The sequence below is a fragment of the Haliotis rubra genome, unplaced genomic scaffold (genome assembly GCF_003918875.1).
Source record: "Haliotis rubra isolate DU_JTF1 unplaced genomic scaffold, ASM391887v1 Scf55, whole genome shotgun sequence".
NCBI classification, from domain to species: domain Eukaryota; kingdom Metazoa; phylum Mollusca; class Gastropoda; order Lepetellida; family Haliotidae; genus Haliotis; species Haliotis rubra.
The window spans coordinates 2,675,255-2,798,464 of record NW_025767246.1 but is presented as its reverse complement, the minus strand read 5'-3'; the positions used below and the strand labels follow the sequence as shown (position 1 = coordinate 2,798,464).

The 123,210-nt window shown below is 39.9% G+C and overlaps 5 protein-coding genes across 10 annotated transcripts; 2 read left to right on the top strand and 3 right to left on the bottom strand.

Moving 5' to 3' along the window:
- Window positions 1-2,248: 2,248 nt before the first annotated feature.
- Window positions 2,249-33,419, top strand: LOC124253734. Of its 4 annotated transcripts, none has more exons than XM_046687557.1 (25): window positions 2,249-2,314; window positions 6,926-7,028; window positions 7,711-7,905; window positions 8,454-8,587; window positions 9,013-9,121; window positions 9,483-9,640; window positions 9,917-10,039; window positions 11,871-11,958; window positions 12,823-12,989; window positions 14,107-14,223; window positions 16,499-16,588; window positions 17,070-17,196; window positions 18,554-18,727; window positions 19,751-19,957; window positions 20,534-20,658; window positions 21,523-21,583; window positions 22,902-22,952; window positions 22,986-23,093; window positions 23,700-23,798; window positions 25,357-25,584; window positions 25,947-26,024; window positions 26,537-26,776; window positions 28,876-29,106; window positions 30,628-30,693; window positions 33,111-33,419. In XM_046687557.1, exons 1-25 carry the CDS (start codon window positions 2,309-2,311, stop codon window positions 33,236-33,238), a joined length of 3,213 nt encoding a protein of 1,070 aa, XP_046543513.1. In that variant the 5' UTR covers window positions 2,249-2,308; the 3' UTR covers window positions 33,239-33,419. The 4 variants fall into 4 exon arrangements, with proteins under 4 accessions (XP_046543513.1, XP_046543514.1, XP_046543512.1 ...); XM_046687558.1 differs by having other exon boundaries at window positions 22,902-22,991; window positions 23,025-23,093; XM_046687556.1 differs by having other exon boundaries at window positions 22,902-23,093.
- A 6,797-nt stretch (window positions 33,420-40,216) lies between these two features.
- On the bottom strand, window positions 40,217-50,059 carry LOC124253711 (probable methyltransferase-like protein 24). The gene is made up of 5 exons (XM_046687522.1): window positions 49,585-50,059; window positions 44,709-44,837; window positions 43,939-44,013; window positions 41,061-41,199; window positions 40,217-40,519 (listed from the first exon to the last, which is right to left on the bottom strand). The coding sequence occupies exons 1-5, from the start codon at window positions 49,686-49,688 to the stop codon at window positions 40,217-40,219; spliced, it is 750 nt and encodes a 249-aa protein (XP_046543478.1). The 5' UTR covers window positions 49,689-50,059.
- Window positions 50,060-54,135: 4,076 nt separating this feature from the next.
- LOC124253693 (probable methyltransferase-like protein 24) lies at window positions 54,136-67,650 on the top strand. Its single transcript, XM_046687507.1, has 7 exons — window positions 54,136-54,552; window positions 57,878-57,937; window positions 59,004-59,125; window positions 61,515-61,643; window positions 64,524-64,598; window positions 65,691-65,829; window positions 67,045-67,650. Exons 1-7 carry the CDS (start codon window positions 54,358-54,360, stop codon window positions 67,342-67,344), a joined length of 1,020 nt encoding a protein of 339 aa, XP_046543463.1. The 5' UTR covers window positions 54,136-54,357; the 3' UTR covers window positions 67,345-67,650.
- Window positions 67,651-70,860: 3,210 nt separating this feature from the next.
- Window positions 70,861-90,491, bottom strand: LOC124253739. Of its 3 annotated transcripts, XM_046687565.1 has the most exons (11): window positions 90,397-90,491; window positions 89,928-90,011; window positions 88,608-88,731; window positions 87,261-87,434; window positions 84,181-84,402; window positions 80,334-80,452; window positions 79,715-79,772; window positions 73,766-73,783; window positions 73,604-73,690; window positions 72,963-73,034; window positions 70,861-71,092 (listed from the first exon to the last, which is right to left on the bottom strand). In XM_046687565.1, exons 1-11 carry the CDS (start codon window positions 90,433-90,435, stop codon window positions 70,953-70,955), a joined length of 1,137 nt encoding a protein of 378 aa, XP_046543521.1. In that variant the 5' UTR covers window positions 90,436-90,491; the 3' UTR covers window positions 70,861-70,952. The 3 variants fall into 3 exon arrangements, with proteins under 3 accessions (XP_046543521.1, XP_046543519.1, XP_046543520.1); XM_046687563.1 differs by having other exon boundaries at window positions 73,604-73,783; XM_046687564.1 differs by having other exon boundaries at window positions 73,604-73,783; window positions 89,934-90,011.
- Window positions 90,492-91,882: 1,391 nt separating this feature from the next.
- LOC124253710 lies at window positions 91,883-106,094 on the bottom strand. The gene is made up of 9 exons (XM_046687521.1): window positions 106,052-106,094; window positions 102,246-102,339; window positions 99,289-99,486; window positions 97,445-97,578; window positions 96,381-96,489; window positions 95,209-95,369; window positions 93,545-93,667; window positions 92,698-92,809; window positions 91,883-92,064 (listed from the first exon to the last, which is right to left on the bottom strand). Exons 1-9 carry the CDS (start codon window positions 106,055-106,057, stop codon window positions 91,883-91,885), a joined length of 1,119 nt encoding a protein of 372 aa, XP_046543477.1. The 5' UTR covers window positions 106,058-106,094.
- Between the last annotated feature and the right edge of the window lie 17,116 nt (window positions 106,095-123,210).

Genomic DNA, 123,210 nt, shown 5'->3' with positions numbered 1-123,210 from the left:
GCTGCGTGTAGAAGGGGCGAGGATACCTGAGCTGATGAACCTTATTAGCCTGACTACTGCTGTGTGGGGTTTTAACCAGCCTTTGAATTGTACCAACCAGCCTCACTAATATTGCCAGGACCAACCAGCCTCACTAATATTGCAAGGACCAACCAGCCTCACTAATATTGCCAGGACCAACCAGCCTCACTAATATTGCCAGGACCAACCAGCCTCACTTATATTGCCAGGACCAACCAGCCTCACTAATATTGCCAGGACCAACCAGCCTCACTTATATTGCCAGGACCAACCAGCCTCACTAATATTGCCAGGACCAACCAGCCTCACTAATATTGCAAGGACCAACCAACCTCACTAATATTGCCAGCACCAACCAGCCTCACTAATACTGCCAGGACCAACCAGCCTCACTTATTTTGCCAGGACCAACCAGCCTCACTAATATTGCCAGGACCAACCAGCCTCACTAATACTGCCAGGACCAACCAGCCTCACTAATATTGTCAGGACCAACCAACCTCACTAATACTGCCAGGACCAACCAGCCTCACTAATATTGCCAGGACCAACCAGCCTGACTAGTACTGTGCTAGGGCCAACCAGCCTGACTAGTACTGTGCTAGGGCCCACCAGCCTGACTAGTACTGTGCTGGGGCGGACCAGCCTGACTAGTACTGTGATAGGACCAACAGCCTGACTAGTACTGTGCTAGGACCAACCAACCAGACTAGTACTGTGCTAGGACCAACAGCCTGACAAGTACTGTGCTAGGACCAACTAGCCTGACAAGTACTGTGCTGGGACCAACCAACCAGACTAGTATTGTGCTAGGACCAACCATCCTGACAAGTACTCTGCTAGGACCAACAGCATGACTAGTATTTTGCTGGGACCAACCAGCATGACTAGTACTGTGCTAGGACCAACCAGCCTAACTACTACTGTGCTGGGACCAACAGCCTGACTAGTACTGTGCTGGGACCAACCGGCGTAACTAGTAACAATACTAGGGCCAACCAGCCTGACTAGTACTGTGCTAGGACCAACCAGCCTGACTAGTACTATGCTAGGTCTGACAGTCTGACTAGTACTGTGCTAAGGCCAACCAGCCTGACTAGTACTGTGCTAGGATCAACCAGGGCACGTTTCAGAGGAAGCTGACACACAGCTTACCTGTTTGTCTTTACATGCCCTTTCAATTTGTTTGAATAGATGCTGATCCATTCGTGTCCCTCGGCATATGTGCAAATAGAATATCCGTGTGTATGTCTGTTTTTGAGTGTTCGAGTGACACTGGAGGGCTGGTGAGTGAGTAGATTGGTGCGTGCCTGCGTGTGTAGCACTCGTCCAATATGTGTGTCTATCTAATGTATGTGCATGTGTGCATTGCGTATGACTGTGATATGTCTGGACGTGTGCTATTGTCGCTTGTCAAGGTATTTAACTTAATAAATATACTTGTCCAGCTTCCAACCCTGTCGAACAATGTTGAATCTCGTGGCTCGATCGTAGCTCTACCAGCTATTACGAGTTATGTACCTTCTGTGTCCCTCCTTTTGACTAATCAGATCCCACGTCATATGACGTTGATTAGCTTTAAACAAAATGGCGGCACCTGATCACCACAATCTGACCAGATAATCAAAATCCATATTGTAGAAAAAGGGTCTTACCTCGACATTATAGACACATTTCCATGAACACTTTAACTCAAAGTAAGAAAGATTTTTAGAATATCTTTTCGGCCAGGGTGAAACTGGACTTTTATAGTCACATAGCGCCCTTGTTTCGTGAGGATGGAACAAGGGAGTTTGGAGACTGAGCCTGTTAGTCCTATCAATAATGCAATTGTGATGACAATGCTCTTGCATTGTGAAATGTAGTTTTGAAATGGTCTGATTAGTGTTGCAATCCAAACGACCTTTGATGTGCAGATATCCGGGGATAGGACGGCTGTGATAACACCACATTCATGTCTGAACAACATCGACGACAGCTCTATCTCCTGGCATACCATAGTCTCTCTTCTTAATGCACGCCTCATACTTACACCTTGTATCAAAAACATCGAATTATGATGGTGTCTGAATTACTCAATAATTACTTTATAATAATAATTTTATAATTTCATGTGAGCTAATATACATCATGAGCATCATGTTCGTGAATCGAACGAGTAAGAGGGATATTTAATTAAACAATCACATAGACGTTCAACATTGTGAGGACAATACGGTAAAATAAATTATTATAACTGACTGTCGGGTCAGGCATAATTGTGATATCGTGGTAGAATAACGGGACAATGAAGGTAAATATGTTCACATCTCCCGAAACTTTATTTGTTTTAATGTATATTATTCACCCCGTAACCCGTTATGTACTGAAGATGGTATATATGTATTTAAGGAAGAGGGATGATTTAGTCTACATTCACATTAGAGCTATAAACAATGAAAACACGGTCGTGTATCGTGTTGGTCACAATAAGGTCCACACTCAGACAAGCAGTTGTGACCTCACGCCGAAAACAACAGAAGACGAGACATCAAGAATGGTTTAAACACATTGCTAGCATGTGGGAACTTAACTGTTTTCATAAACATATCGGGTGAAAAGTTCATTGTCAAAGGCGCCGCATTTCGCTGTACAGAGTTATGTCCCTTGGTCCCTTTAGAAACATATTACTGGGTTCGAATCCTAGTTCGCTCCTGTATGTTTCTTGGTTCGACAGTACCACACTCCGGGATCGTAGGTGTCACCAAAGCGGTAAACGTTTGAGACCTACGGGATTTCAATTTTCCACACACAAGTTTACACGTCGCAAATATGAAATGTACTTCTAAGACCTGCGTTGCTTGGTGTTTCCTGGGTGGTTGCGTAGCCTAGTGTTCACCCGTCACGCCGAAGACCCGGGTTCGATTCCACACATGGGTATAATGTGAGAAGCCCATTTCTGGTGTCCCCCGCCGTTATATTGCTGGAATATTGCTAAAAGCGGCGTAAACTAAACTCACTCACTCACTTGATGCTTCCACTAACCAATAGCTAATATAAATAAAATACAGTTCATAGTAACAGAAAACAAAATGCTCTCACCCATTTATTCAACAATTCGATAACCAGGCTCATTTGCAGCAGAAAATAATGCAATTTTAATGTACTTTCACATTTATTCTACACGGGGCCAGAATAGATCCCCATCACTCCAGGATCGTTGTGTGAGACTACTAACGACCAACAGTTGTCATTAACATATGCAACGTGACGTTGTAGATAACGTGACATCGTGACAAGGGATGGTGGGGTAGCCTAGTGGCTAAAGCGTTCGCTCGTCACGCCGTCACTGGGTTCGATTCCCCACATGGGTACAATGTGTGAAGCCCATTTCTGGTGTCCCACGCCGTGATATTGCTGGAATATTGCTAAAAGCGGCGTATATGTAAACTCACTCACTCATCGTGACATGGAGGAGTGGGAGTCTATTCATGCCGTCATCCACTAGTTCGCAGACCTCCATATTTCCTGGGGTGTGTGATATTAGTGTTTCGTATCTCACTGCAGAGCGGGGCGGTGGGGTAGCCTAGTGGTTAAAGCGTTGGCTCGTCACGTCGAAGACCCGGGTTCGAATCCCCACATGGGCACAATGTGTTAAGCCCATTTCTGGTGTCCCCGCCGTGATATTGCTGGAATATTGCTAAAAGCGGCGTAAAACTAAACTCAGTCAGTCAGTCAGTCACTGCAGAGCGAGGCATTGGTTATTGTCCCATCTGATAATTTAGTGGCAAGTCAGTGAAATATATCTGCACAAAATTTGCAAAAGGAAAGAGCAGTGAGTGTGAGAGTGAGTATGGTTTTAAGCCGCCTTTCGCAATATTCCAGCAACATCACGGCGGGGGACACCAGAAATGGGCTTTACACACTGTACCCATCTGAGGAATCGAACCCGGGTCTTCGGCGTGACGAGTGAACGCTTTTAAAAAGAAAGAGTAGCATGACCTTACAAATATGCTTAAAGTACAGAACTAGGACTTCAAGACATATGTTGTATTTTGAATAACCTTTTCCCAGTAAAGAAACGATTTTCGAACTCACACTCTCAGAGCACACACTCTCTGCGATCTATACTCGACTGAGCAAGTTTGATCACACGTCAGACATATGTTACAAACCACTTACTGGGAGGCATTGTGTATACACAGTTATCGGCCTTGGCAGCTGTGCTCATATACGCTTTTAGAGGGTGACGCAATATACGTGATCAAGACTGCCAGCTGTCTGGCTTCCATTTTAGAAGCCGTGATGGCATTCGTAACTACTCGTCCCTTTCCGTACCCCTCTCGTCGCCATTGTATTGAACGCGGCTCTGTCTGAGCGCAAAAATTGCAGAGAGAAAGAAATAGTCTAGTCGACGAACTATTTTCAAGGGCATGTAACTCTAGTTTACTTGGAAAACACACATGGCATCCACGGCAAGGAATTGCCTCAAAGGGTATGTTTAACATGCTTGAAAACTTTCCTACGCCATAATGTTAAATTATCCTCGTTATAAAAATTCAGGAAACCCAGGAGGACTATGCAATAATTAGAATATACTTGAATTGCCTGGGGAAAACATTATGCAAGCCGAAATGAACAATATTTCAAAGACCTCTTTTGACCCAATTTCTTCTCTACATACGCGCATTCTGATTGGCTTGGGGAATATTTCTCCCGGACATGGCTACGAGTGAGGTACGAGTCTACTTTTAGGTTACGGAAAGGGACGAGTAGTTACGAATGCCGTGATGGGTGAGTGGGTTACAACACTGACTTTTGGCGTTGGCATAGTGTGCTGCCTCAACCTTATAGTTTAGGTTCGAATCCAGGATGGGACTCAACGCTGAAAAGTCCATTTTGCACTTCACTGAGAATGTATAATCCCAAACATAGCATATGTTACATTTTGGGCCAGCAGATTTAGATCCCCCAAAGGAGGGGCCAAAAATAAAGTGCAACTGAAACAAATTGTTTACTTATTTAATTTAGATCGAATTTAAACAATTTAAGACTTAAATTGTTTCAAACATGTTTGATTAATTACATACTACAATACTTAGGAAATCTGAGGTAGGGTACACTATAAATATTAAGGTTAATTATCAACATACCTATACATTTTTTTTTAAAAGTGAACAAATGTTTAATTTCTTTTTTAAATACCTTTAAACTATATATTCTAAGCGTTATATATAGTGAAAGGTTATAATTTTATCTTTAACGTGGAATATATGACAACTTTCTAAGAGGGTTTACATACTGTTGGACAAGTGAATCTTCTACTTAAACTAGGACAACTTCGCGAAAAGTTCAGCAAAATACAACCTTCTTGTACTTATGTACTGTTAAACCGTACACCTGAGTAATCGGGCTAATCTAAAAACTGTTTTCTCAGGTGAACAACTGCCTTACATTTGCATTACTTTTCAGTCATATTTCACATAATATACTACCCATCAAAAGTTTAGACTCATTAGTGTACACGTAAACACTTACTCCAGTCAACCGTTCTAAACTAAATTTTGCAAAATATTCCATACTGTTTAAAGGTGCTGTTTACACATGAATTGATGTATTGTAAAACAAATTCGTAACGTTGAAAAGATAATTGTCATGAGTTCAATAAATGATGAAAATTGACGAATTCTTAACAAAACTTTACACCAAAAAGCAGCTGTTCACATGCACGATATTTCCACATGCTTTTCAGCAATTTGATGCATGATCCTCGTTCAATTCATCTGCATAAGGTTTGCAGTCGGTTCCCCCAAGTTAGTGGAGAAAATCATCTTCGATGTAACCATACAAATATCCATAACATATGTATAGTGAGTGCTTTAAGTGAGTCTAAACTTTTGATGCTTAGTATATAAAGCTTCTGAAGCACAGAGATGCGTTTCAATAGGAATTTGTTTCACTGATATCATTCATTCGTAAATTCTCGCCTCTTTCCCTGACCTACAAGAAGACTCGTACCCCTATCGTACGCCATTATTGCCAAGAATCGTGGCAAACCAATCAAATCGCGCGTAGTAAAACGCATTTCGAAGCAGGAAAATGGCGGCACCGTTAAAGTTTGAAACGTCGCAAAACTATGCAAAGCATAACTAAAAATTGAGCTAAAGGATCAGAAACTTTAAACACTGAAACATATTTACAAAGGGGATGACTGTATTGCTGTTTTTCCCACGTGATATAGGATATTCTAGGAGCCATGTTTGGAAATTCAGAGTTATCTTTCCTTGGTAATAGTACTAGACTATTTTCATCTCCATGCCCTTTTGCGCTTAGACAGGTCCCAGTCGTAAACATGGCCACGAGAGGGGTACGAGACGCCATCCGGCTTGCCGGAATGACACGAGTAGTTACGAATGTGATATCATTATTGAAGAAAACATACAGTGCTACAATAGTTAGCATATATAGTAATCATAGTGATAAAATGTAGTTACGTGTAACATTTGAGTTAGTGTTAGTTGATGAAAGAGGAAAGCCCGAAGCGATGCTGGTGAAAGATGTGTACACTTTGGCGAACCATTGAGTACGGGACGCTAACTTACCAAGAAAAAAAAATCCTGGATTCGAACCCAAGACAGTAGTTTTCCAGCGTGACCAAGGCACGCAACTCTGCACAGCGGATACGGCAACGACTGGGTGCCCTGCTTTAACAGGACGCCCTGACGTGACAATGACGTCACAGTAAGTGGACAGGGACGTTCTGCATTGGAATGTCACCCACTCAGACAGATTATCACAGACAGTTACCAGTAACAAAGTAGCAAATGTATTAAGACCAACGTTTGTGATGTATGTGCTTGGAATTTCATTGTATTTAGCGCAGGCTATTTTGGAATTTTTGATCCCAATTATGAAATCGTTGTAGATTACGGCAGCAATTCTGCTGCTGGCATCTGTAGCACATTATGTCAGCACAGCATCAAACGGGTCTTACTGTACATCCGGATCAACACAGTCAAAACCGACCGGTATGTATTTATGTGAGTGAATGGGTGGGTGAGTGAGTGAAGGAGTGAAGAAGTGAGTGAAGGAGTGAGTGAGTGGGAAAGCGTGTGAATTAGTGAAGGAGAGGGTGAGAGAGTAAAGGAGTGAGTTAGTGAAAAAGCGTATGAATTAGTGAAGGGGCGAGTGAGAGAAGGAGTGGATGAGAGAGTGAAGGAGTGAACAAATGAGTGAAGGAGTGAGTGAGTGAAATAGTGAAGAAGTGAGTGAAGGAGTTATGAGTGAGTGAAGGGGTGAAGGAGTGAGTCAGTAAGTGAAAGAACGAAGAGCGAATCGACGTGGTGTTGGTGGGTGCCACAGGATTGCCACAAACCGACCACACACCCATCACTACCACTACTACGCACCAACCACAACTCCCTAACAACACACCCAAGGATTTTATGTGAGGCAATCCTTTCAATAAGAACTACAGTACAAGTCAACCAATTATTGCGTGTGTTTTTAAAAATCATTGGCGGTAGACTAGAACTATTTCGTAGCATCTCTGAAACGAGCAGCAATGATAGGAAGGTTTCGCTAACTCAAATCTGATCATTTCAAACGAGTATTTACCTGAGATTTACCCACAACGATACTCTAGTAATCCATTTACGTTATGTTAGACTGATACACGGTCATAAAAACAACGCGACCTTTTCATGACAGACCCACCGTTTCCCGATCTGCCCCGGAGCTTCCAGACCCGCCTGGAGGCGAATTTAATCGACCAGGGTTTTACCATGGAGGTTGCAGAGTATGCCGACGACGACGGCAACAGAGCAGCGTTGACTTTGGTGAGAGGGGGAGACTTCACAGACGTGGTGTTCGACTACAAGGCAGGCCAGGTGTACACGGTGCACGGTAAGCGTTCGGACAGTTGCACCTGCGGTTGCTTAGTAACCACACAACCCCAATTATTGAACGTACGCTACCAGAAACAGGTGGCGTAACTGACAAATGCTACGTCATGAAATCTTACTGTAGCTACCACAAATAAGCCATTAATATAATGCAAGTGAGTGAGTGAGTGAGTTCAGTTTTTAGAAACATTTCAGCAATATCACGGCGGGAGACACCAGGAATAGGCTTCATAAATTGTACCCATGTGGGGAATCGAACCTGGTCTTAAGCTTGACGAGCGGACGCTTTAACAATTAGGCTACCCCACCGCCCCCTCTCAGAAATAGCAACATCTTTCACAGTGGTTTGTGTTTGGTCCTTAAGTGTGCAGTATTCTACATTTTCAGCCATGTAATGATGTTTATTCTTTTAGGGCCAATACAATTTTCTTGTGTATACTTCCTTTTGTCCGTCAGTTTAGTATCACCTATTTCGTTGATACGATCGCTGTAAAACTACATGCTCATTGATACAAATGTGACATCTGTAAACGTTCTTGCGTTTATGAGATGGCGTCTGTGTGACTAAGACGATGTCCAATGACACTGCGGATCTGTACCTATTTGGCGACATCGGCATTAACGGCACCGGTCACATCTTCTCAACAAACGACATCATTAAGTTTGCAAAGCGTTATGGTGAAGTGAGTATGCTGGGAACTATATCCAAAATAGGCTAAGAAATCCTCCTCCTCCCTGGGGTTCAGGGTTGTAGTTTTACGCTTCTTTTAGCAATATTCCAGCAATATTATGGCGGTGGCACCAGAAATGGGATTCGTAAATTGTACCCATGAAGAGAATCGAACCCGGGCCTTCGGCGTGACGAGCGACCGCTTCAGCCACTAGGCTATCCCAGCGACCTTCTCTATATTCGAGGTAATATTTACTGATGTTATCGTGTTAGCTGGGGGATACTCTGGTTTCTTCAATGGCTCTGAATGTGTTTACTTTTTCTTGCTTTCGTAACTTTGTTAAACAGCTGGGTTGTTCATTTTGCTTTGGAGTTAGGTATGTGCAAGGCAGACCGATATTACATACACTAATGATGCACTTATTTTTTTTTTTCTAGACCTACCTGGGACAATCTGAAGTACGCGGTATTAACTGTGACAAGTGGCGAACTTGCATGTATTGGGATTATTTCAAGGCGAACTTCACACTCGACTACTATTTCTCAGGTAAAATATGTCATAGGCAATGTTGACATATTACACATGAATTGCAGATCTACAGTTATATGGAGGAAAGGAAACCCAAAATATTGGACGTGTTTTACAAATATATGACTTGACTTGATAGACATTTGCATCTCAAACATATTAGGGCATCTGGCTGTCAGTTTAATTCCTCATTGAACCAGATACAGCTGCAGATATATTTTCATAAACAGTTGCAGGTACGGGTGATGGTTAAAAAGATATAATGAAATCACTTTAAACAGATTATAATTGCATAAAAGACAAACTCGTCGTACTGCGTTAGCCTCTCAGTTTAGAAACTGGCACTTGTGGATGTATTTCATTTTAACCGTGCGAGCAGCTCTCAACTGGACAACTTCAATGACATATCCACAAGTTCCAGTTCGGGCGGATGTCACAGGAATTATGCGCACAGCTTCCGGTCAGATGAACTTTCATCATATTTACGATTATTACGACTTCCGACCGGGGATAGAGCCTGGTCTTACTGTTTTTGAGGTAAAACGTTTTTCATTCCGTCACTTTTGATAGAAAACCTATCTTTTGCATTTACATCAATACTTCGTGAACTTCTTCTTAAAAGACTTAACATACTGTATTGTTTATGCTTGAGCGTAAGATGTATTTATTATTATTATTATTACTTTTGTCGAACACCTGGTGTCATCATTGATGTAGAGTGGTCCTTTCATTTAATTGTCACTGTTATTGTGTCATTTACGCCAAACTGAAGAGTGGTTACTCTCTGGTATTCACGTCTGTTTCCAAATACAGACACCGCAAAATGTTGTGTGCCCACACCGGAAGAGCCTCAAACTGATACCGAAGATAGCCAATCAGTTTTACTTCCGGTTGGAGGACACTAACGTACCGGATGCTCACACAGTCAACAAACAGGTGAGACATACTCTTCAAAATACCTATACATATTTGTCATCACAAATATTAAACATATACATGTGAATGAATTTTGCTGAGGAAATACTTCAACTATATATTTCTACTTCAAACCTGACAATGAGGTTTTACAACATCCCAGGGTCTGTTCCATAAAGCCTTCTTAGCGATAAGATGATCGTAACTGTCATACTTTAACATAGATTTACGACACTCGTAGCGCTGCGCTCGCTTTTCTAGAACAATGTCTTCGAAAAGTCATTATGTTTGTCAAGGTCAACGTTGAGGTAGTGTAGAGTTCAACTGGGTCCGCTTTGGGCATATAATCAGTTATACGATGGCGATAAAAGTTGAAATGGGAGGATGAGGCATGTCTTAAATGATTTAAGGGTGGATATGAGTTTGATTCTGGCTTCATATTAATATTAGGATCCCGGCAAGCAAGAGAGACGCAAATGTGGAGGGTGTATCTCTGCAATTGTATGTGAAATCATGTATTGGATGTGTCGTGTTGTAGAATACTGTGAAACAAGTGCTAACAGTAACTCACCTACTCACTGTCAAGACGATTTGTAGGTATGGAGGATTTTAAGACTTCAGAAGGTGAAAAACTCACAAGATACCCTGTCGAGTTTGTCTGAATCTTCCTTCGATTGTACTTAGTTATTTCTGATAAACCGATAGAAGTGTGTATGTGGACCTTCTAGAAATATTAACAGTTATTTTATGAAAATGCATTCTGTTTGTCTGCTGGATGGGAAATCGTTGCATAAAATAATTCAACAACATTCAAAAAACATTTAACTTATCAACAACAAACCTGACAACCGTGTGCTTGCTGATTATGTTTTAAAGTTTGAAGTGTTGATTATGTTGACTCTGTATAATGATTAAATACCACGTTCACTTTGATGTTACACAAAATAAATGTGAATGTATGGCATCACTCGAGTGGATTCCCTGATCTGTATCCTTCAAGGTGACTGATGTCTTTGAATGGCATTTAGAAGTGATGCATATAAAAGGTTCGCTACACGACGCCTTGGATTATATTCTTCATCCAGGCGTAATTTGTCTGATAGGTAATCAAGCAATGGTAGGTAATGGGCAAAGACTTGATTACCTATCTCGACTTTTACACTTGGATGAACCCCTGGCTTCTATTTGCTTATTGTCATTACAGTCAGCGACAATTAATTAACTTGAGTACCCACCACTGTTATCTCATCACTGTTATTTATCACATGTACATGTATAGCTATCGGCTTCCTAGTTCATTCAGTTGACACATGTCATCGTATCCCAGTTGCGTAGATCAATGCTCATGCTGTTGATCACTGGATTGGTTGGTCCAGACTCGATTATTTACAGACCGCCGCCATATAGCTGAAATATTGCAGAGTGCGGCGTAAAAATAAACTCACTCACTCCGAGTTCATTCACCAGATGAAGGAGTAAGAATATATTCCGAAACGTCGTGTTCCTCATATTACGGAAATTGGCATCCACAACGTTCACCCCTTTTAGTGTCGTAATAACTAGCTGTCTTTGGACAGTTGAGTTATCAGATACAGGTAACCAATGCCCCTACATGCACAGCCCCTCGTGTCTTTGCGAGGATTAAAGATTAGTAAAATATTGCTTTTGAGATGACCCCCGACTCAGAATGCTTCACAGTACAGTACATCCGGCCTTGTCACAATGTATTGTACTGTGAAGCATTTCGAGTCGGGGGTCATCTCAAGTTTATATATATAAATATTTTAAAATCTTTAATCCTTGCAAAGACACGAGGGGCTGTGACTACATGTACAATGACTTTTCTGTCTAGGCGTGGTACGACAAGGAGTACAAAGTGATACGGATGGACTACCCCGACCAGGGACGACCCGCTATCCACATAGACGACTTTAATAGGGGTAAGTGTTGGCACGTCATCTGTTCTCAACATAACATTTTGTACTTAGATTTGGAAGAAAGAATCTTCTGAACTGACGTCATCAACGTGCGCGTAGTTCCCATTTCAAGTATGCCACCACCTTTCCATCCTTCAAAATAGAATTTCAAAAGGATTATTCCTGGAAATCGTACTCCGAACTTTGAGCAAACAAAGAACTTATGGCAAATAAATATTTTCTATTGGAAGTTTTCAAGACATACAGCACGTCACATGAACTTAGTTCCGTTGTCTTTTTGCGAAAATATTGTTTCAGTAGAAAATCAAGACAGATTATTTTCTGTCGATGGACTTGTGCATTTCATGATTCCTTATGAATATATAACGTCTCCCTTTGAAAAACGTTTGCAAGCAATGGGAGAATTATCCATTGTATATTTAAATGTGACTTTTCTGTAAAAGGTTATAAAAAATCCAAGGTTATTTGACTGTGGTATCTGAGTTTCATTTCATTGCGTAGACATAATTAACACATGTCAAGCTAAACTGTCTGTGACAAAAACCTGCTCATTATACTGATAAGGAGGTTGATGTTGGCAGTGCCTATTAGTTACAACAGGGCGTGTCAGATTCCTTAAAGATGTAAAGCTCATAGTTATGATAAACCACATTTAGCTATAGTGAACGCGAGGGGCCTGGACTGGTGCCATAAAACATATCTGATCGAAGTTTGAATTCTAACTACGATCATTGGTTTCTAGGACTCTCAACTCAAGGGAGACAACTCTGCACTCGTCGCTTCATACTGATAAAAGAGTAAAGGATTTAATAACTGTGACAAAATCCAGCATCAGAAATATACATGGGTATGAATATACAATCACAGGTACCCGCTACACCATTGACAAGGAGTACGGCAACTGCAGCATGACGTCACTCCCAGACACTGTAGTGGATAGCAAGAGAGTGGGAAAGGACAACCACTGGTTCCTGGAACTTCTCGATCCACTTGAGTTCCTCCGACTCCAAGCCAACTTTGTTTATGTAGGACAGGTAATTTTGTTTATACTTGGCAGGTAATTATATCAATATGGTACAGCTATTATGTACGTGGGACATGTAAGTATAGTTATGTATGACATTGGGTTCATGCGGAACAGATTAGTATTTTTATGTGGGACAGATAATTGTGTTCATGTGCAACAGGTAATTTTGTTTATGTTCGGCATGTAATTTTATCTATATGGGACAGGTATTTTGTACGTGGGACAGGTAAACATGTTCATGTGGAACAGATTACTAATTGTATGTGGAACAGGTGTTCATGTGGAACAGATTACTAATTGTATGTGGAACAGGTGATTCTAGTTTATGTTTGACAGTCAATTTGTGTTGCATTTAAGGGGAACAGATAATATGTTTATATGGGGCAGGTAATTATGTCTATTTGGGACAGCTGCTTGTTTTCACGGTGGACATATTTTTATACGTTTATATGGAACAGATTATTGTTTTATGTGGCGCAGGTAATATTTTGTGCTGACAGAAAATTGGATTGATGTGGGACTGACGTGTATATTCATGTAGGACAAGTAATTTTGTGTTAATGTGGGACAGTTAGTGCTATAGGTAATAACATGTACGTGGAACAGATAATTATGTCCATGTGCATCAGATAATTGTGCTTATGTTGAACAGAGTTTTGTGTTTTTGAGGGGCATGTAATTTTGGGAAGAACAAAGGCTAATTTATCTAAACAAGCTACATGTGTGCTTTATCTATATTTATGTTAAGACATGCACAGTTTTAAAATGAATTGAGTGCATAGTAAATGGGGGACAGTCATTTACTCAAACGGAATATTTTGAGAAAGGGCAATTAGGATATTTTTACAGCAATAACAATTTCTGTTCACTGCAAAAACGCAATGCGTGACGGGACAAAAGAGCGTAAAACGAGTTTGTTTCTTAGGCATTTGGAAATTGAAAGAACTGTTATTAAGTTTAGTTCATCACATATTACATCTTGACATGAAATGTACTTTAGCGATAAACAATAGAAATTTGCAAAGAATAAAAGTACTTAAGAGTATTTAATGTGCCATTACAATTTCATTTCATGGACGACTGGATGCATTCATAGCAACTTATATTTGTATCACATATTCAAGCGGACTGTACGTGGATTGAATTGCGACCTGTTTGTTGCCACGGTGACGGGCAAGAGTGCAGTCTTCTACACCAACACCGCGGCCGACAACGTTACAGTCGAAGCCTATTTCTCCCGGGTAGGTATGCACGAAGTGTGAAAGCATGACATGAGCATTCACATGACCTTGTGGTGAAATATCTGCTAAGATGCAACAACTTGAACCAGGGTAAATAGAGGTGACTGCGTGTCGTCACGTCACGACGTTGTGACATGTGGCTCATAATATCGCCCTCTGGTTTGTGGGGTCCAGATTATATCCAGACCGTGATCATTCAAATGGAATGTCACCACACAAACAAACAAACAAATGATATCAATCACTGGGATTTCTAAACCAACCGACGGCCTATAGCTAGAACATAAATAATAACACAACAACATATCCAAATATCTTCACAACAAAATAAACGAATATGCAAACATAACTTAAAACTTAATTTTCTATACTAGGTGCTAATACTCAACTGGATAGATATGAAGACGGCAATACCGTGTTTTCTTCAATTATAAAATTGATTTAATTTTAATTTTATTTGATACCGGTAGGAAATGGTAAACTCCACATAAGTGAAGATAAGTGAAGTTTAGAATTGGTCTTCATCAACCCATGCTTGTCGTAAGAGGCGACTAACCGGATCAGGGATAGGCTCGCTAACTTGGTTCCTACTACCACTACTACTACTACTACTACTACTACTACTACTACTACTACTACTACTACTACTACTACTACTACTACTACTACTACTACTACTACTACCACCACCACCACCACCACCACCACCACCACCACCACTACTACTACTACTACTACCACTACTACTACCTACTACTACAACCACTACTACTACTACTACTACAACCACCACCACCACCACCACTACTACTACTACTACTACTACTACTACTACTACTACTACTACTACTACCACCACCACCACCACTACTACTACTACTACTACTACTACTACTACTACCACTGCACCACCACTACTACTACTACTACTACTACTACTACTACTACTACTACTACTACTACCACTACTACTACTACTACTACTACTACTACTGCTACTGCTACTACTACTACTACTGCTGCTACTACTACTACTACTACTACTACTACTACTACTACTACCACCACCACCACTACTACTACTACTACTACTACTACTACTACTACTACTACTACTACTACTACTACTACTACTACTACAACTACTACTACTACTACTACTACAACTACTACTACTACTACTACTACTACTCATGCTTGCCGTAAGAGGTGACTAAGGGGACCGGGTTGTCACACTCGCTGACTTGGTTGACACTTGTCCTCGTATCCCATTTGCATAGATCGATGCTCATGATGTTGATCACTGGATTGTCTGGTCCAGAATAAATTATATGCAGGCCGGCGACATATAACTGGAATATTGCTGAGTGCCGCGTTAAGTAACAAACCAACCAACATATGTGAAAGTACAAAAATCACTCATTTTCCCACACGGTGTATCGATACTCAAAGCTTCGCCTGCGTTGTGACAATCTATGGCAACCGGCCACACACAATGTTTTCAAGTTTCTTATAACGTTTCTTGACTGTTTAATGCATGGCAAAAGGTGTGGGGGGGTGGTGTGTGGGTTGGGGGGAAATTTGTGAGATACCTAGTTAATAATTTATTTTTAATGAAGTTTTCAAATGTCTTTTGAAAAGTAAACATATTTAGCGAGAATTTACGAATCGCATTATGGATTTTGGCCTAGATTGTTTTCCATAGAAATGTCACAGTGTATTGACTCAGGACCGTTAAATATGCTGACATGATAATCGAATGATCCTTTTAATCTGCGCAATACAGATGTGTTTCATGTTTTCCTGAGATCACGTTTAGTGAGTGAGTGAGTTGGGTTTACACAGCTTTTAGAAATATTCCAGCAATATTCCAGCACTATTCCAGCAATATTCCAGCAATGTCACGGTGTTACACACATTGTACCCTTGTTGGGAATGGAACCCAAGCATTCGGCGTGACGAGCGAACGCTTTACCCACTGTGTTATACTACCGCCCCTAACCAGATTTAGTGAATCCTGAGGACAAATTATTGTTTCACTGTGACATTTCTCTTTTCCAAAAGAGATCCCTCACTACCACTCCCCCAGTCCTAAGTCACCCCATTACGCCTTTTGTCGATTCATATAAAAACACAAAGCGGAATGAAAGTAATCCGAGCGGGAACGAGAAACAATATATTTTTTGTGTTGTCGTCATTACAACTCTGTTAATTAGCTCTACTGTATTTACACGGTGATTCTGTTGTGGTTGAGCTGTAGGCTTGTTTGTTTCAGAGTTCCAACGAAAGCGCTGACACGGGTGTTCCCGGCGACAAGGGAGTCTACTCGCACGTCATTGTACAGATAATCACCTACATAAACCAGGTCTGATCTTACTGAGTGAGTGAGTGAGTGAGTAAGGTTTTACGCTGCTTTTAGCAATATTACAGCAATATCACGGCGGGGAACACCAAAAATGGGCTTCACACATTGTACTCACGTGAGAATCGAACCCGGGACTTTAGCGTGACGAGCGAACGCCTTATACCATTAGGCTACCCTACTCATCAGTGGATGAGTGAGTGTATGTTATTCTATCCATTCATGCCACGGAACACAAGGAATGGGCTTTACCAATGTGGAGAATCGAACCAATATATTCGACTTGACAAGCGAACGCTTTAACCATTCGACCACCTCATATACGTCAGAGAGCTTACATGATAATACATGATACACATCACTGCACTAGAAGGTATGAGTCACAATTATAGAATATAAATAATAAATGTCATATTCATCAGGAGTAAACTGACGTCATATGCAACGTCACATATCAGTTAACGTCATCATCATTTTCTCCCAGACTCAACTACACACCATAATGAACTTCTATGACTTCGACTTCGGTCATCCCGACCCCGTGAAAACATTTGACCTGACGCCATGTTTCACTGACGCACAGCAGATTGGATTCAGCGTCAGATTTCCAGGTGAGTGAGTTAATTTTACGCCGGTTTTACCAATATTCCAGCAATATCACGAGGGGGGACACCAAACATGGGCTCTCACATTGTATCCATGTGGGGAATCGAACCCAGGTATTCCGCATAACGAACGGACGCTTTAGCCACTGGGATACCTTGCCGCCTCTACGGGTGAGAGACAATGGGTCCTCTCAAGTGCATTTAAAGGAGTGAGTGAGTGAGCTGGGTTTTACGCCGCCTTTAGCATTATTCCAGCAATATCACGGCGGGGAACACCATAAATGGGCTTCACACATTGCGCCCATGTGGGGATTCGAACCCGGGTCGTCAGCGCGACGAGCCGACGCTTTGACCATTAGGCTACCCCACCACCCCTGCAGTGTAAATGAATGTCTTTTGAGGCCGTTGTAGCTAACAACAGTCAGGCCATGTTTCCGTAGTTTAATGTACACGTATTTCGTTTTACTTAGAAATATTTTATGAGTTGAATGACCCTTCCCTTCCTGGCAATACATTGTGATAGTTCATTATTACATAGAATAATCAGGTTCAAAAGTGTGCGAATATAGAACTTGTCAACCGAAAGATTGTATACATATATCGTACTTTACAATCTTTACAATCTCTCCCCAAGTATGGGGAGAGATTGTAAAGTACGATATATATATATATATATATATATATATATATATATATATATATCGTACTTTACGAATCTCCCCAATATGTATCTAGTACATATATATATCATAGATATATATTCTTATATATATATATATATATCGTACTTTACAATCTCCCCCCAAGTATCTAGTACACACCATTCATCACAGATATAGATTCTTCCAATTTTATTATATCGTACTTTACAGTCTCTCCCCAAGTAGCTAGTACACACCATTCATCACAGATATAGATTCTTCTAATTTTATTAATAAATAATGTTACTATTTTCATGACAGTGTCGCACTTTTTATGAACATTGAACACGATTTATGTCACCATATTCCAACTGAGTAGATCGATGTTCACATTGTTGATCACTGGATTGTCTGGTCCAGACTGACGTCATATAGCTGTAATATTGCTGAGTGCTGTGTTAAGCAACACACACACACACACACACACACACACACACACACACACACACACACACACACACACACACACACACATGAATTCTGTTTACTTCAACGTTTTCATATTTAAACAGATATATCTGAAGAATTGCTGTGTTGGGCGACATTTGCCTAATCCAGTTGACCTTTCAATGTCAATAAAACATAATAGACGAAAAGAAAAAGAAACTATTAGAAATATGTCGGGGTACGAGAAACGAGTTTGATCACTTCCTGTTTTGAAGTTTCTGAGGCCCCGGATCTACTTCCGTATGACGTCCAGATCCAAAACGAGGCTCTGAAGGAGCTCTCAGTGGGGCTTCAACTGGAGCCGACCCGACTGCAACATCTCCACGTGCACACCGACGACGACAACGTCTACGTTTCAGGGAAACTGCTGGACCGGCCTCCTCTGCTGGGTTTGTAGCTTAGAACAAACATGAGACGTCATTATATTGTTAACACGGTCCAGTATCTTCCAGGTTTTTATCACCTCAGGATCAAGAGCCGTTGATATATAATTGTAACAATGATGTAATGGAGGTCATATTCGTGAGGTCATGTTCGGCAAGAAATATAGTGTCGTGAAAATGTCAAGAGCATTATTCCATTTGGTTAGGATTGTATTCGTAAAGATTTGCTTCTGTTCAAAGCCACAGGGGCTTGTAACGCCATCAAGATATACACTGTCAGGGTTCTTTTTATAGTGTACCAAGACCCTGTCAGTGGCAGTATATACCTTGATGACAGTTGTCTGCGTTACAAACCCCTGTGTTCAAAACCTTAAAGTAATCACTGAGTGAATGTATTTTTGGTTTGAAGCGGCTTCGAAAGTACTACAGTACGTCACCATGATGTGAGAGGAATACCGGAAGTGACGCCAGCCTTTTATGTTTACCACTTTGGTACCAACCACGAGCACGGTGCCGACACACCAAGAAGCATAATCGGGGGGAATTTAGATTCGAACTCGTGATCATAGGTTCCTGGATTTACCAAGGGACACAACTTTGCACAGGTCGCCATAGACAATTGTGCCACCAGTGCCACCTTAACATAATTTATTACAGATAGACATTAACCTCCAATGCGCAGGTCAAGGACATTATATATATTCCGTGAAACTAGTCACGTGAACTTGTATGGTACTGGCAGGCATCAACCAACAAATCAATATAAATTTGAATTTGAAACAACGAAAAGCTGATCCTGACACGAACAAGGGACACAACCCTATACAGTGAATTGTCCTAGGTCATTGACTTGATGCGATGACCCTGTTGATGTCAGCGATGGTTCCGAGAAAACCAGAAGTGTTCGTGTTGACTCCTGTCATGATTTTCATGCGATGTTTGCATCGATGGTTGTGATTTATTTTTTTTGATATGGATAATGTGTAATGTTTAACCGTGTCCTGACATGTTCTGTCATGTGTTTTGCAGCCCGGTATTATGTGATACCGGACCAGACGATGGAGGTTATTGACGCTGAACACGACGTCACGTCGGTCGAGGAATGCGCTGCGTTTTGCGACGTCGAAACCTACTGTGTCACCTTCGTTGTCTGTGGGAGCATCTGCTACCTCTCACACGTCGTGCAGCAGTACTCGGTTAACCCAGACCTGGGAGGTCTATGTGACAGATATTCAGGTGAGTGAAAGTTATGTTCCAGAGAGAGGTGAACCATGAAGATTCGGGTTAGAATTGATCTTCAGTAACCCTTGCTTCTCGTATGAGGCGACTAACGGAATCGGGTGGTCAGACTCGCTGATTTACTTGACACATGTCATCGTATCCCAATTGCGTAGATCGATGCTCATGCTGTTGATAAATGGATTGTCTGGTGCAGACTCGATTATTTACAGACCGCTGCCATGTGGCTGGAATATTGCTGAGTGCGGCGTTAAACAACAAACCAAACCAGACCAGAGAGAGGTGTACAAATATGGACGAATGCTGGTTTTATGGTGTTAGCCCACTGGTTCAACATGGATTGCCTACCCAGACAAATAATACTGAACCCGAGGCACAGTTTTGTTATATTCCCTAATGCCAAGCGCCAGACAGGGTACATACCATCAAGTACATATTCAACTGATTTGTGTGACTCGGCCGAGGCTCGAACCCGTCCGTGCTCTCCTGGGGCAGCGGCTCAATCCTCTAGACTACAGGGGCACTATGGACCTATTGGAACTATCGCTGTCTCTTTGACTATTTTAACTACAGCTGTTGTCCAGCGTCCAAAGGGACTTCCTGATCACGATCTTCAAGCTGCATGGTCTGCCTTCAACACTTTAGTGTCGAATGACAGTCTTACTCTCCATCTGTCTGTACCTGGATATCCTGACCAGGTAGGTGTTACCTGTGTGTACCTGTATACCCTGACCAGGTAGGTGCTAACTGTGTATACCTGCACACCAGGTAGGTGTTACCTGTATGTACCTGTATACCCTGGCCAGGTAGGTGTTACCTGTATGTACCTGTATACCCTGACCAGGTAGGTGTTACCTGTATATGTACCTACACACTCTGACCAGGTAGGTGTTACCTGTATGTACCTGTATACCCTGACCAGGTACGTGTTACCTGTATGTGACCAGGTAGGTATACCTGTATGTACCTGTATACCCTGACCAGGTAGGTGTTACCTGTATATGTACCTACACACTCTGGCCAGGTAGGTGTTACCTGTATGTACCTGTATACCCTGACCAGGTAGGTGTTACCTGTATATGTACCTACACACTCTGGCCAGGTAGGTGTTACCTGTATGTACCTGTATACCCTGGACCAGGTAGGTGTTACCTGTATGTACCTGTATACCCTGACCAGGTAGGTGTTACCTGTATGTACCTGTATACCCTGACCAGGTAGGTGTTACCTGTATACCCTGACCAGGTAGGTGTTACCTGTATGTACCTGCACACCATGACCAGGTAGGTGTTACCTGTATACCTGTACCTGTACACTTTGACCAGGTGTTACCTGTATTACCTGTATGTACCTGTATACCATGACCAGGCAGGTGTTACCTGTATGTACCTGCACACCGTGACCAGGTAGGTGTTACCTGCATGTACCTGCATATTATGATCATGTACTGTGCAACCCATCTAACACGATCTACCTGGACGACATTGTGTTTATCGCAAACCAAAAGACAAAGTTTTCTTTCATAGCATGAGATAATATGCGAAACCCTTCTTCATTGACAGGGTCTCGGGCTGTTGGCTAGAGAGGTTGTAGAGGACGATATATGGAGACAGAGCTGTCAAGGTGGGTGTTGGCTTGATAAGTCTGCGACGGGCCTACAGATGAAAACCAAGAGAACGTTCCCAAACTATCCATTTACACACAAACAAACAAAGACACAATTGCCTCGTAATGTTAAGTCCCAGGCGTTTTTAGAGGAACCAGAGACAGTTAATCCAGCAGGTTAAAATTTGATATACACAACGTGGGGACGGTGGAGTAACTTAGTGGTTAAAGCGTTCGCTCGTCACGCCGAAAGCCCGGGTTCGATTTCCACATGGGTACAATGTGTGAAGCTCATTTCCGTAGCCGTAGATATTGCTGGAATGTTGCTAAAAGCGGCGTAAAACTAAACTCAATCACTGTGTCATGTTCAATTGTTTCGGGTTCATTTGTTTCCGACGCAAACTTTATGGGAATAATATCCTTGTAATATAGTTTGTGATAATTCTATTGTTTGGGAATTTTCAGCTGATTATCCTTGGTAGACGCGTGTGATCAATCTAAACGTAGGCATCGAACATGCAGTGTGCGAAATAGTTTCCATATTTGCTTGCCAGTCAGCTATGCCTGAAAGTTTTAAGCCCACAAAATAATTCGCTTGCCCAAAATTTGAATGAAGAAACTAAGCAAAAGATTACAAACGGTAAAATACCATCATTTATCAGGCCAAAATCTTGCATGATTTAAAAGTGTATTATAACTTAACAAGTCGGCGAGCGTGATATATATAAACAATTACCCCATGAAAATTCACTAGCCAGTCGGGCAAGTGATAGTGGAGATTTACTGGCCCGACTGGATTTTTACTAGACACGGAGTAGCGGGCCAGTGGTTATTTCTCACACTGCGAACATGCAGTTTTTGTAGTCATCGGCTGGGTACCTGTCAGGATAGTAGTACTCATTGATTTTGTAAATGACATGCAGGGGGTCCTTTACTTTGTACATAAATTTTATGCTTCTCCATAAAAAATATCATCATCACCCCCTAACCATAAGTCATGAACGGTCCCGAAACAAGAAGTTGTCATCCAAGTTGTATGATTAATTTCTGACTCACCAAAATGCCGACCAAACAACTCGCTGACATGGTTGACACGTCAACGTTTGCTGATGATGTCAATAACTTGATGGTCTTCGGTTTGACTAACGTGGTCAACGTCTTGGGTTTGTTTCCTGTTTTAAACTGACGCTTGATGATACTGTTCTGGATAATATTCAAAACAGGGTTAAGCTGAATTATCTCACTCACAAACATTCGCTATATAGATTGAGAGCAGTAACAAGGTAGGACAACCCATCCGGTTCAATGTAGTGAATTAATCAGATTCCTGCTTCAGACAATGTATCTGGGTCCTCGGGAACTGCAACGTCTTCCACCGATGCGTCGTCACCAGCTGCAGCGTCAACACCTGAAGCGACGACACCAGCTGCAGCATCAACATCCGAAGAGACGACACCAACTGCAGCGTCGAATACCCCATCCAGTCATCCCGAGACATCGACGGAAAATCCCAGAACCTCACCCGAAGGTAAAATTTTCCCAGCCTGCTTCTACTGGCATGAGTTGCCTCCCTTGGATGGAAACTTGTAGTCGTTGGCACGAATCTCAGAGTCGCCTGATTATGTTTCTAACTGCTATGTAAATCAGCACCAATTCTGGCACGTGGTTTTCACCAAAGTGTTGAATGTATATATCTGTATACTAGTATATATTTCCTCAGCCTAAACGTCAAGATATAACTGAAATGCTATATAACCCGGCGGCCAACCAAACTCCTTCACTCACACGATAATGCCCAATGGTAAAAGCGTTTTCTCGTCACCCGGGGTGGATTCCCCACATGCATGGAACAATGAGGAAGTTTAAGTCTGAACCCGTTTAGGAGCGGTAGGGTAGTAGAGTCGTTAAAGCATTCACTCTTCACGCCGAAGGCCCGGGTTCGATTCCGCACATGGGTACAATGTGCCCATTTCTAGTGTCCCCGTCGTGATGTTGCTTGAAAATTGCTGAAAACGGCGTAAAACCAAACTCACGCGAGAATGGACATAGGCTAGTAGCTTCAGTTCTTGCATATGTCAGACTATTCAGCCTCTACTTTTAACTATTGACTGATGAACTGACGATTATTTTTCAGTGACATCGGGTCCTCCATCAGTGACAAGTTCCGCTCCAGTTACTAAGGTCACAACTCCGAAAACGCGGACGACACAAACTACAATGCCACTGACCACAAGTAAGTAACTGGCATGTTACTTCCGTTGGGAATTTCTTGAATTGAACTAGGATTGTAGGGATTATATCATATTAAAAAAAAATATTGTATGAAACTGTTTTTCTGGACGTGTATCGACTTACACCATATTAAAGAAATTCGTTACATGCGGAGAGTCAAGGTAATGGTTGCAGCTCACAATCTTACTCATCAATACATGTGACAAATTAAATTATACTGAATCGATTTGATTAAAAGATTATGGTATGTAAATGTTTGGACGAGGTCCTTATTTGGTGAAACTTTTAAGATTTAATTACTACCTAGAATTATTGTATATGGAAGGAAGAAACAAATATGAATTATTAATAATGGGACCCGTCTGATCCGGTGGTGGGGTTGCTGAAGCTGATGATAGTTGGTTCAAATCCCTGTTCGATTTGATTATATTACTATTTTGGTTTACCCTGCCACAACTGCAAGCATTGCATCTTGGTAGCTCATAACTTCGATCTCGAGTCACAGAAACTAAAATCCCAATATGCAACTCCATCATACCATTCTCCAACAGCGTTAAAGACCTTGGGCTTCACCTGGATTCAGAACTTACTTTAAAGAGACACATTGACAACATCTGCAAATCTTGCTATTTCCAGCTAAGAAATGTCAGCAACATCAGACGTTCCTTAACAATGCCAGCTGTTCATGCACTTGTTAGATCCCTAGTGCTATCGAAGTTGGATTATTGCAAAACTGCCTACTACGGATTGTCAGACACTCATCTCAAAAAGGGTACAAAACTCAGCAGCTCGCATTGTCAAAGAAGGGTCCAAGACAGAACATATCTCCCCAGTGTTCGAGCCTTACACTGGCTGCCCATAAGAGCCATAGTGGAGTATAAACTCCTGTGTCTAGCCCACCAGTGCTATCATGAAACTGCTCCCGACTACATCAGTTGGTGACCAAACATGTTCCATCGAGAGACTTACGATCAGCTGATCAACATATAATGGTCATCCCAAGATGTAAACTAAAATCCTTTGGTTTCCGCTCTTTTAGTTATGGAGCTCCAACACTGTGGAACCAGCTGCCACTCGAACACAGACTAACAACATCCCTTGATTACTTCAAATGTGCCTTAAAAACATTCCTCTTCAGAAAGTACTACAGTGATTAGCAAACATATCCTCAAAAGTTTCAACCATTTTATGTGAATATGTTTTATGTCTTGTAGCACTCCAATCGCCATTATATGTAGCGCTTTGAGTAGACACTTTTGAATGGAATCCTGCACGGTATAAATACACGTATTATTATTTCTCGTGAATTCAAAAACTTTAAAAAAGCGTAATGTAACTGAATGAAATACAGTTCAAAGCAACGTTCGAGAAACCTATGATCATGGCTTCGATTCACGATTCGTTTTCATTATATTTCGGATTTTAGTAACAACATGCCCTTGGATTTCACCAAGGTGGTAAATTTATGAACCTGTATACCTTCAGACATTCTGTGTCGCAAAATAGTTGTAATACTGTACGGCGTTAAAACCAACTAACTCATTTACTTTTGTTATTAGCCAGAAACACAGACTTCAAACGGTACAAGACGGATGCCTTTTTCGACGAAACTGACCACGCTGAGATTGTCGACGTCTTAGAGGAGTGTCTACAGGACTGTATTGAGGACCCTTTGTGTCAGACAGTCACTCTCTGTCTTCACAAGCATAAGTGTGACATCAGCCACACGTCTGTTGCAACGCACGAGAATCTCGTGAAGCCTCAATCCGGGTGTGATATATATTCACGTGAGTTCATCATAACTTTAAGAAGGTCGTTGAGCATCCGTGAAGATTCGGGTTAGAATTTGCCTTCAGCAACCCATGCTTGTCGTAAGAGGCGATTAACGGGACCAGGTGGTCAGGATCGTTGACTTAGTTGACACATGTCATCGTATCCCGCTTGAGATGCTCATACTGTGGATCACTGGCTTGTCTGGTCCAGACTTGATTACTTACAAACCGCCGTGATGTAGCTGGAAAATTACTGAGTGTGGCGTTAAACGAAAACTGACAATTTTACCTCGAGACAACCGTCAGTTGGACAGGTCAAAGATGTTTGATTGTATATACAGTTTTACTCTAGTAGTCTGACCTTTCCCACATTTCAGTATCTTCCAACTTTCCTAAGAACGGGACGACAACAGTTACGCCATCGCCTCAACCAAGTACTAGTACATCCCCGACAGGTGGGAACCTCCATATATATATATATATATATATACATATATATACACACACACACATATATATATATATAATTTGATTTCTGTCTTTGAAGTAAAGATTATACAGATTCAGACCCATGAAGAATTAGAATTTGTCTTCTACAATCCATCTTGCCGTAAGAAGCGACTAACGGGACAGTTTCGCTGACTTGGTTGATACGTGCAATCATATCACAGTTGCGTATACGTAGATCTGTGCTCATGATATCTTGACATGATTATTTACATGCTATTTTCATATACCTGGAATATTGCAGCAATAAACAACAGACTATACAGAAGTATTTAGCCTTCTTTTTTTGTAACACAAACTATCAAACTATGATATCAAATGTCTCAGCATTCCAGTTTCGATATACCACTATAGGCGGTATTTGGAGAAGCCATTTTCTATCTTTGCAAGGCGAGGCGTAGGAAGCATTTTGTCTCAAAATCATCGATTTTGTCTTGACCGTCTGTGTGTGTATGTCCAGGCACAGTGGTCAGTGGGTATACGCTTGTGGCCGTGTCAACAGTGCCAGGAATCGCCAAAGCTGCTTTGGAGTTGATTCCAAATGTCCGGGCCTGTGGCAAGGCGTGTACCAAAAAGGCGGAGTTCCACTGCACCGCCTTCCAGTATTGTCCCTCCAACAAAATATGCAACCTCATGGACAACAGGCTGCTACCGGTACCACTCACCTTGAAGATCAATACAACTTGTCCGTATTATAATAGTGAGTGGATGAGTTCGTTTGTGAATTACCTCGTAGATCATCCTTTTAAAATAGTCCCTATCTTTTACAATCGCCTCATTCGTCACCACTCGTCCTTTTCCGTAACCTCCAAGAAGCGTTCGTCACCACTCGTCCCTTTCCGTAATCTCCAAGAAACATTCGTCACCATTCGCTCCTTTCCGTAACCTCGGCTTGTTTCGGAATAACACGAGTTGGTCACGAATGCTCCAAGAAGCTATTTCGGCTTGTCCCGGAATAACACGAGTTGGTCACGAATGCAATCGCCTGGGACATGTGTGTTCTGACAATTCACGTAATGGTTGATCCTCAGCAAACCTGATTAGGCGTAACACTGTTTTTCATTTTTCAGTATACTCTCCCAAAAAAGAAACGCATATAGGAATTTCAACTGTATTTTTATGTTTATTTTGAAACATCTTGTAGGCTTTATGAGTCAATGAAATATAGCACGCTGGGAATGCAGCTTTGGCACCAACTCGAGGAAAGTCAGTTGGAGTGTCACATGGAGACGTGTGGTGGCGCTGAAGTCAATACCTCGTGTGACCACCGTGGGCATCCAGAACGGCACGGCATCGCCTCGGCATCGAACGAATAAGTCTCAGAATCTCGTGTTGCCCAATCGCAGCCCATTCTGCCTGTAGTGCCTGTGCGAGTTGCTGAAGTGTCTGGGGCTGAGGGTTACGGCGTCGCACCCGTCTGTCCAGGGCATCCCACAGATGTTCGATCGGGTTTAAGTCCGGTGATCTTGAGGGCCAGGGGAGCACATTGATGTTGTGGTTCTGGAGGAAGTCTCTAGTGTGACGTGCTGTGTGGGGCCTGGTATTGTCCTGTTGAAACAACTCCCTCTGGCGATCAATGATTGGAAGGAGGTGTGGGCATAGGATTTCGTCACAGTACCGTTGAGCTGTCAGGTTGCCCTGGATCATCACCAAATCACTTCTCCTACGGCAGGTGATCGCTCCCCACATCCCGGCCAAATCTGTCCACCTGGGGAACGCGAGCGTCGGCGAAACGTTCACGTCGACGTCTGTACACCCGCATTCTTCCATCGCGTCGTTCCAATAGAAATCGTGATTAATCACTGAACCAGATTCTACGCCAATTCGGTAGGTTCCAGGCCTGAACGTTGGTGCACCATTGAACTCGATGTCGAAGCACAGGGCCAAAATAAGGTCTTCTGGCACGTAAACCAGCCTCTCTCAACCTGTTCCTGACGGTCTGTGCAGAAAACCTCCTCAATCCGGGTATTTGTCGAGCGGTACTGGTTGCCGTAGCTGTTCGGTGACGCAGATGATGTACCCGGATGTAGCGATCCTGCGCCGCAGTGGTCGCTCGAGGTCGCCCACTACGAGGGGCATCTGCTACCGCATTCTGCCGGCGATATCTCTCCCAGAGCCGTGAAATGTTGCTTTGGTGAACATTCATGCGTCGGGCAACTGCAATTTGAGACTGGCCAGCTTCAAGCAAACCAATGGCGATATGACGGTTGGCTTCACTTAGACGTGGCATTTTGCGTTCGTCAACAATATTCCAAATACAGTGAATAATCGACAGACAGCGATCAACCTTTCATACCCATCATTGAGACTATCTGATCCCCAACTTTCACGTGCATTGCATGTGAATTGTGTATTCTGTGACACTACACGCCGAAATTGAAAATCATGCTGTTACATACGGGTATTTTACGGATGGTGCGTTTTGTTGTGATGTTTCAAAACATAAACACCATAGGACTCATAAACAGAGCAAAACCTTTTGTAAAATGAATCACGTTTTAATTCATTGCTACATGAAATTGCTATTTTCATGATGCGTTTCTTTTTTGGGAGAGTATATTTTCACATTGCGTCTAATCATTTTCTGTGTTTAAAGTTTATGGAAATAATCGTTATTTTAAGTTTCATTCCAAACAGGAAAATTCGAGTTTATTCTCGTTGCTTCGAATATTTTTTCCCAATTTCAATTATTGTTTCGTTATTTCAAGTTTTAAAAACTCGAAATTTCGAGTATTTTCTTTTGACTTATCATATTATAATAGTATTATGATTATCAACATATTATCTCCATCCACACAGGACAATTCCTCGATGACTTCACCTTGCAAACAGGTCCACCAGCCGCTAATAGCAATTTTAAGCCTTTAAATGGCGTCAGTCTTCAGAAATGCGCGGACATGTGTGGACACGAGGGCGCATCGTGCATTTCCTTCCAATATTGCCTGAATACCAAGGCGTGTTTGATTGGTACAACGCAGAAGGTCAAGGTCGCTAACCATCAACCAAAATCTAGCTGTCAGTACTATAAACGTAAGATGTCTTTGTTTTGAGAATTCGTTTAGTTCCAGTATGAGGTGGACGATTATAGTTTTGAAACACTGATATTAGTTTTGTCAATCCCGTCATGTTCGGGTTAGCATTGATCTTCAGCAACCAATGCTTTTAGTAAGAGACTCCCAGTGAAATCGGGTGGTCAGGCGCGCTGACTTGCTTGGCACATGTCACCGTGTCCCAGTTGCGTAGATAGATGTTCATGCTGTTGATCACTGGATTGTCTACAGACCGCCGTGATATAGCTGGAATATTGCTGAGTGCGGCGTAAAAGAAATACAGTAGTTGATGGGATGGGTGGAAAGGTGACGTGAGTTTAGTTTTCGCCACTTATAGCAATATTGCAGCAATATCACGGTGGGGGAACATGAGTTTACATACCATTGGACAGGTGACTTTTCTATTTGTCTACTTCAAGTAGAGTTTTACAGTTTTTACACCGCTTTTTACACCGCTTTTAGCAATGTTCCAGGAATCATCACGCCGGGGACACCAGTAACGGGTTTCACACATTGTACCCATGTGGGAATCGAACCCGGGTCTTCGGCGTGACGAGGAAACGCTTTAACCACTAGGCTACCCCACCGCCCCAAGTTCGTTCGATAAAGCGGGAAAGCCATTCTCAGCATCCCCGATGTCATATGGTGGGATATTTGTCCAAAATTAAAAACCCAGAGCAAAAATGTGTACAATATTAATTTTTCTTTTCATTTTTTTTTTCATTTTGCAAGAATATATATACCGATGTCTACACAACAACGATAGACAGATGTAAGGTGTTAATTCTGGGGAATTTTTTTGGGGGTAGGGGTTTTATTTATGTTATGATACAAATACTCCATTGTGACTTGTGCAAACAATATATGACTCGGCCTGTCACAGGAATAGATTATTGTGATTGCGGTACTTGTTAGAAGGAGTAAGTTAATGTACTTTAAAGCCTCCTTGTTCGTTATATTATCTCCTGTCGCTGGAGGGGCGGTGATGTAGCCAAGTGGTTAAAGCGTTCACTCGTCACACAGAAGACCCGGGTTCGATTCCCCCATGGGTACAATGTGTGAAGCCCATCTCTGCTGTCTCCAGCTGTGACATTGCTGGAATATTGCGTAAAACTAAACTCACTCACTCACTCATGTCGGAGTGAGAGGAACGCCTCGGGTGATACAGACCACAGAGGTTTATCACTTTGACGAAACCCATGAGCACGGATATGCTTCTGACAAACCTAGCGACAAAATCGGGGCGACCGGGATTCGAACTCACAATCATAGGCTCCTGCGATCCCAGGGGACGCAACTCTGCATAACCAATTGCGGCGCTTTAGATGACTGTGATGTCTGATACTTGACAAAAGACTCACTCACTCACTCACTCTCACTCACTCACTTCCTTTCTGATAATGCTAGAAAGATGCATGTTGTCCATTATTTATAACCACATGTTCTGAGATGTTTTAAACTGTTCACTCATGTACAATAATGTTATTGTTTCTTCCTGTAGGACCTTTACCACCGGGTGGTCAAACCCCTGACCATCAACCACTGGGGTCGTCGGGATATACTGGAGGTACGTCACTCACCGATACAGTCAGGGTACCTGAGACCTTGCTTATAATTTATATTTTTATTATATTCTGATTTAATTGGATAACGTACGTCACTTAGTGCAAGAAGGTTACGTTTCAGACCGTGGTCGTAAGTCCACTCAAACGTCATTAAGGCTCGTTGGGGATTCATCTAACATATGCATGTTGTTTGACGCCGCAGTCAGCAATGTGTGAGCAATGGCACTGTGACGTGTAAATATTAAAGCCTGGACCAGGAAAACCAGATATGAACCCGGGATCGAGGTCAGACGCCATGTAATGATTCTTGTCTGAATCGGATGCTATTAAGGATGTGCAACTAATTTAAAACGCTGTACTATTAACTCTACGTTCTGTGTTGTATGGAATCCTAGAAGGAACATTAGAAGTTCCGCATTTTGAAGCTTTTTTAACACACCTTACATGGCGTGACAATGCGACAAGCCGACATATTTGGAAACTGTCCCCATGGCGCATTGTCGCCCTTGGATAGAATGGAAAATAGTATTCAAAGTGCGAAAATGCGACAAATGACCAAAATGTCGCGTTGTCGCACCATCCAAGATGGTTATTTTTGACACTCTTTTGTTTTCGAATGGACGACAACGCGAAAATGACCCTTCTAGGATTCCATAGTGTTGACTTTCAGGAAAGAACAAAATGGTAGCAGTGTATTCAAAACCATGTTGGTTAACGGTCATTTTCAAATCTAGATACACGAGTAAGACATGCACGAATTCGGGCTTTCGTCCTACAGATGACACAAGGTTGTGTATACTGAAGAATAAAAGCCGCGTAAATCTCAAGTTACACACCCGTGAAGATCCGGGTTAAAATTGATCTTCAGTAACCCATGCTTGTCGTGTGAGGCGTCTAACGGGATCGGGTGGTCAGACTCGCTGACGTGGTTGACACATGTCATTGTATCCCATTTGCGTAGATCGATACTCAATTACTCATGCTGTCGATCAGATGGATTATCTGGTCCAGACTCGATTATTTACAGACTGCCATATAGCTGGAATATTGCTGAGTGGGCGTTAAACAAGAAACAGTCAATCAATCAAACACAATTTAGTTAAACATTCACCCATGAATTTCAGTATAACCATACAATAATTATACTGATACAATCTTGCTCGAATTTCACATTCGTGCGGTTTATGGCTCTGGGCCCCGTTCCTCAAAGCGATCGTAGCGCAAAGTTGATCGTAACTCCCATACTTTAACATAGACTTACGACTGTCGTAGCGCTACGATCGCTTTGAGGAACGGGGCCCTGGACCCGTTTCACAAAGCTATCGTAGCGCTACGACTGTCGTAAGTCTATGTTACAGTATGGAGAAGTCTGTCTCACAGTCCCTAATGCCAAGCCCTCTCTGCAATGCTAAAGTCTAAATAAAGCAAGTCTAGATTTCCTCAGGTTCTGAATCTCTGGTCTCCCTGGGGCTCCTTTTCAATTTAAATGGGCTTGTTTGTTACTATCAAAATAATATATATTCAGAGACTAAGCATTAGTGTAAGTATGGAGGTACGACTGTCGTAGCGCTACGATAGCTTTGTGAAACGGGGCCCTGTTTGTGAGAGCCAGTCCGTGCTCGTGGATTTGATCAAAGTGGTAGACCTGCAACACTGCATGTTATCTTCGCACAAGACGCTGACACACCGAAATATAATATAATATTATAATGCATTTGTATCCACCCCAAAGATGCTCAGTGGCGCAAAGAACACATTTGAGGCGTGAGGTGCGAGAAGGTTAACGGTCATTTGGCAATCTTATCCCACCGGGTACCCATTCAGTGCTGGGTGAAATATACCTGAAATATGTTACCACTAACTCACTGTACGCTCTATGTACGGTTTTGTGTGTGTGTGTGTGTATGTGTGTGTGTGTGTGTGTTTTTCTCGTATCATTGAATTTTGATCCCATCTCAAATAATTAACAAGTTTTCATACCTCGGTTTTCACCTCCGTCATACCTTGGTGTGATAACAAATACTCTGTACCGTGCACACTCGTACAAAACAGGTCAGCTTGATCTTTTTTCATCTAATGTAAAAAGGAAAATATTTCTGAAGCCAAGCGACTCGATCTACATTATGAATTGTTTTAAAGACTATCACTATGTGACCATTTTATTTTTAAATATAAAAATATGCTACTCATTTAATGAAAAGGTTTTTATTTATAACTGTTTTATCTGTATGTATTTGTCGCCTGCCCGCTTGTTGCTGGTTGAATTTTGAAATGAGAAAGATATAAACAACACGGATGTCCAGATCGATTAATCTGTTGAAAGTAGAAAAAAAATGCATATATGGTAGAAACCCAAGTAATCGTTTTCTCATAAATTTCCCATGTGTTGGCGACTATTGTTTCGTTCTGTTTTTAACAGGTAGCCTTGCGGGGATGGCCGTGGGCATGTTGATCGTCGGTACGCTTGCAGGACTTGGATGTCTATTCCTGATTCAACGGCAACGTAAACGCACGAATCTTGATGTTAATATGCACATCATGGAGTGAGTGAGTGAGTGAGTGAGTGAGTGAGTTAATACTTATCGGCACATCGGCAGTATTTCAGCCATATCGTGACGAGAACAATTATTGATTATAGCATATATCAATAAAATTAGAAATTAAAACCTGTTGACGAAGATCAGTAAAACTACTAGTATATCATAGAAATCCAAATTAAACTAGTGACGAAATCTAAAACATGTTAGCTAGAAATGACAAGACAATGTAAAAACAGGCTATAGATTGCCAACAACTGAAGGTAGATCACCATACTAGGGACCATGGGGACTTACAGTACATTTGCTTCCTGCATGGGCCCTAGCTGGATTTACACCATCCCTTCAGCCGTTAGCAGTTTAGACACATTTAACCATACTGTACATTAAAAAAACCCACATATTCTACGATTAAAAAGGTTGGATAGATTTAAATTGACTTTGAATGTTTTGGGACTCACGTACCCTCTCAGGGGATTTAAGAACTCGATGCCCTCCATACAATCCCAACTTAGGCCTGTCGCCATCGGAAGACTTTGCCCCCAAATATATATGATGGTGGGGACGAATTAAGCTGAAGATACATGGTCTTTACGTGGGTTCTAAGGATATATTTAAATTTTCATTCCTGTCGATTATATAGCCAGTGAGAACATTTACCTCGGTACTGACCACATCTGTTCATTATGCTAGTAGGGAGGTAGGGTAGTGGGTAGTGGTCAAAGCATCTGCCCATTACGCTGAAGTGCCGGGTCGATTCCTTCAAGGGTACAATTTGTGAAGCCCATTTCTTGTGTCCCCTGTCGTAGTATTGATGGAATATTACTTAAAGCGGCATAGATCCATACTCACTCACTCACTCCACTCACTCACTCATAATGTTAGTAGGATGTCCATTGTCATTCAACTTCCGTCGAATTATATAGCCAGTGAGAACATTTACCTCGGTTGGCTGACCACATCTGTTCATTATAGTAGGGAGGTAGGGTAAGGGGGTCATGGTGGGGTGGGGTGGGGTGGGAGGTCGGCATTGAATTTGTACATGACATGCAGGGGGGTCACTTCCTTTGTACATATTTTTAGGGGGGGGGGGATTCACATTGTACATGCTTATCATCACCCCCACTAGCTATTAATTACTTTCGTCGGTAAGGGGACTTGTCTTCCTGCAGGTTGCGGAGAGGGGCAGTTCCGTTGCAGATTTGTGTCCCTTATTTTTTGCTCAAAATATATAATCTTTGGCTGTAGAATCCCAGATTCACAGATTACGTATTTTTTAAGGTGGGTCTCGCCAAAGTGATAAAGACCTCTACCCCACCCCTGATGAAACTGACAGTCGTGATATACCTGTAATTAATTATGTTCAAAACGGCTCACTCATAACAGTACCATGTTACTAAATTTCACAATCCATTTTTTTCAAACCACGGCGGAAAATGTATTGCGACAGGCCTTGAGAAATGGGTTCGTGGATTACCTATGTATACTCAGTAGGCAAATTACATTGTTTCCGTGTTGAAATTAAGTTGTTAGGGATTCCTTCTTTGAAATATTGTTCCAACATTGATATCAACATGCTAATGTAACGTTTTAAAGATTCCAAAGTGTCCTTTCAATCCGAACACATTACCAATATCATTTTCAAACTCCAGTATAAGTATAAATATAAACTACATCGGCAGTACAGTGTTGAAGTAAACGTCATCCGTCCCATGAATGCTCATTGGTTTCACCAGTACACGTGACTATCACATGACCCGACATTGCCATTACCCTCACACAAAAGCATCCCTGATTACATGGGACTTTGTGGCTCCATTCGATTATTATGATGATCACCATGACCAGATTCGCCCCCTCGTTTTCAAATGAGATCACATTCTTCATTACCACAGAATTTCTCTTTCTCGTGAGAGTAATTGGATTGGATGCTGTGTTAAGCGTTGTGTTAAAATCGGACTCAAAACGAAACGAATATATTCACGGTGAATATCATCACTGGATAGAGATATGATACACAAATATGTCATATGCCACTCGTGGGCGACGCAGAGTTGCGTCCCTTGGTCACACAAGAAACCTATGATTATGGTTCAGAATTCCGGTTACATTTCTAGGTATCTCGGCACCATAACCGTACTAATGTGTTTCACCAAAATGGCAAACGTCTGTACTATTCCGAGAATAGCTAGCGTGTCTCTTACATACCATTTCCTTTTGAGGCAAAACGTTGATTTTGGTGGATAACGTACTGCATTCGTTTTACAAATTAACTTAACAATTAACTTAGGAGAAAATTCTGTACATAATGTTCACCAACGATTCTGTAATTATGGAGATTCTTCTGCACGAAGTACACATGGGAACGATTCAAACTCATTCTCGTCACAACAAACTAATAAGAGCATACATACATTTCACCGTTCCAATATCATGTTTTGTTCGTGTTTACGATATAATCTAGGCAATCTATAACTTATTCATTTTTTGATTGAGTTCATCTTAGAAGGTGTTCAAGGTGTATCGATAAATCGATATCTGACCCAGTTTCGTTTTGATTTCACCATCCAACGTTTGAATGTTGACTTGAGATAATGTATACTTATTATTTAACGAATAAAATATGTTAAAGTTTGTTTCGTTGTTAATTGCTGTCCAGCGCAATATTTCAAGCTTAATGGCAGTGGTCTGTTACTAATCGAGTTTTGAGCCAGGCAGTTTTGTGATTGATATAATGAACATCGAGATTTGGGATACAATGATATGAATCAAGCAACCATATCAGTGAATGGTATGTGCCAAAATACGACATACCAGTGACAATACAAACAATTTCCTTGAAGATACAGTGTCTGAAGCAGAAACTTTGGGTCCCTGGCATGATGCTGCAAAAGTCACGTGACTGTTCTTCCCCATCTCATTTCTTTACCATTTTATTATCACATCTATTAAGAGGTCATAAGCTATTTCATTCACTGTAGTTTCCCTGCGGTTTTAAATAACACGGGCGGTGAGATAGCCTAGTGGTTAAAGCGTTCGCTCGTCACGCCGAAGACAAGGGTTTGATGCCCCACACGGGTACAATGTGTGAAGCCCCTTTTATGGTGTCTTCCAACGTGATATCGCTGGAATATTGAACTCATACTGCCCAAGTACTTAAGTACTACGTTTACTCGTTGCGGACCGCCTCCTTGGTGTAGTGGTTAGAGCGTCCGCCCGGACAGCGGAAAGTCGTGGGTTCGATCGCCGGCCGCGTCATACCAAAAGACGTTAAAGTATGGTACTTGTTGGTCCCTGCCTGGCGCTCGGCATTAATGGGTACAACAAGGACTGTTCGGTTCGGAGTGTCTGAGTTGGGTATTCATGCTAAATTACGGTGTGGTATATCAGTGAGCTACTCAGAGTGAGCACTATGAACCTGCTTCAGTCTGGGCTAGTACAAGCAGCCACACATACAGACGCATGCACGTCGTCATATGAGCGAAATATTCTCAAGTATGACGTTAAACCCCATTTCACCTCACCTCACCTCACCTCACCTCACCTCACCTCACTTCACTCGTTGCGCCGGAAACGAGGGCCCAATTCCCGACATTCTTATTCGATATAATATGACACCCGGTCTGGAAGAATATGGAGAAAACATCAGCCGTGTTACTTTCATGTAACAATGGAGCTGAAATACTTAGGGAGCGCGTCAAGGGAGGCAACTCTTGTAACCTTAATCGCACGACTGCGCTTCGCTTGTATTGCACACGCGTGTCGCAGTATTTCTGGGATGATAGGTACCTTGCATCATTCAAAGATCGATTGAATAGAATGTTATATGACGTTCATCTAATATCGGCCGGTTAGCTCAAACGGATAGAGCGATGCTCTTGGAAAGCAAGGGTTGCGGGTTCAAGTCCCACACCGGCTACACACTTTCCCCCTTCGGCCAAAATTATAAAAGCGACAAGAGAATGTGGGATCTTGTATGACTACGTACACTGATAAAATTACATCAATCGTTTTTGCTTGGTGTTCGTGTTTGTTGCGTATGTTGTTTCTTGGTCTGGTTTCGTTTTGGCTGTTGTTAGTTGATATAGTTTGTTGAAAGATTGTTGTTGGTTGTTAGTTGTGGTCGTCGTCGTTGGTTGATGCTGTTGCTGTTGCTGTTGCTGTTATACCAAATCATCACCATAAGGATGTCCGCCCTTAGTAGAAGGAAAGATAACTGCTAAGGATCCATGAATCGTTTTCAAACGCGTGTGACTTTACTACAATGAAAAAATAACAATTGGTCTGATCCTAATTGAGAATAAGTGAAATTATTTTCATTTGTACCCGTGCCCTTATATAGTATGACCAGAAATTATTGAGAATTTTAAGAATATGTTTAATTTGATTTCTAGTATAAAAAACCTTGACCAGCTATCACGTGCTTGGTTTCATTGAAGAGAGACAACTCCGTTAATCCTTTTTCATTAGTTTGTGAAGAGTTACACCCCTTTGTTTACTTGCTAGCAGACGACATTTTCAGTGATCCTCAGCATGGATGATTTAGAGAAGAGGAAGTTGATTTTAGAGTATTATAATCGCCGAAGGTGATTAAAAATCGCACTACACAAGAAATATGAATTCAATAATATCACGCATTGCTGGTGATATTTGCGCATCTATGAAAATAAACCCGTTCAGGGAAAGAAGTGCGAACGGTTTCAGGGGAGACAACTCTTGTAACCTTAATCGTATGACCGCGCTTCACATGCATTGCACCACACTGCCGGTGTATTTCTTTGACGATGGGTAATTTGCGTCATGCACAGATCGTTTGGATATAATGTAATATTAAAACAGTCCAAATATCGGCCGGTTAGCCCAAATGGATAGAGCGATGCTTTTCTAAGGCAAGAGTTGTGGGTTCAAGTCCCATACCGGCCTCAAACAATTTTGCCTTCTTCCAACGTTCCATGTTATTAATCGGCTAAAGTTGTTTTATTCATTTTGACCACAGATGACAATAGGCAAGAATAAATCTATAAGAATATGGCAATCAATTCATAATTATTATTGGTTGTAGCAGTCGTAGCAATAGCAGCAATAGAAGTAGTAGTTGTTGTAGTAGTAGTAGTGGTAGTAGTTGTAGTAGTAGTAGTAGTAGTGGTAGTAGTAGTAGTAGTGGTGGTAGTAGTAGTATTTGTCGTCGTCGTAGTAGTAGTAGTAATTTTGTAGGAAGAAGTAATTGGCTTAATGCAATCCCAAATACCTTCACACTCAATGGAAGCCAGTGATGTTTACAAATGACAATATTTTAGATAAACTGCAATTGTTCAAAACTTCCAACGGCATTAATTATAAGTGACCTCTCTCTCTCTCTCTCTCTCTCTCTCTCTCTCTCTCTCTCTCTCTCTCTCTCTCACTCACTCTCTCTCTCTCTCTCTCCTCCCTCCCAAGACACACACACACACCTCCCTGCTCTCCCTCCTACGCTCCCTCGCTCCCTCAACCACTAGATTACAGATTTTACTGCATAGGTTTTCACGGCCGTGATTACATGGAAATATAAACAAAAATTGCATTCGTGTGTTTAACCAGCTCGCAACAGAACGTCCTCTCTTTTTCAAGCGGTATACTATTTCCTTCAAATATCTTCAAATGTCGGAACTATGTTAATTAAAGGGGAATAATTGCTTGTTGGTGTCATAAGGTTGCGAGAGACCGGGCACATTAAAACTTGTAATCTCAAAGGAAACTGTATCTCCGTGAAATCTTTTCAATGACACACGTTGCATAGAGTACATAAATGTTTATCTTTTGAAATTCTTTTAGTTCTTGACATTAGTTTGGAAGGTGATTTGGCAAATAAGTTCTAATTTTTCAGTAATTGCCACTCAGTGTTGAGCATTTGTTTTTGATTAAGGCTTATTTCGCTGCTTGTTGGGCTCACACTGTTGAAGCTATTCAAAGGTTCACGACGCCGAAGGTGATAGTTAAGAGTTGTGTTACATGGAATCATTGATTGCCATTGAATCGTGACTTTTTGGCCAATCATAAACATAAGCATGTTTTGATCCCAAATATCATGGCAAAAATCAATTTATTTCCAATTATAAATTGTTTCATGTCCCGCATTTGTTTGCGAATGGGGAAGCCGGCAGAGCACGCGCCGAATCCGACCCATGTCTGACATGCACAATCTTTTTAAACCATTTCAGATTTCACTTTAAAAATATCTTAATGAATTTGACATTGCGTCTCATATTCTCAGGAATACACACAGGTCTGCGATCAGTTATGCAATTCGTTGTGAAGAGTTACCTCCCTTATCAACAAAAATCCAAAGAGTCCAAAACCTCAATTGATTATTACCTTTGAGCTGGCACCCACATACCCGGACTGAAGGTTATCAAACCTTTGTGTGAAATAAAATCTTTCTGTGAAATATCGAAAATAATGTTTAAATTTGAGTTTTAAAAGCACTCTTTCTCTCATTTGAAGTAATTCGTACATTGCTTTTAATTTGGAAAAATATATTCAACCATTGTGTGACATTGTCTTCCTTGAGAGACATTCGTAGAAGTTGTAAAGATGAAAGATAATCAAGTTCTATGGACAGTCATCTTCTCTATTGCATTTGGAGCGACGCTTAAGTGTAGACACTAACACCGTTATCACTTGTTTGATAACGACGTTAGTGTCTTCACCGAAACGTCACATTCATTGCGATAAAGAAGTTGACTGACCATAGAACTTGGTTTTTCCTCCAGGACATCGTCATATATCAAGGACTATTCGTTTACCGTGATTCATTATCGCCATCTGTATATTGTCATATGCATTTATTGTCATTTGAACAAACAACCTTCTTCCATGTCCATCCCCAATGCTTTGGCCTGCTACTTCAAAAGATGTTCAAACCTCCAAAAATAATTGCAAAAATATGCCAATGCTAACGGATGTACATTCTCTAAAAGCTGAAGTGTTCTTCATCGGCGTCCAATATCAGTCAGCAAACTTTCATCATGAATATTTCGTGGCATGAAGTCCTCTGTTTTCCAGCTAACTTGGACTCGTAATGACACCATTTGTTTCTATGAGTGTAGAATATCCGGTATCCCAAATCATATAAGTCACGGAATATGTTCAGAGCCGTGAAATACTTTGCTTGTGGGGGATCGTCTTTTTTAAGTGTTATATGCACCTCAAACACAAATTGAGTCACATTGTGTAAAGCGTTGTTTCTTATTATTTCCGGAAACACCTGCCACTCCATTTCTTCAATATCCACTTTCAAAACATCGATTGTAGTCTGAAAGAAACAGAGGCATTATGTATTATAGCAATGTTCATAAAACGCAACAATAAAAAGTATCCTTGTTTCTTAGTCCACATTGAAAGAATTTGTCTCATATATTAGGCAATAAATATAAAATATATACATATGATCGGAATATGAAGTGTAGAATTGTCATATACTCCCGTGTTAATGTTTTTGTAAAATAGGAACTTGATAATGGTGACCTTTCGCATCAACAGGAATCCGTCCTGACAACCAATATCAAATCATAGTGAGTGAGTGAGTATGTTTTTAAACCGCTTTTCGTGAACGAGTATGTTTTTTACGCCGCTTTTAGCAATATCCCAGCAATATCACGACGGGGGACACCAGAAGTGGGTTTCACACATTGTACCCATGTGGGAATCGAACACGGGCCTTCGGCGTGACGAGCGAACGCTTTAACCATTCGGCTACCCCACCGCCCCAGTATCAAGTCATAAGCTTAGAGTTTAATGGAATAAGAAGTTGCACCACACGTTAGCCACGGAAGAGAATTACGTTCCGGATTTACCTGTTGGTGATGGAGGGACTGACGTATATCTGCGAGAGTCTTCACTGGCCAATTCTTGGGAGATTTACCGTTATAATCAGCCACTCCTAAAGAGTGGAACGTGACATGGTCCCCGTGATGATGGTCTGGTTGACCCATACTATAAGCAGAATGAGTGAGTGAGTGAGTTCAGTTTTACGCCGCTTTTAACTATATTCCAGCTATATCACGGCGGGGGACACCAGAAATGGGCTTCACACATTGTACCCATGAGGGGAATCGAACCCGGGTCTTCGGCGTGACGAGCGAACGCTTTAACCACTAGGCCACCCCATAAGCAGAATGATATAGCGGTACAATGAAGTCGTGTGTCATTCCATTACACGAAGCCACATTTTGGTTTACCACTATGTCAAATACCACCCTGAAACGTACATTCATAAATACACATCCTAAACTAATTCCGACCTTATATCGACAAATACAAAGTATCTTTATAAACCGGAATATACCTCCAACCTTTCAGCCAGAAATATAATCTAACGATTATATATCTAGAATAATAATCTTCGCTCTTTAATCTAAACATGTAATACACCACTTATATTCAGAATAATTATCCCAAACTTTCATCTTGATCATATAATCAAACCCTTATCTCCATAAATATAGGTTACTTTACAATTGACAGACACCCATTTGACATACAGTCGATTGACAGACACTGAACTAGAAGGTTAATTAGGGTAACATCTACGGGAATGATGGAACAGTCCACTGTCTGGTCAGTAGGGTGAGCCTGAAATAGGTTCGTTACTGAGAAGTTTGATTGTGTGTAAATAGAACTTTGTTGTGATTAAATGATAATCCGTCTTCTTTTCTCAAAATTGTTTTTACTATCACTTACTATATATAATATAAAAACAGGTTTGTCACTGAGAGGTTTGATTGTGTTTATTGATTGAAGCATATTTTGTTCATCCAAGAAAATGATTGGGCACAAGTTATCCAACTTAGAAAATTCCTCTCCAAATAATAGGATATGTACTGAGAAAACGTTTTGTTTGAGAGATATAGATATGTAGATATTTGAGAAGATTCTGATTTTCAGTAATTGATGTATGTTAAGATTAATACTAATCAGTGTCCTAGTTGTAACAATACATTCTTATGCGTAATGGGAGGACACCGAAATATACAAACTACTCGTATCTCCAAAAATATACACCCTTCTCTTATCTAAAACAATATACACCCTTCTCTTATCTAAAACAGTATACACCCTTCTCTTATCTCCAAGTTATACACCCTTCTCTTATCTCCTGAAAGCTGTCCTTCCATTACGCAGTTCGCAGACGCCTTGAAACAACAACATTTACGGTTCAATGAACAGATTAGCTACTACCTGTTACCTACACATTATAATGGAATAGTCCAAATAAAAACACAAGAAAAAAACTGGAGCTATATTACTTCGAAAGATGGCCGAAAGGACATTAATTTGAAGTTTGATTGCTGCATAATTTTCATAAACATTTGGGTTTAACCTTCTCGTCTTCTCGTTTGAATAAAAGTTACAAAAGAAATTGACACATTTAGAGTATCACACTATATTTTAAACCTTTACACAAGTGTTAGTAGATCAAGCGTAGCCATAACTGCAACTTTAGGTCCTATAGTGTGCAATATTCAATACATTGGGACTAATATTGCAGTTTCAAATGAACAAGTTAATGGACAGCGATTTAATTCAAACCTTATAAGTAAAACTGATAATATTAATGGAAATGATTTATACAATTTTATCTTGTAATTTTCAATGGAATTTTGTGAGGGAATCCAAAATAATTCATTTATTGATATTTTTTTACGATAAGATAACCTGTACATAGAATTAAAAACATAACATTTGCATTGTTATTCAAACTTTTTTTCTATTTTGAAATACTTTGGGAATAACAAGATAAGCGGGTACCCGTTCGGTCTCGCTTTATGCGTTGCTATGCAACAAAATACCTCTTATACAATGTACGACATGGATTTAGGACCGCGTCGTACGACATGGATATGACGTCTTTGTGAAACGGTCGTAAAGGAGGTCGGAAGAGGGTCGTAAACAAGGTCGTATGGGCTACGACCTCCTAAATTTAGGAGGCTTTTGTGAAACGCGGGCCTGGCCCTTATATCCAGATAGACACACCATAGCTTATCACCTAAAATTACAATCCTTAAGTATATTTTGAGATATGTTTTAAGGCTCTACAATAAAACATGTATGTAACTTATCCTGAAATCCGGAAATAAGTGTATCACCCTCATGTAAATGTACATTTTATCTTATTTTTAGCCACTTTTTTCACACCTTCATAGATCGTCCACCAAAGTTAGAAAGATACATCTTTACCTTGGATATAGAAGTATATTGTCATTCCATTTACAAATGTACAATTTTATCTTAGAATTATAGCCACTTTTTCCCAACATCATAAAAAGTACACATCTCGTACTAAGATAGACTAGAACGCCCATCAACGTTAGAAAAATACATTTTATCCTTGAATACAGAAGGATATTGTCCTACAATTTACAAATGTACAATTAAATAAATATATATAGCCAATTTTTTCCAACCCTCATTAAAGTGCATATCCCATACTTGGATCGATCGCCCACCAACGTAAGAAAAATACGACTTTCCCTGTACATAGAAATAAATTGTCATTTAATTTAGAAATGTGCAAGTTTATCTTACCATTATAGCCACTTTTAAGACACATGCACGTACCCTTATATCAAGACATGCATCACATCCTATCATTGATAATTATAAAGACATCCGTGCATCAACAGGTAATTTAGAGAACAAGTGGTTCATATCATGAATGTTGTGTGTACTTGCCTTGGATCAAACGAGTGAATTTCACACTTATATTCTTTGGCCATTTCGTCATCAAAACTGAAGTCATTGTTGATGCTGGAAAATCAAATGTTACAAAGTGTGCTGAAAAACGCGAAGAACGGTTTCTAAAGCATATCTTCATAGTTTCAGTCAATTAAATTAAATGCAAATCAATCGAAGTTATGCAATGTGTCCAAGTAACCCTAACAAAGGCAAGAGCGTTTTGAATGTCAGCTTCTTTATTTTGAGGAACACGACGTTTCATTTACTTGGTGAAAGAGTAAGGAAACATCGTTTTCATAAAAATTTAGAAACTGAAGTCCATAAAATTCATGCCTTTATGTGTATCACCTATAAATGCCGAATACTTTGCAAGTTATAAGACTTACCAATTATATGACTCGTTATGACACTTTTCAAACTATTTCACAAACCCCGGTACTTTACAAACTACCAAAGCAAATGTGAAGGTAACTGATGAGAAAACGAAAGCATTGATCTTCATAATAGAAGAATATTATACAACATGTAAAAACCGTAGGCGGACTACATGCACCTACATAGAAAGGACAATTGACAAAGTACATTAGTCTGTTAGTAGACAAAAAAACCCACACAATTGCATTACAGACAAAAAGAAGTTCCTGACGATCTGCTATCTGAAGAGTCACTGAAGATGGAAAGCTGCCTCTTTTTAGAGATGTGGCCAAGACAGCACAAACGCATTGTGACATATTCAGCTTGGACCAGTTCTGTGGTCGTTTTCTCACCCGAAGGAATAGACCAGGCACGATTTCTTTGGTTTGACGAGGGGGTCGTTACAGATCTCCCAGCCGCCATCTTGCTGATATCCCATTCTTCTCATGTCCCCACACGCCACCTGGATGTTTTCCACGTAACTGCAAGGTCAAGGTCACGTGTGAAAACAGTATCTCGTCATTAGTACGTTCAAGACGTTCATGACGTTACAAGTGTTTGGGAGTAGACTTTCTTAATTGAGTATCCGGGATTCGAACCCAAACTCTCATAGTAAGCATCAAATGGCCAGCACACTTAGAAAGTTTAATCACAGATTTAACACTTCTAACATTTGACAACTTTCTAATAGTGCATTGTGTGTTAATGTCTCTACCGTGTAACTAGCCCGGTAAGGTCAAGGACATATGTAATACGTTAACCGTCAGGGCTGGATGTTCGCTATATGATTTGGAATCGCCACACTTCAAGAAACAAGGTCAATGTCATGGGTGCTTCGGGTTGCCGCCATACGCCACCTGGACGTTCTCCGTGTAACAAGTTGAAGGTCATGTATGATGCAGAATATCCAAAGATGTCCATGACATAGCAAGGTCAAAGTCAAATACATTACATTCCAACACGTCATCCCGACGTTCTCCACGTGTCATCGTGTGATGCTTAGTGTCTACGCTCTTCAATCATCAACAACATGTTTGTCAAGGTCATTCTATACGTTATCATTAAACAACAAACCAACAAATCATAAAATATGTAATACGTTCCATTTGGCCACTAGGATATTTTCATTAGGTCATATATGACAAAATTAGATCATCTCCACAGCTGGGAGAATTTATACTCCTGATCACTTGATCATCTGATCCAGACTCGGTCGTTACAGACTGACGTCATACAGCGGAGTGCGTTGCAATTCTAAAACAAGAGAGGCTGAGTGAGTTAGTGTGGTTTTACTTCGCTTTTAGCAACATTCCAACAATATCACCAGAAATGGGCTTCACACATTGTACCCATATGGGGGATCGAACCCGGGTCTTCGGCGTGACAAGCTAACGCTTTAACCACTAGGCTACCCCACCACCCGTCTAAAACAAGAAGCAGAAACCAAACCCCTGTGATGACAATGATGACACAATGAGTGATGAAGCATTGTCCTATCGGTATTAACTGTGTATTGGTGGTCTACTTATCCGAATGACCTGGAATAGTAACTCACATGTATGACTTGCTTGATATTGCAAACTACAGCATATGGTAAAGGCATCTTTGTCCCACGGAAACTTAAAGTTTAAAGAATCAGTATGCCTTTCTGACGTGCAATGGGTTGGATATGTTCATATGACTCAATATAAAAGCGACAAAACCCTTTCCACTTCATTAAATCTCTTCTAACAGCAGAGTCGATTGTAATATTCTGACTATATCATGAGCATGTGTTTATGAAATACTATGAAATTGTAATAATATAAGCTGTTCAGGTGTGAGAACATTCTGCCTGTCAGGTGGCAGTGGTCATAAACACATGCAAAGGCTTGTCAATTGTTCAGCTGAAAACAGCAAAGGAACGTACGGTAAAAGTCAAAATAGGAATAGCATATCGGACATATTTCTTGTCCCAGTAGCGTCATATTTGGACGTGTCCTCCACAAGTCTACTATGAAGCGTTTTAAAACCTCACTGATGCTTCGTCGAGTATATACACTCACACAATGACACGTATAACTAAAGGATTGACGACGACTAAATGACGCCAGAATGAATGTTTCTTGTGCTCGTACTGTCTTGAACTATATCTACTGAGTAAAACATATTGTTACATTAGAAGGGAAAAAATCATGAAACAATCTGCTTTTTAAATATTTCAACTTCCTTCTGTTGTGGTTGTTCGTCTAAATAATGAAAATATTGAAAAAACTATTCTCAATAAAAAAAATGATCTTCATTGTTTCATAAATTTGACACTAATCGTAACAGTGGAATCCGTTTTCACATTTGACATCCAGTTACACGTCGTTAAGTTTAGGTACATGGTTTAAAAGTAGTGTTTCGGTTAAATGTGTTTCGATCCGTTTATGGGGTAGTTGTGATCACATACAGAATATACTATCCCAAAACAAGAAATGCATCGGCATTTTGTATTTTAGATATCTATTAATTACATATATTGTTCAAACAATCGTCAAAATATGTAACAAAAGTGTTGATAAAATGATTTTGCATAATTGCACAAGTAATAAAAAACCGACTTTACCTGAAAATGTTGATTTTGATGAGTTTTCTAACAATGATTAAAAAGGCATCGCCACAACGCAACAGAAATCACCTTCCAGTTGAAATTGTGCAGCAAAGAGCATGCACTGTCTGGCTATAAAAATCCAGATAACTTTCGGAACTCCTCATTCGTTTTGAAGGAGTTTCAAGGTCAAATCACTACCCCAGTGGGCACACGTACGTTGAGGCAACGTTTGGTTGATAAACCTTTCATAAACGTTGATTCAACGTTTATTATACGACCAAAGAAAATTAGTCGAGATTCGTTTAGTTTTCAACGTTGTTTCAACGTAAGGAACCAACAAAATGTCAACTAATTATTTCCTTGGCAAATTTTATACATAATTTATATTGGTAATAGGCATCCAAGTTAGCAACTATCATTTCTGAACATTAATTTCATAAAAGATCCAGATCGACCTAGTGACAGATATAATCTAATATATTGTTTGATTGTGCATCGATCAACGGACCGAAATATTACGTAAATTGCAATAGAAAATGAAAAAATCAATGATTTTAAGTATAAAGTCATCAGTTATCCGAATTGCATTAAATATGATATTTTCAAAATTATATAATTCCCGACAATTTGCTTTCAAACACATGCAGATGTTGACCTTTCGATCGCTTCGTTTGGTCATGTCCGGACATGCGCACAATTATCGCGCGCGCAAAGGCAGTTGGTCGTTATCAGTTCAACGCAATATCGTTCTTTTTTCAACATCTTCACGGCATGCTGGTGTTTATTTGGTAAGTATTTCATTCATGTATAATGAAAACGTAGGAATGTTGTTTAAATCTAGCAGGTCAATGTAGCAGGAAACTCCGAATTAGGGCTGATGTTTATCTCACAAGGTTACCGGTATGTGACGTACGTGTTTCTCAATTTCGTGGAAGCCCGTGTTTTCCATGAACTTGTTTTCTTATATTTCAATATATTTGCATGCATATTGGTATTTTATTATATAATCGAATAAGTAACACGACATAAACGACAACTGGGAAGAACCATTAATGGCATATTCTAGACAGTAATCAGTGTTTACAGAAGTGACAAGTGCACTTATACTCCATACTCCAGAGTCCACTCCAAGGCTCCACTCGAAGACTCCACTCCATATTTTACAGTATGCCATTCCTGGCGTTTCCCTGGTGATATTGCTTGAATATTGCCTAAAGCGGGGATATTTCCTGACCTTATCGCTTGCCTATCACCACGCAGAGATTATGGTTGATAACCTTTGCAAGCTGGGTCAACATGCTGATAGGCAGTATTTGTTTAGCACTAAGGTTTAGCATTTAGTTTCGAGGGGGTCAGGGTGCTCACTGGAAGTGCTAGAGACAGACCTATAGGGCTACCAAAGACGGCATCGTCCCAACGTACAGAATCAAAATGACCAGATCAGAATCGGATAAAGATCGATATTTTTCTTGCTAACCTGAGAACAGTGGTAAGCGTGTCCCAGGATCATTGAATAAGTCGTGGGTGATCCTCGCTTTGTGAGTCTTTAATCTTCTTGAAACATTTATATATATTTCATCACCTACATAGTGTTTCAAGCCAGTGGCTAACCGCTTAGGTAGAAAAAGACTCTCAAACATCAGTTCTATCAGTATTGGAGATGTATATACAAAAATGTATTATGATGTATATTTAAACGATACCCCTGTTGGTTTTGTCTTTGAATACATAGATAATTCAGGACATGTAAACTGTGTATGCCATCTGCTTGAGCCAATGAATTGAACTATCTGTTTAAATGTGAATCTTTCAATGATCCAGATCCATTTTTGTTTCAATTAAACATACACCTTTCCCTAATATCAACATATTCCAGAAATGTGAAGAACTAGAAAAGTAAACATAATCAAGAACCTTGCCAAAGTACCTTTGGGTGTGATTGTATTGTATTAACTGTGTACAAAGCTTGTTCAGTTGTGTGTTACTATATAAATGTTCATATAAATTGTCAAGCAATATGTCTTAATGTCGCCAAATATTTTGACAGCATAAACGACATCGTGCAAATTGAGATAAACAGTATTTATGTACAGAAACTTTTCACCAAATACCATCTTCTGGTATGATTGAGCCAATGACCTTCTACTCTCCAAGCAGATGCTCCAGCATTAGATCAAGGAAGTGGACTCATTCATAACAGAGACTTTATGTATCAACATCTGAGATGTGAATGATCTTTTTGAGAAATACATGAAAAGTGACTTGATACAATAATAATCTATCGTCCTTATCTGCGATGAAGATTAGGCATTTGTCTGACCTTATCTGTGATGAAGATTGGCCATTTGTCTGACCTTATCTGTGATGAAGATTGGCCTTTTGTCTGACCGTATTTGTGATGAAGATTAGCATTTGTCTGACCTTATCTGTGATAAAGATGAACCATTTGTCTGACCTTATCTGTGATGAAGAATAGCCATTTGTCTGACCTTATCTGTGATAAAAATTGACCATTTTACTGACCTTATCTGTGAAAAATATTAGCCATTTGACTGATCTACTTTCATGGGATTTCTGGTGTCCCCGGCCGTGATATTGCTGGAATATTGCTAAAAGCGGCGTAAAACTAAACTCACTCACTCACTCTCACTAACCTGTGATAAAGCTGGGCCATTTGCCGGATGTCAAGCTTGCGTATCTCTGATTTAGTAGGTAGCACGTGGCCTCGTTGACAATCCCCGCTGACTGTAACCGGCATGAACACGATCTCCTAGGGTGATAAATTACACCAGTTTATATGCACAGAATATTTGACTTTTCAGGTCAAATGCTTTGCTTATCTCGTTCTCTGACAAATTTGGTAGTTTCATGAACGGCCAAGATCCGAATGTCAACTTTCACTATCCACTCTGATAGAAAACACAAAGCTTCACGATGTTATTCTTCAAGCCATAGTATCAACCAGGCAGACAGAAGCGTTATCGTTTTCGAGTGAGATATCATTGTTTCAGATTAATGCTATATTTTATCACTAAATACATGTCCAAAATTGGCTTCCACGTGTAACACGCGTAGTTGGACATTGTTGGAGATATATTTCTTCAAGTGTATAACTGATTGCTTAGCAATAAACGTTTGCTTCTGATTTTCACTTAACTAATTGTCACGAACGTCAGCAAATAGGGTGTTCCTCTTTTACACAATAAATGCAATTCTAACAAGGGCTATTTTTGTTCATTGTATTAATGTATTGTTATCTTATTGTATGATGTCATTGTATTGTATGACTACATAAATGGAATGATGCTTCACTCGAAATATGTACATCCGTACGTTCTCATCAATATGCTCAAACATGGGTGAGTGTGAGTGAGTTCATATTCATCGTCACATCGGCAATAATTATAATAATAATAATGTTTAGGCCATTTATATAGCGCCTTTCCACATATCGTGACGTACAACTATATAAGTTGGCAGGTACGGATGATTGGAAGTCACTTGTCAGAAATATCAATAATATCAATATAGATCAATAATATTAGAAGCTATAAAACTGTTTACGATGAACAGTAAAACTACTAGCGTATCACAGATATAGATATAGAACTAGCATGTAACTAAAAACTTATACTATAATGTAGGACAATGCAATATATAAATGGGCAATAGATCATCAGCAACTGAAGGTAGATCACCATGCTAAAGACCATTGGGATTTATAGTACTTTGGCTACCTGCATGGACCTCAAACATGGGCAGACAATATATGAGTATACAATGGTGTGAAATTAGAATAGTATGTTCAGACATTGTTCCCATGTGGGGAATCAAACACAGACTGTCGTCATGAACGCTTTAACCACTTGGTTACCCCATCGTTCCTAAATGGGGTACGCATAATTTGAGAAATGGGCAAAACCTCTTTGAACTGAAAATTCGGATATATTCATATGGATGAGAATGAACATTTGTATATTTCAGTTGCATGTTTGAACTGATAACACTTAATGTGAAGGTAAGGCTATAGAGGTTTTCGAAAACGTTTTTCAAATATTTGAGCACAAAAAAAATCAATCAGATGTTCTTAAGAATGACAACGTTACAATTATATGGTAACATGATATAAAAAAATGAAAGCACTACAAGTATTCGGTTTCATTACAAACATGATAACAAGAAAAATGAAAATATTACAAATGTATGGTAACATTAGATACATGATAACAAAACCTGACAACATTACAAGTACATGATATCATTAATGAAAAAACAAGAAAATCATTACAAGTATTTGGCTACATTACAAACATGATAACAAGAAAATGAAAATATTACAAGTAGGTTGGTACATTACAAACATAATCACAAGAAAAATGAAACAAGCATATGGTGACATTACATACATGATAACAGAAAAATTGAAAACATTACAAGTATGATGGTACATAACAAATATGGTGACAAGAAAAATGAAAAAATATTACAAGTATATCACATTACAAAAACATGATAACAAGAAGAATGAAAATAATAAATTATTATGGTGTATGGTTACATCACAAAAATGATATTAACAAGAAAAAACATGTACATAACAACATTTAACTTATGTCACATTACAAACATGATAACAAGAAGAATGAAAATAATAAATTATTATGGTGTATTTTATATTAACAAGAAACATGATAACAACATTTAACTTTGGCCACCATATTTCTTATATGTATATTTTTCAAAGATTTCGGAAAATTGGCCACCATATTTCTTAGATTTCGCAAAAATGGGGGTGTTTCTCAGTAATTTAAGTAATGATAATAATAAAAAGATTACTTTTATAGCGCCTCATCCACATCACCCAGGGACATGCTCTAAGCGCATAAAGTCACATGTATAGTCATGATTTTAATCATTTTGAAACGCCAAACTAGGAAAAGGTCAAATAAAAGTCTGCTTGTCATTTGAACATGTGTGAGCATTGTCACACCAATGTTTTAGGATCTTATAGAAGCACATTTCCAATTGAATCTTCGGCATGACAAGAGAAGGCTTTAACCACCTGGTTACCTCACTGCGCCCGCTTCATTGGGAAGATGAAATAAATAACCAGGTCATTATATCGGCATCACAGGCATGAATCAGGATTGCTAACTCTCTATATACGAGACCCTTGAAGGTCCGGTTAGACTTAGACTCCAGCAACCCATGCTTGTTGTAAGGGGCGACTAACATGATCGTGTGGTCAGGCTCGCTGACTTGGTTGGGACAATAGTCATGTAATTGTATTCCAATTACGTAGATCGATGCTCATTCTCCACACTCGATTATTTACAGAGACCGCCGCCATATATAGCTGGAATATTACTGAGGTTGGCGTTAAGCAACAAACAACAAATAAAAAACAAACAAACAAACGAACTGAATATATATTCAAAAACTTATGACTACGGCGCGACGACTCAACAGCACAAACAAAGCAGTTCATTCTTGAAATTAAAGGCGTTATAAGGGGGGAATGTTTAAAAGTGACCGTCTTTTACAATATGACGTTTTACGTCAAATAATAATTTTCAAGAAAATTCAACATTATCAAGTTTTGTTGAAGAAAGAAAACTGAATTCTCTATGGACTGTCGAAGCAAATTGTTCTGTTAAAAATATCGGGCCAACGGAAATGTGTATCGGAATTGGCTGAAGTATTTATACGTTTTAAATCCCGTTTCGTTTAACGATTCCACTTTTAGACGTAACCTCGGTCAGCCAGTTCACAGGATTCTCGTCTTCCGGGATTTTAGCCGATTTACTCGTAATAAAGTTATTATGGTACGCGTTTGTGGCTTCCGATTGATCATTATTATCATGAGTGTATGTTGCATTGATTAATTGTAGGCATGATTTTCGTTAATGGGTTTATTAGCCAATAATAGATTTGGCCCGCCTTGGCCCGGCCCGGCCCGACTTTTAGGCCATCCCGTATCCGCCAAAACGTTGAAACAGAAACAAAAGTTTCGACAGCTGCGAAGTTCAATTGCTAGTGGAGCGAGTTGAGAAACACATCTCAATGCTAAAGAGCAAGCTATGCAGCACAGTTACCCACGAAAGAAAAAGCAGATATCACATAAACTGCGAACAGAAGATATCAATTTGCAAACAAAATGGATAAAAATACAGTTCAAGGCAGCTCGACATGAGAAAGACCGGGGGAGATCCGTGTATTGCCCCATTGTCAACGACGAGTGAGAACAGAGTGAACATTTACAAGGATTGTCCCATTTTCACTTTACTCACTTGCATGAAATCAGAGGATCTAGTGACGCCAAGAGGTTAATCAATAATAGCGGTATTTCGTGGTTCTCAATTGGCGAGCCTATTGTTAAAATCGTGCCAGCTGTGTGAATATATCTATTTTGCCTGCCGGCTGTTACTCACCCGCGGCATATGTGTCCCAAGGGCATTGGTCTATATTGTTGTTAGTCGATACACGCAGTTTGAGAAGACGGTTTAATTACTTCCCGAAGTGTTATCTCCTGTAACAGAATCAAGTTGGAGTATAGATTTCCTATATATAGTAGGCTCGAACACTAAAGGTTACGTTGTAGATGAAGTCGTGTGTGGCTTGCTGTGGTTGTTTGTTGTCTAACGACAGTATGATAATCGAGTCCGGACCAGACAATCCACTGATCAACGGCATGAGCATCTACCTACACAGTTAGGATAGGACGACATGTGTCAACTAAATCAGCGAGCCTGACCATCCGATCCCGTTAGTCGCCTCTAACGACAAGCATGGGTTACTGAAGACCAATTCTAACCCGTCCATGTACATAAACATTATTCATTAAATATACAAAAAACAGTCTGGTACATTGTGGTTGTTTCCCTTTCCGCACACAGGACCTTGAGTTTTAATTGTGTTTCAGATATTTCAGCGTTTTCAGAAAGCAGGGGATATTTTTAACTTTCGGCTGGGATTTATGATGCATAAAAATAAATTGTTCGCTTGATTTGTTAGATGTATAAATAATTTTTCAGCTCAATATGTTAAAGATGATTATGAGTAGTATGAATCACTGAACATAATCGCATTACCTGACATTACCACAAGAAGCACACACACATCTATGAAGAAAGCTTGATGGATGGATGTAGACAGGCTGACGAAATGCATGGATTTCCTGTATAGAAATCAATACATATCTTTGTACTCATCTACGCTTACCTATCAACTACAAATAGACCGCAGCGGCCATGCAACTACAACAAAACTCTTTCCACCATTGTAAGAAATTTTGATCGTGAAAACAAGCAGAGCGGAACGGGACTGTTCGCGATCCTTGTGCTTGAACAAGCGCCATCTTGTTAATCATCAGCTCTTCCGCAGGAGGGAAAAGTCTCATTTGCTTTGTCCTCCTCGTGTGGTTTGACATGCACGTCCGGGTCGGCTTGGCAACACAAGCTGACCGTATAGCGTTGAGTAACAGAGACACAGATCAATTTAGGGCATTGTGTTCACGGTGCACACTGTCCAAAATGAAGCGCTCGGTTGTTGGATTTGCGATCGGCTCGTTCATGTTAGTTGGAATTATCGTATTTCATACAGAAATTGGAGACTTTTTTCTGGTGAGTAACATCGTGAACATCAGACTGATAAGTTTTTGTGGTAACATTCATGTTTCTATAGATAGATGGCGTGTTGTTGGAAAGATAACTAGGTGCACATGGCGGTTGGATAGTAGAATACATGCATACCGAGTGAAATCACACACACGTGTGTGTGTGTGTGTGTGTGTGTGTGTGTGTGTGTGTGTGTGTGTGTGTGTGTGTGTGTGTGTGTGTGTGTGTGTGTGTGTGTGTGTGTGTGTTGCTGTTATCCCGTCAGCTTCTACTCAAAACGTGCACGTGAAGGTGAGGTCAATCGATAAAAAACCTCATTTTGGACCTCCTGAAATGCTGGAAACCATTCAGCCGTACGAAGTAAAAATCACTCCATGATTGAACTGTCGATTAGGAGCACCATTTGCCGGGGGCATCTTACACGTACACCACGCCAAACGATTGACCATGGGAAAATGCAGACAACAGGGCAAGGACACTGTATATATTATATAGCTATAGTAGTCCCTTATCACATCCTGTTCCCAGTCCCCTAGACTAACAACTAGTCACTGAAATGAACATAATTTACTGAAAAAAAGTTCATAGTAAAAAAAATTAAATATATATAATGAAAAGGTGCCCTTAGACTTTATTCACCTGAAGCTGAGGAAATCTAGACTTGCCACATTTTCTAGACTTGCGTGGGCTTTCTTGGATATATTTACTTCAGGGTCTGTACGACAGACTACCAGTCCCTAAATACATTCCCATCCCATTGAGAGATCGGGCTTCTTGTGTAAGAGGCTCAGTCATGGGTCACGTGACGACTAGCCTTTTGATTATTTCAGGAAGCACTCTTTCCTGACCTGCTGGCAATGCGAACCCCAACAACGTAAAACGTTCAATTATTCATTATCCACTAATTATCCACTGATCCATGTGTATTTGGGAAATGTGTGGGTGGATGGTGTTGGGGTAGGTTTGGGGGGTGGGGGTTGTTGTTGTTGTCAAATCACAGGGTATTTGCTAGTACATAGAGTCTACACAGTTAGAGGAAGAATAAAGCTGTTTTTGGGTGTACAAAAACATCTATTATAGCATCTATGGTGGCTGTATCTGTTAACATGGGCTGGAAAGTTACTGCTTTCGATTTATTTTACGCCACATTTACTTCGAGAGACCGTGTCCCATACTAAATATATGCCATTGATCATTTATACTATTCTTTTTTAATACATCCGAGAAATAGATTTGATGTGACAGCTGTTTCCGTTTTAAGGCCTACATCTGGTCATATCGCTGTTTTCCATGTGTCCAATTCATACAATTTTTCACCACTAATTTGCCAGTATCTCTGATGAAATGTGTTTAGGCGGACAGTTTGGAGTGATTATTTACGGTCTCAACGTTATATATTTGCAGTAATTGTACATATAATGTTGTTGTTTATATTTGTATATGCTTTTAAAGGCACTATATCCCAACACATTTCTCTATAATCAATAATGCATTTCTCTCAATGATACTAACTATCCGCCCTCAGAGAAGCTACCATATAATTTATTCCAAAAACAAAATACGTATTTGGATTACAATATTGAATTAAAAAGTTCGAATGAATTCATGCACCGTTGCATTAAATCGACTCTCGCGCCCTCTACTGCCCGAACATTATTTCAAGCGAACCCCATAGAGTTTTGCCCCTTGGAGCGCTCTTTACGAATATCCTACAAACACATGTGATTGAAACCATTTCGGCAAACACCGACAACACCGCGTGCGACAGGTTTTGATGTACGGAGCAATTGTTTACATTCCATATATTACAAGTGTCCTCTGTTTGAAAACTGTTCGCCTCGAAGTTTCAGTTATCGATTTCAAGCAAGTCGTAAGGGACAATAAGTCTTTTATTGCATCAATAGGAAGCTAAAGTGAGTGCATATGCCCCAATATATATAATATAGGCCATAATATTGTCGAAAGTGTGTGACATTGTGCCTTTAACGTTACTGTTCTTTGCTGTTTGAACCGTGAAGTTTCGGGTTAGTATTGGTCTTCAGCAACCCATGCTTGTCGTAAGAGTCGACTTGGATGAAAACATGTCATCGTATCCCATTTGCGTACATCGATGCTCATGCTATTGATCACTGGATTGTCTGGCCGCCGCCATATAGCGTACGGCGTTACACAAACAAACAAATATATACAGACATTATGGGTGTTTCCCTCTGCTTGCTGTAAGCTCCAGTGCCATGTGCTTTGTGGTATGTTTGGTTAACATACCAAGGGATTACAACCCTGAAATTGTTGGAGCGGCAGCCCAGTGGTTAAAGCGTTCGCTCGTCACGCCGAAGACCCCGGGTTCGATTCACCACATGGGTACAGTGAGTGAAGCCCATTTCTGGTGTCCCCCGCCGTGATATTGCTGGAATATTTCTAAAAGCGGCGTAAAACTAAACTCACTCACTGAAATTGTCATAAAAATATGTCGTTTGCTTGGTTATTTAAAGATGGTGCTCAGGACAATATATGGTTGGCTGCTTTCTCTTAGGATTGGATTAATGAGAATATGGCGAAACCCGTTTTCCATACATATTGTGTTCTTGAGAATATAGGGAGGCTGTTTTCCATAAATATTCGTGAGAATATGTGGAAAAGTACCGGTGATGGGGAAAGCTATTTTCCCAAAAATATTGTGTTCGTGGCGATTGAGGATAGCTGTTTTCCATAAATATTATATTCGTGAGAATACATTAATATCATGTTCATGAGAATATACGGAAAGCTGTTTTACATAAATATTGTATTCGTGAGAATATGGGAAAGCTGTTTTCCATAAATATTGCATTCGTGAGCATATGCATGGGGAAAGCTATTTTCCAAAAAAACATTGTGTTCGTGACGATTGAGAATAGCTGTTTTCCATAAACATCATGTTCATGATAAAATGGAGAAAGCTGTTTTACATATTATAAATATTATGTTCATGTGAATATGTGGAAAGCTGTTTTCCATAAATATTATATTCGTGAGAATACAGGAGAAGCTGTTTTACATTAATATCATGTTCATGAGAATATGTTTTACTTAAATATTGCATTTCTTGAGGATATGGGGAAAGCTATTTTCCAAAAATATTGTGTTCGTGACGATTGGGGGAAAGCTCCTTTCCATAAACATCATGTTCGTGAGAATATGGGGAAAGGTGTTTTCTAGAACTATTGTATTCGTGAGAATATCGAAAAAGCTGTTTTCTATAAATATTGTGTCCGTGAGCTTATGGGGGAAAGCTGTTTTCCATACATGAAACGTTTTCATAAATGATAACCGCTGACCTGTCTTGTTCCAGCGCAACTCGCCTGTGCCAGTCATCTACGAGGAGAATTGTCAAAGTCACAAGTATGAAAAGGTATGCTTCGTTGACAGTGGGTGTTGATCTTACCTTTTCAGTTTACACAAGTTTGACTCATGAAGATCGATTCGTGTTAAAATTGGTCTTCAGCAACCCATGCTGCATGACGAAGCAGTATTTGACAAAAGGCAACTAACAGGATCTGGTGGTCAGGCTCGTAGACTAGCTTGTCATGATGACAATCACCGGATTGTCTGGTCCAGATTCGATTATTTACAGACCGCCGCCATATAGCTGGGATATTGCTGAGTGCGGCGTTAAACAAGAAAGAAAAAAAGAAAGAAACATACACGTGTGTATCTTATTGCGTGAATAAGCGAATTCAGTATATGCCGTTGTAAACTGTGTTCAAGATAGAGCATTAGTTTGTATGCTTGTTTGTTATGAAGCCATATTACAGCTACAAGACAGCGGCCTTGACATAATAGAGACAGGTATCATGAGCATCGACAGCTACTTTTAAGAACACTGTTTAATACTTCTTACGTAATAGGGGCGGTGGGGTAGCCTAGTGGTTAAAGCGTTGGCTCGTCACTCCGAAGGCCCGGGTTCGAATCCCCACATGGGTACATTGTGTGAAGCCCGTTTCTGGTGTCTCCCGCCGTGATGTTGCTGGAATATTGCTAAAAGCGGCGCAAAACCAAACTCAGTCAGTCAGTCTTACGTAATAATAAACCAATATTGTTTAAATTCTAATGTCTTCGTGGAAAACAATAATTATTTTATCCTACTGCTTTGTAAATGGTGCTATTTTAACTATGAAGGATGCATCACTGAGGAAATGGACCTTTCTTTTCTTCCGACTGGGGGCGGTGAGGTAGCCTAGTGGTTAAAGCGTTCATTCGTCACGCCGAAGACTCGGGTTCGATTCCCCACATGGGTACAATGTATGAAGCCCTATTTTTATGTCCCTTGTGATATTGCTGGAATATTGATAAAAAACGTCGTAATACTAAACTCAATCACTCATTTCCGAGGAAATCTCTGATCTTAAGGGATCAAGTTCAATGCGTTATGATTTAGTTAAGAATTAGGATCTAATACTCATTGATTATTGTTCCAGGATAATGCTTACACAGATACACCAATCATCCCTGTGGCAGAGTGTCGCAGAGGTCATGTGCCCCCTACACGATCTGAGATACGAACACTTGAACCTGGTCAATTGACTGAAATATACCACAGGTAAAATGTTAAAACGTTAAAACAGAGTGAGACTTGTCGCGGATCGCTTTATCTGCTAATTAGTCAGGGTCTCAACTGACTGTTTGGTTGATTGATTGCTTCGTTGAGTGAGTGAGTGAGTGAGTGAGTGAGTGCGTGAGTGCGTGCGTGAGTGCGTGAGTGCGTGAGTGCGTGAGTGCGTGCGTGAATGAGTGAGTGAGTGAGCTAGAACAGCATCCCTGTCCATCCCTGAGCAACGGTTTTTATTATGCATGGTTGTCTCCCTTAGAGGTAAATGTTCCAGTTTTCATGTCTTTATTAAAACAACGACTACAAGATAAATTCATTACGTATTGGTGCCAGGAGATGATGAAATCTACTACTTATATGTTATTCAAACAATTTAAGGTAAAATTTGGCTTTGAAATGTATTTAGTTAATGTTTTAAATTGTAACCACAGGTCTGCATTATACAAATTAAGATTATCATCTCATACATTATTAATTGAAACTGGTAGACATGGTAGTAATAAAATCCCACGGGATGAAATAAATTGTACTAACTGTAATGTTAATGACATAGAAGACGAATTTCACTTTTTACTCAGGTGTCCATCGTACACTCACCTAAGATCTATTCATTTAAAGAAATATTATTGTAAAAGGTCTTTTCATTTAAAGAAATATTATTGTAAAAGGTCTATTCATTTAAAGAAATATTATTGTAAAAGGTCTATTCATTTAAAGAAATATTATTGTAAAAGGTCTATTCATTTAAAGAAATATTATTGTAAAAGATCTATTCATTTAAAGAAATATTATTGTAAAAGATCTATTCATTTAAAGAAATATTATTGTAAAAGATCTATTCATTTAAAGAAATATTATTGTAAAGGATTATTCATTTAAAGAAATATTATTGTAAAAGATCTATTCATTTAAAGAAATATTATTGTAAAAGGTCTATTCATTTAAAGAAATGTTATTGTAAAAGATCTATTCATTTAAAGAAATATTATTGTAAAAGGTCTATTCATTTAAAGAAATGTTATTGTAAAAGATCTATTCATTTAAAGAAATATTATTGTAAAAGGTCTATTCATTTAAAGAAATATTATTGTAAAAGGTCTTTTCATTTAAAGAAATATTATTGTAAAAGGTCTATTCATTTAAAGAAATATTATTGTAAAAGGTCTATTCATTTAAAGAAATATTATTGTAAAAGGTCTATTCATTTAAAGAAATATTATTGTAAAAGGTCTATTCATTTAAAGAAATATTATTGTAAAAGGTCTATTCATTTAAAGAAATATTATTGTAAAAGATCTATTCATTTAAAGAAATGTTATTGTAAAAGATCTATTCATTTAAAGAAATATTATTGTAAAAGATCTATTCATTTAAAGAAATATTATTGTAAAAGATCTATTCATTTAAAGAAATATTATTGTAAAAGATCTATTCATTTAAAGAAATATTATTGTAAAAGGTCTATTCATTTAAAGAAATATTATTGTAAAAGATCTATTCATTTAAAGAAATATTATTGTAAAAGGTCTATTCATTTAAAGAAATATTATTGTAAAAGGTCTATTCATTTAAAGATATATTATTGTAAAAGGTCTATTCATTTAAAGAAATATTATTGTAAAAGATCTATTCTTTTAAAGAAATATTATTGTAAAAGATTATTCATTTAAAGAAATATTATTGTAAAAGATCTATTCATTTAAAGAAATATTATTGTAAAAGGTCTATTCATTTAAAGAAATGTTATTGTAAAAGATCTATTCATTTAAAGAAATATTATTGTAAAAGGTCTATTCATTTAAAGAAATGTTATTGTAAAAGATCTATTCATTTAAAGAAATATTATTGTAAAAATTATTCAGTTTATAAATGTATACAGTTATTATCATCAGAAAATATTAATACTCAACGCTCTCTAGGCAGATATGTGTATGAAGCATTCCGTGTAAGAAACAACTTTTAACTTATTAATAATGTCATCCTCACCATCCAACATAAATATTATCTATATTGTATTGTATGTATGGCCAGAGGCCCATGTGGCTTGCGTCAATAAAATCTGTCTGTCTGTCTTAATGCGGAAGGAACATGCCGAGTGGGATCATACAAACTCATATATACTGTTTCGTCCTTGATATAACCTTGACCTTGACCTCTATCCTTTCTGATCTGAATCATTTTGGTGGAAATATTAGGATTGAGACTTTGGATATGACTTTGAACTTGTAGTTACGCGGAGAACATGAGAGTGGCTTGTGACGACAACCAACGTGCAAGTCGTATGATCTTGACAATGGAGAGCATCAGGTTGTGTTGTGGGACGCGTTGTGTTAAATGACCTTGACCTTGATGTAGCAACGTCATTACGTCTTTTTTGTAGTTACGTGGAAAACATCCAGGTGGCGTGTGGAGACATGAAGAGAATGGGGCTTCAGCAAGATGGCGGCTGGGAGATCTGTAACGACCCCCTCGTCAAACCAAAGAAACCGTGTCTGGTCTATTCCTTCGGGTGAGGACACGATTTAATGTTGTTATCTGGTAGCACAGTCATTACAAGAAAACAAAGTTCTTGAACCAGAAATATTTTATTGGATAATACACACGCTGGTATGTTAAGTCAGTACTTTACATCACTGAAGACCGTGAAGATTCGGGTTGGAATTGGTCTTCAGTAACCCATGCTTGTTGTAAAACGCGACTAACGGGATCGGGTGGTCAAGCTATCTGACTTGGTTGACACATCTCATCGTATCCCAATTGCGTAGATCGATGCTTATGCTGTTGATCACTGGATTGTCTGGTCCAGAGTCGATTATTTACAGATCGCCGCCATATAACTGGAATATTGCTGAGTGCGGCGTAAAACAATACACACTCACTACATCACTGATGGTATTTACAGAGGCGACCCGCGACAACAAAACTGTACAATTAACTGTGAAGAGTCGCCCCTCCCAGTCGCGAATACACAGTTTCCTGGAATGGCCACTTTGCCCCCCACAATATATAATTGTAGCCTACTTAAAATATATATCATACAATACAAGGGGCGGTGGGGTAGCCTACTGGTCAAAGCGTCCGCTCGTCAAGCCATAGACCCGGGTTCGATTCACCACATTGGTACAGACCACCTCCGTGGTGTAGTGGTTAGAGCGTCCGCCCGGAGAGCGGAAGGTCGCGGGTTCGATCCCCGACCATACTAAAGTACCGTCGGAAATGCTAGAAAAATGCTTTTTGACTTATATTTAAAATTCAGAGGTATTACAGTTACTTAAATAACAAATATCACTTTAAGAAACATCTACCTAATGTAGACCGAGGGAATAAATTTTGAGACATGCCCTAAAATGTGTTTTTACTGATGAAAATACCAAAAACTTAGAAAAATAACGGGTAGTGGGACGTTATTTGATACAAACATTACCTGCCTGTGTTACGTCATCAGCATGCACGGTATCGACAGGTGAAATTGACACCTGAGTACACGCTCGGGGGAAGGGTCATCTCAATAGATGTTGTCTTCAAAATGTTGAATATGTGTACGTATAGTATACGTATTGGTTATGTAAGGGATCATTTGTGTATGTGTGTTTGTTTTGCAATAAACATACGAATTACTGTACATTGGAAAGAATCCTATCACTTGTGTTATCTTATCGATTGATTGTAGAAATGTGCAACGTTTTAATAAGTGCTTTGCATGTCAACAGTATATTTCATTGCAAAAATATGGATGTAATTCGGTCAGTTTAATTTAGTTGTGAACATTGGCCAAAGATTGAACGAAGTCACTGGTGTAGCTTCTTTAGAATATATATATTCTTCTTCTCAACAGTTTTTAGACCGCCGGTCTAAGTACTCCCTTTTCAAAGTTGTCAAGGATGGTTTTACGTCCCGGTTTTGCTTTTGAGACGGTCCCTGTCTTGTCTGATTTGTTTACAATATTGTAAACTTGTTGGTAAGACATACCAACAGCTCTACAAGTTCTGTAATGAACCCTTTCTAAACTAATGAAAGGTTTACCTCTTTCTTTTTCAAGCACAAAAAACTAATAAACCTTTGCAACAATTGACTGCAAATAGTTGGCCATAGTGGACGCTATGATAAAGATGTGCATGCATGACGGGAAACTTATTTATCAAGACTTAACATTTATATTAATATTTCTTCAATAAAGAAACGATAATTAAGTAAAGTAACACAAACATTCAACATTTATTTGTTAAAGAAAAACGTTGATTCATATTTTTACACCACCTGTATTATTAGCATAAATGTAAAGACTATTTCAGATTTCTGTTGTTGAACTCTGAAAAAATCTTAAGTTGTTGTTTTGGTACCATATTCTCTCCTGTAAACTGCCCTTTAAATGCATGGGAATGTTAAATCGATTGAAAAAAAAATTAGGTACACTATAGGCGAGTTGATATATTGACAACATAGTACATTTATCACCTTTATCAAAGTATTAAGGCTAAAAAGCATTTTTCTAGCATTTCCGAGAGTACTTTAACTCACACACTGTTAACATAACGCGGGTGGCGTGGGGCTGGGTTGATGAGGGGCTGCACCACGTAAGACTGAAACCCGAATAAATCCAATGCGCTCACAGTAGTGGTGTGGTAATTGATCGCAGTTCACGATACAATCCATCGATTTACAACCCCTGTATCGCAATACATACGATACATTAAACGTTATATTGCGCTGAGGTGAAGTGAAGTTAGGTTTAACGTCGTGCTTGAGAATATTTCGCTCATATGACGACGTGCGTGCGTGTTTATGTGTATGTGCGGCTGCTTGTACTAGCCCAGACTGAAGCTGGTTTTATAGTGCTAGCCCACTGAGATACCATGCCGCAGTGAAGCATGAATACCCCACTCAGACACATTATACTGACTCCGAGCCGACCAGTACCCATTAATGCCGAGCGCCAGGCAGGGACCAACAAGTACCATATTTTAACGTTTTTTGGTTGACGCGGTCGGGGATCGAACCCGCGACCTTCAGCTTATATTGATGCAAACATGTGAATAGTAACATAAACTGTCCAAGAACCAGATTATGCCGCTTCACCATCATTTCCTGGTTGGTTGTAAATAGCAGAATGTTCCTCCATTATAATATCCTATCTTTATTGTCTGACAAATGATTCGGGGACGTGATTCACATGCGAAAAAGGAGAGTTTGTGATATCATTAAATATCGGAACATATATCATATCACACCCATATTATCTGAATATATAGCGTATCACGTCCACATCATGTCGGCACACCGCCAGCTGACAGTATATACACTTTGCAAGAAATTCTGCATTAGCATTGGTAAATACGAATATATAAACTATAAACAATTTGAATAGCATATATATATATTATATTTCCAGCATCAACAACGACTTCAGTTTCGACGACGCGACGGAACTGGAATACGGATGTCAAATTCATTCTTTTGATCCGAGGTAAGAACTGTAGATGACAATGTTGAATTTGTATCTTTCCTTTAGGGAACATGCGTCTAACGGTTTCCTGTTGTGTTTCACGAACCGTCGGTTCACATGTCACATAACATCATGAATCCTCATAATTTATTTCCGTATGAAATACCAGTTCATAAAACCCCATGCTGCATTTATTTCCTAACGAAACAGAAAATGAAGGACGAAGGATGTACTCGAGTTTGCATATTTATGAAGGAACCCATTTTCATTTGATGTTTAAATCATCACTCATTCCTGCTACACTCTTGTATAAAGTAACCTTTAGCTCTGTAACTGTTCTGTTAATTAAAAGAATGGTTCAGTGAAACTTGAGATGAGAAATGATTGTGCTTCCACATGACCTACATGGCCTTGCTATCAAACCATGAAAGATTAATCGGGGTGAACGGGGATACACGCCTCATAGGTTTCTGTCTGGCGTGCTTAGGGAAGCAATTGTGTACAACTAATTTTGCGGATCCTCAACATAGAGTAATAAGGTTGCAGTCGACCTTAGCGTCTCTCTCTCTCTCTCTCTCAGTCTCTCTCTCTCTCTCTCAGCCAAGTCGAATTCATACGTTTAACGTCACCTCTTTCTCTCCCTTTCTTTCTTCCCCCCCCCCTCTCTCTCTCTCTCTCCTCAGCTAAGTCGAATTCATACGTTAGAATTTGCAGGTACTGTATAATTTCGATAATATTTCATCATATGTACTAGTGTACACTGTTTAACGTCACCTCTTTCTCTCTCCATTTCTTTCTTTTACTCACGGGCTCTGTCTCCCCTAGTGTCTCTCTCTCTCTCTCTCTCTCTCTCTCTCTCTCTCTCTCTCTCTCTCTCTCTCTCTCTCTCTCTCTCTCTCTCTCTCTCATCTCTCTCTCTCTCTCTCTCTCTCTCTCTCTCTCTCTCTCTCTCTCTCTCTCTCTCTCCAGCTTGACTTTCTCTGGTAAGTCGGATTCATAGTTAGAATTTTCAGTAAAACAGATTCCACACTACACGACGTGAAACATCAAGGACATGATTTCGGATTTGTCCGCAGCTAAGGTTATTATTCAAATACGAAATTTTATTCTCAGTATGGGTAAAGACGACCATCAGCGCAGCAAAGGCATAATGTTTCATTCTTTGGGAATTTCGGACTACAACGGCAGATCAGAGAGAAAATGGCCGATGAAAACCCTCAACTGTATACGCGAGTCTCTTCGCCACACGCAGGTATCTGTCTTATGATCCTTGTTTTACCGGGGTTTTTTTTATTTATTTTTTTTATAGCGTCTCATACCATTATTCTAGCTGGTTGTCTGTAAATAATCAATTTCAAATATGGACCCGGTTACTGAATACCTGAGTCGGTCATCGCAATTGGGATGTGACAACATGCAGTAAAGAATTCAGTAACCATGACAACCGATCCCGTTAGGCGCAAACAGAAGTTAATTAGTCTCAACTCAGATTCTCACGGGTGCGTGGCACGGTAGCGGGTGGGGGTAAGTAACGGTAGTGAGTGAGCGACGGAAATAGGGACAGGTTTTTCCATCGCGTTTTGCAATGTTCTCCAACATGACGAAGACGGACACCACGTACCTTAGCTAAGATACATAGCGTTCACTGACATGTCAGTGAACGCCATGTATCTTAGCTACACGTACCTTTGTCGGAAATGATATATCCCACACGTTCGCTATGACAGACTTGCGTCTCGTGGGGCTAGGGACCTATTAGCTTGAGTTCGAATCCCGGCCCGCCCAAATTTTGTATTATAAGTTGTTCAGTGGTCTCGAGGCGGACATGAGCTGATGTACCCTCGATGTTTGTTTATGTTTGGGACATGAAGGAACATCGAGGGTACATCAACCCATGGACCACGAGGGACCAGTGAACAACGTATTTATCTTACCAAACACCTCAATGGTAATTTTGAACTGTTTGAAGCACGGGTATCGGATCATAGTATAGAGGACAGGACGACAAGAAAAACAAATTTAGAGTTATCTCCCTTTCATCGATTTGCATTCGCGAAACATCGGTAATTTCCGTACACCATACCTGATTCAATGTTATTCGAGATAAAGAATTACTACTACGAAGTACCAAATGAGTTCGGCATTCCCAGCGGGGTACATAGAAAATGTTACTCGCTTGTAAGCGGGGTCCATTGAAAAATATAGAAGAGCGCTCAGCCAATCAGAAAATGACGTTTTTGTTAGCACCATATCTTTGCAATATCCTGTGTTTCACCAACGTGGTGAGACCAGCATCACTTTAGGATTTCCTCCCAAATTAAGCTGAACATGACGTAACTCGAATACCGTTTAAACCCAAATTCACCCATTTCGTCGTGACGAGAGACCCCCTTAACTCCGGTACCAAAATATCTTTAAACTTTACCAAAACGATACATCATTAATCCTTTTTCTTTTCATCTTTCAGACTACAATTGATATTTTGAAAATTGATATTGAAGATATGGAGTGGAAGGTGATCCCGGAAATGATGAGAAACAACGCGTTACACAACGTGACACAGTTTGTATTTGAGGTGCATATTTCACTGCAACATACAGACGCTCCTCCAGACAAGTACATAACGGCACTGGAAATATTCCGGGATCTATATGATCTCGGTTATCGGATTTTCCTCACACATAGAAACCAGTATTGCCATTACAAGTCGATGTCAGGAAAGCAGAGGACTTCTTGCCATGAAATTTTTATGATGAAAGTTTGCTGAGTGGGATTAGCGACAGTTTTGTTTCTGACCTTTTATTTGTGGTTTTGTTTGTGGTGCTAGCCGATCTCACGCATATCATGGTATTTCTGAAAGATTGCTCACAATTGAGTTTGTACGGTGGACGTTTCACGAAAAATGACAGGGGTCACGTGATATGTTCTCAATCCATGTACCATTTGATTCCAACTAGTGACTGCGGATCTTGGCACGACTATGGGACGCTACTCTGTAGTGTTTGCAAGATCAGTCATACCCCCATTTGTGGAGTAATCATTCACCGTCCATGTTGTGTTTTTCTCACTTCAAAACAAAATGGAGACAATTATCTGCCAGTATGCAAATGTCAAAGACTGCAAATATCTAAAGACTGTTAGACCCACGGATTTCGAAATGTTTCAAGACTATTGGACCCACGTATCAGCACTCAGTAGCAACGATTGCAATTGCGTGGAAAACCTACTGTTGACGTTTGATTGTTTGATCTTCATCAACCAAGATATTTTACGTGTGGAATTTAGTCTGCCACATCACTTCCGGTCATTTTATTGGTTTTATTCATATATTTTATTCATTTTCAATTAAATCATGTACTTCCTTTACGAAAAACTAATGCTTATGGAAATACTGTCAGGCGGGTTTGCGTTTATGATTTTATATTAATTCTATATATGAATAGTTACATTTGATAACTATTATGTATCGTTCCAAATTTGAATTCATTGGTCAGCACTCAATAGCAATAACAGGTTAGGAAGGTTTGCCTAGTCCACCAATTAGTGGGCATAGCGGGTTGACGAATACACCACAGCTCTTGAACTCCACCTCAGTCCCTGTCGTGGAAATGGACGATGTGCGTGGAAAACCTACTGTTGACGTTTGATTGTTTGAAAAGATATTTTACGTGTGGGAATTTAGTCTGCCACATCTGTCATTTTATTGGTTTTATTCATATATTTTATTCACAGTTTAATTTTATGATAATTATTTTTCAGTATTAAATCAACTTCCTTTCTGCAAATGTCTGTTGAGCCACCTAATGCCAAGAAAGAGGCAAAATGTTTCTTCATGTTACCCTGCCTGGAGCTCGATATTAAAGGGTTGATACGAAGAGTGGACAATGACCTGTCTGGGTGAGATGTCCATGTTAAACTGCTGTATAAGAGCAGTAATCACGAACACGACGATGAACCCCTCGTCACGCCATCTCAACACTATATCCAAATATATGAGGGGCGGTGGGGTAGCCTAAGTGGTTAAAGCGTTCGCTTGTCACGCCGAAGAGCCGGGTTCGATTCCCACATGGGTACAATGTGTGAAACCCATTTCTGTTGTCCCCGCGGCAGTATTGCTGGAATATTGCTAAAAGCGGCGTAAAACCATACTCACTCACTCACTCACTCAACAAATATATGAATCAGACCCTGACAAACCAGTGGCTGGTATGCTGGCTGGAAATCAACCACGTTATGAAAACCAGACGCTGGTTATCTGAAGGCTGATCAACCAACATGGGCAATGTGGAATGGGAACACAATGTATGCCCCGACTGGAACATCTTGGAGATGGTGTCATATGTTGATGCTGGCGATTTTAAGAGCGCTTCTGATGAATCGAAACCTTATCTACCGCCGCACTTGCAAATAATGGGGATGATACTATGTTCTCCACTCTCACACCCCTTAAACACGGATCTAAAATATGATTGGTATTTTGCGGCTCCGGACATGGATTTTCCTTATGGCTTTGAGTAAATTATTCTGAGAAGAAGAGTTTATGCGTAGCAAGGGGATGATAAGCATTGGAAGGATCTGTTGCTTTAGATGAGAGTGAGTGAGTTTAGTTTTACGCCGCGCTCAGCAATATTCAAGTGATATGGCGGCGGTCTGTAAATAATGAGTCTTGACCAGACAATCCAGTGATCAACAGCCTGAGCATTGATCTACTTAACTGGGATACGATGACGTGTCAACCTTATCAGCGAGCTTGACCACCCGATCCCGTTAGTCGCCTCTTACGACAAGCATGGGTTACTGAAGACCAATTCTAACCCGGATCTTCACGGTGTGCTTGAATAGGATCCCGTGGTCACAAGCTGCGGAGATGCCCCTTAAACACATTCAGTATGTGAAGGAAGTAATCGTGAGTGCTAGCGTGTCATTATGTATGTTTACGTGTGTATGCGTTAGTTTCTTGGTGTTTTGTTGTATGCTGTTGATTTACTATGATGTGTGCGCGCGTACACGCGTCCATGTGCGTGTGCGCATGTGCGTCTTTATTGTGACTGGTATGTTCGAAGTACGTCAAACATTTTATTCTTTGAATATTCGCAGATGGGTTAATAGCGGAGAGTCAAGGTCTGACTCACACACACGCCAACACACACACACACACACACACACACACACACACCAAAATAAAAATTAGAACTGAGGTTTATAACCTCGTCTGAAGTTGCTCCCGTTGCACGAAGCATCCGTAGATCGATCACTGTTGGATCTGTCAAAGGTTGCAAAGGCGCGGGTGGAATCCACAACTCAACATCCTGTTAAAATAGAAAGATTAAGGATTCTTCTGCCGGTTTTAACATCATTTTGGGGAGTGAAATTTTAGATCGATTAACATAATGTCCACCTCCAAAACAAGGAATGTCGCTCACAAATTTTAAAACTGAAGTTCAGTTCTAAAGCAGTTTCACGTCTCAGTCACTGTGAGATTTCAGAATAAACAAATCCAATGTACACATGTGTTAGATGCGATACTCTTCCTGCGAAATAGCTAACTAATGTAACAGTTATAGAATATTATGTTTTATTGAACAAATAATTCGTACATGTCTATGTATATGTATGTGTGTATAGAATATGTTATTTCGAAAGATATGAAGCAAATATTTCATAATTTGTCAGGTCAAACCATGATATATGTACTGGTGAGTATTAAGTCCCCCCGCCACGAATTGATTCATAATCAGAGTTACCTCCCTCCATCCCAACCCTGCACCTCATATCCCCCCTCTCCCCCTCAGCCCTTCCTTCTTCGACACCACTACGAAAAGAAACTTATAAAAGTCACTTCTCAATGAGTTCCTTGACGTCACCATACGTTGGCATTCATGAAGTTGAACAAATGTCACTTGTTAAATGAATTGAAAATGGGGTTACTAGTTGACGAAAATCATCTGGTTTCTAGACACCAAAAGGAAATGGAATGCTATGTGGAATGAGAAGGCCCATTTTAAAATCACACGGGTCACACCTGTCACGCGACCTGGTACTTGAGTGGCAGGCCCATGTTACAAATTCGTTGTTGAACAAAATAACTCGCTTACCCGTAACCGACCCTCGAAATCCGTCGCTAGTACATTCAACAACTGTCACAGTTAATTTTTCTCTGTCTTATCTGAGTTTTTCAAAAACTTAGTAATTTGTACACATAATACTTGCTAATTGTTACACGAAACATAAATACAAGTACGAGCTCGTACACATAATTGATCAAAACACAATGAAGAACTCACATTTCAATGTCAATGTTTAGATTCGTTTGGATATAGACATTGAACTAGGAACGCAGCAGCAAATGTCCGCATTAGACTTTCTCCAAGACTTTCAGTTCTCGAAGTTTTTGTTGACGAAAGCAACTTGATAGTTTTCCGCTTTCTTCTGTCGTCGCTGGACAAACATCATCACTGCGACACCAATGATGACACCAACTGCCAACATGGCTAAAGCGACGCCTGCGATTGTCCCTGGATGAAAGAAGACGTCAAACGATGATTGGAAAAGAAATGTACCATAGGCCAGAATCCATACCCTTTCTTGTATACCCTTTAAAAAAGTAGGAGAACCTGAACTTTCAATTTGGATAGGAAGTATAAGCGTTAACAAACTTTTTAAAAGACAGACATCTTATGAACGCACCACCATTTCTCTTTATCACCACCCCTAAACACAACGCACTGGATGCACGTGCGCAAAGCAGTTGCCCCATACACGTGCATGGGGTGTCATTTCTGATTTTGACGGTTTTCAATAAATGACTGTAATTTTGACAATAATCTTGCATCACATAGTTGTAAGTGTTTGTTTCTAGCCGGTTTTTTGTGTGTGTTACAAATCGAAAATCGTACCAATTTCACGTCATACACCATCTTTCAAAAACGATTAATGTACAAACAACTATGGTCATAAGGAAGTGCAAATGGTGATGCACTCTCAAAACATTCATTATTGTCATATCAACATTGATTGAATTACAAATCAAGTTCTCCTACATTTCTTAAGAGTATTTGTGGTTCTGTGTGATTCATGTGGCCCTGTGTGTGATGTGATCCTATATCATGTGATTCTGTCTGTGTGATGTAGACCTGTATCATGTGGATGGGCGTGGTGTCATAGTCTGTGATGTGATCCTATGTCATGTGATCCTGTGTGATGTAGACCTGTGTCATATAGTCATGTGGATGGGCGTGGTGTCATAGTATGTCATGTGATCCTGTGTGATGTAGACCTGTGTCATATAGTCATGTGGATGGGCGTGGTGTCATAGTCTGTGATGTGATCCTATGTCAGTGATCCTGTGTGATGTAGACCTGTGCCATATAGTCATGTGGATGGGCGTGGTGTCATAGTCTGTGATGTGATCCTATGTCATGTGATCCTGTGTGATGTAGACCTGTGTCATATAGTCATGTGGATTGGCGTGGTGTCAATAGTCTGTGATGTGATCCTATGTCATGTGATCCTGTGTGATGTAGACCTGTATCATATAGTCATGTGGATTGGCGTGGTGTTAATAGTCTGTGATGTGATCCTATGTCATGTGATCCTGTGTGATGTAGACCTGTGTCATATAGTCATGTGGATTGGCGTGGTGTCAATAGTCTGTGATGTGATCCTATGTCATGTGATCCTGTGTGATGTAGACCTGTGTCATATAGTCATGTGGATGGGCGTGGTGTCAATAGTCTGTGATGTGATCATGCGCAACATACTTATTTATCAACTTATTTATCTTACCGAACACCTCAATGGTAATTTTGAACTGTTTGAAGCACGGGTATCGGATCATAGTATGGAGGACAAGATGACAAGAAAAACAAATTTAGAGTTATCTCCCTTCCATCGATTTGCATTCGCAAAACATCGGTAATTTCCGTACATCATACGTGATTCAATGTTATTCGAGATAAAGAGTTACTACTACGAAGTACCAAATGAGTTCGGCATTCCCAGCGGGGTACATAGAAAATGTTACTCGCTTGTAAGCGGGTACATCTGATGTAAGGATGAATGCTGCGATCATATGTAATGATATGATCCTTTGCGATCTGTCATGTGTGATCCTGTGTGAAATTCAATTGTGATGTGATCTGTGTGACGTCATCGCGTGTGATGTGATCCTGTGTGATATGTCATTTGTGATCCGATCCTATCTGATGTGTCATGTGACACAATATGCTACCATATGATCCATTGATGCGTCATGTGATGTGATCTTATGAAATATAACTTGTGATCCAAAGTAGATAAAACAAGCCGGTAAGCTATTTCTTTCAAGCATTTTACATTTTATAAAACTTTCACAAATACTGGATGTCGTTGTTGTAGGCGTTTTACCTCCGCTGCTCGACGACTTCTGTGGGGTTCCGACGTCGCCACAATTGACTGGTGCCTTCGTCGGGTTGTTTCCTGGGGTTTTTTAAGATAAAGAGACACAGCAGCTAGTTACAAACACAACATCTCGACTGACACTGGACATTCTGACATACGGCATACACTACCTGGATGTTCTGATGAACGCGGGAACAGTGGAGGCCAAGCCACTCACTTCCTCTGATTATTGTTTTATTTGTTGTCTCCACTTTGTTGGACACATTTTCTCGGCTTATGGGCTATCTTGAGACACTGATTATGTCGACTTACTTGGCTAGAATTTACATTATTTTTGACAGCTGGAATAGTGCGTCAATAAAGAGCAAATTTCCAAAAGACTATCTGGAAAAATTGTCGCCACCCTAAATATTTCGACACACTGGTTATCTGACGATATAATACGATTAAAGAAGTTTTGGAGGCGCTTGGGTTGGTGGCGAGTCGACTTTGATGAAGAGGATGTTATGTCGTGCCTTCTTCCAATAGTCATCTTTAAACTCTACATATATTACTTAAGGACCAACATAATTAATTGTATGGAACATGCATATATGATGTGTAAGGATAATTACATACCATCCTGAACCGGCAAATGCTATGTTTACCTGTTCCTGGTCTTGGAGTCTGTTGTCCAGGAATTGGCTTGGACGTCTGTTGCCCAGGATTTGGTTTGGGCGTCTGTTGTCCAGGATTTGGCTTGGGCGTCTGTTGTCCAGGATTTGGCTTGGGCGTCTGTTGTCCAGGATTTGATGTCGGCTGGCCAGGATTTGGGTTTTGCGTCGCTCCTACAACACCAGAACTGAGTGAGTGTGGTTTTATGTAGCTTTTAGCAATATTCCAGGAATATCACGGCATGGGACACCAGAAATGAGCTTCACACATTGTACAGGGGAATTGTACATCGTATGTGGGGAATCGAACCCGGGTCTTCGGCGTGATGAGGGAACGCTTCACCACTAGGCTACCAGACCGCCCCAGAACACCAGAAGGATGGCTCAATGTGAGAGTTCAGAGTGACAATACATAAGACGTTTTCAATGCTCACTGTTGGCAACAGTCCATCATCATTTGTGGCAATGTAATGTCACAAGCCAATAACACACATAGTAGCAAATCCATTTTAGTCCTGTTGTCTTATGTGTAACAAGGCTTTAGCCTTCCAGAGTATGCAACTGAGTGAAGATATGTCTGAACATGAACGTTCAACACAATGGATTCGTATAGGATTTCATATCTCAAGAGAATCAGTTCCCCGCTGCAATGACCACCCAGCTGTAAGGAGATAATTACTACCCTTCAATACCCACCTTCTTCAAGAAGATAATTACTACCCTTCAATACCCACCTTCTTCAAGAAGATAATTACTACCCTTCAATACCCACCTTCTTCAAGAAGATAAGTACTACCCTTCAATACCCACCTTCTTCAAGGAGATAAGTACTACCCTTCAATACCCACCTTCTTCAAGAAGATAATTACTACACTTCAATACCCACCTTCTTCAAGAAGATAATTACTACCCTTCAATACCCACCTTCTTCAAGAACATAATTACTACCCTTCAATACCCACCCACCTTCTCGAGAAATTAATTACTACCCTTCAATACCCACCTTCTTCAAGAACATAATTAATACCCTTCAATACCCACCTTCTTCAAGAAGGGAGATAACCTTCTTACTACCCTTTAATACCCACCTTCTTCAAGGAGATAAGTACTACCCTTCAATACCCACCTTCTTCAAGAAGATAATTACTACTCTTCAATACCCACCTTCTTCAAGGAGATAAGTACTACCCTTCAATACCCACCTTCTTCAAGAAGATAATTACTACCCTTCAATACCCACCTTCTTCAAGAAGATAATTACTACCCTTCAATACCCACCTTCTTCAAGAAGATAATTACTACCCTTCAATACCCACCTTCTTCAAGAAATTAATTACTACCCTTCAATACCCACCTTCTTCAAGAATATAATTACTGCCCTTCAATACCCACCTTCTTCAAGAACATAATTACTACCCTTCAATACCCACCTTCTTCAAGAACATAATTACTACCCTTCAATACCCACCTTCTTCAACTGATTCATATTAAGAGTATGTTTAGTTTTACACAGCTTTTAACAATATACCTGCAATATCAGGGCGGAGGACACCAGAAATGGGCTTCACACATTGCGCCCATGTGAGGAATCGAGCCCGGGTCTTCGGAGTGACGAGCGGACGCTTTAACCACTAGGCTACCTCACCGCCCAGATATATATTAATAGTACTATCGATAATATAATGGTGATACTGCACAACGATACACGCCTGACTCGGTATCCTAACAGCGTGATATGTGTATGATATACTATTCATACCTTGCTAAGGATCAAATCATGGATTCAACAGAAAACTATTATGTTGGGTCAAATTTGGATTAAACACCTAGGCTTATTGTAAGCATGGATCCTAGGTTTTAGTATGTCATTGCATCTTGTGGATCCCATACCTGCTATTGACATGTGTTGTTTATTTGTCAATTATGTGCAAAATGTTTCTTTGGTGCCATGAAAACCATTTTTATGGTTACTCATGTATCAAGTGCATAATGTTAGATTAAAGTGGTTGTTTGCATAAAGAGGGGTTACCATATTATTATTTATAAAGTTTGAAATGGATACAATTTCAAATTATAAATCCACGTTTAAGTAAAGTTGTGAATTTGTGTGATCCTTAGCAAAGTTCGAGTAGTATATACTGATACATTTGGGACTCCATCAATAACATATTGTTGAAATTTCACAATGATTCGCGCTTACCACGCCATTAATAACATAATATTGATAACTCACAATCATTCACTTGACACATCTTCAATAACATCATGTTACACAATGAAAAACAAAAGAGTAATTCAGAACAATGAGATGAACTTTACATACTATCAATAACATAATTAGAATACAACAGAATGAGATATCTTTGCAAACTATCAATAACATAACTGGAATACTACAGAATGAGTGAGTGAGTGAGTTTAGTTTTACGCCGCGCTAAGCAATATTCCAGCTAAATGGCGACGGTCTGTAAATAATTGAGTCTGGACCAGACAATCCAGTGATCAACAGCATGAACATCGAGATAAGCAATTGGGATACGATGACATGTGTCAACCAAGTCAGCGAGCCTGACCACCCGATCCCGTTCGTCGCCTCCTACGACAAACATGGGTCACTGAAGTACTACAGAATGAGATATGTACACCTGTATGTTATCAATAACATAATCAGAACACCCCAGAATGAGATATACTTCACATACTATCAATAACATTTTTATTCTTATTTGTAAATTTTTCTCAAAGTACAGGTCATATGTCACATGATGTAATCAACAAGTTAGAATAACAATTGCATGTTCTTAACACCTTCAAGAGAATATGTATTTATGTAAAGATGCTAATATCTGAGTCTATACAGCTATAGACATACATGTATATTGGTCTACAGTCTTTGCTTATGTTCAATGTTAAATGTGGACTTTATCCAAAGCAGGTAGTACATTATTAGGCAAATAAAGTATGTAGCGATGACCAAAATTTTGTAAATCTATCACATGAACAGGTTGTAAGAGCTATACATCTTGAGACATAATAGTATTTGCAGCAGACTCTAAAAATATTCTTTTGATCTGGTATTATTCCATACTTTCGGTTGTGAAAAATTGTCTGTTTAATTAGAAGCAAAATTATATTCAAAGGATCATTTCGAATTTCCTTTAATCCAAATACTTGGATTTGTGGAGTAAGTTTAATCCTTATTCCAGCATCAGACATGAGCCACTCTTCAATTTTCTTCCAAAGTCTACTTATCAAATTACAATCCCCCAAAAGGTGGAAAATAGTTTCATTAGAAGTATTACAATAGCTACACAGTGATGAGTCACTGACTTATATTTTATGCAAATAATAATTTGTGCCTAAAATATTGTTAATAATTTTCATTTGGAACCATCTTAATTCCGTACTCTCTGTACATCTAAATGGCATATATTATCAGTTCTCCAATCTGATTCATCAATGTTAGATTCAAGTATGGTTTCTCATTTTAAATTTGAGGCTGATTTCTTGAATATTGACGGAAGAAAAGTGATACAAAACAACCTCCTAACCTTATCAGAATCTAACAGTTAATGAATATAGTAAGGAACTATAGGCAATTCTAATGATAAGTGGTCTGAGTTAAGGGTAACAAGATTATTATTTTTTGTAGCTGTTTTACACTACTGATCAGACGTTGATAAGATAAGAAATTGGCATTGCCATGAAATTTAGCTACACATTCATTAAAATCTAAATATTTTCCATCATTGTCCAGTGGATCTTTAACCGACCTTACTCCTTTCTTGTACCAATCTGAGTAAAAAAAGAGTTTCATTACCAATAATAAGTTTGTTGTTGAACCACAAGGAAATGTCAGAAATTTCCCTACACATGGTGATAGTTCCCATAAGGTTTCAATGTAATCTGCCCAAGCCATAAGTACATCGCTTCAAAAAGGATTATTCATGTTGTCGGCATATTTGACTTGGGCCAATTTCAAAGAAACTTCCTGGTAACGGAGGTAGATTTACGAAAAAAAGATTTTGGAGGTTTGAGTCTTTTGTCAAGATTATTTTTATCCAAGACAGTTTTTGTGACTTGTTTTAAAGATATGTGGTACTTTAATTCCTCCATCTTTGTGTGTACAGTGCATTTTCTCTCTCTTTATTTTGTCAGTCTTTCCAACCCAAATAAATTGAAAACAGTTCCAATATTCTGAGTTGGATTAGGTAACATTGAGAAGAGATGGTACAATTTAGGCAAGACAAGTGATTTCAGCATTGTATTGCTTCCCAATGGAGTTAATGTCCGGAATGACCAGATTTTCATTAAATTTAACATGTTTTGTAGTTTATCATTATAATTTATTTTCTACCATTACATCCACGTCTACATCCAAGTCTATTCCAAGCAAATTAAAGCTCTTTACCCATTCAAGATTCCATTTGTTACATAGTTTATGTTTTGATCTCATTTTAGATCCAATCCATATAATTTTACTTTTTTCAATGTTCAATTTAAGTCCTGAAAACCTAGCGAAGAAAGTTAGTTAATAAATTGTTGTATATAAAGATTTCTCAGTTCCATCGAGAATAATAGTACTGTCATCAGCAAATTGTGAGAGAATATATTCAATATGTCCAATTTTTACACCCTAAATATTTTTGTTATTTCTCAGCATAATGGCAAGGATTTCTACACACAGTAAAAAAAATGTATGGTGATAATGGGTCGCCTTGACGACTGCCACGTGATATTGGAAAGAAAGGAGTATCAAATCCATTCACAGGGATACACGATTTTAAATCTTTGTAGAGTACATTTATCCATTTTATTTCTGGGCCAAAATTGAAAATACTTTATCAATATATTTCCAATCAACTGTATCAAAGGCTTTTTCAAAATCTACTTGAAGAAGCAAGCCTGGAATCTGATAGTTTTCAGTGTAATGCATGATGTCATAGATAAGCTGGGTGGCTTCGCCAATAAAACGGCCTGTCATGAATCCTTTTTGATCTTCATTGATCAAATGTGGCAAGACATATTTTATTCTTTGAGCAATAACAGCTGAAGCTAACTTATTGAAAACATTAAGGAGTGAGATTGGTCTCCAATTTTTCATAAATTGTTTAGGTCTATTTCCTTAGGGATACAAATTATAAGTCCTTGTTTTTCAGTAATACATGTAGATAATTCACCTGTGTCAAAATAATAATTAATATCATTTTAAAGATATTTGTTGAGATCCTTCCAGAAAAAAATTGTAAAATTCAGAAATAAAACCATCAGGCCCAGGGCTTTTCTCATTTTCTGTTCTTTTTAGGGCTTCTAGCAATTTTGACGTAGAGATTTGACTTTCTAATAATGATGCTGTGTCATCATTTAAGGTTGGTACAGTGACATCTTGAAAAACTTGGTTTAAGTCAACATCTGAAAAGTCCTGCTGTTGATAAAGTCTATTATAGAACATTCTCACCTCTTCTTCAATTAATTGATCTCTTGTCATGTTTCCAGAGGTATCTTGGATTTCTGTGAAGCTTTTATTTGGGTAGTTTCTTGATTCCAAATTAAAAAAATATTTTGTAGGTTTTCTCCTTTTCAACCCATCCTGCTTTAACTCTTATGAAGATACCTTAGTTGTTTTTACTTATATCACCAAGATATTGGTTGATTGTTAAAATATCTTCAGATAGTTTTTCTTTCAATTCTATGTCTGCAGTCTCGTCCATTTTTTCTTGAACAGATTCTATTTCTGATAGCAAGTCCTTCTCTGGTGTTTCTCTCTTTCTGTTTTCCATGATGAATATTGTATAGTTTCACTCCGTATTTCCAAAGAAGAGTTTCCCAAAGGAGGCTGCCATGATCATTAACTGTATAGTGTATAATCCTCCTGGTTATTTGTATCTGTTAATCTATATTGTTCTAATGTTTGAGGGGCGGTGGGGTACAAGTCCATTTGTGGTGTCCCCCGCCGTGATGTTGCTGGAATATTGCTAAAAGCGGCGTGAAACCAAACTCAGTCAATAACATAATGATGATGATAATTTTATGATTCAGTACAAAAGTGAAATCCTGAAGCTCCTTATTGACAAGTGTATGTTGTATAATACAAAGAATTCTCACCCGGTGTCGTTGCACTGTAACTCAGCATTCGTATGCTTGTGGCCGTAAACGTCTCTTTCTGAAAGTTTGAAGACAGAACTCGGTACTCCCTTCAAGGAACATAAATAGGGAGGAGACTTTAAAGTAAGTATTAAAACAATCATAAGGACAAGCAAGCCCATGGTTTGAGGCCATTGTATGGAGTGAGTGAATCAGTTTAGTTTTACGCCGCACTCGACAATATTCCAGCTATGTGACGGCGGTCTGTAAATATTTGAGTCTGGACCAGACAATCCAGTGATTGACATCATGAACATCGATGTTGTGATAATTGTGATACGATGACATGCATCAATTAAGTCAGAGATTCTGATCACCCGGTCCCGTTAGTGGTCTCTGACGACAAACATGGGTTTCTGAAGACCAATTCTAACCAGGACCTCCACGGATGAGTGAATTTCTGAAAATTAGTGATGTTCTCCAAACGTTTAAGCATATCCTGCTTGACTGATCGCAAGAAGTGTTTGACGCGGAATAAGTTGCTACGAAAACGGCGCCCTGCAAACAAGTGGTCGATGGACCAGATAATCAGGTGACACGACTGAACATTTCGAATGAGCTTAAGTACACGTGTACTCACGATGCCAACAGATGGTAGCGCCACTGGTACATCAAACGTCCCTCTAGTGACTGCGGCAGCTATGAGGTTGTACGCCATAGCTAAAGGTGTCTCATGGTCCACTGTTCCCGTCAACACACCTGGACACAAACACAATAATCATATATTGAAACATATTCATAAATTTACAAATTAAGATAAAAAAATGCAGCAGAGAGGTTTGGGCCGACCCTGGCACAGTCAGGCTGGTAAGGCTCAACATCAGCTCAGGGACTTCTCCTAATAAGCGCTGCCTGGTCGAACCCACCAAGAACTTTCCGGAGAATATGTAGACTCCCCAACACTGCAGCGTTCTGCATTACCCAGAGTGTCAGAAGGGCTGTACTCCCGGTGGAGAACACTGGCACTCTCCTGATCTGCGTCAAAAGATCAGGAGGTACCAAACCAAGGGCACCGAGAACAATGGTGAGTCTGACGACAGTGTACTTTGGATGCAGACGAGACATTTCATTATCATAATTTATTTATTTCAATGATGTGATAATTACTAGTATGTATGATAATTTGTCAAATTGACGTTTAAGCAGGGTGGCCGCCTGAATACGATATTATATCTACGGATATTTTATTTTGTTGCACAAAACGATTAAAAACATAACATTCCCGCTGTGATTGCCATATTTTTGGATTTTACCATTCTTTCACGACCATCCATGAAAAGATAAACTGCCGAAATATTTCATGTTTCCTAATGAAATGTCCAGAACCTTAACATTGGTTTGTTGATTTGTTGTTTAATGCTCAGCAATATTCCAGCACTTGCTTGATAACGGTGTTATAGAATTTCTTTGAGAGACATTTTAGAAGTTGTGAAGATGAAGAAAAACTGATTTGTATGGATAGTCAACTTCTTTATTGCAATGAGTGCGACGTTTCGGTGTAGGTACTAACACCGTTATCAAGCAAGTGATACAACAACTGAAGCAAGGAGAATATATACATAGCTGTATAGTGAGTATATACAATTAACAAGGTTGATGTACATTGGATATTTGATAAGTGATTACAGCAGAGGAGGTTGATGTACAGAGCGATTGATTGTGATTAGAGTTGAGTTTATACAATTGATGAGATGACGTACAATAGTTGTGATTACAAGCACAAAGGAGGGAGCATCTTTGTCCATCTGGCTTCCATGCTCCCTCCTTTGTGCTTGTAATCACACTATTGTACGTCATCTCATCTCTCACTTATCAAATATCCAATGTACATCAACCGATGACACGACACAGAACACAGAAAACGTCTGGCACCAAATTCTTAACTTGGCGATAAATCCTGCAAAGATTGACTTGTTGGCTGAAAGAAGACATCTCAAAGGTTGATATATAGTGAGAGAGTATATGTTGTTTAAAGCCGCGTCAATAATATGACAACTATTCGGAATAGAAACACAAATGATACAATATATTCAGAGCTTGGGCGAATGAGTAGGGCTTTTATGCCGCTTACAGCAATATTACAGCAATTATGTTTTTATCGCGAAAACAGTTTCTGTTATCTGAGCTTCGGCCATTATGCATATTCCGTTGGAACTCACGTGACCTTTCCGCTCGTGACGTCATATGTGACAAGCGTCCGCCATTTTGCCAAAGGACAAGCGCTACAGCAATACAAATCGTGTTGTTTCTGTCGTTTTTGTAAATAGTACGATGGTGTATTCCGTTGCCTGGGGGTGCACGGAATCGTCGAACTATTTACAGAGCCACAATTTCTTCCGTTTTCCAAGTAAAGAGACAGATTTAGGCAGGAGAAATGCTCCGATCATTCCGATTCGGGCGCATATGAAAGAGACATGCACACATGGGGTATGAAAATCCAAAACCTAGGCTGAAGGGAGAAGTACCCACGAGATTCCATCATTCCCTGTTACAACTTACTGTCAGTGGTATTTTTGACATAAATTACATTAAAGTCCGATTGCCAGTCGAATTGCCCCAACTACAAATTGCCCCAGCAAATTTGGTCAAATTGCACCGGAGTTTTGTTCAAATTGCCCAAGACAGGTAGTCAAAATGCCCAAATTTATTTAAATTGATTAAATATAGGCCATAAATGCAAAGTTTTGTCAACATTGATATTATGTTCTTCATGTAAAAGTATATACATAGTTATGATTTTACTAATGGAACATTTATCAGAAATATTACTTCCTAATAAAGTTTATATGAAGAACCTAATATCAAAGTTGACAAAAACTATGCATTTACGGCATATATTTAATCATTTTAAATAAATTGACCAAATTGGAATGAGTTACCAAATTTGCTGGGGCATTTTGTAGCTGTCAGTTTGACTGGTACCCATGAATTATCAATCAGTGAGAGATTTCACATAAGCTTGAATTAAAATTCGCTATAACGTTCTTTTCGGTTTGGAGCCCTAAATGCTGCAGTCCATCCGAAACATTGCCAAATACGATGACAAATCATGAAGTACTTGTTGCTTTCATTGTTTTCCATTTTGTCCAATTACGTCGGCATCAGACTCACTATTTGTCAGTAGTGTGTGCCGTGAAAGTTGTTCTGTATTCTCATTGGCTGACAAAATGTCATTCTAAGGCTATGACCGAGTACCATAACTATTTCCATAACCAAAAAAACTAGGGAAACATACATTGTCATGACTAGTATTTTATAATTCACCAGTTTTCAGGGAATAACTTATCTGCGTCGCGTGTATTATCTCTGCTCGAACAGGCTGGGATCTTGGAATGAGACTTGATACGTTATTAATGAGAACTAGGATCCTAATTTTGTTCAACAAAATACTTCCAGTGTAATCTTTGTAGCAGATAATTTCTAATTTCCCCCGTCTGAAGCATAATTAATATGTTTTAAAATCCCAGACACTCTACAGTCACCCATTTGACACAAAAGGAACTGCAGTCACATTTCAAAACAAATTATTCTTAGGGACTGGTCATATATTTATAGGGGTGGGTTTGCTGGTTGGAACTGTATCACATTTTGCTGACAAATAGTATTGATATGGTCTATTTTATAATTTATTTTGACCTTAAGCGGTGCCTTCGTTTCGCTTGATTCTTCTTCTTCATCTTCACTGGAAGACTGTCTTGGAAGATGTAAAATCGGATCGTATTGATACGGTCTAACATCCACTTCAGAAATGACATCAGGAACATCTTTTAGTGCTTCAGAATCCATGGACACTGTTAAGTTGTGAGGTAAAATCAAAGAGGAAGCCATCAGTAACAGGCACATGTGACGTCATGTCACGTGATACCCCCTCTGCTCATTAACTGTCGGATGTTTCCGTAATATGCAAAATACGAGTACGTTTGCTATTTTACAAACTTTTTGTTTAATTTTAATCACGGAAGGTGACGTTTAGAATATCCTTTACAATCTATCAAAAATTTTGTTCGTATGTTTCGTTCGTATTGTCCTTTAAGTAATGTTGGTCACGGCGAGTTCTTGGATGGGTGACCGTGTCTGGCAGGTTGACTCCTGAGAGTTTTTAGGACTGTCCTGTCCCACAACGATGGTCCATTATTCATATTGTCCTTTATGTTATGTGCTTATAACCTGTCTATGCGGCGTGGATTTCAACACTATATAAGTGGCCTTGTTATGACTTTGTCGGGAATCGAAATCGGGCCTTCGGAGTGCTAACACGACCCTTTAACCACTAGGAAACCCCGAATATGAATGTCTGTCTCTTGGTCTCAATCCCTGTTCATACAAACAGGCTGGAATAAACTTGATCTTTATTAACACGTGGTGGCCTTAAAAAATTAATTTTAGATAATGTTTCTTTTTACATGTCAAAATATATTTTCACTTACGCGAATAGTGATCACAGGTGTCGCTGCTTTGAAGAACCGTTCCATCAGAGGTGTAATTCAAACTCAAATCGCATGTCTGTTGTCCTGGGCAGATGTCGAAGCTGTTGCAAGTTACTTGCTGCTTTTCACAGACGGCAGAACAACTGACGGCGTCCTTGATGTTTTGTACAGTGGCGTCGTCTTTGAAGTGCGCCACCAGATTTGGCCAACGCCGGTACCTGGCTAAACAGACAACACCATGTATTAGGAACTTCCACTGCCAACTTCTAGAATGCCGATCAAGCAGCAATCATGTGTAAGGAATTGTTGCCAAACATGGTTTGGAAGATTAAGTGTTATTGAGATTATTGATCTATTAAAGGAGTGAGTGAGTTTGGTTTTACGTCGCACTCAGCAATATTCCAGCTATATGGCGGCGGTCTGTAAATAATCGAGTCTCGACCAGACAATCCAGTGATCAACTGATCTATTAAAGGATAGTTCAAGTCGTCACAATGAGAATTCTAAATTTTTTCCCCTTAAAAGTGTCAGGATCTGGTGTTTCAGCTTTGTGATAATAGCCTGCAAAATATGAGAGTTTTGAGATTCTTTACGCTATATTTATGATCCGTGGCATCACTGCCATCAGATCAGAGTACAAAACTGTATATTTTTTGGTACCAATCGTGTTCTTGTGCCTAAACATTCCCAAAGGATTGGTCTTCATTCACCTATGCTTGTCCCAAGAGGCGACTAACGGGATCGTGCGTTCAGGCTCGCTGTCATGTTTCATGCATGGCATCGGTTCATGTATTGCGTAGATCGATGCTCATGATGCCAATCACTGGATTGTTCTGTTATTTACTACCAGCCGCCATATGACTGGATTACTGTTGTTTTCATTGTTAAACGACAGCCACAAATTGTGCCCCTACAGCCACTTAATCCACACCTTCGCGAAGCCTCCGATATTCCGATATCATCAACGAAATAAAGCTCAAGCAGCATGCCAGTACCCTTGTTGAGCTCACCAGATCCCAGCGTCGTGCCCAGTGTGCAGAATAGCCAATGGACCGCTAGCCTGTGGCTAGTAAACATCCAGCCGGGCCAGTAAATCTCCACAATCACAGACCCGACTGGCTAGTGAATTTTCATGGTGTCACTTTCTAAATATATTACTCGTACTTGTAAAAATATAATACGCGTTTATATCATGCAATATTATGACCTGATAAATGATGGTATTTTACCTTTTGGACAGGGAAAGAAACCTTTCAAAAATTCCCACTAGACCACAGGACCAATCAGTGGACAATAATTAGCGGTCCTGTCTGTACTTCACTGGTCCAAAATAACATTCGTATATTTACTAACTATCAATCCAAAATTCATTGACAACCAGGACCACTGCAAACGAATCATTTAGTGGTCCTGATGAATTCTCACTAGCCAGGGCACACAGGACCAGCGTAAATTTCGCACACTGCTTTTGTAATCTATTTCTTAGTTTCTACATTCACATTTCGGGCTAGTGAATTATTCTGTGGGCGAGTAACTTTCAGGCATAGCTAGCCCGACTGGCTAGCAAAATTTGGAAACTTTTCGCACACTTGTGCTATATGGCAAATACGGTACACATTAACCAAACTAAACCAAAGCACTAGTTATATCCAATACACCATTATAGAATAGCAAGGAGCCCTGGGTCCATATTAATAAAGCGATTTAGTGCTGCGACTAGCGTAACACCTGCACTTAAACACTTACTTAAAGCTTACATGCAACGCGAAACTTTGCAGATTCTTATACCTTTCGGTATGGAGTTCCTTTCGAAAAAGGAGTTCAAACGATTCACTAAATTCACCCCAGCTGGGGTGAAAAGTGGTTTCAACAGCTGTGCTGCGCTGCGCTTATAGCGCATGCGCAGTTAATAGATTCGCGCAACTTGAAACCGTATACCCGAGTTATAAGGTCGTGAGCAGGAGAAGTCTAATCTTTATTGTGTACACAAAGAAAATAGTAAATAATCTACTCGTTACATTTGAGAACCTTGTTAAGGATCTAGATCTACTCAGCTATGTGTCAGCCAGTGAGGCGTTCGACATTTCAAGACGGAAAACCTTCGCTGACGGTGAGTACTCGGAGTAGGCTTTGACGTGAGCTACTTTTTTATTGTTTTGACTTTTGTTGATATTTCACAGGCGAGCTTTTTATATGTTATGACAGTAGATTACCGATTTAACTGTTTATATAATTTCATTTGACTATTTCACCACACGTTCTTCTTACCGAGTCACTTTCTCAGTTCGATACTTAAAAGCAACGTCATTATTTAGCATTGTCAGAATTTCTAACTGTGATATAGATATGCCTCTGTCACATACAAAACTCAAAGTCAGTTTTATTGATACCTATGTGTCTGCCTGCCTGTCTGCTAATCACAATATGCAGTACACAACTTCGATTACTGGCCAAATTCAATTTGAACTTAACACCTATCAGGCAAAACACCCATAAACAAAACGCATTGATATATGGCTCGTGCACCTGAGTTCTGTCTCTGTCACATGATGTAATTACACAGACAGGCAGGTGTGATACTTGTACACATGACATGTTATGGTGTCTGTTATACACAAAATATGAGCATGTATTTACAAAACCCAACATCTCTATACACACACAAAGAGTCCTTAGTGTATCGGCAAATGAACCAGCCAATGAAAGTTTTCGTTACACTAAAGTGCACGCCCACCCGCTCTGACTGGGTTCGGTATCCCGGCTGCTTCGTTTCGAGGGAAGTAAACCCAAGTACAAAATATTGCATTTTTGATTTGCGATTGTACGCTTATAATTTTGTTTCTTTGTTTTTTCGTAATCAGCAATGTATATTATATGTTATGAATAAGTGATAATTGTGTTTGAATTATGTTTCTTTTTTTTGGTTGCATCTGAGCTTTAAGACAGCCATAGCACAACGACCGCTTTGGAAAGAGGACCAGGTTCACAGAGCGGCCTTGGCTCTTCGAGTCAATGTTAAAGTTCCACAGAGATCGTCTTAACATAAAGATCGTTTTATAAAACCGATCCTATGATGTTACCCAGGTCAGGGGCCTTATCAAGAATGGTTCCGACGAGGTAGGCGTTCTTCGTGTCCCAGTGCGATGATAGGCGTTGTATTCGGATAGGTGACAGACCTGCTGTCTTTGCGAGAACCACCAACGCAAGTTCTTCCAGAATGGTCTGATAGTTCAGTAGGAAATCGTTATAGTTACCTGTGGATAAAGAAAACGATAATAAACAAACTTCTCATGTCAAGCTGAATACGATATTTCACAACTGTAAGCAAAATATCATCATTGAAGGTCTTCTCTTTTGCTAAGTTATTCTCATTGGGTCAGTCCACTTCAGTGCAAGGTACACTATTGGTTATCAATCAATGCATTCTTGACTAACTTGTTTTCAAATCATCATTGGATGACGTCGAGTGAGTGAGTGAGTTTGATTTTACGCCGCTTTTAGCAATATTCCAGCAATATCACGGCGGGGACACCAGAAATGGGCTTCACACATTGTACCCATGAGGTGAATCGAACCCGGGTCTTCGGTGTGACTATCGAACGCATAAACCACTAGGCTACCCCAATGTCCCAGATGACGTCGATGTAAGATATTCATTTTCTGGTGCATGTAAAATATTGCTTTAAAAATCTATAAAAGAAAGTCATAACAATTTCTGTTTTATTCATTTCTGCCACCAGGCAACTAGGGTGTATATCTTTCACTGTCAGTAGAATATCATATACTGTATATTACAATTCCAAGTTCAATCTTTAATCATGACACATCCATGACTTACTATTGTTCATGATACTCGCCACCTCAGTTAAAGAAAATAATCAATGCATCTTTAACCTGGTATCGGTCAAATCTTAGAAATGAAAAATAAAACAATTTGTCAACCTAATTATGTTTACATTTTAAAGTTTAAAAGCACTTGGGACCATCTTTAAATTAATGCATGACGTAGGCGAGTCACTTAAATTCGGGAGTTATAACTGAACAAAAATGAAGACATTTCGAACTGACGTGGGTGTTTATGAGTATATAATGGCAGATTTTCTTTTTTACATCACAGCATAATTTTCAACAAGGACGTGAAAACTGAGGAAAAGATAGGAATTTAAGGTAGATGGGAAATGGGAAACACAGAAATAGACTCGGATCACAACCTTTGTAAAAACAGGAGTTTTATAGGGATATTGCAAAACTCAGTTGTACGTTGTCAACAGTGCACTCCACGGGGAAAGGTAGATGTCTGTATTCACACACACAAATAAAGAACATTCACCTTTCACAAAAACGCAGAACAAAGGGGTTGTATTTGCAAAAACAAGGATATATCGTTCCTGGAAATGTTTCTAAATGCAAATACTTAAAATACTTACCGGGGAAAGTTATCTCGAAGTTGATCTTATTTTGGTCTGTGTAGCATTTTGAAATATCAAAGCGCCTCAACACTGGGTTTTCTTGATCAAAATTGTAGAAATCATACGACAAAAAGTATCCACTCTAAAAAAACAAGATAAAATGCAATATTTGAATGTTGCATATGTATGGTTCCTTCGTCTCAAATGTCAAAACTTGTGATAAGATTTCAAATACTTTGATTTCAATTTCATAGCCAGAGAGTTTGGCTTAACGCATCTTCAAACAATACCTCCCGTAAGTAGGTTACGGAACTTCGCGAGACCTTAGCACTTCCGGCGACAAACAACGTTTCATACCTTTTCGAATGGTCTCAAGGTTGTCAGTTGACAGTAAGGAACCGATTCCTAGCAGGAATAAGAAGTTTCCGATCTTACCATCCCCAAATTAGCCAACTATTACGACTGTCAACAGCTGTGACAGCCAAGCATGGTTATGCACTTGGTCCGGTCTAGTAAAGTTACATTTGGCGGTCACGCAATTTAGAACCAGAACTGGTTCTTGAATATACGCTTGTCACGGGAAATCTGGTACCGGAAGTAAGCTTGGCCCCGTCTTGCATATCGCAAGTTGCCGTGCGCAAAGGGAACCGGGAACCAGCTTAGTATCGAAAGTAGCGCCTCGCGAGACTTACAGGCCCTAAAGGTCTGTTATAACACAGTGTGTTAGCTTGATAAATGGTGAAAGCCCAACAGGGACGAGAGCTGAGAAAACATAGCTTGGCTTAATGCCGAGTTGAAGATGGATGCACTTAAATAGCGACGTCATGCACATCTTTGCTTGTGGCTACTTCTACGAGTGCTGACCCTCTGAGACACATTGCCCTTATTTAACATGAATATTCCTCAGAACCGTATCGACTCGGATGCGGCCAAAGCTAGGTTCATCCCCAAATTGCCGATAGCAAGGAAAGGTAACAACAAGTTCCATCTTTCAACTTTTTATGTTTTTTGTTTGTAATGGTAATGAGAGATAATGCCTGACAGGGGGAAAAGATTTAGATGTCATCGCGTTGCTAAAGACCCTATAGCACCGGCATGACGATTAAAAAAACACCTGGACACACTACCTTGCGGCCTGTTCTAAGGGACGCAACTCTAATTGACGCCTTCTACACGACTTGCTCACTGATGTTGTCATAACCTTATGACAATTTGTCATATTATTACTGCATCAGTAAAACGAATACAAAGGTCGTGTTTTGAACTATCTCAACATATTTTGCAATATATAAAATGAGTGCCAAATTCTCACAAACTAACGAATAAAGACAAAGTTACCCCCACCGCCGAGATTTCAAGTCGAACCGGAGTGTCCACGCTGTCTTCGTTGTTGCCCACGTCATTGTCGCTCATCCAGTCATTCTGGGGATATTGCAACGACATATGTACCATTGGTTATCAAATACATGTAGTTAGTTATGACATCTTGTCAGTTAGTATTCCTCTTGTGAGTATTATTAGAATATGTACAACGACTTCAGACTGTTAACGGTTTAAGAATCTTAACACGTCGTTATAAGATCAGAACTTTGAGATTTTCTTATATTTGATACCGTGCCATTCTTGGCATTCCAAGGTTAATCTTAGCATCGAATCCTAGAATGGCACGGTGCTCATGATATTAACCACTGGATCGTCTGGTCCAGACTCGATTATTTACAGACCGCCGTCAAATAGCTGGAATACCACTGAGTGCGCCGTTAACAAACAAACAAATCCAACTGTCCCTCGCATTAAATCTACTTACCGACATGAAATATACATCGAAGGTCACTGGCATTCCCATAAGTCCGCTGTCTGGAAAGTCCGTGCGTACATTGGTGAAGACGTCGCAAGTGATTCCACGAGTCCGCTGGTAGATATCACACAAGGTTATCAATATCACAAATATGTAAACTATTTACATGAAATAACCACACCATGAACAAAACATTACTGACAAAGCGCCTTGCAAACGGGAGAAAATAGGTTGTCAGTATGTCACCTATATGGAGACCAACGACCCGTCCTTGCACAAAATGCAGTGGGTTCGTCCAAGCATCGTGTTGGCTCCCCCCTACCCAAACCTATCTTGAGATTGGCGAGATGTTCATTTCTGTGCTTCACACGCTCACGCCTTTAATTTGGATTTTAATTTTCATTGACACGCTCACGCCTTTCAAGGAGGTTCAAAGTGAATTGGTTCGAATCAGAAAGCATGATACGCGACGTTTCGACGTTGCCGACAACAATGGCGTCTCTCAGTGGTCATTGGCAATAAGCTGTATGAAGGCGATTTCTAAATAAGTGATTTCTTTGGTTGCAAAATCAATAAATATTCTATACTAGATAGAATCCAGGCACTTAAAAGTTTCTTTATAAACACAAGATCTTTCGTCGTTCATCGGCTCTTCATCTGTAGATTATTTTACATTTGTTTATGTTATATTTGTTATAGGTACACAGTATTTGCATTAGCCTTACAGTAATATTAAATCTGTGTCACAATTTACCAGCATGCTTTTACACCAGTGATGCATGTTTATTTAAGGTAAGCCAATTTCGTTTTCTGACGAAAGTAAACAAACACGTACTAACAAAACTCCCAATTCTGAGCATCACGGGAAACAATGAAGGTCTTCCGCGCAGACTGGTTTATAGATAGCTTTGCTTTGCGCCTCATTTATGATATAAGATAGCACGGATTACTCTTGCTCTTCCAAGACATGGGCGGTGGGGTTGGCTAAAGCATTCGCTCGTCACGCCGAAGGCCCGGGTTCGAGTCCCCACATGGGTACAATATGTGAAGCTCATTTCTGGTATCCCCCGCCTTGATATTGCTGAAATATTGCTTGAGCGGCCTAAAACTAAACTCACTCACTCTTTCAAGAAATATTTAAGATTTCACTTAAAACTCGATATATAATTAATGCCCAGAGAAGACAACATCTTGCTGTTTGTTCATACACAATAACACCAGACGTTAAAAGAATATGTGATTAATGAATGGAAGCATCTGATTTGGCAGTGTATATAACGCTCACTATTACTAACACGTAATACTAATGTCCTCTCACTGTACATAAACGTACTTAATTGAAAAACTAAAATATACTTCATGCATATATTCGTCCTGTCCATACTGTGTATCAAATTGCTTAAAAACGATGTTAACATCTACACCGTAACGTCTTGAAGCTGTCTATCCATAAACTAAACTAATACTCTTCACCATACAAGCTTGTAAATCCCACTCAAAGACGCCATACCTGCCCAGAGTAGGCAAATGTTGGGTTCAAGTCAAAGAGCTGTTCTGGGCTCTTCATCCCAAGGGCTTGATGTGAACGGGAGACATTCATGCTAGCGTCCCACGTTCCATTCTCAATTGGAACTATGGTACAGTTGAGGAAGGACTTGTCAATAATGTAGGCAACCCCTGAAACAATTTAAACAAATTAACTGCTTACTTAAAAAACCAATTTACAAATGTTATGAATTAAAAAATATTTATTGCTAATACACTCTTCAAAACAAAGAAGAAACGCATTGATGATTTTGAGAATATTGGACTCATGCAACTGCGGCAAAAAAAACAAACAATACAAATATTATATTTCTTCCAAACAAAATGTCATCTTTGTGTGATTGTAAACAGCTTCAGCGCCAAAACGTGGCAAGTTTAACCTTTTCCTTGGTTTTAGACGGGTTTGAAGAAATATTCGCCAAAGCGTCACCAAGAGTGTAGTCTGTAAATAATCGATAAAATTGCATGAAATAATCCATCTGAAACAAAAGCAATAAATTCTTCTAAAAATGACCTATGCGTCTCTTGTTTTGAAGAGTGTATAAAATGCAAGTCAAGAAACAGTTGTTGATCTCACAAAACCGAAACGACTTATAATGAAAATGCAATATTATTTATCAATGTTATGTCTATTTCATTTCGACCTCGGTGCCCTATTTCTTCTTTTCCTGTTTGCATAGAAAGTGTGTCCCTTGATAGGGTCATGTTCCCTGTTATATTCCTCAACCAGACTCTTTTCTGCACTTGTAGATTGTACCACTGTACCTGTGTTATAGTCGTGTATCTCGGTGACAGCGTCGTAGCTGTAGTACGGGTATGCTAGTGCCGTGGGACGGGTGTCGAAACGGAGGAGTTTGTAGTTGTAGTCGTACCACACCTGAGATGTAAATGACGTCAAGGCAAGGAATAAAACTTTAATTATGAATAAGCAACATTTGTTCATTTGTCAAAAAGACCCTTGATGTTCCGGGTTAGAATGAACCTTCAGTAACCCATGCTTGTCGTAAGAGGCGACTAACAGGATCGGGTGGTCAGGCTCGCTGGCATGGTTGACACATGTCATCGGTTCCCAATTGCGCAGATCGATGGAATATTGCTGAGTGCGGCGTAAAACTAAACTCATCCACTCACTCATTTGTCCAAGGCGAAACGAATCGTCTTACAGAGTTACCTGCCTTAGGCGTGTCCGACACCTATGACCGTGAGCTCGTAACCCTCCTTGCTCTGTTTGTGTTTCTGGATTCGTCAGCGTGAAGATGTGAGTATGGATTTACGCCGCTTTCAGCATTGATTAATTGTTGTTTAACGCCACACACAGCAATATTCCAACTATATAGCGGCGGTCTGTAAATAATTGAGTCTGTACCAGATAATACAGTGATCAACAACATGAGCATCGATCTAAGCAATTGGGATACGATGGCATGTGTCAACCAAGTCAGTGAGCCTGACCACACGATCCCGTTAGTCGCTTCGCACTTCAAGCATGAGTTGCTGAAGACCAATTCTAACCCGGATCTTCACGGGTCTGTTTATGGAGTTATATATTATAGGGTTCGGTTACCATTGTATTGCACATGTATGGACATTGTCCTTATGGATATTTACTCACATCGGCATTGACGACCATGTTCAAATCCTGATCTGTTATCTCCTCCCTATACTGATAATGTTGTTTTAACTGCGGCATCGCTCGGGTATGCTTCCGTCCCGGACATGCCACACCTTTTTGGGTCTAGATAAAATTATGATGATGACTTAACTCTCAAAGAACAAGAACATATATATAACATACTCTGAAATAGGGCCTGTGCAGATTTTAATATATGAATAGTTGTTGTATAGAATACAATGTATCCTAGGTCAGCATTTTGTTCCCCGCCGACTTCCGCTTCGGCCGTACGTCATTTTTAGATTCTTCTATGGTGTTTTACAGGAATATATGCACACAAAGCAGTAACGCTAAGTGCAAGCGGCGAACAGCGGACGCCATGGTAATGGAAAGCAACGCCCTCTGGTGCTAACGCCACCAAGGGAAGTAACTCTAATGAACGCAAGACACTTAAAGTGTCCAACAGCTAAAGGGGTGCAACTCTTGTTCCCTTACCGTCAAGAAATAATTTAATTATATAATAATACTAAAAAACAATACACAAGAACAATACAAAAGTACTGCTACCATTCATCTGCTACTACCACTGCTGCTTCTACAGCTACTACCACTACTACCATCATTCATCTGCTACCACCACTACTACCACCATTCATCTGCCGCTACCAATTCCACCGCCACGATTTGGGTATTGTGATTTGGCAATACAGTTTTACCAAACCATTTCAACAAAAAACATCGAAGTATGTACATACATATATAAAGTAAGAAGTTATGAATATACAATGATAGTGTCATATTTGTTTCATTTTTGTATGCCATACTATAAACAATCTGAGGAAAGTTCTTGGTGGGTTCGATTTGACAGTACTTCCTGGGAGAAGTCCCATTCGCTGTCTAGACTGCGTGTAGAGGGGGCAAGGGCCCTGAGCTGATGATGAGCCTTACCAGCCTGACTGTGCCAGGGTCGCCCCAAACCGCACCAAACCTATTACTACTACTGCTGCTACTACTACTACTACTACTACTACTACTACTACTACTACTACTACTACTACTACTACCACCACTACTACTACCACTACTTCTACTACCACTAATATTACTGCTACCACTACTACTGATACCACTACGACTACTACTACTGCTACCACTGCGACTACTACTAATGCTACCACGACTGCTTCTGCTGCTACTACTGCTGCTGCTTCTACTACTACTATAACTACTACTGCTGCTACTACTACTACTACTGCTACAACAACTGCTACTGCTACCACTACTACTAATACTGCTACCACTGCTGCTGCTACTATTACCACTACTATTACTACTACTACTGCTACTGCTACCATTACTACTTCTACAACAACTACTACTGCTACCACTGCTGCTGCTACTACTGCCACCACCACCAATACTGCTATTCCTAAATCTACTACTACCACTAGTACTTGTACCACTTCTTTGGTAGTTGGTAATTAAAGCGTGCGCAAATGACGACAAAGGCCCTGGTTCTGTCACCATATAGGTACAACACATCAAGACCATTGTCTCCACCGTTAAACCACATTTGTAATCATGAAGGCAATGGTTATAGAACTGAATCATCATTTACACATTTTTAAAAAAATAATTTGTAAATGGAATGTTTTTATGTTTACCTCCAGATTCGTTGGGTCCACAATGTAACTTTTAAAGCCAATATAATCGTATATATGATGGAAGCTTGACATTGGACCCGGACCAACCAGGGAATTGTATCCTTGAACTTCAGCTCTCACAGGAACTTGTACGGTGCCGTCCGCACTTGTCCATGAGAGGGCTATAGCACAATCATGAAATAGTTACAAAATATTGTTCTACATGTGTGTGTGTGTGTATGTATGTATGTATGTGTGTGTGTGTGTGCATGCATGTGTGTATGAGTGTGTGTGTGTGTGTGTGTGTGTGTGTGTGTGTGTGTGTGTGTGTGTGTGTGTGTGTGTGTGTGTGTGTGTGTATGCATATGTGTGTGTATGTATGTATGTAATGTATGTATGTATATGTAGAAAAATGTACCTGGATGCACAGTTCTCAAGAAATGCGAATATTCAGAAGTCCTGTATATAATGAATACACAATGCCAGTTAGAAAGTGGTCAAATGTAACATATGTTATATTTGATATTACACTTTCTTAGTAAAGCACAAATTCGCCAGCACATAAATTCAGCCGTCTATCCTGCTGAAAAGTACTAGAATTTGTTCTTTTACTAAGAAAGTGTAATCCCAAACATAGCACATGTTACTATATAGAATGACCTGTTTTGGTGTGTTTTCTTTTTGATGTTTTTGTGTTTTAACTACTTACTGTCAATTGTACCATTGAATAATTATAGATTCCTGCTTCGTGTGTCAATAATTTTTATTGACAAATGTTTTTTTAATACTTCTGTTGATGGTGCGTTTCTTGAGTTTTAAAAATTATGCCATTGTGTTTATTTAAAAATGTAATTTTGTTTGATTTCAAATTAATAAAATCCGTCTTTTGGTCAATCGGTACGGTCAAGTGAACGTGTTCTTTCCTTCATTACTTCATTGTTAACTTGACTCATACGTTCATTCACTCCTACTATATTCGCGCCGTGATATTGCTGGAATATTGCTAAAGCTGCGTAAAACTAAACTCACTCACTCACTCACAGTTTTTAAGGTGTAATACCCAGAGTTTGGTTCCGTTTTGTTGTCAACTGGAAGTTTTACACGTACATGTGTATGGACATTGGGTACAGTAATTCTTCGGGAAGTGGAGTTTCTGACAAAAAGTTTATCGAGGTTGTACACGTCGTAAATACCTGAAAAGTAGTAGTCGAGGGTGAAGTTGACGCCGAGAGAACTCCAGTACATGCAGGACTGCCAGTGATCGCACAGGACACCCCGAATCGTAGACTGCCCAATGTAAACCTTCAGAAAACAAATTAACATAGCATAACGTTCCCCTTCTTGGTGTCTCCCAATTGCGTAGATCGATGCTCATGCTGTTGATCACTGGATTGCCAGGACCAGACTCGATTATATACTGACAGACGCCATATAGCTGTAACAATCTGTGCGGCGTTAAACAACCAGCCAATCGACAACCAATAATTGTAATCAACATTAAATTTAGAAACAAAACATTGAACATTCGTGGTTAAAGCGGTTAAAGCGTTGGCTCGTCACGCCGAAGACCCGGGTTCGATTCCCCACTTGGGCACAATGTGAAGCCCATTTCTGGTGTTCCCCGCCGTGATATTGCTGGACTATTGCTAAAACTAAAGTCAGTCAGTCAATCTGACATAATATAAGATTTTGTTTATTGGTTGTTTTACGCCGGACTCAGCACCTCTGGCGGTGGTGTGTAAATAATCGAGTCTCGGCCAGACAATCCAGTAATCAACATCATGAGCGTCTATACATTCAGGGTATGATGACATTTGTCAAAATAGTCAGCGAGCCTGATTACCCGATCACGTTAATCGACTCTAACCAAAAGCATACGTTGCTGAAGACCAATTCTAACCCGGATCACGGGTGACAAAAGGTTAGATGTTGTCTTGATTTATTTCTTAATGAATACAAACATAGACAAAGACAAAGCCAGATATATGGCTCGAATAATATGTAAACAAGCTTTACAACCAGTGAACCTCTGAAGGATTTCACAATTGAAACGTTCATGAAAACAGTTTCACGATTGCTAGCATTGCACAACCAAGAAAACTCGGTGCTCATGATATTGATCACTGTCTGATTAAGACTCGATTACCACACCTCCGTGATAGCTGAAAAAGTGCCGAGTGCGGAATTATACAACAAACAAACAAATAAACAAAATATAGGCATAACGTGTGAGCCAAAATAAGGTCTTTGTTCATACCTCCCCGTACTTTTGAGCAAACTTCAGTACAGAACTTGTTGAGTAGGTGTGAGTCATTTTGCTGTTCGACATACGCCCGCCGATGAAGGCATCATCACTATCCAAAGCTTGGTTCTTGACGGTGCAGTTGTTGTCTGGTAAAACAGAAGAGAAACATCTACAGAACAAACCAATTTTCATTCAGAAAGCTTAGGACCGATCAAAAATAGACGCTACTTTATTCTTCATAATTCATGCTACACGATGTTTCAACAACATCATCCAATGCAATCAAAAGCAGAAATAACCTCTGGTTAATTAATGTGTTCAAAGTAGTGGTCACAACATCGAGAGATAATTCCCAAGAAAACAGTTGATACCATGTACGTTTAAGTTCGAATTACTTCTTAATAAATGGGGCGGTGGGGTAGCCTAATGGTTAAAGCGTTGGCTCGTCACGCCGAAGACCCGGGTTCAATTCCCCTCATGGGCACAATGTGTGAAGCCCATTTCTGGTGTCCCCCGCCGTGATGTTGCTGGAATATTGCTAAAAGCGGCGTAAAACCAAACTCAGTCAGTCAGTCAGTCTTAATAAATCATAAATGGCGTTCCACTGTTAGTTTATGTACACATGGGCTCTTCTTGTAGTTAGTTGGGGCGGTGGGGTAGCCTTGTAGTTGTAGCGTTCACTCGTCACGCCGAAGGCCCGGTTTCCCCATTAGGGTACATTGTTTGAAGCCCGCCGTGATAATGCTTGAATATTGCTAAAGGCGGCGTAAAACCCATCTCACTCATTCAGTTATAGTTAGTTAATGTTGTTCTACGCCACATTTAATATATTCATGTCATGTCCAGTAAACCTGATATCGCAAACCAATGATTGAAAGAATGAGCATATATACACCCATGCTGTCAACCAGCATCTGATCCTCATTTTTAATACCATCCTACAAATGTCTAGGATGTTGTGAGTGAGTGAGTGAGTTTAGTTTCACGTCGCTTTCAGCAATATTCCAGCAATTTCAAGACAGGGCACGGGCTTCACACATTGTACCCATGTGGGAAATCGAACCTGGGTAATTCTTCGTGACAAGCGAACGTTTCAACAACTAGGCTACCCCATCTCCTAGGATACTGGGACCCATCCATTGATCCTCAAAGGTGCTGCTGATGATAATCAGGTCAAAGTTTCCACCTAATAGCTATTCTCATTTGATTATATTGCAAAGATACCTTTAACAGAGAATCATAATTAACGGTCAGATATTCATTTTAAAATAAATGGCACAACATATATCAACGACAAAAATGGTTCTAATTTGTTTATTTTTCCCTTCAAAAGTAAATTGTCTTCAGTTTTTCTATTCATTCTTATAACCCATGGGGAATATCAGGGTTTGAATTGGTCTTCAGTAACCCATGTTTGTCGTAGGAGGCGACTAACGGGATCGGGTGGTCAGGCTTCCTGACTTGTTTGTCCTATTTGACATATGTCATCGTATCCCAATAGATCGATGCTCTTGCTGTCGATCACTGGATTGCCTGGTCCAGACTTAATTATTATGTATTTCATAGTGATTCATAAACACATGCTCTGTCAATCACTGGATTGTCTGGTTCAGACCCAATTTGTTTACAAACAACATTATACAGCTGTAATACTGCTGAAACAAACATCTGCTCATGATATAGTCACAACTGTATAATCGACTCTGCTTTTAGTAGAGATTTCTTATGAAAGTGGAAAGGGTTTTGTCGCTTCTATTTGCAGACCACGCCATATATCTCGAATAGTACTGAGTGCGGCGTTAAACAACAAACAAACAAAACCCATAGAATTTGATAGTTCCATATTTAGTGCTTACTGGTAATATGGTAGCTCTCATTGGTATTCATGTTTATATACAGGTACTCGATCTGTCCGTTCTGCGTGATCTTCATGGCAGATCGCTGTGAATCTAGGTCGAAATATTCCTCCGCCACCACGCTACAGTTCCTGTCAATGAGAGCGCCCTCTATGGTGACTTGGAAGGATGGAGGTAGCGCGTGTGGAAGTCGGGGATCTGGAAGAAGTTACAGAAACGGTTAAAGAAAGAAGTGCATGAAATTGGGCTATTTAAGCCACTGTGGGACACAACCTGGAGGGCTGTGGGACACAACCTGGAAGGCTGTGGTTCTTTGGGCTATCCCATTCATCTTGCATTGCATTCTTACGTTAAAACATCAAGGGAAACAGTTTGGAGCAAATCCCGAGGGGTAAAACAACAAATGGTTGAAATTTATTATATTCTTGTAATGTCATGAAAGTACCGTTTTGTTAAGTTGTAAGGTTGTGGTGCCATGTCATACCACTTGCGCGAAGAAGTTTTTTTGTGTTTGTTAGTTACTTTATTACTTTCTTCACTCAACAATTTTCAACTGATGCCATGTCTTTGTCTCGTTGTGTTATGTTAAAGTATCGCGGCGTGGAACTGGAGCGATGTCATGTGGTTTTGATGAAGCATGTTGCAATTTCATAATGTTGTGTTGTAGCGCTTTGATGTCATATCATTTTGTGAAATCATGTTGTAGAAGGGGCGGTGGGGTAGTCTAGTGGTTAAACCGTTCGCTCGTCACGCCGAAGACCCGGGTTCGATTCACCATTAGGGTACATTGTGTGAAGCCCATTTCTGGTGTCCCCGCCATGCTGTTGTTGTCATGTTGCTAAAAGCGGTTTCAAATCATACGCACTCACTCACTCATGTTGTAGAGATTTTATATAATCAAGGTGTGTGATGTCAAGTTGAAAAAATGCGATCTCATGTTGCGTTGCGATGTCAATAAGCGCCGCGGTATCATAATATACTCGATGTCTGTGTAATCTCATATCGAAATGTTCTGGTGTAACTGTGTGATGCCATGTTACAGTGTCGTATGTCATGTTGTAAGGTTGCGACGTCATGTTGTAATTCCGTGATGTCATGTAGTTTCGTGATGTCATGTTGAAGTGTTGTAATGTCATGTTGAAGTGTACCGATGTCTTGCCTTACGGTTGTAATGTCATCTTGTAATTGCGTGATGTCATGTTGGAGTGTCGTGATGTCATGTTAATGTGTCGTGTGCCATGTAAGTTTGCAACGGTTTTGATGTCATGTTGTAATTGCGTGATGTCATGCAGTTTAGTGATGTCATGTTCAAGTTTCGCGATGTCATGTTATGAGGTTATGTTGTACTTGGTAGATTCGGAATTCCTCATCATCTGTCTCATTGTCGTAACCCCGCCATAATCATGACCATCCACCAATATAATACAATTAATCTTTCATAAATTGCCATACCTACTCGTGACCGGATAAGAAAACACATACATGAAGCCTGCTTAGATTTCCAAACCACACGCCGCGAAACCAGGTTTTGCAATTTATCCAATATATGTGAGTGCGTTTATCCCCGCTTTGAACAGTATCATACTATTATATACGACATCCTGTTTGTGGGGGAAAACTCAAATTTGGTGTAGGACACATACGTTTACCACTCTGGTGAAACTCACAAGCACGGGTACAATGCTGAACACCCAGAAATATAATCGGAGCGAACCGGGAATCGAACCAAAGAGGATAAGTATCTGAGTGCAAAGGGACATAACTCTGCGCAGCGAATTGCGGCGCCTTAGGCCACAGGGCCACCCGTCATTGAAAACGCAATCCCGCCTATCCCCACTTTATGTTACCCCTATCTCTAACACATATACGATAGTTTGTAAATATTTTTGTAATAATTATCGTCAACGTATTTGCTCTGTTCTCGTCCACCTCGTTATTGGAGCTTTTAAGATATACTCCAGTCATTCGAGATAACAGAACTACATAGTGTTATCTTATCGAGACTGAATTGACCCGCATCATCAAGTAATCAGGCTATCATATCCCAACAAGGGATATACGAGGGGCGTCCCAAAAGTAGTCGGCCTCACCTAGAAAATTATACAAAAGCAGCTGTTTTATGTTTTTACATATTATCTGTCAACCTCAAGCAAATTGCTTTTGCCATGTTCCAGCCTCACGATCCCCATTTTGTTTGACTCTTTATCTTGGTACCCCCCCAAAACGCAAAATCTGCAATTAATGCATCACTAACTTCAGGAAGCAAAATATGCAAGAAATATTTTGTGTTTGAGATAGGCAGAAGTCCTCTAGTGCATAAAAAATGCAATTTGAAAGTACAATCCCCCAAAGTGACTCCCCCATGATGTTTACTGAAAGAGCTTGTTTTGGAGACAGTACCCAACCCCTTTCAGATGACGTAATCATAAGGACATAATTTATGCTAATGTTTTCACTTATTCATACATGATGCCAAGGGGTCAAACTAAATGCTGAATGTGTCAGCACTCAATATATTGTAAACAGTGCCAGCTTGAATATCTGGACACAGTGTTTTTGAAAGATTAAAATGGGGGTGTCCTTCAAAAACAGCCTCGTCTAAATATAAATCAAGCAATCCAAATCTTTGAATGTTGATTTTGACGGGAAGTCATCCAATACTATACTGAACATACATGTATTTTATATGATATTATCTGAGGGCACACCATTATCCAAGATGTACAAAATGACATCGTTTTTCACTTTCTGCAATTTTTAAAGATATATTATACCCCAATGTGTTGTGATGACTAATATCTCGTTAACCACATTACCCACATGTGTGAAATTTTGGATATGGCTTTGGTAATGATTCTTCCAAAATAAAATGGAAGCTTTTCTAACATTGGACATCGAGAATATAGTAAGGCTGACTACTTTTGGGACGCCCTCAGTATTATTTGTGGGAAGCTCACCGTTAGGGCCCACTGTTGAGGCTGCAGAGAATTTGCACACCTGGGCAGTGCCGGTTTGCGCCGACACCAGCCATAGCCCGAGAAGTAATAATACCTGCAAATAACAAAATGAATGAACTGATATTCAAATAAATACAACCGACAACTTTTCCTTAATAATAAGAAATTAGTCCATATTAGACTACATCATAAGCCTGTGCAACCATACTATGTGATATCACACCCTACCTACCTGTAGATGGACAGGCTCGCTGACTTGGTTGACACATGCCATTGTATCCCAAATGCGGATGCTCATGGTGTTGATCACATGATTGTCTGGTCCAGACTCGATTGTTTACAATCTCCGCCATATAGCTGGAATACTGCTGAGTGCGGCGTAAAAATAAACTCACTCACCTCCCTGTAGCACCCACTACGAACACGTAGGTAAAGGTAAGCCAATTGTTCAGCTGACAATTCACATGGTCAAAATTGAAACTATATCATACATTTCTAGGGCTGCGCAATATAACCGGTTTACCGGTATTTACAGGTTCAGACATGAAAACGATACGTTTTGCGATACGCTGATCGAAAACCGGTACTTTGAGTTGCATTCGGAAAACTTCGTAACACTCGGAAATCTTCGGATATTCCTTTTTTCATTTGTGCCAAATATTATTCACATTCTTATTTTGTCATGTTAAAATAAAAGTTGATATTAAAGCGTAATCAAGCATGGTGATTTTGTTGTGGTTTTGCTCTATAAATCAAGCATTAACTCGATTATAAATATTTTTTGTTTAAAAATACCTCATGCAATATATTGCAATACGTACCGCAATACATGCTTTTGCATCGCAATATATCGCAATATGAAAATTCCCTACAATACCCACCCCTATACATTTCCATGTAGGAAATACAGATGTACACATTGTGTGTGGCTCGGATGACAGAATGAAGTTGGAGTCGAAAAAACGATTTAATCTCTGTAATCATACTGTCCCTATAACGAAATTGACCCTTGTAGACTAGGGGTTAATCATCACAAACCTACGTAAAAGGCGTAAGGTTGGCCCGCTGACCTACATGACACAAATCATCGTATCGATATTGCACAGGTCGATGCTCATTAAGAGTCATTATGTCAATCACCAGATTCGATTATTTTGCGACCGGCATCATATAGTTGGAAAGTTGCTGAATGAACCGTTCGGAAAACAAACAAACAAATAAAACCCACCAATAATACCAACGTAAATAAGCATTACTAGAAGGACTAACACCCCCACCCCACCTATCACCCCCCTCCAATAAAAATTAAAAACCCTCAAAAAGAAAAATTAGACAAAACAATTTGTTTATAAAATAAATCATACAAAATAACAGAAACTAGAACAAAATTTAATGAATAAAATGAATACAATAACTAAATAGATAAAATAAATAAAATACTATTAAATGAATGAATGAATGAATGAATGAATGAATGAATGAATGAATGAATATTCATACACTAGAGAGGCGGTAGGGTAGCCTAGTGGTTAAAGCGTTGGCTCGTCACGCCGAAGACCCGGGTTCGATTCCCCACATGGGCACAATGTGTTAAGCCCATTTCTGTTGTCCCCCGCCGTGATATTGCTGGAATATTGCTAAAAGGAGCGTAAAACTAAACTCAGTCAGTCAGTCAGTCAGTCAGTCAGTCAGTCATACACTAGAAGCGAGTGAGTTGCATTATTACGTGGTGACAACAGAAATCGGCTTCCCACACGAGTTCAGGGACAACATTCTCGGTCAGTGCAAAGGTCCCTTGTCAACATGATAAGGTCATATCAAAGGTTGTGTTTAATTGTCCACTAGTGATGCACTAGTGATACCTGTCCCTTTTGGGGCGGCGATTAGCCTAGTGGCTGAAGTGTTTGCTCGTCACGTCGAAGGCCAGGGTTCGATTTCCCAGTGGGTAAAATGTACGAAGGCCATTTCCGGTGTCACCCACAGTAATATAGCTGGAATATCGCTGGGCTTCAGCTTTATATGGTTTTACTGATATGTACAACGCTCTGGGTTGTTTTTTTTGTTGTTGTTTTTAAAAACATGGACCCGTAAAGCGTATCAACATCCTGTGTGTATGAATGCATAGATCGGAATCCACACCCATCAAAAATATGTTAACAGCTATACTTCAACATCGCTACACACATACATACATATATGCATACACACACACACACACACAAACACACACACACAAACAAACACACGCACGCGCACACGCACGAACACCCACACACATATATACATACATGCATACAAATTATTGAGAAAATCTGTTTCCTAATACTGATAACAGAATTGTAAAATATGTGTTACATTGTAGTAATGTACTCATTATGGGCGGCAATTCTTGTAGGTTTAAAAATGAACCTTAAAATATCAAGAGTTATCCTCCCTGGTGTAGCAGACGACTTCCTTTGTTGACATGGCAGATTTGACAGCAGAATAGAAAAGAAAGCTGGTTCTAGATGATTTTGAAAGGGGTAATGTAAAAGAGTTAGCTGATAGACATTACATTCCTCTGTCTACAGTATACAGAACTTTGAAGACTATCCAGTCAGCATAAGGGCAGGGAGGCCAATGGAGTTCAGTACTGCGGATCGCTGGCATCTTGGTAAGATTGTGAGTAGGGGAAAATTGAAAAGCGTTCAGAATATCAGAAAGGAGATGATTATTAGAGGAAGTCCTCATGCATGTAATGAAATCCTTAAACAAGAATGACACAGACTTAACTGGATGAAAAAGCGCGGAATTCCCTCACCATTGATGAAAGCAAGAACAACTTTTAAACTGGTATAGGGCCCACGAAAATCAAGATTGGGAAACTGATAAAACTTTTGTCTGGCTTTTTCCCAACTGTGTGATAATGTGGACAAAAGATAATGTGAAACCTACCAACGCCAAAACATAGCGCGAAATTTCATCACGTGGTGACGCCGTTGTGTATTTTTACTGGAAATTTGACGAAGGAACGATATGTTGACATCTTAAATGATCACCTCCTTCCAACGGTACGAACACTTTATGAAGATACATGTAATTGGATTTTCCAGTATAATAACGACCCAAAACACAAAACTGTGCGGGTTACACAAAACTGGTTGTCGGAAGAAACTGTTCAATTTTTCGACTGGCCCAGCGACAGATCTTAACCCTATGGGGAATGTGTGGGACTAATGAAGGACAGAATAAACCAAAAAGGACTTTGAAATATTGAGGATATGAAGAAGGAAGTGATCGAATATTGGGATACTGTGCCATACGATTTCCTACAAACATTGATCGGTAGTGTACCTTGGCGAATTCAGGCGTGTATTGCAGGGCAAGGAGGTCACACAAAGTAGTGAAAAGACACTTAGACTGTAAGAGAATCATATCTCAACAGACACACTCATACTTCTCAAGTTTAGAAGAAAATATTTGAAAATATTTATATACATGTTTACACAAAAGTTTTTGGAAACAGTATTTCAACCACCGTTCTTGAGTTTTGGGGGGGGCGAAATGATGATATGATGGGTAGGCATGAACTAAATAACTGCGTATATATGTAACAACTTTTCAAAGATATTTATAAATATTACATCAGTCCCCAATCAGGTGAGATATAGTGTCACGATATATAAAGAAGCAATGGTCAAATGTGTACGAAATATTCCGATTAAAGCGCAGTTCGAAATGCTACGATGAAGACACTATTAACATATATTTCTTTTACATATTTATGTTCATTCAACTGTGAGAATACAGTGCAACGGTTTACCTACCTTCATCTTGAAGCTACACTGACCTCTTTGTTATCTGGTGATATCGGACATGGCGGAATGCTGATAATGTAGATACGTGTATCACGTTGTCCTTGATGGTTGCAACGTGTACACTCCTATACTGTTTCGATATATACTCTCAACCTTACACATAGTAACATCACACTGTTGAGGTGTGTGATCATTTGGGTATACTTTTGTAGTCAATTTAATGCCAATAATGTACATCTCTAAAAAACAAATTGAATCATTTGCATGATAATGTATGTCCATTTCCACTATCCTAATTTGTACTACATCAGCATGTGTTTATGAATTGTAGTGTTGGTACAAATTGTTTGCAAAAGATGACCCTGTCCAACCTTGGCATCAGTCACAAACACATGCAAAGGCAGGGCAATCAAACATTAGGTACATTTCTCAATAGGTTTTCAACATATTGGTAATCAGCAAGATTATTTTTCTGGTGTACTGTTGTTGTCGAATATTATTTTGCTGGGATGGAGTAGTTTGTGGTTGCCGAGGACAACCAGGTGACGCTGGAACTGAGTGAGTGAGTGAGTATGGTTTTACGCCGCTTTTAGTAAATTTCCAGCAATATCACGGCGGGGACACCAGGGATGGGCTTCACACATTGTACCCATGTGGGGAATCGAGCCCGGGTCTTCAGCGTGACGAGCGGCTAGGTTACCCTACCAACGCTGGAACTGAACGGTGGACAGTGACCTTGACTTTTACCGACAGTGAATGAGATGAAATGTGATCAAGGAGGACATTGATGTAAGGATGCTTCCATATTTTGACGAAAGCAGGGTTAGAGAGGAATTGTTCCTTTTCCCCTGGTGCATCGGCCAATCAAGGAGGGCACTGGCGTAACGATGCTTCCATATTTGACGAAACCGGATCCGTGAAGAATTATTCCTCTTCCCCATTTTTCGTTGCCAAGGTTGTGTGGCCCATTCAGTATGTCAAACACAAACTTGAAACAGTGAGTATTAATTGGCATCATTATTCATACGTTTTCAGTGAAGTAGTTTTCGGTGAACTGAAGTAAATTCTTATGGCAAGCCCAGAAAGTGTGGTTGATGTCGGGTATAAAAGTGTAAGATAAATTCATCCCAGAAGAAAACTTTCATATAAATCGAAAGACACTTCCGAGGCAATGTTTATCAACAATGAATCTTAGGAAACGGGCGTAAAATACCTCTTCCTGGCGTACATGTGCTTGAAAAAGAGATTCTAAAGAGAAAGGTTATCTATCAACGCCTCAGTAGACTGGTCCGTTCACTTGGCTACTGTAACGTTGCAAACACAGTTTACTGAAAGATAAAGAGCACATTTGTCGTTTGATTTTACGTCACACCGCAAATTTTCTAATGTACTTATTCTCATGTTACTTCTTTGTTTGTTTTTTGTTGCTGTTGTGGTTGCTGCTCCTGTTGCTGTTGTTCAAACCGACAGTCACCAATGTTAATTTCTATTTGACGGCGGTATGCAAATAATCGAATCTGTGTCAGACAATCCAGTGATTGACACGGGAAGCATTGAACTACGCAGATGGATCTTTAGTGGCCTACACGAACTAAGTCAGCGTGTCTGACCACCCGATCCCGTTAGTCACGTTTAACTACGAGCAAGGGCTGTATGTATGTATGTGTGTATGTATGTATATATGTGTGTGTGTGCGTGCGTGCGTGTGTTTGAGTGTGTGTGTATGTACGTATGTATGTATGTATGTGTGTGTATGTATGCATGTATGTATGTATGTGTGTGTGTGTATGTATGTATGTATGTATGTATGTATGTGTGTGTGTGTGTATGTATGTATGTATGTATGTATGTATGTATGTATGTATGTATGTATGTATGTATGTATGTGTGTGTATGTATGTATGATGTATGATGTATGTGTGTGTCTGTGTGTCTGTATGTCTGTGTATGTCTGTCTGTCTGTATGTATGTATGTATGTATGTATGTATGTATTGTGATTCTGTAGATTGTAAAGTCGTTTCATTTTCTTTACATGAACTCGTGATGCGCCATCTCCAACGCACAATCCGTCCACGGGCTATCAGCAAGCTGGAACCTAGCAGAAGTCAACGTCCAACGTTCAATACGTTCAATCTTTCAGTATTTGATTAGCAGAATTGGAACAATTACCAACAAACCTGAATGTGAACGATGATGGCGTGCAAGGTCAAGGACAAGAGTACAGGTACGACGGTCTGGTTCCCTAGGTACGTTGCGCTGGCGTTTCACTGTAACAGGCAATGACTGCACAATGGCGGCCTCTACTCGGCATATAGGTACTAGAAAAACCCAAACAGGTGGTTAAAGTTTCATTTTACACTTTTCATCAATATGTTTAAATGTATCGAAATATTAGAACCCATGCTTGTCTTAAGAGGCGACTAACGGGATCGGGTGGTCAGGCTTGCTCACTTGGTTGACACATGTCATCGTATCCCAATTGCGCAGATCGATGCTTATGCCGTTGATAGCTGGATTGTCTGGTCCAGACTCGATTATTTACAGACCGCGGCCATATAGTTGTAATATTGCTGAGTGCGGCGTTAAACAACCAACCAACTTAAATACTGTTTCCTTCACTTCACTACCAATGCACATTATTCTAGTTATGTATACATTGCCATGAAGACGTGACCTAACAAACATAATAATTGGTTCTGATACCCACCGGCATTATTCTATTTGTGACATTTTCCCAGGCAGAAGTACATGTTATGATACCTTTAAGTCTAATCCGGAAACCCATCAATGGATTAATGGAACAATCAAAATTCATTTAATCTTATAAAATAAAACAAACAAACAACACAAATCATGAAAACGTTACTGATGAGGGCCTCTCTTCCTGAACCTGATGACCAGTACCGAAGAGCAAGTACCGAACACGTTTCGTAAAGGACAAACGGAGGTGATCAGCCAGTTTCCGGTCGATATAAACTAGTTAATGACAAAAATAGAACACTAAAATAACCTGGATCGATATGCGCGACATCTTTGATTGTTTCTAGGCAGAGAATAGACATTTTTATCACATCCTGAAAACGACAGAAATATGACCTCGACGAGCGAACAAAGACGACAGTCTTGTTCCTTGTCTATTAAACGAGAACGCGATTGCCAGGGCAATTTGTTAAGATAGATTGCAGATATGTAGCAGGGACCTGTGTTCACTATTGTACAGAAAGTCTTAAGGTTTCCGCAAGACGTGCTTTTGGATATTGCTGAAAATCAATTGGATACCATAGGTACCGAATAGGGGACTTTGGGTAGAGAGTCTTAAGGTTTCCGCAAGACGTGCTTTTGGATATTGCTGAAAATCAATTGGATACCATAGGTACCGAATAGGGGACTTTGGGTAGAGATAGGGTTTGGAAGCTTAGGGGGTAGATTCAAGAGGTCAGATATTTCTGTTTGGTATGTTCTGTGATATGTCATCGTGGCTTGTCACTGTTTGCGCACTTCTTGAAGTCATTAAGACTGTTTACCCATAATTCCAAAGGGTGCGATCACGAATACGTCTCTTGCAGGGAGCCATTGAGTGATTGTGCGTGCGTGTGTACATGCATATGCACTATTTGAGTGTACTTTCAGAGAGGCGTAAGGAAAATAGACAAATACAAATACCCCTTGTCCAGCACACGGACCGCAGGACAGGCTCTTATCCAGTGAGAAACATGACGTCCGAATTCTAATATGAAATATGTAATCGTTACTGGTCCAGAATCTATGTTCATCAGCACCAAACACAATCGTTGTTTGATTCTTAAATGAGTACCAGGTTCTGTCCTCAAGCCCAATTCGAGACGCTGCAACTGGAACGTTTCAGTTGCCTTCAGTCGATGTTGTTGGGTGAAGCGGATAAGCGTGATAAAGACTGGGCTACCGTCTTTACCCGACAGCGGAATGCAAGCGCGTAGCAAGCCAATTTTTTCGTGTAAGCCCCATAGGTTGCAAAGCTTTAAATGTAGATAGTATTGAGTGCTTGCCCAACCTTTTTAGCAACAATCATGTGTAAGCCCGGCTTTTTTCTATAACTGCAGCTACGCCCCTGGAAAGAGACTTTTAACAATTCTATACACACTTCGAAACAGTTAATGGTTGGTTACCCATGATCTATAAACATTCAGTCGACGTTCATGTTAAAACCACCCCTGCTGGTTATAGCTATGTTATTGCAAACACATCCAGGGGCCTGAAACTTGTTTGGATGTCAAACTGTGACTAAAAAGATGACATATCCTATTTCATAGTTGCATGATATTTACATCATCTGTGTGTAAACAAGAGACCCGTTTATTGCACTATTATAGTATACTCTCAGATATAAGCTAAACAATTTTATAAAAACCTAAAACCGCCTATGAATGTTTAATTATGTTCTCTTTCATGTATGACAAATGTATATCATTTAGCAGGCCACATTCTCTGAACAGAAACAATACTATTATTCTGCATACAACAATCAGCACGCCGTGAACATGCTTCATTTGCGCAAATCTGGATCCGAGTTTGCGAACAATGGCATGTGTAATTTACAGTGGCCTGTTCATGTAATTTTCAAGGCTATTTCGCAAATGTAATCAGTTCCGGTGGATGGTCAGGACTGGTTATTCTCTTTAGCGCTTACTTCTAACTAATGGGACGAACTACGTTCACCTGTCGTTATCTCGAGAGCTCTTGCTGGTCTTTAAATGACCTTTCTACGGATGTAATCAGTTGTGGCACTACTTAGTCATACATATTATTCACAAAGGCCACGAACAACAGCTTACTGCCCACATCTGTTCTGCTGTGACTAACAAATGCAATACTCCAGCTTCTGATGTGTTTCTGATTGCGATGATGGTGTCTAGGGTATTTAGCAGTCAATGGCGTCCATTTGCATGTTTTTGTTTGTTGTAAATCTTCAATGGAACCTGGGTTTGAAATCTGATATGGACTGAACCTGGTGTGATATTACATTTATGTACTTGTATGCATGTGGAAACGCAGTACGAGAACACTCATCAAATTCGTTGTGAACACAAGCGATCAAAGGATGAGCCGACAATACGCTGATCGATTTATCATTATCTCACACAGCGTATTTGACAAAAGTAAGTGTTTACATGTGCAGTTTTAGTAGAGCAGACCGGACACCCATGTTCCATTTCAAGTACATTGTATGCAGTTAAATCACTGCAATGAAAAACGTAGATGATAAAATATGATGATTGCCCCGAATCAGTAAACTAGCGAAGATAAGTTCTTAAACAACATCCCAACTGAGGACACTGGGGAAATGAAGATGAGAAGCTTGAAGCTGATAATCATGATGAAGTTCTATCCGTTGGCAATACATAATGCATATTGGCTCATTCTCCCGGCCATATATTTTAATCAGGCAATGTTTGAGTTCTAGGTGGAGTCGAACTAATCTGTTTCGAAGACCTCACTCCAAATACCAAAGGAACGGTCCCTAATGATGCTTATGACTGTTTCAGAGAATTATACCAATAGATCTGGCAACGCCAAGAGTATGCTCAAGCAGTCATTTTCTTCTCATGCTGAGATCAGACCATTCCATTTTTGGGTGGGAGGGGTGTGGCGGAGGATTGCAGTCAACAGCAGGAGGTTTTGGGAGGGTAGACTATTTTTTTTTCGATCAGCATTTCCTAACATACGCGTTGTTGTATGTCCAACTGACTGGTCAGAATAGCCCAGATCAGGTAACGACCGAGACACAAATATATGACAAATGTCTGCTGGTCTTAATGTGACATCGGAAACAGACAAATTACATTTCCTGTGATTGTTTTTGGTTTTATGGAACAAAACTAATTCAAATCCGACTGGGAACAATACGTTCATTAACTGTAATGGACTAGTGATAGATTATTTTTCAAAAGACATTTCTGATTTGTCAAGCATACTGAGATCGATGGAGTTGGAGAGAAATGGTTGAGGTGTGAGTGTAGAAAGTGCACTCTTCCAGAAAGTATTGAAGCGAACGCCTTCATTCCTAGGTATCGATTTGTGTTCCTTTGTGTGAAATAGAAATCAGTGTGAAATAGAAAGTGACAGTCAATTAGTTATTTATATCTCGCCATGAAGTGGCTCATCGAAAAATCTGAACAGAGTTTGTGCGTCCGTCCACTTTTAAAAAATTTAAAAAGGAAAACTAATTAAATCAGAAAAATGAAATTTTGCACATTGTCACTGACCATTGTCCCGAAAAGAGTACGCAAATCGGCGTCATATGGTTTGGTTTATTGAGTAACGGTCCTTGCTCCATGTAAATTTACGTTGTGCATAGTGAAATGGGGACTAGTTTCCTCAACACCCAAACACATCCAATAGTTTACGTAACGTCATGACACCAGTGAAATTTCACTGGTCGTGATCTCAAAAGAGTTCGAAAATTGGTGTGATATTGTTTCGTTAATTGAGTAACGCCCCTTGATCCATGTCAATTTAGTTTGTGCATAGTGTCTGAAATGGCGACTATTTTTCTCAACACCCAAACACAACCAATAGTTTCCGTAACGTCATGGCGCCAGTCACGTTATTCCTGTCAATCTTATTGATTTTGCTTATCATACAGTTTTGATTTACCTGATTTCTTTTATTGTTTATGAATGAACTCATGATTCGGCGTCTGCAATGCGCGGAACGGTTACAGGCTGTTGGCATGCATCCATGGATGTTGTTGCCAATACTTCTAATGTTTCTCAGTCAGTGATAAGCAGACTACGGAACAGGTTCCCAGAAACCAAATATGTTGATTGAACTCTTCAGGGCGTCCAAGTTCAACGGGTACAGGATCGATAAGCCCCAAACAAGGCTTTTCCAAATCGACTCTAACGGCGAATAAATTGCTGGAAATTTCATGAGGCTACAGGAGTTACGAGTCAGACGATTAGAAATCGCCTACATGCATCTCATCTCAAGGCTCGACGGTTGTGTGTCGTGCCGCCCTTTACAAATTGTCATGTTGGCAACATACATCAGTGGTGTAGGTCAGTATGCCCACATCAAGGCCTGTAGGTCAACGTCTTGTCAGGCGACGGTTTCCTGCTTGCCGTGCTCTATGGTCTCTTCGAGCATCCATAGAATGTCATGGCCAGCAATGAGCCTTGACTTCCCTTCACGGTATACGTCTGGGACAGGATTTTCTTCAACGTCGTAGGCAACTAACAGAGTCATTAAGACAGATGGACTCATTGAGAGATTCATACACAGTATGGCTCGAGTGAATGGATGTTTGGATCGGATGCAACGGATCCAAAAATGAAAAATTCGAAATAAGATTTCTCGCGTATACCGTATCGTCCTTCAAGATAGTTCATCACTTGTATTTGTTTGTTGTGTAAATTTACACTCAGCAATATCACAGCTATATGGCAGCGGTCGTTCAATAATAGAGTCCGGACGAGACAGTCCAGTGATCAACAGCATGAGCATCGATCTACGTAATTGTGATACGATGACATGTGTCAAACAAGTCAGCGAGCCTGATAGTTGCTGAAGTCCAGCTCTAACCCGGATCTTCACAGGTCTCGTTCATATGTCAGTGATTTTTTTTAATTATCACACAGTAACTGTTATTACCAGCACCTAATAGCTCGTACGATATTGGAAAATTTTGATTGATCCAGTGATGCTCTTTTTTGTTTGTTTGTGTGTTGTTTAACACTATTCTATAACAATGTCCAGCAGCTAATATGACGGCAGTTTGTAAATAGTCTTGACCAGGACATCCAATGACTGACATCATGAGCATCGATCTGGGCAATTTAATTACGATGTTATGTTTTAACCATGTTTTACACCACACGATCCTGTCAATTACCCCTTATAAGAACCATAAGATGCGGTAAAAATCCTTTTCCGTATCATCATAGTATGTCACGAAGTTTTTCAAGACATATACTCTCTCAAAAAGAAACGCATCATGAAAATAGCAATTTCATGTAGCAATGAATGAAAACGTGATTCATTTTACAAATGGTTTTGCTCTGTTTATGAGTCCTATGGTGTTTATGTTTTGAAACATGACAACAAAACGCACCATCCGTAAAACTTCTTTGAGTGGCATTTTAGAAGTTGGGAAGTACAATATAGAACAAACTTTATGGATAACAACTTCTTTTTATTTGTGAGTGCGACGTTTCGATACAGATTCTTGTACCGTTGTCAAACATAATGGAACATGAAGAAGGGGGAAGTGTATATATACTGGATGTAACAATGTAACAAGGAAAACAACATAATTAACATAATTGGCTAGGCAGAAAGCTGATGAAGCCAGACAGTAGACAAAGGACAGGCGTGGAAGCCAATGATGTACAAATAATAATGAGATGTTTATACAGCAGAGTTTATACAGTAGATTGGGCTTGGTGGAAGAGTGCACCATAAGCGGATGGAAATGGAAGTATGGTTTTGGCGTTTGATGTGGTCTCGGTTGATGGTGGTTTTGGCGTTTGATGTGGATGATATGATTTGGTAACAGAAATCTGAGTGGATGATACCTTCGTCTGCCCACAATCACAGTTTATTTTGTTGATGACCTCCAACCTCAGGACGCAAGATGATGGTGGCCACTCAGCTTCTCACCCATCTCAACAACCAACATCCCCGCATCGTAAGTTTACCATGGAAACAGGAGCAGACACCACGTCAAGGAAAGGTAGTTGCTGGTTCTGCTTCGGACTTCCCATGGGCTCCCCTTATCCCTATCCTAATCCGAAATTTACATGTTCCTGAAAGATAAAGCACTGGTAAACTTCAAAGCGCAAAGTGGATGATACCTTCCAATCATCAAATCAGCAAGTGGCTTCTCACCCATCTCAACAACATCACCATTCTCTCTAACAAACAAACAGACTTTCACTAAACGCAAGCCTACCGAAGCCATCTAACACATCAAACGCCAAAGCCCACCATCAACCGAGACCAAGGATACTTCATTCCATTCGCTTATGATGCACTCTTCCACCAAGCCCAATCTACTGTATAAACTCTGCTGTATAAACATCTCATTATTATTTGTACATCATTGGCTTCCACGCTTGTCCTTGTCTACTCTCTGGCTTCATCAGCTTTCTGCCTAGCCAATTGTGTTAATTATGTTGTTTTCTTTGTTACATTGTTACATCCAGTATATATACACTTCCCCCTTCTTCATGTTCCATTATGTTTGACAACGGTACAAGAATCTGTATCGAAACGTCGCATTCACAAATAAAAGAAGTTGTTATCCATAAAGTTTGTTCTACATCCGTAAAATACCCGTATTTAACAGCATGATTTTCAATTTCGGCGTGTAGTGTCACAGAATACACAATTCACATGCAATGTCCGTGAAAGTTGGGGATCAGATAGTCTGAATGATGGATATAAAAGGTTGAGCGCTGTCTGTCGATTATTCACTGTATTTGGAATATTGTTGACGAACGCAAAATGCCACGTCTAAATGAAGCCAACCGTCATATCGCCATTGGTTTGCTTGAAGCTCGCCAGTCTCCACATGCAGTTGCATGAATGTTCACCAAAGCACCATTTCACGGCTCTGGGAGAGATATCGCCGGCAGAATGCGGTAGCAGATGCCCCTCGTAGTGGGCGACCTCGAGCGACCACTGCGGCGCGGGATCGCTACTTCCGGGTACATCACCTGCGTCGAACAGCTACGGCGACCAGTACCGCTCGACAAATACCCGGATTGAGGAGGCTTTCTGCACAGACCGTCAGGAACAGGTTGAGAGAGGCTGGTTTACGTGCCAGAAGACCTTATTTTGGCCCTGTGCTTCGACAACAACATCGTCGATATCGAGTTCAATGGTGCACCAACGTTCAGGCCTGGAACCTACCGAATTGGCGTAGAATCTGGTTCCGTGATGAATCACGATTTCTATTGGAACGACGCGATGAAAGAATGCGGGTGTACAGACGTCGACATGAACGTTTCGCCGACGTTTGCGTTCCCCAGGTGGACAGATTCGGCCGGGGAAGTGATTTCACCTGCCGTAGGAGAAGTGATTTGGTGATGATCCAGGAAACCTGACAGCTCAACGGTACTGTGACGAAATCCTACGCCCACACCTCCTTCCAATCATTGATCGCCAGAGGGAGTTGTTTCAACTGGACAATGCCAGGCCCCACACAGCACGTCACACTAGAGACTTCCTCCAGAACCACAACATCAATGTGCTCCCCTGGCCCTCAAGATCACCGGACTTAAACCCGATCAAACATCTGTGGGATGCCCTGGACAGACGGATGCGACGCCGTAACCCTCAGTCCCAGACACTTCAGCAACTCGCACAGGCACTACAGACAGAGTGGGCTGCGATTGGGCAACACGAGATTCTGAGACTTATTCGTTCGATGCCGAGGCGATGTGCAGTTCTGGATGCCCACGGTGGTTACACGAGGTATTGACTTCAGCGCCACCACACGTCTCCATGTGACACTCCAACTGACTTGCCTCGTGTTGGTGCCAAAGACGGATAAGTCGCTATATTTCATTGACTCATAAAGCCTACAAGATGTTTCAAAATAAACATAAAAATACAGTTGAAATTCCTATATCCGTTTCTTTTTTGGGAGAGTATATATCCTCACTAGTAGGTGTTAAGCAAAATGTACAGAAAGAGAAATACGATGAGCCATATTTAGTCAGGCTATATTTTACACCAGCTGTACTCCCATTTTTTCTCATTTTATTTTTGTGTGCATAGTTTGGTTGTGTCTGGTCTATCAGCAGGGTTCGATACTATTGACAAACTCTTACCGCTGTGAACATCACCGAATCAGTATTAAAGTGTGTTCAATCTTGTCTTACAATCCGGACTAAGTAGCACTTGGAGAGGCAACATGAGACACGATCTATCTTACAGTAGGCGTCCCTCAAGGGTCTGTACTTGGTCCCCTCCTGTTCACCATCTATACGTTATACTCCGTGACATTTTGGAAAACACAAATTAGATTTTCACAGCTACGCCGATGACACTCAGGGCTGTATTGCGTCTAGACTTGAATATATTCCGAATGAGATAACGAGATTAGAAAACTGTGATATCCGAAAATGGATGAAAAGAAACTTTCTCAAGCTGAGCAAGGCGGAAGTGGTCCGAAACATGTCCGCCAGAACTGATGAGATTTTTCATTTTTTATGCCAGCACTGGCCCCGTAGCAATCTCTCTCTCTCTCTCTGGGGAAATGTAAAAAATCAAAGAGTGTATTTTAATTTCAGAACGAACCTGAACAAGCAGATCCCCATGTGAGCCAGTGTGTCTATCTCGATCTTCGACAGATCGGCAAGATTAGTTGATACAGTTTTAAGTTGATATAACACTGCTACAAGGTCTTGTCATATCCCATCTTGGTGATGCATATTTCCTTGCAGTGAGGTATTAGTATCACTGTCACTAATCTTCAGGTTCGCAATAAGGATACGATGACATGTGTCAAAGAAGTCACTTGATCCTGTTAGTCGCCTCTTACGACAAGCATGTGTTACTGAAGACCAATTCAAACCCGAATCTTCACGGGTTCTTTGATATATAAAAGCATGTATAAATATTCATCGAATTATCGGATCAAACACGACAGACACATTTATTTGGTTTGTATAACCAATAATAATGTGAGGGTACAGTTGAATGGTTTAGCAATACGGAATTTGAGTCCTGTCGTTGTCCATTCGCTTGGATTATCAGCTGTATTTTGTAACTCCAATATGACACTGGACATTTTTGTAACTCCAATATGACATTGCACATCGTGCCCAGGTCGTCACCAATTTCCCCTGATGATAAGTCATACAGCTATTGAACTTAACCCGTTAGGTCCCCTGACATGTCTGTAATTGAACTTTTATGGGATGTACTGGTTGCGGAGAATGTGCACCGGAGAACCACCAACCAGCAAAGTGACAAAGCAATGGAATGCTCTTTAGGCAATGCCTATACCGAGCAGCTGGCAATACCAAGGGGAAATGAGGGTATTCCATCACGAGCTTGTGCATGTAACATCCAGCATACCAGCAAAGTTGACACAGCATACATTAATGCCCCACACCACCGCCCTACTTTTCGTCATTATACCTTTACTATCAATTGCATCAATTTCCTTACCGATTTTCAGTGGTATATATTTTTCATTCATTAATTACTGGTATATAAGAGTCCGTTTTAGAATTTTGGGGTTATCGTTTCATATTTGTAGATTGGCCTACAACATATACTGAAAGCCATTAAAACGCAATTGGTATTTGTTGTCCTGAAACTTACAAAGTTCTATTGAAGATTTTTTCCTGCGATACAGAGGATGTAGGGATAAAAGGCTGTTATTCTGGCCCATTTCTGGAGTTCGAGTCCCGGAGCATTCCTCTCACATGAACTTTGATACTTAAAACTGAACCTTTGGCATTTCTCGTAAACACAACCACATTCATGAAACACGTCGGGCACATGCAATACCTGCACCCAGGCCCTGCACTACAGACAGAGAGTGGGCTGCGATCGGGCAACACGAGATTCTGAGACTTATTCGTTCGATGCCGAGGCGATGTGCAGTTCTGGATGCCCACGGTGGTTACACGAGGTATTGACTTCAGCGCCACCACACGTCTCCATGTGACACTCTAACTGACTTGCCTGGTGTTGGTGCCAAAGACGGATAAGTCGCTATATTTCATTGACTCATAAAGCCACTACAAGATGTTTCAAAATAAACATAAAAATACAGTTGAAATTCCTATATGCGTTTCTTTTTTGGGAGAGTATATATCCTCACTAGTAGGTGTTAAGCAAAATGTACAGAAAGAGAAATACGATGAGCCATATTTAGTCAGGCTATATTTTACCAGCTGTACACCATTTTTTCTCATTTTTATTTTTTGTGTGCATAGTTTGGTTTGTGTCTGGTCTATCAGCAGGGTTCGATACTATTGACAAACTCTTACCGCTGTGAACATCACCGAATCATTATTAAAGTGTGTTCAATCTTGTCTTACAATCCGACTAAGTAGCACTTGAGAGGCAACATGAGACACGATCTATCTTACAGTAGGCGTCCCTCAAGGGTCTGTACTTGGTCCCCTCCTGTTCACCATCTATACGTTATACTCCGTGACATTTTGGAAAACACAAATTAGATTTTCACAGCTACGCCGATGACACTCAGGGCTGTATTGCGTCTAGACTTGAATATATTCCGAATGAGATAACGAGATTAGAAAACTGTGATATCCGAAAATGGATGAAAAGAAACTTTCAAGCTGAGCAAGGCGGAAGTGGTCGAAACATGTCCGCCAGAACTGATGAGATTTTTCATTTTTTATGCCAGCACTGGCCCCGTAGCAATCTCTCTCTCTCTCTCTGGGGAAATGTAAAAAATCAAAGAGTGTATTTTAATTTCAGAACGAACCTGAACAAGCAGATCCCCATGTGAGCCAGTGTGTCTATCTCGATCTTCGACAGATCGGCAAGATTAGTTGATACAGTTTTAAGTTGATATAACACTGCTACAAGGTCTTGTCATATCCCATCTTGGTGATGCATATTTCCTTGCAGTGAGGTATTAGTATCACTGTCACTAATCTTCAGGTTCGCAATAAGGATACGATGACATGTGTCAAAGAAGTCACTTGACCCTGTTAGTCGCCTCTTACGACAAGCATGTGTTACTGAAGACCATTTCAAACCCGAATCTTCACGGGTTCTTTGATATATAAAAGCATGTATAAATATTCATCGAATTATCGGATCAAACACGACAGACACATTTATTTGGTTTGTATATTTGTGAGGGTACAGTTGAATGGTTAGCAATACGGAATTTGAGTCCTGTCGTTGTCCATTCGCTTGGATTATCAGCTGTATTTTGTAACTCCAATATGACACTGCACATTTTTGTAACTCCAATATGACATTGCACATCGTGCCCAGGTCGTCACCAATTTCCCCTGATGATAAGTCATACAGCTATTGAACTTAACCCGTTAGGTCCCCTGACATGTCTGTAATTGAACTTTTATGGGATGTACTGGTTGCGGAGAATGTGCACCGGAGAACCACCAACCAGCAAAGTGACAAAGCAATGGAATGCTCTTTAGGCAATGCCTATACCGAGTAGCTGGCAATACCAAGGGGAAATGAGGGTATTCCATCATGTAACACCCAGCATACCAGCAAAGTTGATACAACATACATTAATGCCCCCCACCGCCCTACTTTTCGTCATTATACCTTTACTATCAATTGCATCAATTTCCTTACCGATTTTCAGTGGTATATATTTTTCATTCACATTAATTACTGGTATATAAGAGTCCGTTTTAGAATTTTGGGGTTATCGTTTCATATTTGTGGATTGGCCTACAACATATATTTGAGAATTGATTCCGACAGTAATTTATATTAAAGGATCGTCTTTGATCGATAAGATGCTGACTAAACATCCAACCGCGTCCTTTCGTGGGGATTTTTCAAATATATCTTATTATATTGAGTGCGATTATGCTCTTAGGGATTTTGCATTCAAAATCCGTACATGTTAAAATTCGGAAATGTCGTTTGTGGGGAGGATGTGAAGACCCCAAAACACAAGCTTTTGGTGTATTAAACGCTTCATTTGCTTTCCTTTAAAAGGAAATGGATTCTTACGGAAAGATCCTGTGAGACAGGTGAATCATGGGGAGATTTTGATTCTTAACTGAACTATCTGATGTTACTTGTACCTAGCGAACTCAAGCATTCTTTTTTAAAAAGAAAATTGATTTATGCAGAAAAAGCATGTGATCGGTGTAACTTATGGAGATTATGAACTAAAGAGTTACAGCATCAACATATCTGATATTACTTGCACCCAGCGAACTCTGGAAGTTTTCAACTTGTTAATAAATTTGTTTTATCTCCGACTATTTTGCCAGTGGAGGCTCATAATGGTGTTTCAGCAGTGATGACCCCTTTGGGAATCCAGCAAATTTCCCCAGCCATGTGCTTGTTTAAAACTGCTCAAACTTCTGAAGGATGTTTGCAAAGTTTGACCTCGCTGATTGTTTTCAAAGGCACAATGTCACAAAATATTGGTCTATATTATATATGTTTGGGCATAGGCACACACTTTAACTTCCTATTGATGCAATAAAAGACTTATTATACATTACGACTTGCCTGAAATCAATAACTAAAACTTCGAGGCGAACAGCTTCCAAACACAGAACACTTGCCATATAGGGAATGCAAATAACTGCTCCGTACATCGAAAACTGTCGCACGCGGTGCTGTCGGTGTTTGTCGAACTGGTTTCAATCACAAGTTGCGTGTAGGATATTCGTAAAGAGCGCTCCAAGGGGCATGACTCTATGGGGTTTGCTTGAAATAATGTTCGGCCGGTAGAGGGCGCCAGAGTCGATTTAGTACCACGTTTCATTAATTCATTTGAACTATTTAATTTATGTTGTAATCTAAATAAGTAATTTTCAAAATAGATTATATGGTAGCTTCCTTGAGGGCTGATGGTAGTATTAAGAGAAATGCATTATTATTAGAAGTGTGTTGTGATATAGCGCCTTTTACGGTTGCCGTGCTCTCAACCATTGGTGTCACCGTACCAGAATGACCATCTGTGTATTGTGCGCGCGTGGGTGGGTGTACTTAGATGCCTTTCCATAGCACTTGATTTCAATCAATCAAATAGTGCATTGTAATTCGCATGTTTTTATTAGCCAGGTGTTTTATAACCCCAAGGCGGGTAACTCTCCTGCCCTTAGTTGTTTTTGCATGCCGCTAAAACAATTTACCGCTAATAGAGTTGTAACACTACATGTTTAACACTACTTTAACACTTTTTCAGCAACATGATTGTGTGTAATCAAGTTTGTCACCTTTTACAGTTTTCATAGCTCTAGGGTTCAGTTAGACTTAAACATAAACTAATAATTGACAATGACATTAAAATTGCTGAAATCAGGCAACAGAACTCACGCCCTTAAAGGCCGAAGCGCAAACTTTGAAAATCCCATGGATTTCCAATTAGTCTCTCATTGGCTACTCAGGGTCGAAGTTAACTTTTCTTTTTTGGGAGGGGGGCACTATCCTTCTGCGGGAGTCCGGGGGCATGCTCCCCCGTGAACTTTTTTAATTTAGATTCTCTCAGATGCAATTTCCTGCTTTCTGGGGGTAAAACTTATGCACTCTCCAATTTTATATAAAATAATATTTTTACTGCAAACGTTTGACCAATTTTCTTCATGTTTTTTTCCAAAAAAGTTTCTCTTTCAAAATGTTAGGATCTCTGCATAATTTTCTGAAGTAAACTTCATAAATGTGTTTAGACATACACTAGACGCCAAATGAAACGTTATCCTCCCACCTTTATGAATTGCTGAAAAACTATCAAAGATATTTGAGAATGTTTTAGTTTGCAAGAAAGCTTAACAACAGAGCTTTATGCAAATCACGAAAATAAATTTTCAAATGCATTCATATTTGGGTGAAATGCATCTTTTTCAGAAGAGTTAAATTGTCCTATATTCGTCCATGCCGAAATAAACCAATAGTGATTTTGATGTCCAAAAGAAAGGTTGAAATAAAATTCTGCTTTTGGACAATGATAAACCATTTAAAGTCACAACTGTTGTAGAGTGTGTAAAATTGTAAAATAGTCATTGATATGATTTCAGTCTTTTAAAACATTTTTTGCTGATTTGCATTATTAAAACAAAGTAAAACTTGTCTTTGATATTGTGAAAAATGTTTAGGAACATCTACAATTATCTTTAACATTTTGCTTTTAAGCAAAGTAATATTTTTCCATTTCCATTTTACACATAGCAATATCAGTCGCCAAAAACGCAGCAATATTCAAACAGTATTTACATCTATTTCACATGCAGAATGATTCTATAGTATAAAGAGAGCCTAGAAGACATGATCTGATACACAAGTACGAGAAATATGCCACGATTAACAGCTGAAGGGAGAGAAAGAGCCATTTGGATGTCGACGTACAATGTTGTTGCCAACGCCCACCGATGCCACGGTATCACGGTTATAAGACTTATTCAGGGCTTCAGACAGACTGGGATCATCGTAGACAGACCAAAAAGTGGACGTCCACGCATCACAACGCCAGCTG

Bases quoted from the DNA above. Each gene is read 5' to 3' on its own strand.
- LOC124253734 (XM_046687556.1), top strand. The intron at 7,906-8,453 runs GTAAGCGTTCGG...TGCGTTTATGAG, and splicing joins CCAGGTGTACACGGTGCACG to ATGGCGTCTGTGTGACTAAG. The intron at 14,224-16,498 runs GTAGGTATGCAC...TGTTTGTTTCAG, and splicing joins TCGAAGCCTATTTCTCCCGG to AGTTCCAACGAAAGCGCTGA.
- LOC124253711 (XM_046687522.1), bottom strand. From the start codon at position 49,688: ATGCCGGTTACAGTCAGCGGGGATTGTCAACGAGGCCACGTGCTACCT. The intron at 44,014-44,708 runs GTGAGAAAACGA...TTGATTTTCCAG, and splicing joins TGCCTGGTCTATTCCTTCGG to CATCAACAATGACTTCAGTT. The intron at 41,200-43,938 runs GCAAGTACACAC...TTCTGCTTATAG, and splicing joins ATTCACTCGTTTGATCCAAG to TATGGGTCAACCAGACCATC.
- LOC124253693 (XM_046687507.1), top strand. From the start codon at position 54,358: ATGCACGTCCGGGTCGGCTTGGCAACACAAGCTGACCGTATAGCGTTG. The intron at 57,938-59,003 runs GTATGCTTCGTT...TTATTGTTCCAG, and splicing joins AAAGTCACAAGTATGAAAAG to GATAATGCTTACACAGATAC. The intron at 59,126-61,514 runs GTAAAATGTTAA...TCTTTTTTGTAG, and splicing joins TTGACTGAAATATACCACAG to TTACGTGGAAAACATCCAGG.
- LOC124253739 (XM_046687563.1), bottom strand. From the start codon at position 90,435: ATGGGAATGCCAGTGACCTTCGATGTATATTTCATGTCG. The intron at 88,732-89,927 runs GTAACTTTGTCT...TTGTTTTTTTAG, and splicing joins TTGAAATCTCGGCGGTGGGG to AGTGGATACTTTTTGTCGTA. The intron at 73,784-79,714 runs GTGAGAATTCTT...CTGGTGTTGTAG, and splicing joins TTACAGTGCAACGACACCGG to GAGCGACGCAAAACCCAAAT.
- LOC124253710 (XM_046687521.1), bottom strand. The intron at 97,579-99,288 runs GTAAGCACTAAA...CTGTTTTACCAG, and splicing joins TGAGAGCTACCATATTACCA to ACAACAACTGCACCGTCAAG. The intron at 92,065-92,697 runs GTACAGTGGTAC...AAATTGTTTCAG, and splicing joins GATACACGACTATAACACAG to GGGTTGCCTACATTATTGAC.